We start from the raw sequence: 117,787 nt of genomic DNA on the forward strand, positions 1-117,787 counted from the left end.
ATTGGATTTGTTGACAATAAGTAAAATATAGAATATCACTGAAATTTTCTGGAGGTAGAAGATGTTTGTTGGAAAGCATCATCATATCCCAACAACATGAAATACCCACACTATGGAGGTAGGAGTTCAGTGTGAAAGTTCATGTTCAATGAAGGCTGAGGTTTTTACATAAAACTAGCTTTAGTAAAAGAACAAGTTATTTTTTACGTAAAACTGTTGAACCTTCTCTGGTGAAATGTGAGGAGTTTCTGTACTTTGTCGTTGTAAACTGAACATCTTTAGGTTTGTTGGACAAAACTTTTTTGTTTTTTATTTTAACATTTTATAAAGAAAATAAACAGCGGCTTAAACTATCATGACAATAATCACTATTTAAGATCATCTGGTTGATGCAAGGACTGGGATGATCGGTTTGATGAACTGATGTAATTGGAGAAAAAATCTTTTAACTTCAAAAAGTTTGACCAATGAGTAACAGTTTAGTTTCTCTCAGTTTAGTTATTGGAGATACATTCTTGAAAGTGCTGGCATCTGCCTTGAATAATTTACTGTGTAAGGGTTCACTAGTTTGTCAGCAGTTTTAAAAGGTAAACTGTTCTGGGAATTAGCATAAAGCTGCTTTAAAAAGCTTATCCGTGCTTTTTTGTGTGTCTTTTGAGCTTAGAAAGTGTGATGTTGCAAGAACAATTTGATCCTCTTAATATTCACAGTGCACAATAAGGAAATCAGCTTGAGGTGTCCAAGAAGATTAGTTTAAGAATGAGTGGATTTGAACTTGTCAGGAGTGTAATCACTGAAATTCATCCTCGATATAAAACTCATGTTGCCTCTAGTTCTCTCTTTAATGTCCTGCAACAACAATCGATTGTTCCCTAGGTTTATAAATTAAGTTTATCAATCAGTAATCCATCTTATCTGTACAGGTCTGTAGTTCATATGTTGATGAGTGGTGAATAAATAGTCTTATAATACAAGGTATTTTGTCAGGAAACAATATAAGTAGTGTGTAATCTGGAGTCTTTGGTTCTGTTTCCATTAGCTGATTACTGTTTTCGGGATTATCACCTCTGTGGCACTAAGGAGGATCAATGTGAGTGGGGGTCAGCGAGGAATCCTCTTAAATGAACATAAAACTGTGAGGTTTATCTGACGTAAGATGCTCAGCAGGAGAAAACACCTGCTGACAAACACTTTCTCAAAGAAGTGCCCTCATCACCGGCGGAGGAGCTAACACACAAAGACTGACAATTCTCACAGGTCAGAACGGATGCTGCACGGCGCCTATAGAGAACAGACAGGGTACAGTATGTATAAAATATTTATTATGAATAGCACAGTATGTCACAGTTCATAACAAAGTTCCCATTGTGCTTGAAATAGTTACATTTCTCATCACATGACGTGTGAACATGGAGGCATGTGCATATTACATGAAACCTTTAACACAGAGTCCAAACTCTTCTCTCTCTTAAGAATCTAAACATTGCAATATAATCTGTGCATATGTATGTATATATATATATACACATATGTTTGTGTGCAGGGATTTATAACCAGGCAGCTTTGTAGAGCTGACCACAAAAATAGTTCTGTGTTCAAATCAAAGAAGTGAGAGTAATTTGGATATTTAACACTGCTTTCCTGTAGGTGTGGGGCAAAATGATGAAGGCACAGTGCTGCATGCTTCTCAGTAGCAATCAAAGGTGATGACTGTAATATAAATGAAATGGTAGTGCAGTACTGTAAAGGTCCTTCTCACTTTTCCATGTGTCACATGTCACTTTTATGACTTCTGTTTATAAATGCAACAGCACAGAACGACACACTGCTCTCAAGGATCTTGTTTCTGAATTTTAAAGTGCACCTACGTCCCATTTTAGTGCCATATTTATGGTGCTTGTAAAACATTTAGCCTCCTGAAAGAGGCGTAAGTGAAAATACCCTCCATCTGCTCCATCTTTCTTATTGGACACAAAATCTGATTTTTAGCTGGAACAGATTTGATATTTTTGTTTTATTGATTATTATGAATATAATCTGTTCCTGTTGGATAAAGTGAAATATAAAGAAACAAAGAAAAATAGTACATTTGCAAAGTGAAATAATACAGAACCTCTTACACAAAAGACCAATTTGAAAATGAAAGTATAAAACATACTTTACAAATATTACTGGTCATTCATCTGTGTCATTGGTGAATTGAAACAGTTTATTGTGGATAAAATGAAAATATTCCCCCAAAAGTACCATCAAAGAAAACCCTTTTTGTCAATGCAACAATAATCTGTTCAACAAAATAAATATTTTCTGTTTGGGATTAGAATGATTGAATCACATAAATAATGAAAAACAAGAATGACAGTCAGCACTTCATTATGTTGTGTTGTTTGCATTGTTGTTGGTATTATTAAAGAGGCTGTTTGTAAGTTTTCTCTGCTGCCGAATGTGGTTTCTTGCTGGGAGCAGGTGGTGATTGTTACTGTTTTTGTTACTTGACAAGAGCTTCTGCCATTGATGTCTTTATGACACGAGAGGTTATGATACTCTCTGAGCAGCGCTACAGCTTCAGGGCAGACTGGAGGCTGCGGTGAGCCGCTATTGGAAAGTGACATGACGGGCCAGAGCTAGCTGGTTTGCATGCTAACTTCAGTAGAAGATAAAAATGATCATAGAAACAAGGAGAGAGCTGTTGGTGAGTAAAGGAATGAAGTTTGATGCTGAACTCAAAATGTTTCTTGACTGCTTAGTAAACAGCCGTTAATGCTAACGTTAGCAATGTAGCAATGGCAAAACTTACAAATAGCTCCTTTAAAAATTTATTTAACTTGTTTAAATAAACAGTTGTGGTTTAACTGTTGTGTAACATTCAAAGATTTACACCTTTGACCTCCACATAATGTGATGTAAAGTTTAATCCAGAGCTGTGAGCCGTAATATTACAGATTAAAGATCTGCGTGCAGACGAAATCAAAAACATTTGAGTAAGGCAAACTTATTGCCCTTGGAAGTGTAGCATAAAGACTGGAAGCAGGGCAAATGACTAGCCTGCTAGCTTACTGGCACATAACTCCCTGTAAGACCAGAACTTGTTTGTACATGTTTAATTTTGTACAATTGGACCAAAAAAAGATTATAGATAGGTAAATGAATTAACTGACGAGTTCTAGATGAGCTGGTAGGCACTGAACTTTGAAAAGAGCCAAACTACTGTAGCTGTTGCTTCTAGTCTTTATGCCAATGCTTTCATTTGAGGGATTCAATACCAATTCTTGGTTGTTACAACGTGCACAATAAGGTTAGTTTAAGTTAAAAAAACCAACATAAATAATAGTTTCTATATGAGCCGCCTTGAGCTACAACAATCTTAAACTATGCGACTGTTGTGACTCTGGCTATGTCAGCAAATCTAGAGTCTAAATATAAATAAATAAAATCTAAATTTCAATTTCTTTTGTTTGTACATCAGGCATTAATATAAACTGTGATACTTAGTTTAAAAAAAAAAAATAGTGTGGGTATTTGACAATCTTCTAATGTCAAGCACAGCTGCAAATACAACATTAAACATTTTACCTCAGTGACATTACTGGATGTGTCCTTCGGTGCTGGGAAGGAACTTGGTTCAGATCGTCCTGTCATGAGTGCAAGTGTTTTATTAGTTTAATTGTGGAAAACCAAAACCACAGTTACAGAAATTAAATCTCCACAATGTCTTTTGGATAACTTTATATTAACCGTAAAACATTATCACTTAAGGGATATTATTTTTACAGCGTTTTTATCACATCTATGACTTTGTGCCGTGTCAGTCGGTCGTAACTGGAAAAGAGCGATCATGTAATAATAATGTAATAACTTTGTACCAAATTTGTTTGCAGCTTTAAAGCCATCAAACATTTGGAGATTGATAAAGACTGCCGTTATAATTTGTAGATCCTCTCTTTCACTTGGGTGACTAAATCCCTGTGTTAATGTCAGGCCTCTTTCTTCCCTCCCTTTGATTTCTGAACGCTTCACGTGTGTGTGAGCAGCAGATTTAGGAATTCTGTGATGGAGTCAGAGCAACGTGATTTTAGCAGACCCATAAAGACTGTCAAACACTGGCTGTAACCCAAAGGAGTTCTCACTTCTGTGATGACATGCCCATTTATTTTTAGTAGGTTGAATTTTTGATGGAAATGTAAGCTAGGGAATGTGCTGGAGAAAAAAAAAAAAAAAAAAAGTATTTTTCTTCTCAGCTTGTCTTTTGTCTCGATAAGAAAGAAGACATGCTGGGGACATAAATTATCCATATGAATAATAAATAATAAAGAATAGTGGTTATTGGTTTTTGCCATGTAAAAAAAGAATACTTATACTGTATACTAAAGATAGACTGGAGCAAGAAGCAGCAAAGCTCCTGTTTCTACCAGAGGTGCTTCTGAGTTCTGTGCACAGTTAAAAATAATTTGTTTTAGAAACACTAGTATAACTACTGTTAAAATCAGACTACTGATTGCAATTAATATATTCTGCACTTCCTTATCAGCAATGAGCATAAACCCATTAATCTGTAAAACTGCAAAAACAGTTGAAAATGAGTCATATTTAATGGTTACTAGACTTTTGTTACTTTTTGTAACAGTTAAATATGTATTATTATTATTGCTTGATAACAGAACTCAATGTTCTGCTTTACATAAGAGTTTGATGCATTTTCTATGGATTAGGGTTGTGTAATGAATGAAGGAACAATTTTAGTTGCCACTTTAACAATACAATGATATCACATTCGTTTACAGAGATTTATTGTGGTTTCAATGTAATTTGGCAGGTAAAATAGTATATAATTTTGGTATTTATTAGTAATTGTTGGGCATAACATCTGAGACAATCCTCATTTAAAAGAATTTTAAACATCTATTTTCTTTATTTTGTACGTGTTTTGTGGTGAAACTGAAACTGAGTTAAAATGTCAAATTAAATTACAATGTCAATGTCATGACATACATTGAAAAACATTGTCTATTAGCTTTTGAACATTTATGAGTTATTTTGACTAGATTATTCTGCACAGGTCTGGTGTATTGTAATGCATTAAAAAAGGTAAAAAAAAATCTCATCTTAATTTTGTTTTTATACATTCTTGTGTAATTAACATTAGTTAGATGAAAATACATGAAATTGTGCACATTTTCTGTAAATTATTTCTTCACAATATTATTTTTCTTTTTTTCAGCAGCAGCAACAACAATTAGTTAATTAATTGATGGAAAGAAAATTAATCAGCAGCAACACTTGCTAGTGTGACGCTCCATACGTGAGGATTCACAGCTTTTATTCGTCATATATGATGGTAAATAAAATCTCTTTGGGTTTTTCTACTGGTGGTTTCACCAATTAAGCAATTTGAGGACGTCACCTTGGGCACTGAGAAGTTTGAACTTCTGTGAAGTTGCTGTTTTTTCACTACATTCGATAACCTAAGAAAATAATCTGCAGATTAATAGATGGTGAAAACATTGTTAGTTACAGACCAAAGCAGTAGCACCCAGATGGTGATGGTTGTCTCCAGATGAAAGAAACATTTAGGGAACGTGTGCAAGTTTGTGGAGACCAAAACAAAGTTATTGCCTCCAAATATTGGCCTCAAATAAAGAAATTGGAGTTCTGAAAGAAATTGCCTGCATTGTAAACACTTAGCGTGAACATGTGAGCCAAAATGACATTTTTGATCTTTGCCCCTTATTAATAGTCAGCTTGTATCATGTGGTCATGGGGGAATTTTTTCTCTCAAGTGAACATGAGGACGGACAGACATTAAATCATGCATGCAAACTGGTGTAAAAATGTGGCCATTAGAAGCAAAAATCATCTCCAAAACAGATTCCAGTTAATCAGTCCACATATATTTAGGTTTGTTTCCAGGAACAAGCCTCTGTCATTTTATGACAGCCTGTTTTATTTTACATAAATAAATTTTATTTCAGAAATATTATGCAAAAAAGCATTCCTTACTATGTTCATGTCAGTTTTAAAATAAGTAAGGGGGGCACAGCCATGCATCAGTTGGTGCCGAGTATGACTGTCACATACATATATGTATCAAGTATGTGGCTGTAGTGTTTATATATGAGAATAACAAATACTAGATATTAGGAAAGATGGACAACTTGTTTACTGCTGCCACACTATTTAACATTGCATTTCATTTTTCCTCAAGCACATCTATCTATGGTTTATGGAAATTATAAACTCTGCTGAAAGATGATTTAGATTTAGAGTTATCTGTTGTATAATTCATAATGATTGTGGCAGATGATATAATAAGAGAGTTCATCAATTGCTGGAGGAAATTACTGACACTGTTTCAACATTTGCAAAGACTGTCCTTTTTCACCGTCACTGTGAAATAATGAAAATGACTCAACGTGCTGCCTCAATTAATCAAATATGCACCATCTGCAATTTCAGGCACATGTCTGTTTTATGTGACATGCAAAGAAGCTCATACAAATGATTCACTAACAAACCAGTGGATCATGCTGTTTCTACTGGAGCCTTCCCGAAGGGATACAACCACGTTCCTCTGTTGAGGCTCAAAATCTGAGCAGATTTTGAACTTGAGATAAAATCAAACCTCTATAGCTATTTTCCCATTATAGTGCAATGGAAAAATAAATCAAACTTATGTACAAACATATAGCTGTCAGTTTTTATGTAACCTTCGGATTTTCAGTGTTATGACACCAAAATCTGGGCTATGACCTTAAATTTCTCAACACAACGTTCCCGGGTTAACCGACAGGTACACCCCTACGATAACGGCTGGTGCGTCTTGAAGACCACACTGTTGCCTAATCTAAATGGTGCGCCCAGTGCAGCCTCAGCAATCCAAGTAACCTGGATATTACTGGATTCCAGCTGAGTTCACAGTTAACTGTTGCCTGATGATTATTCCATCCTTCAAGAGAAGATGTCCTCTTTGTCCATTTCCGGCGAAGCAGGTCTAGAAATGTCAAAAAGATGCTGCGGAGAGCCAGCACTTGATTTTCTCGCTCTGAGGATTTTGAGTGCTTCTGTGAGTTGCGCCTCCAGGCTGGACATTCGAACGTTCAGGTTCTTGAGGTCGTCCTTCAGCTCCAGCTTGAGCTCCTGAAGCGAGGCCTGAAGCGTTTGCTCTGGGATGGGGTAGAAGGCGTGCCTGGTCTCCGGAGGCTGGACAGGACTGCGGTCCTGGGGTGTCGTGCGGAAGTCACCCACTTTGTCCAGACGTAGGTCACTTTTGGTGATACCGCTGTCACAAGAGTCTGTCTTCTTTAGAGATATCTGTGATTCGTGCACCTTGGTCCGTTCAGGTAAAGTCTCCATGGACTCGGCTTTAGACACTTTGTTCCAGTTGTCAGCTTTGGCCATGGACTCCTTGAAGCGACCCCAGCCTTTGACTTTAACTGGTTCAGCAGGCCGGCATCCTACCAGAGAAATGGAAGACGGCACCTGCAGCTTTGCCTTGTCTGACGGAGCACATTTGGCGGGTGTTGAAGACGAAGGTGTTGAAGATGAGGGTGTTGCTGGGCTTTCTGTTACTGTGACGATGCTGGTAGTTGTAATGGCTGTGTTAGCCATTGGGACGTCCACGTACACGGGGCCTTTCTCGATATCGTGTTCATCTAGTTCTGGTTTCTCAGTTGCCATACGTGCCTCCTTCTGCTGCCGAAAGCGCTGGAAGAGTTTTCGAACTGGGTGATCAGGTGGCAAGTTCAGAGGGGCTTCATTTTTACGCCTCTGTCGCTCCTCTTCCTCACGTTTCACATCACTGATCTTTCGGAAGACGATCTACAAGAGAATTTAAAGTTCTCGTGACTAAAGCACCATCATAAAAACCATTAGTAAGACTTGAATGATCAAAAATATCAGTTTGACAAGTAACAATACAAAACTTGATCAAAAATCATCTCAATTAGAGAACAGGTGTGTCTGATGTACAGTTTGTGCGAGGAAGATGATGTTTCAAAATGTGTGTGCTTTGTAAATGTCACCTTAAAGAGGCTATTCCCACGACACAGAGGGAAAGTTCACATCATGCCTCTGGCTTCAGTGGGTGAAGACACACTGTTAGCTTACCACACAGCTGCTAATAGACAACTGTGTTTTTAAGCATTTGCAGTTTTCTTTCTGTACTTTGATGTTTGTGTGCAGCAGCATGTCTAAAACTTTGTCCTCTCTCTTGAAAAACAAATCCAATGCTAACAAAATAACTGATCTGTTCACTCTTCTACTACCTCTAAAATAGTTTGACAAACACTTCCAACTCAAGGTCCACTTATTAGATTTTTGTGGAGCTTTTTGCTGCCTCACATTGTCTTCAAGACTTTGTGATACTTAACTTGCATCTCCATGCATATCTGTAACAACTGAGCAAAGTCCATCCAATAATGAAGACTATGATATGGTTGAAAGCTCTGGAAAAAGTTGAGTTGAGATCGTTATAATCACTGTTTCATTTTTGAGCCAATACTCAAAGTTAACTTGTCAGTATCATTTTGATATCCTTATAAAGTAAATGTTTGCATTTTGAGGAATCTGTATTTCGATTTCTTTCGGAGTTTGATGAGAAGATCAACACCACCTTCAGGTGCGTATTTACAATATGTAGTTGGAGCCAGAAGCTAGTTAGCTTAGCATAAAGGTGTCTATAGTAAATGGGTTTTCTCTGTACACAGGACAAAGTCTGAACATCAGGCTTTTGTCCAGAGTGCAGTGTTTGCATTACAATGGTTGTCGATTTAGATAATGTAGGTTAAAATTATCTGCTTTTGAAGTTATGATTATTCATTCTTGTAGTGCTATGAGAACAGCTGGCACTAGAACCTGTGTGTAAAATAAACATGTGGCACTGGAAGTCATCCAAGTTGTTTGTAGGCTACTTCGTTGTTAGACTTCTGAGATGCCTTGTAAGTATTGAGAATAGCAACCATCATGTTTAACATTGTTTCATTAATCCTCCAAATTATACAGTGATGGTTTTGTGAGGCTATTTCATTGATATAAATTGTTTGTCCTTGACGATGGGCTAGTATCCTGCAACTTACTACCATTTTAGGCTACATAATGTTTTTATAAATATAATGTCAAGTATGAAATAACTGTTCTTCTGATAATCACTTCCTGTCTTGATCAGTCCTGAACTGTATGGATGATTCCATCTTTCCAATTTGCTCCCTGATTTTAAAACATAACCAGGTGTCCATCTACTGGAAGGAAAATACTAACCATGCACATAACTTTACTGCATTCTTTCATTCACAGCAAACTGTAAACTACTTCAAACATTGTAGAAACAGAACAGTAACCCTAGTAACCGTGTACCAAGTAACATCTGACATGATCTAAAACACAGTTTTACTTAAACTTATGTCCAATCTTCAGGCATCGTGTTCACATTTTTAAATCATTTTCTCGTTCCTCAACTGGATGCTGAAATGCAATACACTTAAATCATTCATCATAAAAAGGTAAGATAACCTATTTTTCTTCTCAATCTCATGGCAACACTGTTCTCACATCTTAAACCACTTGAATGCCTTACATATCATGTGCTGGATTTCTCAAGACAAAAACAAAACCTCAGGAGCTCCATTCAAAGGCAGCGTTTGGCTCCTTATTCAGGCCATCTCTGGATTTCCCTGCTGTACACATTCAGGAAGTATGGGACCCTGGTGACTTGTGAGTTTCAAGCAGTAGATGAGATTGCCTTTTCATATGCAGGCAATTCAATCCCACATGCACTCTCTTGGACAGGCTGATCTTATTATGAATGGAGTAGTGATTGGTAGCTACACCTGTGTTGTTCATCACAGTCATTCATGTCTGAGTGATTGTGCGAGTGGCTTTAATATATGGTGACTGTTTAATGGAACTGTGCTTTTGTATTAAGCGTAGTACATGTTGTTTACGAGTGTAACATGCCTGAGCTCTGGCTCTAGTGTTGTCAACTACATGTCATTTTGAAAAGTCCTGATACTGTAAATCTACATTTGTGTTATTAAGTCTAGCAAATGAACATTTTGCAAAGTAATTCTTTAATGTTTCTGTTCACAGCAACCACAGCTGGGAATGAAAAAGGAGGAAAAACTGGGTAGTTAGAGGATTAGTTTGGCGTGACGGAAGTAGTACTCAGCTACAGGTGAAAGTCCTGCATTCAGATCCTACACAAAGAGTGAAACAAAACAGATAAATACACACAGGGGAAAAAAAGTTTATTAGTTCATCATAAGCTTCATTTCTTTGTCACAAAGTATAGAGGGGGTTAGGTAACTTGGTTACCAAGTACTGCAACCTAAGAGTGGGTATCAATCTAACTCTCTGCAGAAAGTGACTGAGTGTATTTTGCAATATGTCTAACATGACCAGCAACAGCTACTGTGGCTAAACAGAGAAGGAAAAATCTGTACCTGTCAAAACTGTGAAAAGCAGACTGCACTTGCCCAACATGTGATCTCTGGGAGGCACAGTGCAAAAACACCAAAGCAATTATGACGCACCAATTTAAAAGCAGGATCCAGAACTTCCTCTTAAAGTTTAAGCTCTTATTAAAAATAATGGTCTGGCCAGAGAAAGAGTATCAAGTCAAAAGGATTTGAAATCCAATTAAACATATTTTGAGAAGCGGATAAACAATGTGGAGAAGAGAAAGTTTAAATTCTTGTGCTTATTATTCTGTACATTTTCTAACAGTAGCCATTCATTGTATTAACACCGAGTAATTATCTCTGTGTGTAGTCATATTCATTGTCAGTGGCACTGTCAGAGGGAGTCAAAGGAAACAATGAATACATGCAATCCCGCATTACTGATTGTAGTTTTATCTCATCATTAACTTCATTGTTTTCCGTTCACTTTCCTAACGTTTTATTGTAAGTTACCTCTAATACAAAAATGAATATTTCCTGCTGTAGCTTCATATTCAAATTAAACAATTTAACATTAAAAATTAGACATTAAAATCATTCATCTGGAAAAACATGGCCACAGGAAACACGATGTATTTGTCACTGAGGTTAGCGACAACTGCAAACATCTGTCAGAAATGTGTCTAAAAAACAAGAATATAGTCGATTTTGGCATTTCTTGACAGCAGATCAGTTTTCAAGGTGGCAGGCTGAACACGTACAACTCCTCAACAAGGTAGCCAAACTTCACTGGGCCCTGCTGTTGAGTGGAAAACTTGTTTGTGTAGCATTAAATGAGAAACTGTGGTCCTAACTATAACTAAAGTAGTCTCAACCCACAGTTTTGCAATAAATCCCACCTTCGTGAAGATTATAATGTTTGGTTTTAGCTTTCGAGAGATGGTGATTCAGCCTCATGGTCATTTTGAAGGCTGCAGTTTGTGGTGCTGTTGAACTGTAGTGTCTTATTTGTCTACTGGGCTGGACAATGCACAAAATCGTACATATGCTGTAGGTGCAAAACAAATGTTAAAACAATATCTAAATATTTTATTCCCCCCCCCTTACACATACACACCTACATATACAGTGCCTACATTTGAAGAAGAGAGTTAACACCTTTTAACAAGCTCTACATGCAGCTGTTGTGGAAACAAGGGAAGTGAAGCGTGTGGGTGAACTTGTTCTTTCTTGGGGCTATTTGAAGAGTCACTCACCCTTTTTCGCAGGTTGTAAGTGAGCAGCAGATTTCTAGAGAAGTGGTTGGAAAATGCTGTGTAGAACTCCAGCACCTTCTGCAGAGCGTCACGTTTAATGACGTGGAGGTCACAGTAGGTCAGAGCTCGGACGTTTGCACAGGCTTGAGCCAGAGTCACCTCTTTCCAGAAAACATCCCCAAATACATCTCCCTTACCTGCAGGGAGAGGACAAGTTAGACCAGGTAATACTTCCAAAACATTTGCTCTTCAAGGTTAAGACAGAGAGAAATGATGTGTTAATTTGGTATCCATTTCTAATAAGGCATGTTTAATAAAGGCCTTGTGAATTGTAATGAATGGCTTTAATAATGGCCCTTTATGAGCACTTTGAGCCTTTTTGAGCTCAGTGTTCTTCTGCTAGACGAGACAAGGTGTTTAATCTTGCTTGCAGGTGTCCTTTATATGTTGTTTCTGTTCTACAGGGTAATTCATCTCATGAGAATTTGATTTATAGAAGTAACTCGTAACTCACTTCAATCTCCATTATAGTCTCCATCCAGGTCAATGGTATTAGCCTGACAGTATTACTGATTGTTGCAAAGAGGAACCGTTCGCAGGTTATTGAGGAAAAACAGTCAAGATGTTGTCATTGGGCCTGCTTGAGGATGCTATCCATTATTCACTAAAATCAATCATTTGGCAAATTAAAAAAGTGTGTGGTTTTAAAAAGATAAATGCTGCTGGGATTTAACCAGGTCAGCGTAAGCAAGCAAAAAGATTTGTTTTTTCTTGATAAATATTATCACCTTGAGGTGCTAGAAAGGAGTAACTGGGTTCATAAACATTGGGAAAGTCATGATATTAACAAATGGTCTGTTTTACTCCTCCACGATGTGCATCAAGTGTGGGTTTCTACAGAGTAGTAGTTCAGAGTATTTCACAGAGAGAGAGAACAATTATACTTAGTCTAGTCGGGTCGGGTTTGGTTTCTACCTACTCCTGAAGGAAATATCTGCAGCTTTAACTGCTAAATGCCACAAGAAATTTAACTGGCAACTAGTGATAATCAATTAACCCTTTAGTCATTTGTAAAGCGAAAGTGCCAAATATTTCCTGGTGCCAGCTTCTCATGTAAGGATTTGCTGCTTTCTATATGAGACGGTTAATGAAATGTCTTTGAGTGTTGAAATGCTGTTTGGACAAAACAAGCAATCTGAAGACATCACTTTGGGTTCTGGGAAGTTATAATGGACATTTGACATATTATTTGACATAATCATAAGATTAATCAGGTTTTTGTGTAATGAAGGTGATATACTTAATACTGAAGAAGGAAGCCTTAGAGACCATTGTTCAAAATATGTGAGCCATTCTGAATGGGAATGGTTTCTTTTATCAGATTGAACACAAGTTGAAAAGACCAGACTGTGTTCAAAATGTTACTGAGAGGATTGTGTATCTGTGAAGACTCTTGTGCAAATTCTCAGCTCCTGAATCAGCAGAAAACAATCCCCAGCTCAGCTTTCACTGCAGTCAGAAACAGTTTGTAAAGTGCTGCTATACAGAAAGAGAAAGGGAAGAGTTTAGGTAAGTCCTCCGACAAAAATATTTTTGTTACTGTGATGCAAAACCATTTTGTTAGAACAGTGCTGGAGGCCAGTTTGACTGACTCTCCTGTCATCCCAATAATAAATATATATAAAAAGAAGATACTATAGCAGCACATCTGCATCTTAAATCTTTTGGTCTGTCAGATTTCTTTAAAATCCATAACTTTATATTCTGAAAAACCTGAGCAGATCTGGAGAAAGGTCCTTCAACAGTTGGGAAGAATGGGACGCCTTGACTGGGTCATTCATGAAATAAACATAAGTGGTGATATTGTTCAATTATGTCAAAATGATTTGGTGAAATCCTTCACCCCTGACCTCAAAAATAAAAGCTTTTTGACCAAAAAAATTTCACACCGATTTCTTTCCTGCTACAGTTTGGCTGAAATGGAAGCAAAAAAGAAATTTCCTGTTATTTCATGCATATTTATTCATTCAGTTTGTTTATGATGAACATATTGTTGTTCTGTTAATTCTGCACAATTATTGCTATAGATGCAACGGATTTCACACAAATAAAATTAGCTGTAAGAAGAAGTAAGTCAATGGATAAATGTTTTTTTCCCCCTCACATGAAAAACTTATTTATTCCTAGGGTTGACTGTTTATGGAATAGTTTAGTGTAATTGTCAGGTTTCATAAATGTGGGTCCTGGTTTCTTGAAATTACTTCAGCACAAAGAAAAACAACTATGTAAAAAAAAAAAAAATTAAGATATTTATTAAACAAGAGCAGAAAACGTATTTGGGGGAAAAAAAGGAAATCAAAGTCCTCATTAAAGCACATACTGTACTTTCTGAGATTCAGGTTTAAACTCTTGACATGTTCAAAGAAAACAACCATACCTGGGATAAGTATAAGTTAATACGGATTTTGAATCAAAGCACTGAACTCACCTAAAATGGCCACCACCTCGTCATCCTGAATGACCTCCAGTGATCCTGACACCACGAAACAGAGGCTGTCCACACTTTCACCAGCGTGGTATATCAGGTCACCGGGAGCACAGTGGATGGTCTGAAACTCCATGGCCAGAGCTCGGAGACACCCATCACTGGCCAGCCGGAAGGCTGGGTGCTCTTTAAAAACCTTCCGGTTGAGATGAACACAAATATCTGCTCTCATGTCTTTTGGACAAATCTGCAACACCTGGAAACAAGAGTAGAGAGAGCAGCTGTGGATCAAAGAGAGGCTGAATGATTTCTACTGAATTATACTTAAGAGCCAGTGGACGGCCTTTTTTTGTCTTTTAAGATGGTCACTTTCTTACATTAGGTGATCGCTGAGTCATAAATTGTTGCCATGACTACATGTTGGACCACAGCTTGCCATCTTTCACAATGTGTGACGTACATATAGGCGATTATTAATGTGCAAGGGGCCGACTCTATTGTTCCTACAGACAGCGCCAACAATGAACGTTTACATATGTAAACATGGTTTTATGTATTAAAGTACACGTGGAGCCATTCATGGTCACTCTTCAATGATGGTGGAAGGTTTTCTGGTGGTCTGCAGAGGGTTACACACATGTGATTAATTTGGTGTAAAGCTCCTGACCGGAGGGTAACGGGCCCTGTGCTCCTGTTTGTCGATAGAATACATTCAATATGTCGTCTATCTAAAAGGCAAAACAATTCTGATATGCTTGATAGCAAACAGCTTATTTTCACATCCACGAGTTATGGAGAAACTTTTGTCATTCATATGGAGTCGTGTTTCTATCCACCTTCTGAATGTTAGTCAAACATTCACTCTCTTTTAGCTTTGTTTCTACCAACTCCTGAGGGAAATATCTGGAGCTTTAACTGCTAAATGCTCCAGCAAGTTGCTCACTTGTTCTATGGTGCTGAGAAGGTACTGTACTGTACAGGGGATATTTAGAGATTTAAAACAATCTCTTAGCCTGCAATAAAATATAGAATTCTGAAAAAACAATCTTCACTAAAGCTTTTCATTATCATTATGGTAATGTCTGTGATATTTGTCTTTTTTCCAGTACATACAAGGACCTGAAATACTTTTTAATGTGTTTTTAATTTAGTCTTTTAATTATTCATTTATTTTTATTTAATATCATCAGCGGCTGCTCAAGATGCAGTCCAGCTGAAATATATATTTATAGACATGCGTTATATTTTGTTTAATTTCAAAATCATACACATGTAAAGTCTCCAAAAAAATAATTCTTCTTTCTTTTCCAGTAGCTTTGGGAAATATTTCACTAACACATAATATTTCACAGATTTATCTATCAGACGGACTGAATATGTCCACTATGAATTATGTTTTTTTGTTGGACCTTCACATGAGGGTCACATGGCAGCTGCAACCAGGTGAGTGTCCAGCCGCCTCTCTGCTGAGTATCACTGAGTGGCAGCCTGTTGTTCAAGTACACCTAATCAACAGGATGCCAGGCCGTTGGATGGCTCTGCCTTTAAAACAAATCTCTTTGAAGATGAATGTCAAGCAGAGAGGGATTATGTGCCATTTTTAGACCCTTTAGTGTGGCCTGACGCCAGACAAATAAACGATATATAGATGCAGTGCGAGCTTAATAAAGTGGACACAGTAAATATCACCATTTGATTGCAGATAAACCATGAATGCAAAAGTTTTCCTAGTGACGAAATCCTTGCCTTATCAGAGGTTATAACTATAACTTGGATTTTGAACAGGTGGATTTAAATGAGGTGCAGTGATATGACGCTTTCTGGCTTCAAATCAACCGAAGCGGCACCAGTTCAATAAATCTGCTTCCAGCTTTAAATGCTTAAATTCCACACATTCAAATCATTTTAGCACCATGTGAATTCATTAACAGTAGAATGGCTGGTGTTAACTGTTCATTGTAATAAATGCCATACCACTGTCTGCTTTTGACAAGATGAATTATAAATTTGACTTTTATACATGGTGATGTTCAGGGAGCACAAAAAATGCTATTATATACAATATAATTCTATTTATACGACACAAATTATGTTGAATTTGACAAAGACAACATACATATAAGTTAAAGACAACGGCTGTGCTGTGATTTTGGCTAGACACAACACTGACGAATCTTTTCAGTGGAAAGTAGCTAAAGTTTATCCAAAAAGTCGCTAGATTTATTGCTACTTGCTTTTTTGAAAAGAAAAACGTTACTAAAGGCGTCTGCGATGGCAATGACCGACGGGGAAACTCCAACACTCAGCCAGTCGACCAATTGTGTAACCTCATCACTCAGTCGAGTGGTATTCAGCTGACCAATGGTGCAACTCCATCAGTCATTCAGTCAGAGACATTCGCGCCCGACTTTTGTGCTCCAGCCAAAAATTACAAGTGCTGTGTCTATTGTGGGACTATTAGGAAATTTTTGGAATTATGCTTATATGCTTTCTTGTTAGGAATAAAAGTGGTATTAATTTTCTCATCTGTCAAATACAAAAGTACAGTTGGTTAGCTTAGTATAATATCTGAAAACAGCTGGCCAAAAGGTAACAAAACCCCGCCTACCAGCACTCTAACACTTTATATCTGGATTGTTTAATCCATACAAATACCAAAGAGTAAAAACAACACATTGTGGTTTTACAGGAGGTTATGTTTTTGTAGGTGACTTATATGAACGTATTTTATCATCTAAGTGTATCTCATCTGGATTGTGGTGACACGCTACAGAGGAGCCGCTGAAGACGACAGTCTGACGTACCTTTTCAGTGTCTATACCCCGTGACATGGACCAGGTGGAGGCAATGTAGTCCATAACTCTTTCACTCAAGCCCTTGGGAACCTGGTAGAGCTTGAGGAAGTCTCGAACGCTGTTAAGCATCTCATGGTAACGATTTGTGTTGGCGTACATCTGCTGGAAGATCGTTGTAACATTACCAAAGATGGTGGCGTAAAGCAGGGCTGGGTAAATACGGAGAGAATGGAAAGAAGGAAGCTTAATTTAGTAAAGTCAAAATATCTGAAGCATCAAAAAAAAGTTTGTTTGAACACTGAGTGAGGTGGTTTGCTGCCTTTTGCGGCTGATACGAGATATATATATATATATATATACATACACACATATATATATACATACACACCAATTTATAGTTGCTTGTCATGCTGTGGTCATGGTAATTGTTGTAGGGATTCAGTGTTTGGCTCAACACCACCATGGTAGATGATTTGTGTTAAATTTATCATGGTATTCGTTTATCAAATTATCATTTGGGTTTTGAAAGATTTATTAAATACTTGTGAGTCCAGGGTCACACTGTAGTAAATGTTAAAATAAACATTAAAATCTCCAAAGCTGTCTCTGCAAGTACATGAAAAGCTCCAAATCAAGATTTTCAAGGAAATAAATATTTCTAAAAAAACTCTTCAAACATGACATAAAAACTGGATTTAAAAGAGACAGCATAATTTCCAAAATCTGAGTTCTGAAGGAAATCAATGTCCCATGCTGGTTTTACAAGGGCAAAATAAATCTCCAAATGTTGCCTTATGAGACTGGTGGTCTTTACTACATTAGACATTCGGCCAAGTGCCGTAAGACTTAATATTGTTTTATAAGGTGAATGCTTTAAATCAATCACATGGGAAATAAACAGTTACTACTCATCATTGCCTCCAAATACAATAAACAAAAATGGGCAAAAATGTAATTACAGCTTTTTATTGGGTGTGTGTGTGTGTGTGTGTGTGTGTGTGTGTGTGTGTGTGTGTGTGTGTGTGTATAAACGTTCATTCCTATGCAGTTATAACCGTACTAAATAAGGATATTTTGTCTTAACTTGTCTTGTGATATAAGAATTAAAGAAAAGGAAAAGAAAGCGCATCTCTGAGGTGGTTGGGTGTTTGAACTGGTGCAACAGCTGGCGCGTGTGTGGATCAAAGCCATCAGATGTCTGCTCTGTGTGAGTAGTGTTCTCTTGGCAATGGAGCCCTAATTAGCCCTGCTAGAAGGGATGGAGAGGAAACATGCCAGCCACACATTTCAATTATCCTCAGATGATGACAGTAACCTCTGCATGCGTTTGTGTGTGTTTGTTTATTTCATGGCGCGCAATCTTGAATCAAAGTGCTGCAAAACTGCACAGGGAATAATACTAATTAAAATGCGCTCAAAACTCCCCAAGGGTGAGGATAACCACAACTTTCATCCTTTCATCACCATCACTCACTGTACTACGATGTCATCAAGCGTTGCAGTATCGCATGATTTTCTTTATCACCTAAGCTCAAAGGATATGTTCTTGTTTGTTGCGTGCTCTCAGTGCTGCACATTTGCAGGCATCAAGATCAGCGAGTTAACAGATTGAGAATGATTTTTAAAAAAGGTCTGAGCTTATTACATCTGAGATGATTTGACAATCGCCTCCTTTTGAAGTTGCTGAAGTTTAGGGATGGTTGCTACTTCAAGCTTGAGCGCAGATGGTAACCGTCACTTCTCTGATAAGCAGAAAATGCTGCAATAAAGGAAACTCAATCGGTCCCTGTGGAACGGAGCCTCAGTCCCCAACATTGCTCTTTAGTTGCTGACGTGCACAACTTCGTTGCAGCGTTGCTTGGCATCCAACAGCTGGCTTGTTTGGAAGTAGTTAACAGACAGTTGTCAGAAACTGAAGCCCCAGGCCAATCGTTGCTATAGAAACAGGACATATGTATAATGCCCCCCTTCCCCCCATGCCACCCCCACCAATCCCTCGTCACACTGTGATCTTCTACTGCCAGCACCGATCCAGTGCTGCTGGTAAAAATAGAACAGTATCAGGGCATCCATATTTCATAGAGAACAGCCATGAACTACAGTAGATTGCATCTACAACTGAATCCTCTTGAGGCTGTCTGGTTTTTAGATATTTACGCTTTAAGCTGATTTGTATCTCACAATGAGAAATTTAAACAGACCCAAGTCTGCATATGACTTTTGCCAGTTCCCCCGAGAGCGTATTCATAAACCTGAACAGCCAAAAGGTAGAGAGAGGGGGCGACAATCATCCTCTCGTATCTGGGTTGAGATTGTGGCTGAAAAAAGTACAACAGAGGTGAGGAGTGATTGCAGGGGGAGCGCTGTGCTAAATTGATCTGGCAGTCAGTTATTGCTCCGAGGTGTTGCTCTCCACGTGCAGACACGCATAATGGCAAAGCGCTGTACACTGTATTATGAGATACAGACGCAGAAGATACCTTTTAAATGTTTAATATTGAGACGTAGAGAGAAGGGCATGCTGTGGAAATCTGCCTCCTTTTTTAGATTTGATGTTTGTTAGTGAGGGTCAGCCATTGTTATTTATGTCAACAGCAAAACTGGCTAGTTCTGTATGTTGGTTAACCACAATATGTGACAAATAGATGGACATTGTTCATACTGTTCATGTCATTTTCACCAATTGTGCTCAGATATTAGTGTATTAAATGGCTGTTTTGTTCTGATTTATGACTCATATGTTTCACTGTACCAGAAATATACACTTACAGACCTAAAAGCTGCCTATAAGCCACAAAATCTGAATAATTCAGCATACCACATATCAGACTGAGGTATAGGTATATGCACAGATTACTGTAACGTGTATGTCACTGTATTAAGATGAGTTGACAATAGTGCCAATGCCACTGAAAAAGAAACTAGTGAAAGCTATAAAATATAGAAGTTGAGACTTAGAGCTTTCCTGATTTCACATTGTATGAGTGTCAGACATTTATATGCTGCATCCATCTGGTTTGTTCTGTACGCTGCCCTAAAAAGCCAGAACGCAGTAACCACATATTTGGTCAAAACTGGCCTTCTGACCTCTGCTTTACCATATAAAAATATTTTGTCATAGAAATGTGTGATTTTTGACAATAAAACAAAAACAACAATAAACCAGCAGCATATAAAATTTGGAAAACTATAAAACCAAGGTAAATGCCAAATTGCAGTGACTGCAGTTTAAGGCTAGCTGGAGTGCAGTCACAGCTAGCTTTAGCTTAAAGCTGTTTTCTCAACATGTTTCTTTTAATTGAAAAATCTAGTTTATATCCCATAAATATTATTAAATTAAATATTGCTCAGGTAATCATCTGTATAGTTCCATTTTCTGGACTTCGATGGCTCTATCCATAATTCATTTATTCACCTCAGTGGACTGCGGTTTTAAAGAGCATAGTTAAACTTCTCATGTGTCTGTTACATTAGAGAGAAGGAAAATGCCTTCACTCACATCCAATCATCATCATGGCCACAGCAAAGATTTTCTCTCCGTCTGTCGTTGGGGCGATGTTTCCAAAGCCGATGCTCGTCAGGCTGGTCATGGTGAAGTACAAGGAGGTGATATAGACAGAGTCCTTGTTCGGCCCGCCCTCCCACTTCCCTGAGCCGCTGGCGTTGAAGCGGTACGGTGTGCCCACCGTCTCAGCGAGGATGTAGAGCCAGCTGTCCATGCGCACAATGTTGGTTTCTTCATCAATAACTTCATAATCACCAATGCTGTACCTGGAGTGTAAATAAGCAGTTGCGTATTAGGCATTGCATTTCACACTACTACACTTCTCTTCTCTTGTAAGTTTAAATAATGCTAGCAACTTTTATGCTTTACTTCGGCACAGCGGTACGTCAAGCTAAATGCTACATCGACTGATAGGGATGTCATTAGTTTTGCAAGAATTTGGTTTTAAAACAAAGTATTGGACAGAATGAAAAACTGTCCTGAGGATGGCATTAGATAATTTCACTCAAAACAACAAATGTAAACCTTATGGTGGGAAGAAAACTCGAGGATCCTCCAGGAACCATGAACAAATTCTGGTACAGTGGTAACCGTTTTCATAGGATGTGTGAAGAGTCTTTCTTGCCGGTAGCACTAGAGGAAAGCTCAGTCTGTTTTTGTTTTGTTTTATTCTTTTCTCCTAAATTGTTTGTGTAAACAATGAGTTGGTTGTTCATTAAACCTCAGAGTTAGCTAGATACTTGGAGAAAAACTTTGGAGATGAAAAAAAAAAAAAAAAAAAAATCAATCAGAATATAAATCCAGTGAATCTCATGATGCAGAAAAAAAGTTTTGCTTCTTCTATTTCTGAGTCCATGTTGATGCTGTGAACACTGAAAAGGAAATGCTTATATCTGCTGTGTAAAGCATTAGTCCAACTCCTCACAGGATTTATGTCTCAGTTGCAAGAATTTTTCTAGTTTGAATAATTTTTTGAAGCCTGCGGAGGTAAAACTACACAAGAGAAAAGCAAAAATAAGAACTTAAAAATAAACAATTCTGTATAACAGAATTTATAATTTCTCATTATTACCCTGGTGATTATCTAATACGACATCCACCTGCATTGTTTCTGATGTAAACACCCTGGCAGTGGCAAAGGAGAAAGGGAGGCTACTTCTGTCATGAGCGGAAATGGTTATTTGCTGTTATTGTCTGAACTGATGATGGTTCAACTTTTCTCATCTGGACGCCATGACTCGGCGTGTGACCATGGCAACCACAGAAACCATACTGAGGGAAGCAATGCAGGAGCTATTTTTACTGGCACACAAGTGTGGTTTTGAAGCAACACCAGCGTCGTTCATTCAACTTTGATTATACTGCCTGGGCCACTGTACAGTGTTTATGATACTGGTTAGAGCCTCTGCAGGGGTCCCGACTCTCAGTCTGAACCAACAAAAGAAAACAAGTGTGTGATTATGATGTGTATAAGTGGTTATTTGCAAAAGGAAAAATTGGTGTTCAGCATCATCTATCAAACATATTTTCTGTATTTTTCTGTATGCAGGACATTAAGTTGTCATGATGGCATCTGCAACACAATGTGTCTGCATGTGCGTGTTTTCGACATTCTCATAAACATAATAAATCAAGCACAACACATGATGGAAACTTAATGCTTCTACCACACTTGCCCCCTGTAGAGTAGCTGATCTGATTAGACTTTAGAGACCCGTGCTCCATATTTCTGCATATTAATGAGGAAAAAACTATTCTCTTGAAACCACTATAACTCTTTCTGACTTTATGGTATGAAAAACATACAGTTTGAATGCATGAAAACAAACATGTTGACAAAAAATAACTGCTAATTAATGCATTAATTAGCTTAATCAACAGCCTCATTATACTACCTGGCTCTGCTATTCATGTATCACAGTACATAGCAGTCTAGCAGAATGTGTTATGTAATTTATATTCACAAGTATTGTGACTCCAAATCAAATTGTCACGTTTGTCTGTTTTTTTATTCTCTTTATGACTGAAAATGAGAAATCCTGATAGGGATACATATTCTGAATATAATAAAATACACTCAAATTGCAGCTATGGCAAAGTGGTGGAACTAGGGGGAGAATATTCAACATTTTAACAAGGGTTCGTACGTGAAAGGTAATAATTAATTAATAAACAATAAATATCATGAACATACCAAATGCAGGCCAGCCAGTGGGCAGCCAGACCAAAAACACACACCAGCAGGACCAGTACAGCTGCCCCGTACTCTATGTAGTGATCCAGTTTACGGGCAACCCGACCCAGACGGAGAAGCCGGACCACCTTAAGTGAGCTGAACAGACTGCTGATCCCCTATAATTAAAACGAGAGGAGAAAGATGGAAAGAGAGGCAGACATCAGAAACAATATTGATTTTTTAAAAGCTAAAAATACCTGAAGTTTTGCTTTAAGTTTGTGATTTAAAGTAAAACACTTGAAAGAAGTCAGCAAAGCTCAGTATATGGTATGCTAATTAAAAATCAAAATAATCTTTTTTATCGCATAAAAGTAGCGTTTAAACCCAGTGTGAATATGAAGTATGATCAAGTGATTTACTCCTGTGTTTGCTCAGAATCTGACTTCCACATCAAATATTCAAATCAATGCCAAAGCAGAAAGAAAGCCATGAGAGAAAAGCAAATACTTGAAAGCATTTTAAAGAACCAATACGTAAGTGTAAGAATCTGTTTTGTAAAAACAGAATAAGCACACAAGGTGAGTAAAAACACAAGATTCAAAGTGTTAACATTATACTGACTTAATTTTAAAAACATTCCTGTACAATGTGATGAAACTTTACAACTTCTAGCGGTTACATAACCAGCAGCTAAATGTCTAGTCAGCTTATTTATATTGAAACACCCACTCTGATTCAAACAGACAGTTGCAATCCCATCCGTCTGCTTTGCACTTCGGTGTTGGTGGTATTCTGTGCGAGTGCGCTGGAAGAGTTATTGATTTTTCTAATGTGCTGTGGTCTGCAATGCGAGTACAACTGCAATGCTTGCTGTCACTTGATCTGATCTAGCTGCCTGCCAGACTCCTCAGCTTCTCTAAAATCACTTTACAGATTTGAGCTCCAACACAATTCAATTATCAGTGGAATCGTGCTTTTGAATTCTGCTGCAAACTCTTCAAACACGAGTTGTGCGAAAAGTTCACCAGTAAATACATATAAATAGAGATATCATTAAAAAGGATAGTTCGACATTTTAGGAAATATGGCTTCTTGCTCAGAATTAGAGACTCTCGTGCCTGTTTGCTTAATATGAAGTTAGAGCCAACAGTATTAGCCTAGCTTTAGTGCTAGGCCAGACACCCTCGTTTATTCACTTTCTTAATGAGATGAGGAGATTGATGCCTCTCACATCTGTGCATTCAGTATGCAGCAAGAGCTAGCAGGCGATTAGCTTAGCTTAGCATGACTGGGAAACGGGGGCAAACAACTATCCAGCATTTCCAACACGTCTAAAGCTCTAAATCAGTTATTGATTTCGGACACAAACAGAAATAATAGTAAGATCTTAATTGCTAAATTACGTTAATCGATCCTTGAGTCGCATTGACGAGAGTAGTTTTGATATTTTCATCTCACTCTTGACAAGACAGCAAATAAACATATTCCTCAAATTGTTGAATTTTTCATTTAATGGATTATTATTTTGTAAAAAAGTTGCCTAATTACTTGATATATTTAAATATTCATTTATGCTCAATTGGGAAAAAAAAAAAAAAAAAAAATTCCCACAAACTTGTTTTCATATCGTCAGATTAATGCCTTCTTATTTAAGACTTTGTATCTACACACTTGTCTTGGTAGGTATTACACAACATTCAGTTAGTTACAAAACATTCACAACAAGGTCCAAGCACCATTTAATTTCTCTGATTTCTGTGCACATTAAGTTAAGGAAATTACTAATTACTACAGGTACCTCTGATTTTGGAAGGAAGATATTCATGTATTTTAAGGAACTTTTAACCCTTTATATTCTTCTTCCATCTAATCTAATTAACGCAGCATTTTTACTGTTTACTCTGTTGGTTTTTATTGTTAAGCTCTTTGTAATCATTTTACTGGTCTTCAAGTCTTTCCGGAGTTGTGCTAACTATTCAAGACTCGTAAACCTACGTGTCCTAAAATGGGTTACAATATTAAAACATCATAAAGAAAAGGCATAAATTCCAACTTCTGACACCCCATTTGGAATAGTTAGCCAAATGTGAAAATCTAGACAAGATGCTGTCAAAGAAAGAAAGAAAACAGGTGGCACTGATAATATTTACCACACTGTGTACAGGAATCCCTCTATTAAAAACATATTTTCAAGGCTGGGATTCATATTTAGAAATTTTAACTGTCACACTGCTGCAATCAATTAGTCACAAATGACATGTTACTGCTGACTGAATCCGCTCTAATGCAGCTTTAATGATGCTAGTAGAACACATGTAGTAGACAATCTGATAGTTGCTGTCTCCTGGAAATGAAAAGCTTTAGCAGGAAAAAAGAAAAAACAAGCAGCACAAATCTTAACGTTCTGTGACATTTCTTTTATGCACCGATGCTTCTGTTGCCGTACTCTCATCGAGCACTACGTCTGAAACGCTGGTGCGAGAATAAATGTCACAGGAAATGTGCGACTGATGGAGGTTTTATATAACATGTGTGCCAAGGGTGCATGTGTGTCTACAAGTAAAATAAAAACACAAAACTGTTCATTATCATATTCTGATCAAACTGAGGCCTACTTGAGTGACAGCTCGGTGGTTCCAATTCTTCCCATCACGTCCCATGCATGAACACAGGCAGAAGAGGAAGGGGGGGGCCATGCAAACAGAACGGAGGGATGAAAAAGAAGAAAAAACAAAAACGAAGCACAAGTAAGAGAGAAGACACTTGATCAGTAGTAAGCGATGAATAAACACATGAGAAAATCAATATTTAATAAAAAGGTTTTAAAATAAAAAGTAACTGAACTGAAAAACAACTTTGTGTTTGTGCAGCATGTGCAGTGTGACCAGAGCATGCACTGGAAAAGCTCCACTAATTTGTCAGGTTTCACTTGGACAGCGACATGAAGTGGTTCATTTGTGTTTGTTTTGGGTTATCGGTCATTAGAAACTGAAATGACAGTGACTATAAGTTTCAGTCAGTCTCAAGGTGACAAGGTGCGCTTTTAATAGTGCCAAGAATAACTGACAGCCGCTCCTCGTTAATGATCATTCCTTCCCCATTTGGAAACCTGTTGGCGGGAAAACAGCCATCAAAGTTATTCATGTCAGTCGTTAAGGTCTGTAGCTGCAGCAGCAAGATGTTTTGCTGCCGGTTTAATAACATGGCCAATTGTTTACTAGCTCTCATTTACCCTTGCCATGGATCGCCTCAAAGCAATTTGGAGCAAATTGGAGTCAGTGAGTTGTTGCAGAGACGCGCTGGAAGATGATGCTGGAAGTGGACGGTCACAGCTTTGATGTCAGTTTACACCCAATGCGTCTGTAACCTTATCACAGGCACTTGTACACTTGAACTTCACAGTAAATATAAAAGCAAAAGTATGAAGCTGTACTATGAAGTGTACGGCTGTAGCAAAGCATTATTTTCACTATTGTTGATTCTTTTTTTTATTAATTGATCTCTGTTAAGATACAAAGCTGCAAGCATCACTTTCACTCACCATTCATTACAATGGGAACTATTTACCTTGTTTTCCTGTCTGTGGATGATACTCAGCTGTCAAGTTATTGATTGCTAATTTTAGCTACACAACATTTACACCAACTTAAAACCTTCGTCTTCTTTCTATTTAACAGACTTTAAAATCAATTTGAATCTATTTTATTGATTTTTTATCATTTTTATTTCTTGTTTGCATTAGTCTCAAATTGTTTGTTCCATCTTATTAGTTTGTCAGTGAGTTGTAAAGCATGTTGAAGTGCATTAACGCGTTTACATCATGTCGCACTGTGGGATAATTTCAAGGGCTGTAACAAACAATGACTTTCATTATTGATTAATCTGCCAATTACTTTCTTGGTTATATGTAATCTGTGGAGTTTTGATGTCTAGTTGCACTACAGAGCAGTTTTGTTTGCGTCATGCACAACGTTGCACATTAAATTAACATTGCTGCTTGTTTTAAACTATTCCACTAATCAAGGGGTGGTGGTATCACAAGACTGTAAGCTGGTCAACATAAGTGTAAAAACAATGAATGTTTCACACTTTTAAGAAAAATCTGATTTGCATGTTTAATGAGAACGGAAATGCATTCATCACCAATGCACTTTACAGCCTGAGGCTCTTTCACGTGCTTTTAACAAAACACACAAGTTATACAGGCAGTATTTGGTTGGAAAATGAATTCTTGGGTTTACTAAAAAAGATCAAATAACAGAAGGTTGTTGTTTTTCCCTTCTGCTGACCTCTGACTGTTTCTGCTCCGGCCACTTGAACTTGTCAGCATTTCGGATACTGAAACATTGAAAGACTAGAAAGGGCCAAAATGCTGGACCTGCAAATACAACTCGTTGCTCGTTCTCCACCAACAAGCCTCCTTTTTAAAGCATTATCACAGCACTTCATATTACCTCGTACTGTACGTGCTACCAGACACAGCCCGAGAGCCGACGTACACTGTGCCGCTCGCTGTGTGACAGACTGCACCGTTAAATGCTATCACAGCATTTTACGCAGCCACGTCGCCACAACAACACACACATCATGAGACGTGTCACATTTAAGCACACACAGGCACACACAGAATGACGCATTGATATAATGAAAACCGGCAAGTGCAGGACCCTGAGGCTCCATTTAATCAATGTGTGCGTGTGTGTGTGTGTGTGTGTGTACGTGTGAAGTAAAAAAACTGATCTACAGGAACATTTGGATCAGATTGAAAAGCTGTGGTTGCACTGTGAAGACACATTCAATCAGATACAGCTAGAGATATAAAGTAAGCATCAGCTGGATCTAATTCAACATGTAAGCATTCTGTAAACTTATTTGTTTCCATCAATTAAATAAATCCAGGTTAGCAATATTATGTCATAACTGAACAACAAATAACATTTTCTTCCATGTGTACAAGAAAATAGAGGACTGGCCAAAGAGAGACAGTGAACCTTCAAACACCAGCACACAGTCGTCATTTAGTCACATATATACAGTAAGTAGATGGTGAAACAGTTAAAAGTCATAATGCTTGTTAGGTAAAATAACCATCTCAGTTTGAATCACAGCACATGTTTCCCCATGATTTGAGCTTTTTGTCAGCTCTCGTAAGGTGTAAATGGTTTCAGGGCATCTGAGACACAGCAAAGCACTGAAGGGTGCCTCAGTTTAATAATGTAACGTGCATTCCCCAATTAAAATGTGCCAATTATCTCAAGATCCTGTGATAGCACTCTAGCAAACGCTCCTCGTTATGGCTGAACATGTATACATTCACAAACAAACATTATTATGCTGCGTATTCATGTTTTCACTGTCACTATACAAAGCAACAACCAGTGAACAGGATCTGATGCAGGCTACAGTGGTTAGTAAATGTGGTCAGTGCCTGCATGGAAAACTAATAACCTGTCAGTCAACTTAAAAATCACCTCTAGAGCACAAGAACAATTTTTCCAATTTATTATAAGATAAAAACTATTTCTTACTATAATGATAAAAACCAACCACTATTTGCCACAGCATTACTGGCCTTTTGAGGCCAATACTAATATTTGAGAGTTGAATAAATCTGATAATCACTTATTAACCAATAATACATTCAGTATGTATTATCTGCCTGTTCACTCACTGACAACTGGTGAGTGGTGTCTTCAGAAAATGTCAGAAATGATTCCCTAGATATGACGGGACAAATCCTTTGAATGCATCATGAATGTGTAATTAGGGCTGCGACTAATGACTGTTTTCATGTAAGATCTCCATCTATCCTCTATGAACCAGGCAATGTTGGACATTTTTCTTTATAAGATTACGTATATAATGACTTTTAATCATCAATTAATCTATATTTTTTCAATGAATTGTTGTGTCTATAAAATGTCAGAAAAATGCCTGACATGATTTCCCAGAACTAAAACTGACGTGTTCAAATAGCTTGTTTCATGCAACCAACAAATTTACAATCACCTAAGACAAAGAGAAACAACAAACACTTACATTTGAGAAGCTGTAACTGGCATGTTCAGCATGATGATTAACAATGATTAATAGATTTACCAAAATAGCCGCTGATTAATTTTCTTTCGATCAACTGATCGTTTCAGCAACGTGCTGGCAAACACACAAAACCGCCCGACTCACCTCGTCTACGTTCTCGAAGGCGTTGATGACGTCGTACGGCAGGCAGGACAGCAGGTCGATAACAAACCAGGTCTTCAGGTAGTTCATTCGGATCAGCTTTGGGTCTGAGATGACCTCGCCAGCGGGTCCAACGAATGTGGTGTGGAAGTTTAAAACAATGTCCACCAAGAAGATGACGTCCACGATGCTGTCCACTACCAGCCACGTAACGTTGTTCTGCTTTGTCTTAAAGGAGACGTTGTAGGGCACCATGATGGCCGTGTAGAAGGTGAGGATGAGGATGACCCAGTCCCATGTGGTCTTGAAGAGGCAGTAGTGCAGGATGATGTGAGGAGGGGTTTTGGGGGTCTCCTGCTTGTACTGAGGCAGGAGATCTGAGCCGAGCTGCAGTACCTGCCGAACAATTTATCACAGAAAACTCAGACAAAGAAATACATGCAGCATGAGGCCAAAAATACTGTAGCTTGGAGTTTAATTTATGTCGTCCTGACGGTGGCTAGAAATCACCTGCTCATAAAAAGTGCTGTGTTAAGTCTTAGAGGCTGACCTGACCTCTGTTCACAATTCCTCAACGTCTAAAGTTTGTTCTCTAGAGTACTTGTGTTTTACATTAGCTAAACATAACATTTATATAGTGCATTCTCTGGGGGAAACGGCCTCCCATAGCAAAGTGACAGTTTCCATAATTGACAATCATTTATCCACAATGTGACACATTCCAACTTTTACTGAATAAAATCAGTGAAACAAAATCAGTCATATCCTCTGTACCTCAGCTAAGCGCGAGTGCTTGTGGACGTTCTCTCCTTTGTGAACTGTGGGCTGCAGTTGTTGTAAGACTCCTCTACTGCTTGTTAGAGCTCGAGTCAGTCGTGCGAACTTTCCCCAACCTGAGGATTATAAAAACATACAGCATGCACAATCGTTAACATTTCAATTTTCAAGATGTTTTCTGGGTCTGTGTATTTTCGGGGGGAGTATTGTCTGGGCATGTAGGACATCAACACCTTCAAAAAGTCTCAGGCTTGTGTTTGGATAATTTGATATCTGACTCATTTTGTCTGGAAAATGTTCTCATGCTGAAAAAACACCTTGATGATCCCCGACACAATGTGGCCCACTTTATAAATTGATCCTGTTATGGGATCCAGGAGATTAACGACAGCACAGCCTGACACCCTCTGCAGGACCTAGTGACAGGTCAAACTGTCATTTAACATGGATCCTGGGGTTCTTTAGGGATGCTCATCCTACTTTTGGTGCATTTAACTGTGTATTAATCCCATCTGTAATCAGTGTAAACATTACTACATTTTGTCATCTTTTTATCTAGCTCTTAATTAATCTTCCTGCTGAATTAAATGCATATCTCTGCTGAATTGAAGACCTTTTACTTATATGATTATATTACTGATCCATAAAGATTTTCCAAAGGTTAACTAACCACTTAATTAAAAGAGCACTTGACTGATTTAGCATTGCACTACTGTACCATACCAAAAGATTAAAACCCTTGCAGGAGAACAAGCGATATCACATTTTTTTATTGCATGCTTTCTTCTCTCTTGTCAAACCCTTTCGTCTGCTTTACCCACAATGCAACTCGACACTTTGGTCAGAGATTCGGGTGCTAGCCTCAAGCAGAGATCAGATCAGACTGTTTCGTTTTCAAGCTTCTAGTCTTCAGACCCAACTGACAAGCGACTCATTTGAGGCAATCAATCAGACTTGGTGCAGCGCCGTCTGAAGACACAAAAGGCTTTACACAACTTTTTCCACATATGCATCATCAATCTGCATGACCTGAAAACAGACTTTGGTGTGTAAAATCCCCTAGAACTGTAGAGTGACGTTAGAACTTGGATTGCCTTATTAGAAAATGGTACCAAACTGTTTCAAAATGTCCTCATATACGTCGGTTTTCTGATCTGCTGCTGCTATGTTTGAGGTTTATTTAGGCAATTTAAAGCAGTTTTATTTCAGCTCTATGGAGCTTTATATTGTTTTTGTTTTCTGTCCCACCTCAGTGTTTTGATTCACTTTCACCGATTTCAGCAAAAAATCCCTAAAAAAACTGAGCACCAAATGGCAGACAAAGTTAGAGACTAGCTGGTGAACATAGAGAAAATAGTCTCAACCTGACTAATTTGGGCTACTGCATTTTTTTGTCTTCATAGGACTAATTATAGCTACTCTCTATCCAGGCAGCCCAAATCCATGCTCGTTATTGTTGCACGCAGGCCACGCCTCTTGTTAGAGAGGGTCCAAGTCTTGATGCTACCTGTTGATGCTAAAGCCCTCCTGCAATCTCAATTCCCCATGCTGTTTTTGTCACTATTGCTTGTTTGTACTCGCTCTCTTGCACTAATTCATGTTCTATTTTGGCTGTCTTCAACAGTTTTACAGTCCAATGTTTGTGTTGTGTGCCTATAACCATCATGATGGGGTGCGTATTTGACTGAGTGGGTGCTTGCCAAAGCAGATGCACAATGCACAAGGTCGAATAGTGATCGCTGGCAGATTAACTTTACCTCTGCCTCTCTCATCTGATAATCTTTGTATAAAAGTTTTAGATCGCACACATCTGCCATTAAATGTGAAAAAAATGAAAATGGATTTTATCGAGCCATTTAATGCCCAAGCTTGGATGTAAGTATATTGTTCCTATTTTTAAATCACTCTGAAGTAGAATTAACTTTCAGAAAGTCTTTTTTTGATAGAGGGTGTGAATTGAACAAATTCAATTTGTTAACTCTAACCTTTGGAAGAATCATCTTCAATGGGCTGTTTAAAGGCCGTTATGTCACTGAACGTGCAGAGAAACAGGACCACTTTCTCTTGTTCATTTCGAATGGGAGCAATCTTCACAAAAAACCAAACAGGCGTCCCTGAAATACAAAAAGAACAACACATTTAGCTGCAACATCTGCTTTTTTTTTTTTTTTTTTAGAGAGAGAATCACATTGAGTGTACATATGCCAGAAATTTTAATTGCATGGTGCAAAGTGAAACTGAAATGTTTTGGACTTCCAAAACTTTCCATGTTTTCCTGTAGCACCTGCAAGCAAGGGGAAGGCTACACCTGTGAGTGGAAACAAACATAGCATCACATTTTTCTAGAGAAGGTTTCTCTGGTCTGGCTCTCAACCAATTAACACATTTCTACAGAGGTAGAAATGTTCTGGGCTGCCTTTGAACTCGGCTCTGTATGTTTCCGAGGTGCTGAATACATTTGCATGACAAGAGAGTGGAACAGCACATTTTCCTTACTTATGGGGTTGCAACTTACTGTTTTTCTTGTACATCAGTATTTCAAATGAGTTCATCTCATAATTCTCGAATGTTAGTCGCACTTTTTCCGTTGTGTCCTTGTCTGTCAGCTCCCCGTACATGAAGCTGGAAAACACAAAGGGAAATAACAATTTGAATATTTAACACTTTTCTTCAGTCTTGCACCAAAAAGTGCTGAGGAAGGCTCAGACGTGAATATTTTAATGAATTAGTTGTATTGCCTCATTTGATTGTGGTGTTTTGTTCTGTTCTCTGACACCTTTGACAGCACCTTTTTATATACATTAAATATTCATGTATATTTTCTAAAATAAAGACAACAAAATAATGCCATCTATCAAGAGTTACACCTAAACCGTGGACTGCTACTTTGAGACCTCTAGAGAGGTACAGTGCAGAATTAGGCTCCATTAAATATAGAGCAGCAGTAGATTAAAATTCATTGAAATGTACCCTGAAAGCATAAAAAAGATAAATGCAGCCTGGTGTCTAATTGACCAAATGCAAAGTACCTCTCAAAAACAAATTAAACCTGGAGATGGGTCAAGCAACCATGAGCACATTTAACCACGCTGCAGAGACATTCATCTCACTTTGCTTGTTACTGCCACCCTCAGTAGCAGCGTGTTCCAGCATGATCTAAATATAACTTAGTTTGTTATGAAATACAGAAGGAAGGCTAAATTTAATGAGACTACATTCTGACGCTGCAGAGACTTTTTCAGACCAGTGCTTGATGTAATATCACTGATGAATGTCCTCTCCCTTCTTCTTCTCTCTCTCTGAGCCAGGAGGAATTTTATTTTCTTCAAAGAAAAATACTTGAAAACGATTCCTCAAATGACTTGCTTGTCATGCATGAAAATTCCCACAGGTTTGTCACTGTATGTTTACAGGATCCGGTGTAGACAACATATATACATAATTGAAGAGAGACAGTACAAAGTAAGAGCAACTGAGATGGAAATAACATCTTTTAACCATGAACATCTATAGCATAAGAGGTTTAGTTATTAGACTTAAACACTCGGGGGAAATGATTATATACGTTTTGAGGTGAGTCATCCTCAAAAACATGAAACATCCACACTCCATGAATGTTTTATGGCCTCATTATGAGGCTCATGAAGATGTTTTCTTTGACAGAATGAATCTGTATGTGGCTGGTTGTGCAAGACATGGTTCACAAACAAAGCAAAGAAAATGAGGAAAAAGCTTGCAAAAATAAAATGCTGAAACACCAAATGTAAAGAGATAAATGTTGCATTTAAATGCATGTTAGCAAATGAAAAGGTTTTGGGGAGGGACTGACAGTGTAATGCACTTTGTAAGTTTAAGTCTACAGCTATGCTAGTAGCTCTGTGAGGCTTTAAGCTAAATGCCAATGTATGTATCTACACTGGGACGTCATGACATTAGTTTTGCAGGTATTTGGTCATAAACCAAAGTTTTGGACAGATTTAAATTTTGACCTGATGATGGTGATGAAGTTCACTTTTCATCTTCAAGGGAACATGAATACCTGTACATACTTCCATTTCCTATTCCAGTTTCAATATTAGACATTGTGGAGAATTTCAGGTGTTTTTCTATTTTTTCCCCAGTATCACTGTCATGCAACCAGCAGTTATTTTCTGTCGCTATAGCAACCACTGCTGGTTATATGTCAGATCTGTGATAAAGAAAAAAATAAACAAAAAGTAATTTTTTTATTTTTTTTTTTATTTGCTTCCCAGGTGTCCATGTTGGAGGATTATCTATAGATTATCTTTATTCCAGCGCTTTTCTTTCTTCTTTGTTAATTTAGTATTTCCGTCATCACTTTAAAGCTAGCCACTGTGCTAGCTGTATGAGGCGAACACGCTGCTAACACAACAGTCCAAAAAGGTGTTTTCAGACAGCGTGGGGTTGCCGCTGCTACCTCTGTTGTTTTCAATGCAATGGCATATTTGCATTATAGTGGAAAAACAGCCTTTGTCTGCGCCTCTTCATTATAGTGTATGTGGTGTGTTGCAACGGTTGTGCGCACCTTTGTGCCGCTCTGAGGTGCCAAAATTTTTATTTATTTTTTTAAACATTGACCTGGGCTGCACTTACTAAATGAAAGTTGAACTAAGTGAAAAACAAACAAAATACAAACATCGACAATCTCATGTTGCGATACTGAAAGATGGAACAAACTGTATATTTTGTAAATATTACACATAACACCTATTTTAATTGTCTCCCAACACGACTATATAGGTCCAATTAGGGGTTGGCGATACATCAAATATACTCAGTGTTACGCAGCTTGTTCCATATGGGATGTAGTAAATGACTGGATTGTGAACATCGAGTACAAAATGTCACAATTGTTTTAAGCTGCCGGCATGAAATTTGCATTGATGTTTCACTTCTCTTGCTCTCTCCTATGGCTGTCTCACACATTGTGTCACAATCAGACTTTTTGTTTAGTTCATATCGAGTAAACATATGGACAGCGCTGTCATCTATTTATGAGGTGCTAACTACATCAGGCTAAACAGTTTTTCCATCAAGCAGAAATTGGCTACACCTAAAAAAGGTCAGCACACCCTCTGCTCCACTGCAACATCACATGACACCACATGCACAACAGTATTCGCAAAAGTTGTTTTTTCTCCATGATGTGAATAAGTCATAAAAGGTCAATGGCAGCAGCAAGGAGAAGGAAGGGCAGCGCAGCTCCTGTGAACGCACACGGCTCTTTGCCGCTGGAGTTCATGAAAGTTCAACTTCGAACTGCACAGAGAAAAACGATACGACTTGATTTGACTGTAACTGAGATCCCTGAATGACAGTCACTTTCAACAGCAGAGAGCAAACAGATCAATGAAGTTAAACGGTATTGGTGAAACATTGGCTTCAGAATCTGATTCTTATTTAATATTTTATTGGAAGTAATTTTCTGAGCTTCATGGTGCTATTTATACATGTAAAACAGACAGCATATAAACTTTACTTGTATACAAACATACCAAAGACAATTTGAAGATTGTAGGTGTGTTTTCCTTCCTCTGACAAACAATAATCCACTATCTAGCAACCTAAAAATAAACCTCAAACAAATCATCACACACACACACAGTTCAATATTTGTATTGGCAAATGTTCTGAAGCTTATGTTTAGGGACCTGAGGGTCTAAATCAGTATTAGCCGCAGTGCTGGCTGTGACAAACACCATCGCCCACAACAGACGAAATCTCCCACGGTTTCAAATCTGGCAGCACCAACTGTTTCTATGTGATCCTATTAATATACTGCTTTCTGACATGTTTATTACTAGCACAATTAAATCCCGAAATTGTTCACTCAAATAGGGATACTACTCATTTGAAGAACAGATTTTTGTTCCTTTATGTGAACAGTTTTGGAGAGAATGCCCTGGGGAGACTATGTCCACAGTTTTATTGCTACAGTCAGTGATATGGAAGCAGTTTCAGTTTTTACAACCTGATTACATCACAGTTTTGTCTCTTAGTTATCTGGTTTCTGGCTTTGCAAAAGAAAAAAACAAAAAAGAAAAAAAAAAAAAAAACATGTACTGGACTTTTTTTTAACTATGGGAATAGCATCAGCATAATTCTCATTCACTTCAACATAGCAGATGTGATATGAACTTCCTCTGCTCAAGGAAAGGGGGAGATGCATGGTCTCCTCTCAGTAAGGTCTAATATAAAGAAGAACCCCCTGGGAACCAGAAAACTGAGCTCTTCATACCGTTACTATTGACCGTGAGTACAGCACCCATGTGAAGGGGCCTCACCTGTATCCACACTTTCATCATTAAGGTCAATATCCAAAGCTAATGACTGTATTTGAGGTTTGAAATAAAGACCTAAAAAACAAAGGCTTGGTGGTTCCTCATACCTCAGCCTTTTAGCCATGTAGTTGGTTGGTCCACCATTTTGGTCCAGACTAGAATATCTCAACAACTATTGGCTGGATCGCCATGAATGAATCCTGATGACTTTGGTGATCCCTTGACTTTATGTTATGTTATTGGACTGGAAAAAAATTCCGTACACACATTGATATTAAGTTAATCACACTATTTGCTTTAAAAATAGTCCTCTCGTCCTGCTAGTTAATAAGGAATTGTGCAAAACAATCAAATCTGCAAAAACCACACGTTTGAAATGTTCGCAGCAAGGTCCGCTCTTTCCATTTCACTTAATATATGGCACCTGCATGGGAAACAATCAAAAACTGTATGCACCTGAACCTGATTACATTACCCTCCTTATAAGCCTCTTTACCACTTACCTCAAAATAATGATGCTCTGCTTGGTGGTAGGAGGTGTGAATACAAATAAACAAATAGATATGAAAATGGCTCCCACTCTAACACAACTAAAATTAACTCATTGTATTTTTAGATACAAACCTTTCAAAGTACTTATAAGCAATGCAAAAGTCCATGTCTATATGATACAAAGATTCAAGTGAGAGCGCCACACAAGTGTTTACTGCAGCCACTTACAGCATGAAAACAAACCATGTAAAGAAATGCATCCTCTCTGACTGTAGTGTATCAGCAGCAGAAGCAGTGTGATTATTTTTGGCTTTGCCAGCCAAACTCATCCAGATTAGCAAGACAGCTGTAGCCGTAACAACTTCTTGCAATGTCACTGGCTAATCTTGTTTGTCTAATACGACAAACTATCTGTCAAAAGAAATTCAAGATTTTCGCCAAAATCATAAATAATTGGTACATCTTCAAATTTAGCTTGTAATATGGAGAAATTAAACAAACAAAAAAATATGTTTGATAAGTCCTCTCCTTATGGATCCTGCTCAATTACGAAACTTGTGTAAATTACAAAACTTATTTCACATGTAAATATTTATTTTCGTATTTGAAGATTGTAACACATCTATACCAAGACACACCTACCTGCAGGTGCTGCTTTTCTGCATCACCTCTGCTCTGTGATACCCCGACAACTTGCAGAAACCATCGTTGCTGTAGACGATGGGCCAGTCCACTATCTGAGCGTTTCCCAGCACAAAGTTGGTATCTGTTTAAAAGTCAATGGGAAAGAAAGAAAAGGGCAAATAACTTGAGAAGTTACAGTTAAAAACATCAAAGTACTTTAGTTTGGGTTCAGAAAGGTTAAGGCCTAATATATCTAATATGAATCAGTCAAGGATTTGGTGGAACTGCAAGTGAACTTTAATTTCAAAGTAGTAAATCATTCAAAGAATGAAAGGCCACAACAACAAGGCAAATGTTAAAACAAAAGTATGCAGAACAAAAAGTATAGTAATATAGCAAGCACTGATGTTCAGAGAAAGAGAAAAATGTCACCTTCAATAACACTGTTTGTGGACAACATAAATTTATAGGGAAGTGAGAAAACATTTAGCATTAAAATGCTTCTGCAGTTGTACTGGGCCAGCACTGGGGATAAAATGATGGCTGTTATCCCCACACTATGGCTACAAAACGTTATGTTTCTTGTTTGAAAAATGTGCATTTACCTTGTAATGTTTTCCCCATCATTAAAGATTGACTAACTCTGCTTTTAAGAGCTAACACACACTTAAAAGATTTTCATTAGTGTCCATGATGGTCTACAGCCCATTACAAACTCCACACAGGGTGCGTATACACAAATGTAACCCAAACACTTTGCTTATGTAAAAAGCATCTAAATATCTTCTTCCTTGACTTTTGATGTTTTTGTATTAGTAGTTAATCGTTGTTGTTACTTTTAAAAAGAAAAGCTTATATTGGCTTTGTGTGTGCTGCTTACATAGAGTATGTAACAGGCTTTGTTAGCCGGTGTTTGGGGGAAAAACAGTGGTTGTGTTTTATTATCAAGTATTCCTTACTGGTAAATGCAGTCTACAAATATTAATACCAGCTGTTATCAATTTTTTAAATGTCATGTACATTAATTCTCATATGGCATAATTTACTTAAATTCAAATGTTAGCAAGGCCTCAAAGCAAAACTTATGTTTGGTTATAATGTTAATAAATAATCACCGAGTTGTACATACATTTTAATGGTCCATTTTGCTTCCATCTTTTTTCTAAACCTCAGCTATTTTGTATTTAACATTCACACACTGTGACTCAGTGTCATTACTTAAAGACAAAATGGTCCTAACATGAAATTGAAGGATAATGCTGGTATTTTTCATTTTAACAGCTGCCGTTTGAATCAAGAATGATGAATACAACATGCAAATGACTGAACTGTGAAGTATTGCCATAGAAAAATAAATACAATTTTGCCTGGCTTAAAAATGGCTATACACATTATGTTTGTTGGTTAAAGATAGATAGATCAAATTCACAATATTTACAAATACCATAACCATAATTTAAAAAGACAATTATGCAATACTTCATTAATTGCATGTTGTGACTTGACATTTTATATAAAAAAAATTTATAAAAAATTAATGCGCGTAACAATGTGGATGAACTTTGCCAGTTGGCAACTGGAACCACAAAAAAGGAAGCAAAAGGCAAGGTTTTGTTCCAAAGCGGGGATCAAAAACTATGATTTCACCATACTAACATTTGACATTTATTGATTATTTGATTTTTCTGGATTATTTTTGGACATAATTAAAATGCATAAAGTAAAACAATCTCAAATCTATAACTTTGGAAAAAGGCAAAAATTTAGCAGATGTAATGGTTTTAAATTGGACAGGAGAAATTATGTTAATTGGGGATAAAACAAACAAACAAAAAAATCCATATCAAATCTCAAAGCAAGCCACCCTTCTACGCAAACACATTACAGCAATGTGACAACACAGGGGTGGAAGAGCAGGAGGAGTTAAAAACACTTAGTACAAAACACACAGAAATACCAATTAATACAACATATGAACACAAACACAAAATAAAAATGACATTTTAAAGCATAAGAACATTGACAGAATATGATGCATGAGATGTTCCATGCCAACGTGTTATTTTACAATGATCACATGGATGTTAATCTTGTAATTAAAGTCCAAACCTCTATGATTGTTATTAGCCCTGGATTTGTTCATTTACTACTGTATCTTAATAAAAATCTCAACATGTCTACTGAGTTAAGTGCTTTGTAAATTAACAGCATTTGGTATAGAACATTTAGTGATACATTACAAAGAGATAGATACATAAGCAGCACGCCAAACTAAACTTTATAGTACCTGTCTGTCTATGTGACAGTGTCCAAACTGAAATTTTTGAAAAGAAAAGAAGGTTAACAGATTACAGTGAGAAACATCTGTTGAATGTGAGACACAAAAAATGGGACGTGTCAACCAAAAGAGAGACAGAGGTGGTTATAACACTGCTGCGAAATCAGCAATCCTCACTGTGTTGCTCTGACGTGAATGTCTGCTACAGGATTAAAATATTACAGAAATCTGTACAGCTACTATTGTCTGATTCATCAAGTCATCAGGCTGAAGGTTAATACTATGCACTGGTTTAGGTCCCCAGGATAAAAGTTAATTGTACAGAATCATATGACATTTACATAAGGTGCTGCTCTTACTGTACACTTAAGAAAATTATAGGTGCATCTGCAATTTTCAGCAAATAAAGGTCAAAAATACAGATGGCACGGGTTAAAAATATTCCACCACTAAGTGAAAGTTCCGCATTCAAAGATCCTGCTTAAGTGAAAGTACAAAAGCATCAATAAGAAGAAAGGTAAAATAACTAATTCTGGAAAAAAAAAAGTGACCCCTTTTAACTATTTTACATAGTTTGGTCCAGAGGTTCCCAACCTAAGGGTCAAGCCCTTCCTCAAAGGTTCACAAGATAAATCTCAGGGGTCATGAGATGATCAAAGGTGCAGGAAATTAGAAAAAGAACAAAGTGTTGCTACAGAAATTTCAATTCATTTTTGGACTTTTCTTCAATCTGTGTTGTTATATTGGATACTTTTACTTCTTTGGGTCTCAAACAATTAATCAAATGAAACCATTTCTGAGTTTTAGAAGATAAATATATCTCAAAGACATCTGGAAGTTGAGATCATCCTATTTTTTAAAGCTAAATTCTCTATGTGCAATGTAACTAATAACTACATCAGCCACATAAAAGTAGTCAGGTAAAAAGATAATATCTTCCTCTGAAAAGTGGAGTCAAAGTATAAAAAGTAGCAGAAAATGGAAAAAATAGTTTTTACTAGTTTACTACAAAAAGTACCTCAAACCTTTACTTAAGGACAATGCTTGAGCACATTTAAACATGGCCTTATTTGTTGCAGCTAACATGTTAGCATACACTTGCTTACTCACTTGCTTGCAGACTAGGAGCAGCTTAGCATACAGTCTTGTTTCCGTCCATCCAATGAATTTAAATCCAATACTCGGTTTACTTTTTTTTCAGTCTGTACCAACTTCTGGGAGAAATGTTTAGCTGTCTAAACCCTTAAAGCCCCTTTTCCACTGGTCAAAAAACCCGCTAAGACCCGTTAACATCGGGCTCTTGCCGGCAATGGAATACCCTTTTCCACCAAAATTACCGGGTTTGTCTCAGTTTGCACCGAGGGCAACACAAACGCACGGAGTGACGTCATCACGTGCACTTAGAGAACGCGCGCACGCACTGTCGCCGGGGGAAAGCGTGAGTAAAAGGGATCTGTCACGTCTGTAACGGAGCCTCTGTAATGAAACACTTCGATCAGTGATTGTGTTTTGTTTTGTTTTGTTTTGTTTGGTTTTTTTTTTAACTTTCTAGGTTGTAGCTCACTCTTTCATCCCCGTGCACTGTAGCCGCGGTGCTTCCGGTTTAACAGCAACGTGCTGGACAGGTGACAGGTGTGTTCTAACAGTGTCTGTGCCCTGAAAGACGTCAGAGCAGGATAAGAAGCGAAAAGCAGCGGGTTCACCTGGGTGTTGTGTTTACATCAATGCCGATCGGAGCCGATAAACACCCGTGTCTACTGCAGTCATTTGACCCGGGTGTGAACGCCGATTGAACCCTTTTCCATTGCCGGCAAAAGCCCGATGTTAGTAGGGTCTTAGCGGGTTTTTTGACCAGTGGAAAAGGGGCTGAAAAGGATTCAATCTGCATTCACTCCTTGCAGCTGTGTGTGTCCTCAGTGCAAACTGAAAGGCCGACTCGACTGGCAGTGGACAAGGGTTGAATCGGCTTTTAGTGTTTAAAAAAAAAACCGCGTATACTCGCTGATTTTGGTGGAAAAACGGTACAACTTTACTGTTTTGGTTCACTCTCACTGCTCTCAATCACTGAGTCTGTCATACAAACATAATTATGTAGCTATACTGTATATCAGCTGAACGTGTTAAAAGGAATTGCTAACCAGTTTCTACTGCTCCCAAGTAGCCTAAAAAAAATCTGGTATTGCAGATTTAAGAGTTTAACTAAGCTTTTAAAAATATATTTTCAAATATACTGTATGTTTTTCATGCTAGCAGTCTCTTCACTAGCAAGATTAGCTGCGCTTTAGCCTCCTGCATTTCCTCGCTGCTCAACACTTGAACGGTTGAATAAACTTTAGAGTATAGCTTCTTAGGATATACCTAGTTAAACTTTTGCGACCCTCTGAAAAAAATAAGTAAATGGCCAAGAACTCACCTGAAAACATCCATATTTTACATGCTAGCTTAATTTCTTTTAGACTTTCCACCTCTAGGTTCCTGCTATTGTGCACGCTGCCTCACTGGTAAGAGACTTAATTAGGATGTGATTAGTCTCACCTGTGCTTTACCTGCCACGACAAGTGAAAATATCTGCTGAGGTTTTAAAGCAGATGAGAAAAAGTATGTTACATAAAAGCAGACTTCTGCACGTTATTCCTTGTATTTAAAGAGTTATATTTAAGTGGTGAACTACTGGACATGAACATGAAAATCTGAAATACTCATTAAATTGTAGCACAGGGCTGTATATTTAATGAATGACTGGAAGTTACATAAAAGGAGTGTGTCATTGTTTATGAACGCCCACCCACCACTGTGTCTCTCACATGTCACTCCACTGTTTCTCAGTGGCATCCTGCAGATTATAGTCTAGGCTCTTTTGTTTCTAGATTTACTATTTGCTAATCCATGGACTGCCCAAGGTCGTAAGAAAAACATGCATGGATAAGACATGTGCCTGTCCTTCTGTTTTAAAAGGGTGGATTTTTTTTTGTGATTTTTAAAAAAAAAACATATAGCAACACCTTAAGGAGCCAAATATCACACTGCTCATCTAAAGAAAACCTTGTTCTGGAGAGATGCGTGCACCCTTTCTGAACAAGTTGTTCCTTTCTGTCATAACAAATTTTAACGTAGATATGTGCAACAGGGGTGCAACTGACAGGGAGGCCCTAGAAGTAGGCCTACATACACATACACAGGTTGGTTTGGCATACTTCTGGGGGCACTGACCATAAATTATAGAAAAAACACCCAAACCTTACTTCAACCAACCCCCATTCAAAAAAGAAGTCATTGTGCCTCAAGCCAATTAACTGGTGTCCCCAAATGTGGCTGGTGACAGGCATGCACACAACCCTGCTGGTTCTGTTTCACAGCTAGCTGTCTGGTGTCATAACTCCCCAGTCTGTCCTGTCACTTCCTATTGGATCTAATACTCCAGAAAAGCCAGAGGGTTACTGACACCCGTGTCCTAGAATACTATAAGACTTCTATCAGAGTTTGATGAGTTTCAGCTTTCAAATGTAGTTAATTGTTTTCACATCTTGACAGCATACTGTGCACTAATTGGCCAGTAACAGAAGTTATAGACCAGACTTTTTTTTTTGACAAATCTATATTTTAGAGGAGGAACTTAATCTCTCCTATTGTACTATTTCATATATTTTGATTTCCATTTTTAAGTTTTTTAGGTCTTAATGTTTCAGTGATGTTTTTATCCACAAAATTAAAAATGCAAAAAGAAATGTAGCCTATGCAGCAGTCTTAATTGGGCACAGCCTGAGGTTTCTAATAGCCTACAGCATTGATACAGATTCTGTTGGTTAATATGAGGCTCTAAAAGACTTTAGCTACCAAAGTTTAATTATTAAATTTCAAGCCCATCTGTAGCTTAGAGGGGAATCGTGGTGAACAATATGGGAGCTATTAGTGCGCTTTCACAGGAGATCATACTGGTCTCTGACACAGCTCTGCACGTTTACATGTTTATGGAAATGAGTTAATACTATACTTATACTTTAATTGCGTTAGCATAAAGAAATCAGTATCCAGGCTAGACATTTCTAGTTCATATCATTTTTGAATTAAGACTTCCAGTAGTGTTATGTAATCATTAGTACATTTAATGATTGTCATAACCTGGCAGCTGCCTTTTTCACACTCCTGCATGTAGTCCCAATTCAGAACAGCTTTGTCACAAAAGAATTAACATACTAATTCATTTAATGTGATTTACATTAATCGTGAGATTCTAAAACCAGATGTTTTAACACTGCAGCTTTTTTTTTTCTTGCTCGTAGCTCAATGGGGGAAAAAAACTTTCCATCACCAATTAGCCTCGTTCATTTTGATAATTTCGTTAATTGGTTGACAGGTTTGATTAGACAGGCTGTTATAGTAATTATGTGCCTAGTTTATAACGTGCCTAGTTTCTACAACAGGGTGGGTTTTGATATAATGTTTAAATCCTAAATCGGTGTAGCATATGGACCCTCCTCCTTACCGTTCGACCGTCTCACAATATTCTCCAAAAAAGTATTCTGAGGGGCCACAAGTCCCCTCCGACCCCCCGCCATCCTGCCTCTTCACTCAGTCTGCAGGTGAATCTTTACTCCTCAGTCTGCCGTTCGTCTTCATGGTCTCCGCGGCTCTGAGACGCTGCGTGGATCTCTTGGACAGGGGCTGTCTGTCTGGTCTGCTCATTAGCTGCCTCCTCAACCCGGTGCGGTGCGGTGCGGTGCGTTGGCGCCTCTTTACGCACCTCATCTCATCGTCCAGCAGAGGAAAACAACGCCTGGGCGCAGCGCACAGGAGGGGCCGTGGTTCTGCTCCCCTGCTCCTCCAGTCATCCCTGCCAGGACCTGGAGCTCCATCTGCTGGACAGAATAACGTGTGCTCTGACAATTCAGTGCGTTGGTTACTCAAGTACTGTATTTAGGTAAGAAGAAATTGAGGTATTTTATTTGAGTAATTTCCTTTTCTGCTATTTTATACTTTTACGCCACTACATATTTATTTGATAACTTTACCTGCTTTGCAGATTCAGATTAATTAGACAAAATATAATCAATAAATCAATAATAGGATAATATAGTGTTACAGGCTAGATTAGACATAGGTTATAGATTAGGACAAATTCACAATCTGCCCAGCTGTATATAAAGTCATTAAAACTAGTCCCAGTTTTTGCAATTTTGGAATATCACTAATTAACCTTGATATTAATCCAGTAATATAACATACATTATTCTGAAATTGGCCATTCTGCATTGCAAGTATCTCTTTTATACTTCTATTTTAATGCTAATATTTTTTGCACGTTTGCTTTAAAAGTCATATAGTAAAATTTTAAACGCTTGACTTTACTTTTCTACTAGAGGATTTCTGCAATGTGGTACTACTATTAAGATTTGACTGCTACTCCATTACATTTCCAAAGGGAACATTTATTAAATTTATAAAAATTTATAAAAATCCATTGCCAATTCAAAGATTAAATTAAAGATTCAATTTGTGGCTTGTGAAACCTTGACAAAGAAAGCAGCTGGGGCCCCTTCTCGCATTTCGGATGTCTGAGCTTGCTTGTTTGATAAATGGTTATTTTTGAAAGCATCCTCGCTTTTCTTACAATGCCTAAAACAGTGAACTGTGTTAAAGTATGTTACCAAACTGAGAGGAGAGAAAGCTTCCTGCAGCTGACCCAGGAGGCTTGTGGTTAGTTCGTTTTTCAAGGATTAATCTCTTACAGTCAGGTTCTTGAGATGGGTGTCCCAAAGGAGAAGTAATACTGCGCCATGTGGATTTTTTCCCTTTGATTCCTGCAGTAGAATCGGCCCTTTCAAAGACAGAAATTTCCCACCAGCTCATTAATCCTGTTCAATTATTTTGGACCCTGCAGTGCTCATACTAACACAGAGCTCAAATAATGCTTCTGGTGAAAACATCCCCATCAAAATGGAACAGACAGTACAAAAAACAGACTAAGTTAAAAAAAAAAATGTCATGAAAGGTTTCCTCACACCTGTGGTTTCTCTGGAGCCCAGAGGACTGCTGCTTGTCTCTCCTCTCAGTTTGGTTTCACCTGTAGTCTCAGGTGTAAATCACATTGATGGCTGCTATGGAAACCAGCAGATCTCTGTGTGCTGCAGAGAAGCACTGAATATCCTTGTTTTATGCCAAACCAGTTGTAAAGGTTGGAAATAGCCGAACCATGCTGTTGTCTTTCCACCTAGTGCACACGATGGAAAGGAGAGGAAACCACACCACATCAGTTCCTTCAATAATCTCTGGTTAGACTTTTCTCCCCCCCCCCCCATTATAACATTTATGATTTGTCAACAGTTACAAGCTCCTTCCTTCGGACACCTGCAGGTGGAGGCTGCAGTATGAACAGTTGATGGATGACAATATATTAAACACTGCTATAGTAATATAAATTGTCTTCATAGGACCCTTAAAAGGTTATGAAAAGCAGGTGTAGCAGGCTATGATAATGATTCCCCACTGGCTCTTCCTTTTGATCTGCATTATTGTTGAAATAATAAAAGCTTATGTGATGGCAATAACCTCCGTAAAGTATCTTGCATGTCACCAGACTGCAGCTGCAAACTGAGGTTTCATAGAGGGTCAAACTCCTGCACAAAGCCCATCACTGAGTCACCAGAGAGCCCCAGATTCTCTGTAATCTAGCCAATGACTAACAGGTTTTGTAATGACAGCACAGCCTATTTTTCAATACAGAAAAACATTACTAAATTACAGCAGGGTCAAACAGAATCCACGAAGGGAGTGAGACCATTTCCCTGGAAATGTATTCCTTCTGGTTTTTCTTACTTCAAAGGCTCAAAAAGGATTAAACACTTATTTCAGCTGTACAGTGTTCAGGCTGACTGACAGTCCCAGCCTTTTAATACACGAAATGTAAAACGGCAGAAAGCATTATGGTGTTTTACAGTGAAATTAACCCTTTGTAAAATTCCATCAATATGCCCCAACCTCCCAAAACAATTGATACAATTCCTCTAACCTTTGCCTCATGGAATACACTTCGGCAGTTTATATAATTATACAGATTTTATAACCAGTGTGGAGCCTGATTTTATTAATTTAAAAGTGTTTTTGTTAATTTGTTAAAAAAATTCCCTCAGTCAGGTGTAGAGCTGATTATCTGAAGGAGCTGCACTGAATGTGGAGAAACTGTTGCAGTGCAGATTCGGTTTGTGTGATAGAAAACCACAAACAGACAGTTTACAGATTTGGTTTATGGGGAAAAACAAAGTTTAAATAGGCTATCATGGACTTGGGTGACAACTTTACATGGTAGCTTTTCAGCTAATATACAGAGTCCGCTTTAGGATAATACCAAAACAGCACACATGAGTATGTTATATTGTCCTGTTATTAGGACAGTCTTTGCATGTTCACTGCTCACATTAACTCGACCACGTCTTGCTGATTTTGAGATGACTCAGGTGATCCGTCATGTGCTTGTGTTGGGGAAAATTGGCAAATTTGGTCTCCTTGATCTTGAGCCAGTTCTGGGCCCTGCGTTCTGCAGCGTGGCAGTACTCCTGCTCTGGAGTCATGTACGGCCGGCTGATCCAGTACTCGTTCTCAGCCTCGCGCTCCAGACGCTTCAGCGTATTGCGGTTCATCTGCCATGTGATCTCTCGTGGACGCCGATACTTTCCGATCCACTGTTTCCCAGAGATGCCTTTCCGCAGCAGGGTGAGGGTGAGGAACATGGTGGCTAATTCTTTCTGAAAATGCAAAACAGAGGCAACAAGATGAGAACAGAAATAGGTTTTTAATACAGCTATTGTAAACAAATTATATCACTAGACCAACAGCATATAATAAATAATAAAAAATAATATAATAGTTATTTTTAACTGATGAACTTTTGACTTGTCATAGTAGAAAAAGCAGAGGTGTTACTAAAAACATGAATGATTCTATTAAGTGACTCAGTAAGCCACCACCTTACACTCATGCTTTTCCTACCGTGACAAACATATTGCATGAAAAAGCCCTATTAAAGAGCCACAACACCTACTCATTGTTTTATGTTTACTGACTGACTGGACCTTTGCTCAGGTTAAATGTGTACAGAGGCTCTGTGAGGCAACTACAGTCCACATATTAATAAAGGTGTAGGCAGACTAGCAATGTGGTCAGAAGTAATTTCCACACACTGTGGCAAAAAGAGGTGAGCAAAATAAATAATTTGGGCAGGTTTGTCAGCATAAACTCAGACAATATTCCACAAATTGTAATTATACCACTTTATTTTTCTTGAACATTTTAATGTCACTGACCTCTGACATTGATCTTGTGTGAGAGGTGAATCCCCCCCATCAAATGTAAAAACCTAACAATTTTGCAGGCTAAAGTTCCTATTTTATATTTTGGGACATTTTCTGCCTTTTTAAAATAGCAACTGTGGGGAAATGAAAGGAAAAAAAAAAGAGAGAGAGAGAGAATTTGTTTTTCATGGTAACACAATGGGAAAAACAGGAAAAACACCTGTTATACCGATGCTCACGGATTACTCCAAGGTGGTTACCCCAAGTGCTAACATTGTAATCACACCTGAAGAAATGACCTTAACTAGCTACTTTTCTTCTTTGTTGTGTATTTTTAGCAGTTTTTTACCAAGTGTTACCAGATACAAACACCTGTAAAATGAGCTGAATGGATTGTATTAGTTTTCATATTGAATTGTATTTGATGTAACTGCCAGCAGCAATCAGAATTACAAGTTAAAGGCTGACGTGAATGGTTTTTCCCCACTCGGCTGCACCTAATTATGGTTTAAACTATATGACGTGAACGTGGCATAAACCCCTAAGGCCACAGGGATCGGATTAGGCAGTCAAGGCTGGATAAATATGCGACCAGAAGCTAAAACATCTCACAGAAATAAACTGGGGCTGCACTATTATCGTGATAAAGGTGCAACGAACGTGTAAAACAAAAGAAACAGAAGAGGAACAACAATGTTGATGAATCACAGTCTATTATTGTTGGAGTGGAGTGGTTTTAAGAAACTTTCAGGTCATGAAAGAACAAAGTACATTAAAGAGGTAAAGCCAATCATTCAGCCTGATGTCATTCCAAACCACAATAAAATCATAAATATCACCAAGAGTTTTACCTCTGTAAAAAATTATCATTTGGCCTTGGCCATATAGTAAACACTTACATAACATTTTGTGTTATGTGTTATGTAAGTGATTTTTATTTGTGTTTGACTCATTTGTTAATCTGTGTGTCATATTGTTTTTGCAGCAAGTCAGATAAGCTGCATTAGACAAATTACAAACCTACAGAGAATGAATCCCATCTTTATTTAATATTTTATATCATACTGGTGCTCTTACTGCTGAGCTGACCTGTTTTCTCGTCCAACACATTTCATTACACCGCTGACCCTCCGTATGACTAATAAAATTTAACTGAACTGAATATCTGGTATTGAATAAGTTACTGATTGGTTACCTCTGGCACAGTGTTGAGTCATGGATCGTGACAATTTTACAGCAGTGCATGACAATGACATCACATCAACAACTTTATCTCCCCGGGGTTAGGTGGGTTACTGTACAAAAAGTCAAAGGTGTTACAGTAAAAACTGTGTATACCAGCAATGATCAATATTTTTTATTAACAAGGAATCACACGACTATAAGGAGACAGACGTTTCTGGTAATGATGAACCCACAGACATTTATCACTCGACTCTGCTGTTCCACTCAGCTCTATTTCATTTCTTTATACTTTTTAAGTTCTTAGTTTCTATTATACAATAATTGCTGGCGTCAGGATAGAGACACGGGAATTTTTTTTAAAGAATTTCATCCCACTGATAACGTAATTATTTCTGCATATGAGCCTTTGAACTGATTTGATTACTCATGAAAATAGTAAGGGGCGCAGGTTATTATTATCAAGTATTGCTAAGAGAACACAAGTCAACGGCACCGAGAACAACAGCTTCAAACTGATCAATGAATTGAACGGAACAGCTAGTCGACATTATATCGTCCACTCTCCGTTTTTCATAAACTCACGTGAAGTATAACCCAGAATTACTTAGTGATAAAAATGTGTGTATGCATGGTGCTGTGTGAAGCTAACTTAGCTTTAGCCTAACGTTACAGATCAAGGGCAGCTCAAAGAGGACATCGTTTTATTCTGTTTATACTCATATAAAATGATACTAAATACTTGTTCCTTACCTCGCCGTCTTACTATGACAAATGTAACTTCACTTTCGAACGACAGGAGGAAAAAACGTGTAGAACTGGACAGTTTAAAAACACTAAACTGTGGAAATGTGAGCTGCACCGGTGAGGTCGGCAGTTATACATCCGGGTTATCTACGGTGCAGGATAAGGCTCAGACGCGTTCAAATCCGTTCGCTCTTTTTTTTCTCCTTTTTTGCGCAGTCAAACTAATTAAGAAAAAGATAAGTATTCTGAAATTATATGATTATTAAAAAGGAGGGGTGTCCTTTGAATGCAACAGACGGGATCTGGCGAATGAAGTAGTTTCTATTTTCTAATGCACGTAAATCGGTGTGAAACAGTGGAGTTCATGAGTTATTGGCTGAGTAATCAATCAAGACCGAGTGTTTGGTTTTCTGATTCACCATACTAAACAACAATATTGCTCTTAAGCAGAAGCCCTCGACACCTGCAGGCCCATCCAGCCCCAAAAAGTCGCTTTTGTGTTTGTCATATTGATTTCATTGGAGCTCCAGATTCTGGACTCCTCCCACTTCTGTGTAGTTAAAGTTCACTTGTTGTTATCCCAACCAACTTCCTTATTTCTCACGCAGTTTGTCTCCAGTTCTCCCTCGGAAGAGTCGAAATGTCTGTCTTTACGTTGTTGTCACCAACCACCTGGACTTTGCTGGCTCTCTTTGTCACGCTGTTATTCCTGTGAGTAGTCTGTGGATTTGTCAGAGTTGTGCTAGCTGGTCAGTTTTGTCTTAATTGACTGTGACAATTCTTCCTTAAACTGTTGAAATATTGATCCCTATTCTTGTAACAGATATGACTCTTTCTTTTTATATAATTTAGGTACGGCATTTGGCCCTTTGGATTTTTCAAAAAGCTGGGAATACCTGGACCAAAGCCTTTGCCTTTTGTTGGAACACTTCTTTACTTTCGAAAGGTAAACACAAATCTTGAAGACTGCTATGTGAGGAGTTGATTGATTTGATAACTGAAAAGTAGAGATGAGGATGTTTATCATGTGAGCATGATGACAATAAAAAGCACTTTATATACAGAAACATAATTCAGAAGCTTCAGTAACCTACCTGGCGCTCATTGCCTGACCTATCGCTGCACATTATGAGTGTAACTGTTGGAAGCTCTGTGGCCCTTTGACCTTCTAACACCTTTTAACACATTTATCTGAAATGTCTTGTAGGGGATTGATATTTTTGACCGTCACTGCCAAGCCAAGTACGGAGATATCTGGGGGTGAGTTGTTGCTTCGTCTTTCAAGGCCTACTCCTACAGATAGCTTCTGCAGTGGAAAAAGTTCCAGTGCATCCTCTGCCAAGGGCCAACAGATAAATCTGAGGGGTCATGAAAATGGGACAGGAAAGAAGATAAAGCAAAGTTATGCAATAGGAATTTGTTATGCAAAGTTTTACTTTTTAAATAGTCATATCAATGAAACCATTTGATACATTTAGAAGGGAAATCTCTCTTCTGGTGGAAACAAGTAGACTGTTTTTTTTATGAGGCCAAAAAAGTTAGAAATGCATAACTTTAATGTGAAATAGTAAATGTATATATCAAATAAATGTCATACACTAAAAAGTAGATTATTTGCCTCTGAAATGGAGAGCAAGTATAATGCAGCAGAAAATTGAAGCATGGAAGTAAAGTACAAGTACCTCTAAAGTTAACATAAGCACAGTACTTGCATAAATGTAGACATACATGACATACTGTATACTTGAAGTATTTAGACATAAAACAGGCTCAAAGTTACTAGTTGTATCTGTATGTTTGGAGTTATGGCCACACTCCAGGTAACATTCCTGGCACGCTTGTAATGCATTGGACTATATCTTTATTCTCAGTAAATGGCCATTTCATAACGCACCTTTTGAAATTATGACTGAATATTATCATTATCAGGGTATTGTACATGATTGAGAAAAATAAAAAAAAGATAACCCGCTGTTATTATCCTGCCACAGAACCATAGAGATTTTCATTTGTTAAAATTTAGATCAATATACATTTAATTCTCTCTTTGAGCTGACATGGATGCTTTGTAAAATGTTCATGTTTACACAACAGCTCATACATATATGTTGTTGTGTTTTTGTGCAGGTTATATGATGGACGACAACCAGTTTTAATGGTGACAGACCCTGAGATCATCAAAAATGTGATGGTGAAGGAGTGCTACTCTGTGTTTACCAACCGCAGGGTAAGAGACTCATCTTGTTGCATGTTGTAGAGGATTTTAAAATTCAGGATATTATGTCAAGTGACACAACATTTGCGGTCATGTTTCAATAAAGTAAAAAATGCGTTTGGTGTTTCTCCAATTATGCAACTCTGCAACGCAGAGGTTGAGGCATGTTAAAACATCTGAAATGACGTAATAATGTGGTTAGATCAGTTGTGTTACTCACCCTATCAGGCTAAGGAGTATTTCAGAATTTTGAAGGTCATATCTCAAATACGTTTTTCTGAAGCTTAAGTAAAGAAAAGGGAGCTAAGCATGTTTCAATCCAGTCAGGCAGTCTGGATTTGAAATAATATCCTTCAGAAGATCACGCCAGGCACCACACACAGCTGCTGAGGCCAGTGGAAAATAATAGGAAACACTCTTGACACACTTCTTAGAGCTGTGTGTGGTGCAACTTGTTTTGATTTAGTCATGAGACACGACATGTTAAATAAATAAGATGTGACGCCTTAATTACGGAAGTTTTGTTTCGCTGGAGAAAGCCAAACTGTTTCTGCTCTTGTGCGAACTGGTAGCTGGCTGTAGTTGTATATTTAATAAACAGAGATGAGAATATCAATCAATCACATTTAACTTATTAGCTAATTCGCTATCAATAAGGGGCTTTGTTCAGGGCAGCCTGAACAGGCCGGGAGTACGGTGACAGGTTTTGAATTAAATTTTACTTCTCTCTGTTTTTGTTGTATTTTAGGTGTACTGATGTGGATATTTTAGTTTAGTTTATGTTGAGAGTGATCATTGAATGTGTGGTCACATTTTCAAGACGTGAAAGTTGGAAGTTGGATTATTAGAGCAGAAAACTTGGTCTATATAAATCTTCTGTACAAGAATCTAAACACTCAGTGTAGTTTCCTCTTTATTGTCCTCATGTTCACAGGATAATCCAACGGCAGGACCTTTGGAAGATGCAATCACATCAGTTAAAGATGAAAAGTGGAAAAGAATTCGAAGCACTTTATCTCCGTGCTTCACCAGTGGACGGCTGAAACAGGTTGGTACCACATCTAAGCTCACTGACCCCCTTTCTGTTTTCAAACAAATACATTCACCTCCATCTGCAGTAAATGTCTACATACATATATTTACATGTGTCTACAGTGTATCTACATGTATTTCCATGTCTGTTTAGACACACTGAGAGAAGTTGGCTGTGATAGAAATAAATATGCAGAACACAGTATCAACATTGCCAGCAGTGGAAAGTAACTAGCTACTTTAATTCAAATACTGTATTTAAGTTCAATTTTGAGGAACTTATTTCCATTTCCTGCTACTTTATACTCTACACTACATTTATGACAGCTGAAGTAACTAGTTACAGTGCAGATGGACATTTTACCTAAAACAGAATATGATAAGCTTATACACTAAAATACACTGTGCATGATTAAACTGGGACGTCCCAGCCTTTTTGAAACATTTACTTTTAAACCTCTAAAACTGTTTCATTTAAATAATAATTTGACACTCAAAGAGGCAGAAGTATCCAATGTTTCACAAATAACAGCAAAGATTTGAGAAGAGTCAAAAAAATTAATAGAAAATTGTGTAATAGAACTTTGTTTTTCCTTCTTTCCTGCACCATTTGACTTTCACTCGTAGTGGAGTATTTGTACATTGTGCTTTTGACAATTTCACTCAAGAAAAAAGAAAAGTACTTCTTTCTCCACTGAACATTACACAACTCTTCTTTTTTTTTTCAAGATTTATCCCATCGTTGCTCGCTACGCAGACCGACTCGTTGAGAAACTTGGACAGCAGAATTTGGATGAGCCCGTTGACGTCAAACAGTATGTTGTTAATCTGTTATACTGCAGCATATCCTCATATTGTTTGTCACGAAATGAATACGCATGGTAATACTTAATCCATGTTAGATCTTAAAAGACAACCACCTCTCCTTTTTTCTGCTGTAGATTTTTGGCGCCTTACAGTTTAGACGTCGTGACCAGTGCTTCTTTCGGTGTTGAGGCCAACTCCATCAGCAATCCAGAAGACCCCATTGTTGTGCATATCAAGAAGATTCTTAACTTTAGATTATGGCCGTTCTTTTTCTCAAGTATGTCCTCCTTTCAGAGATCGTTTCATCATGATGAGCAACTTGGTATCATTTTTATGTAAATTCTAGTTAACAGGCCTTTGGTCTCTTTTCAGTGTTGTTTCCCTTTGGTGCCCGTCTGCTAAAACTCCTGAATATTGAAATGATGTCCAGAGTCAGCGTGGAATTTTTCTACAACATCATCAAAAGATTTAAAGACCAGCATCGTGCAGAGGACTCTGTAAGCATTTAATCTGAAACAAGTGGGAAAAAAAAGACATTGCAGAGAATTAGCTTGACACTTTTGGGAAATATGCCGTATTGTGATACTACTCTAATGTCTGTCTGTTAATTATGAAGCTACAGCCAGGAGCTAGTTAGCTTAGCTTAGTATAAAGATTGGAAACATGGGGAAACTGCTAGCCTGGCTCTGCCCATAATCTGCCCATTATGCCAGCACCTCTGAAGCTATGAACCCAGACTTTCCTTATTATTTTTTAATCCTACCAGTTGATGAAGTCAAAAATTAGTCTAGAATGAGTTTGAAACTGCTGTGTATTGAGCTAAAGAATTAGGATTAGGAGAAGAAAGGAGTAATATAACACAATATAACAAATTAAAATAATTGTTCTTCAAATTACCTTTTAAAAAGTGGGTTTAAAAAGCGTTTATGCTAGGCTAAGCTAACCTCCTGTGGCAGACATGAGAATGGTATCAATCATCTCATCTTAAGTCTCAGCATGAAAGTGAATAAGCAAATGTTGAACTATTCCTTTAAACCCTCACAACTTTCTCCTTATGTTCTCTCTCGTTCAAATGAACCTAATACCACCCACATTGATATGTTTGGTAGAAATGTTGTTTCTGTCGATGCTGACTGTTCTCTGTGCTGATGTAGAGTCGGGCAGACTTCCTGCAGGTGATGATTCAGAGCGAGATACCAGAGACAGACATAAAGAGTGAACATGAACAGCCGAGTAAAGGTACGTTTTCACCAAGGCGATAAGTCGAGGTAACACTTCATCAGCACTCTGTTCTCAGTTTACATTCAAATTGTTCTTCACCTTCATAAAGTGATTCCTCTTCACTAGACCACAAGATAACTGAAGATAGATGGTATTCCACACAAAGTTGTTCCATGTTTATAACGCATGTGTTTTTTCCTTGTATTGTATAATGCCACCCTGATCATATGAGTTCTAGATGAGCGTCAGTGTTTTTTTTCCCCCCAAATATCCCTGTAGCTGAAATCAAATGGTTAAAAATAATTACACCACGATCTGCCAGTAATTAGAGCTGAAGTCATGTTCTTATACTCCTGTCTCCTCAAATGTGCTGCTTAAATTCAACTCCAAGGTCCTTTTATTGGCATGACAGTTTGAGAAAAACAATATTGCCAAAGCATCAAAACACAATTTCCAAAAAATTCTAAATAAAAAATGCAACAAACAGCACAAATATCGCTTTTCTCTATTTTATGTCGTTGTTAACTGAAGATCTTACTGTTTTCGACAAACTTCAAATCTGATTTGAAGACGTCGCCTTCAGCTTTATTAGATTATGACGGGTATTTTTCACCGTTCTTACATTTTGTCGACCAAACGACTAATCAATTAATAGAGAAAATAATTGTCAGATTAAGTGATAATGAAAATAATTACAGCTCCATTTATCATTTTGATGATAATCTGTCAGATGAAATTTTCATGTCTAAACTATCTTCTAAACTACTCTTCAGTTGAGTGAATAATAATCTACAAAAAAAGCCACTAATAACACCTGTAGTACAGGAGCTTTGAATAAGATTTAAAACATTGGTTTTCTATATTTTCATTTGTTCACCTTATTTTGTTGTAGGTTTGACTGATCATGAGATCCTCTCCCAGGCCTTCATCTTCATCTTCGGAGGCTATGAGACCACGAGTGTCACTCTCACTTACATCTTTTACAATCTGGCCACCAACCCAGAGGCGTTGGAGACCTTGCAGAAGGAAATTGACACCAGCCTCCCGAAAGATGTACAGTAATACATTCATCGTATATTATATCGCTTTATTTTAAACGTCCCTAATTTTTCATCTAATTTCCTAGAAAGTTTCCTGATTGTTTCTCAGTAGCTCAGTAGGTATTTAGCCGCTAATTACGAGGATATTTTATACACAGTTTGGTACTAATTATAATAATTATGAGGCAAATGGATATTAAGTTATTAAATACCCCCTCATTAGCTGTATTGGAGGTTTTAAGAAAAGACTTGGAATTTGTGCAGTAGCTAAGTGAAGAATAGTTCATCAACTGATGCCAAAATATCTGAGTTTCCCAAAAAGACAAACGAAAAGAATCTTCATTTTGACGCGTCATGACTTTGAGCTGCCATACATCATAGATCTGCTTTTGAATCTGTAAATATATTTTAATGACGTTGATGTTTCATAGTGGTTGAATGTTCACCAGTAGTTTTCAGCTGCATTAGAAATTCCTTAGTTTTGTGTTTTATGTTCATCAAATGAATAAAAGAGACGTATTTCTACCTAATTTCCACAAACTGGACATTTTAAAATAAAATGACTCGGTGTGGAACATTTTCTGTTTAACCAAGAATTAAGATTTTCCTGTTGAGCTTTCTAGGAAACTCTGATGGATGTTTATTAACTCTCTTCACTCACCTACTACATAAGTTCCTAATTTCTTTTCCCAAAAACTTGAATATAATGAGCAGGTACTTTGCCCATTTATAATTAGAAAACATACAAAATATCCTTGTGATTAATAAACTGCTCTCAAGAAAGTTTCTAGGAAGTTAGCTGGAAAATATGGGACCCGCAAATTAAGGCGTTACCTTTTGTTCCAAACTTTATCTGTTTATTTTTGTGTTTGATGTCTCCTTCACCTTCTTCACCTTTTCTAGGCTCCAGTTTCATACAAGGATCTGCTCGACCTGCAGTACCTGGACCAGGTTATTAATGAGTCACTGCGTTTGACCCCCACTGCACCTCGGCTTGAGAGGCTGTGCAAAAAAACTGTCCAGGTCCAGAACGTCACCATTCCTGAAAGAACCCTGGTTGTGGTTCCTGTGAGCACATTACACAAGGACCCACGCTTTTGGAGCTCACCTGAGCTTTTCAGACCAGAGAGGTAAATGTGCTAAGCTTTTATTTTTCACATTAATGAATCCAGGAGAGAGAACCTTTTCTCCCGCCACCAGAAAATACAATTACTCAAATCTGGCACGTTGCTCTTGAATAGATTTTCAACAGCTGGAGTTGAACAGTTGTGACTTTAACTGGCCACTCAAAAGTTCATAAGTTCATTCTTGACCTTGGGAACAGGAGAGACGGCCCTTCAGCCAAATGTGCAAACTGATCAGGCAAAACATAACAGAACAGTGTTTATTAGACTTCTGCAGCTACACCAAGCCTCACAGTGAAGATCCACTAAACTGGTGGCTAGATATTGCAATACATAAAAAAAAAAAAATTGTAATTTTAGTTAAAATTGCAGTATTTTGCAGCCCTGTTGCTAGCACCTTTTTAAAACACAAAATTAAATAATTCTGCAGAGTATCATGAACATGCATTCTCTCTCAGTGGTGACTTAGACTTTGAGTTAATCTGGTGTGTGTGTGTGTGTGTGTGTGTGTGTGTGTGTGTGTGTGTGTGTGTGTGTGTGTGTGTGTGTGTGTGTGCTCGTGTGCTCGTGTGCTCGTGCAGGTTCAGTAAAAGCAGCGGGGAGGAGGTGAACCCGTACGTGTACATGCCGTTTGGGCTCGGTCCTCGTAACTGCATTGGGATGCGCTACGCTCTCCTCACCATGAAAATGGTCATTGTCCGTCTCCTGCAGCATTACACTCTGGAAACATGCAAAGACACCGAGGTAAGAATTAGAGCAACGCACGTATTCACATACAGTCATACTCCTCTGCTGTCATGTCCCTGATTTTACCTTCCTTTCTTCCTCTAGATTCCTCTAGAGTTTGACTGGAAGTTCCAGCCGATCAAACCGGTAAAACTCAAGTTTGTTCCCAGACAGCACTAGTCGTCTGAGAGGGAAGATCTCTGCGTACGTCTCGGCCTCTGAATTCCCATCAAACCCATTATTTTGTAGTTGTTGTTTGAATGTGTGGCGGCTGCTGACAGGATGCCATGTATACTTTTGTACTTCAGTGCTAGTACTGCTTAAACTCATGTATCACTAATGCACAATCAGCACTTAATTTGATGAATTCAATGTATTTTATTCACTTTTCCACTTTTCCATGAATTGATATGTTTCATTGAATGTTCAATTTAACTGTGTCTTGATGTTTAAAAAGCACAAAAACCGTAACTTTTATCTTCTTATAGTACAGTACATGAATTTATATGCTTATTGCTCACCTCCAGTGTGTTTTCATATATGTAATGGACAATTCATTGTCCTGCACAGTACCTGCATAATATCCTACAGTCCTCCATCACAAGTGAAACATATTCCCAGGAAGCCTGTTTTTGTAAAGAGCACACTAGAGAATGTACAATAAATTTATCCAGATATCCATGTTGTTTTATCTCATTTTGCATCAGCTTTGACTTTCTTCCTTTTTTAAGGTTCTCACATCATGACAGGCACCACAGAAGTCATGTGTCAATGTAGAGGATTTTGACGCAAACATCTATCTATTCACATTTCACTGTATGAGCTTCATGATCTGACAAAAATTACAGCCAGATGAGATAATAATCAGTTTCAGAATGATCACTACACAAAATGTCCCCTTTGAGACCTTCAGGTGGATTTAAAAAGCTGCCGGTCACTGACAATGACACAGATTTCCCTCACGTCTGTAGCTGTGTCGTTGATGGGTGTTTGTCTCCACCCAGTGGCTGATGCAGATTCACCAGAGACAGACATGATGAACTGTATTTTACTGGCTTGAGTAAGCTCTAACCAAATTTTCCTTAGTTTCCATATTAAAGTAGACTTTAACTAGAATAACCGATAAACTAAAACAGTAATGACACAGAATCAAAGTCACAGATTGTATACGCCTCTTTAATAACTTTCCGACAGGGTACAAATCTGTTTGGCTCCGTTGAAGTCTCTGTGAAAATTCACTCAAACAGTTGAAGTCAGTTTTTTTTTTTTTTCTGGGGTTTGAATGACTGAGGTTTCCCAATTTACATTCATAGCTCACACATGTGGTGCAAATATCCATTTTCTCAAAGAACGATCGTTTCATTCCAAAACGAGACATTCATTAAAGAAGTTGTGATGATTAAATGGCTGTTAAGAAAAAAAAAGAGCAAGGATTGGTGTCGCTGCAGCGATCTTTGGCCTCAGTGATGGTGATTTGTGACGTTTAAAGTTGCGATTGGAACTTTTTCATCCTCAGCCTTTAGAAACGAAAGGCTACATATGTTGGTAAATCCAGGATCAGCTGGTGTGTTTTGGTGAGATATTCTGTACTTGTCAACAGACGATGGATAAACTATCTGAAGCTATGAAGGTTAAGGGGAAACCTCAGCGTCTGTTTGTTGAAGCACAGACAAGTAACAGTACAAATACCAGCCGGCAGAAGGCTGACAGCAGTAGAAGTGTGTGTGTCAGTCTGTGTCAGTGCATTAAAAATAAAGTTTTATGTTTTCTTACTCAGATTTACAAAAAAAGTAACATTTAAATTAAGTTCATAACACAGTTGTTGAGTTGAATCCTTTCACTCCATAGTCAGATAAGTATGCTGGTTTTGTGAGAAATGTCATTGTTTTACAGTGGGTCCTGCTTTAACACTGCTTCTGTCACGGCACCAAAATAATGTCACTGAAAATATCCGAAATTTAGGATCGAGAACAAAAAGGTTACACGTGTGGAGAAATCCCATCTCTTAAAGATGCAGCAGTGTTTTTGAAAAAATACCTTGGAAACACCCGCTGCATTTGTGAAGATGGATCCCTTTTGCAGATTGTGTGTGCGTGTGTGTGTGTGCGTGTGTGCGTGTGTGTGTGTGTGTGTGTGTGAGAGAGATATGGAAATGTATGTGGCCCAGTTGGCAGCTTGTTGTTGATACTAACTATTTATAATACGAGTGTGCACACACACTCACACATTCATGCACAGACAGGAAAACAAAGAGCAGCACAGGCTCACATATAAACATCCAGGTTGTAAACAAAAGCTCATTTTTTTCCTTTATCAAAGAGACGAGTATAAAACTGCACCGCCACAGTGCGTTCTTCAAAAGCTCTATGGAGTGACTACTGCATTAGAAAAAGCAACAACAATGCAAACATAAAATGTGGAATAAAAAAGTTTAAAGGATTATGTTACAAAGCCTTTTGGAGTCCTGAGTTTATCAAACATAAACAAAACAGACAAAAAGGCCAGAGTCCATATATCATAGAAATACAATAAAGGATTTTAAAAAACAAACAAACAAACAAACAAACAAACAAACATGTTTTCCTGCTTGTAGTCCAGTCCTCAGACTTCCAGCAAAACAAGTGAAATCAACTGAGAAATATGTTTTCAACACATCCATGGCTGTTGTTTGGGACAATACACATTATGCAGCATACGTGGTGTTGCTAACAGCATATATAGAGTTTTAAATGAGGTGCTCATCATCTGGAGAAGCAGCATCTTCCTGTAAAATTACGCTCAACAGTTGTTCAAAATGATTAAAATGATAGTACATTATAAGTTTAATCACTTTTTCCCCCCAAAATAAAATAAAAGTATAAATCTTTTGACATGAAACTTAAAATGTGCTTGTGATGCTCCAGATTAACACCGATGTGCTTCATCCCTAAGTAGACACAGATGTGAGGAGTCTGACTGTCGGGGGTCCACGGCTGATCACAGGTCAGTCAGAGCGGGTTAACATTTAAGACACACTCTTCCTCAGTTTCCCTTCCGTCACAGATGTTTGTGTTGATTACAAACCGACATGGAGTCCATCAACGTTTACTTGACTTGCTCAGGTGAAGACGAAACGTTTTGCTTTACGGTTACAAAGATGAACACACTGAGAACTGGGAGCAGTCCAGTACAACCACAGTCTTACTGGTGGCCACTGGGACACTTGTAGGTTAAGTACCTTGCTCAAAGGCACCTTGGCAGTTGCTACTAAGAAAGAATTCACTCTATTGTACGCTGGGATTTAAACCCAGAGCCTTCTTGGTAACAAAAAGTTTACACTGACCTCTAAGTCATTGCCTGCCCTGCAACCCAATTCTTAAATTTAAAAAATAACAAGATTATAATATCGGTGAAGAAATAGCTGCTGCCATTTTGTAATTATTACTTTACAGGCTGATACATTTTTAAAAATCTGCTTCATCCAGTTCAATTATATCATATCAGGTGTGGTTATTCCATGATGGACAGGTAGGATTTTAAGAGCTGCTACAGATACCTGACAAAAAGGGACAAAGAAGAAGCGAGGGACTTGGGAAGCAAAGATTACCTGGAACTGAACCCATCCGAGGTGCATTAGGGATCAGTTTATTTGTGTCTGTGTGGCGTTTGAGGAAAATCAGGCTGATTATAGTAACAAGATTGTAAAAGAAGAACAAAAGGCTGAGGTCCTGATGCACACACAGCATTTCGAGGCAAAGTGTTTCGAGTCCAAAATCCGCGTGCTGCTTTCAAAAGTTTACCAGCCAAATATTGAAAACATCTTAGCTCCAGCTGACTGCAGTGGAAACGTTTACCAGCCGCAGTCAAATTATACCGGCGATTAAAAACATGATAATGATCCGAAGTTTATTCGGACCGCAGATAACTTAAGACTGTAATTAAACGAACATCACATATATTCGTGAAGATATTTAAAAAAAAAAAAAAAAAAAAAAAACATCAATGAAAAAAAAAAGTAACGTCTGCGCACCGACTCCACATTTTGATCTCAGTCTGAATTACAATGCATATGTGTGCTGATTTAGGTTATATAACTATTTTAAGGTAACAAGCATCTCCCCCTATAGTCATCTGGTGACCCCTGAAGGTGCCAGTATATTCATGATTGAACTTCTCCCTCTAGAGCTGTTGTTTAATTCCTGACAACCACTTCTGTCACTTTTCATGTTAAGAACCGAGCTTGTCTGAAAATGTGCTGCGCTATTCCCATATTTAAACAGTTATTAAACAGCTATAAACGGCCTTCAATTTCTCTAGAAATATGAAGACATAAAGCTCTCAAAAGGAGTACTTCTCATCATGTGAGTCTTGATACTGTTTTTGAGAATTATTGTTCCATACAGACAATATTAAACATGTTTATGGCATGTTTGATTTGATTGACAGGTCTCTCTGCCGTTAAAATCAGCCGAGGTGGTGGCTTCTCGATCCATCCTAAATTAGCTCCACTTGGCTGATAAGAGTAAAGATTATTCACCTTCAAACAACTGAAAGACTAGTGATGAGTGGTAATGGACAAACCCACCCAACTCAGCAACACAGCCACAACCTTAGGAAAGTTAAGAAACCAGAGACATCAGTTGTCCACGTTTACCCGGATCTTTTAAAAATGATCTCACTGAACATCGACTCTAAATCAAATCTAAATCAGGTCGTTACTGGTCTTGACTGGTCGCTCCTTTGGCGCAGGCTTGTGGTTTTAAACTGAGCCGAACCTGCACTTCTTTCGCAGCATCCCCTCACTCTGGTTTCCACTACAACAAGGTGGAGATTAGCACAATCCACAATTATAACTGCAGCTAAAGTCTGAACGCGGCTGGTAAACGTTCCTAAATTATGAAACACTGTGGCACGAAAACAAACGGCTCTGCTTCCATTCTGCGTTGTGATTTGGCTGGTAAAATAATAAAAGAGACTAGAAGGGAGATAGTTTGGATTTTGGATGGGATGTTGTGATCCGTCAGCAATGTTCGCTGACGGAACATGCCTTTGTCAGCGGCGAGATCTCCTTCCCCCTGCGAGGAGAAACCGTTCCACTGCTCTGGATCACTGCAGGGATTTGGCTGACATTCTTAACCAGAGCAGGTCGCAGTTCAGTCCCTTGCTCGAGGACAGTCTGACAGGACATTTGGCGGTAGCTGGACTCATCAGCTGCTGCAGCTATTCTGTTTCCTGACCGCAAGTCCAGCCATAAGTTTCCCAGCAGACTTTGCACCCTCTACCGCCGGGGCTGGTGGCGGGAATGACGAGGCAAGGAGGAGGGGCTGGAAGAGGATGAGGGCGAGCAGGGCGACATGGAGGCCAGGGAGGCTGTGGCGGCGGCGTCCTCGGCCTCCTCCAGCTCCCCTCCTCCGTGGAGCTCCTGGCTGACGCTGGACTGTAAGGCAGCCGGGGTCAGCCACTCTTTGGGCAGGCAGCTCTGGAGGAATGGCACGCAGGAGCTGAAGTAGGCCAGGCGGTTGACCCAGCGAGGGATCTCCCTGCCGCACAGGATCTGAGGAGGGAGAAAGAGGGAAAGCATTTTGAAGAGGTCACTTTGGATGCTGGAAATTTGTATTGGCCTTTTTTTTTCCCCATCAGATTAACTGAAAACACAAAATAAAACACCAACAATTCCCCAAGCTTGAAGGCAGTATTTTTTCCTCCTAACAGTTCATTCTTATAATTAATGTTGATTTCAATGTGAATTCCATGAAAATCTTCTGTTTCCTTTGCTCACTAAAACCAAAATGCTTCCAGGATCTACAAATACTTCGTACTTCTCCCTGGTTTGTTAATGTCAGAAGAAATCTGAGAGGGAAATCAGAGTCTTTTCCAAGTTTAGCTGAGGTTGCTGTGGAAGAAAAAAAATCTGAAACAATGGACGCGTAACTTGAAAATACATCCTGCTATTCTCTTGTGAAGTGAAAAACTTCTGACATTTCAAGGAAATTCTGTTATATTTCCTGACTTTCTGCGTCCTTAAAAAAACAAACAAAAAAAGAAAAATCCCAAGACACCGTGGCAACCGAGCGAAATGCCATAACATGCCTCTATTATAGCAATTCATCCATGTACTGTAACTAACCAACTGCTCGTACATGGGCTGGAGGCTTGGATTGGATTTCTCTCTCACCTCCTTCCCATAACAGACTAACACTGTTAATGTGAGGGCTTATTATCATCACTTAGCTCTGTCAGCGCCATTACGACTTTCTGAGACAAGAAACTCAGTGTTTCCCAGTCAAAGGGCTTAAGTGTACTTATATCACACACTACCAAAGCTGCTGTTATTTTAAGATGGGTGTGAGAAAGAGACAGTGGAATTGCTTTTAACCACAAAAATGTCTTGCAAAGCAGTTGATTTTGCATGTTGTGTCACGTCATATGCAGCCAACAGATGATACTAAATTGTATCCAATGTTTATATCAGAGATGCGTTTGCTGTGACAAGAAGAAATCGGTGCGAATGCTCTGTATCGTGACTACACAGATGACCTCACAGATGAGCACAGCCTCCACTACAAGGAGGAAGTCTAAATCCACCACATAGAGCTCTAGTTAATCCATAAATAAATAAAAAAAATCACCTGGTGTGGTGTTTGGTGAAATAAAAATAAGCTTCAGTTGCAGAATTCACACGGTGGTGAGGCTATTTTGAAAATACCCCTTTACACTCACAAAACAAGCTTTCACATCACCAACATGAGCTGTTCATGGCAGATCAGCCGGCTTTTTATAGGAGACACCCGAATATGACTCTGGATAAAAATAACCAGTACTAGGAGGCAAGAGAAGATAAAGAGAGGAGGCGAGAAAAAGATAACACAAGAGAAAAAACGAGGCATAAAGATCTTTTTAAACCCTTCCTCCATGCAGACCTCCTTAAACCCGCATTCATTCTTTTTTTTTTGGCCACTTGGGGGCAGTGCAATGAGATGCAACACATATGACACTAAAGCATTACTGGCAATGTTATTATGTTATGGGGATAAATGTTGTTCTATTTTGTGTTACTATTTGTATTCAAAAGTTTGGTCACCCCTGCTCAAATGACATATTTTGAAGAAGAAGTGAAAACAACCCCTGCAGCAAACAGCTAAAAATATGCTCCTTCGAATGTTAATGCAACTGTTACTTTCTATTTGATGAACTTAAAAAAAATAGAGACTGTCAACTGTTAAGCATGTGGGTGGAAATATTCTGCTTTGAGGTTGCATGTCAGCCAGCGGCTCAGCAAAAACATTAACCAGAAAAAAAATGGATTCTTCTAAATATCAGAGAGATCCTGAACAAGCTGTGTGAATGTAAGGCAGCCTGAAAGTGATCAGCAGCAAGACAGGGTGAAAAAGTCAAGAACAGGAAAGCTTGAATAAAAACTAACAATCCATTAACATGTGACGAAAGGTTCATTTCTGAACATATGTTTCTGCAGGGGTTGTATTTACTTCTTTTCACCTCGAAAATAAAAAGAAGATAAAAAAGAAAAGAAAATCATCAAAATTAAATGTGTTTTGCCCAAATAACTGAAATGTTTCTCTTGTATTTTTCTTTTACATCTTGTCTTAATGCCTTTGATATTTTATGTAAAGTACTTTGAATTGCCAGGTTGTTGAAACGTGCAAATAAAACTCGCCTTGCAGATACAGTGAACATGTTGGAACGCGGTGGCTTTTCTTCCCCTTCACATCCAGCAGATACAGAGCAACTTTAGCTGTAACTTGAATTAGCTTTCGTTTTCTATTCATGTTTCTTTCCATCTGATAAATGATGAGTCCAATATTCATTCTCCTCTTAACTCTGTTCTCCTGAGAGAAATATTTATCTCTGTAGCTGCTCCACTATGTTCACCAGTGGGTCGCTAACCTCGTCCATTTGCAGTTTATTGCTGATCATGTAGTGAACAATGGGGTTCTGAGAGCAGTGAGAGTGAATCAAAAGGTTATGGGCTATAAAACCAAAAAAAGCTATGAGCTCAAGCGTGTTAAAACGCTCTGTAGAGCTGAGGGGAAATGTAGAGTCGGGTGATAATTCTCTTCTTTCACATTTTTTCCTAGTTTTTTGATCCATTTTAATGTAAAAATATTGATTGCAGCACTTAAAAAACTTAATAGCTAATGACATCACAGCAAAATATCAGCATCAAACAAAACTTGATGCTATTTAAATATGACAAAACAAAAACCGTAACAGTAGTGGATCGATTTTCTTTTGCTGATTTTCTCAAATTTGATTAAATTTTATAATATATCTGGAAGCCCACTTCATGTCCGATTACTGCAACTTACTTTTACAAACCACAAAGATGTTCTTTCTTTCTTACAATCGTTTGTTTAAACTGAGAATAATTTTTTGGACTTTTGGGACCTTTTAAGACTGTGCAGTGACATCGCTCTTGATGCTTGATCTTTCAAAGCTGCAATGACCATCTACGTGTCCAATCGTTTTCGCCTCTTTCTCTCTTTAAGTCAACCTCCCATATTAATGAGGTTACAGTAAACATGAGAATCAAATCCTGAGGGCAGAGCTGCCTCCCTCTGGTGTGCTGTGTGTGTCTCTATATTCCTCTGTGTATTGCATTGATGTGATGCATGTTTTTGTCCATGTATGTGTGAATATCACAATTTTAAACTGCGCATTTCCCCTTCGAGAGTATCCTCACATGTGGTATATACTGTACATCTGTGTGTGTGTGTGTGTGTATTAGAAGTGTGTATGTTTTCCAGCTGGCTCTGCATGTCTGGGCTTGTATCAGTGTGTCCTAATCCCCATCTCAGTGCTAGATGCTAACTGTAAGACTCCCTGCTCATTAGTCACACCAGGATAAGCCGATTGAAAGTACTCTCTCTCTCTCTCTCACTCACACACACACACACACACACACACACACACACAGAGAGCTAGTTCATGCAGTCACACTCAGAACAGGGGAGACTAAACCAAGATGTAGTGAGGGTTCCACTTTAATAGAATTTAACTGAGCATGACGGGGGGGGGGGGTTTCTGGACCTACACCTACCTCTGAGAGTGCTGAGGAGAAGTGGTTGCAGTTCTTGTGCATGAGGTGGTAGGCGTTGCCTTTGTACTCCTTCCCCATTTCCTCCACGATCCGTTCCACATCCTCCTCTGTGAAGTCCGTGCTGCCCAGGACTATGGCTTCTCTACAGAGACGAGCGGGAAAAGGGTGTGGAGGCAGGTGTTACTTCATTTTATTACTTACTGATGACACATCAAGAATGACTTCAGGACATTTTGTTTCAACCTCTTTTTGCACAACCAACGAGTTTCATGGAAGAACGACTCTTACAAACGGATTGGTTCTCAAGTGGGATGTTTGAGAATTATTCACTAATTTTCTCGTACTTAACAAAACTGATGAGTAATCCAGACATTGTCATACAGGTCATTTAAACAGGGGGATGGTAGTGAAAGGGTGTATGGAAGTGCTGGAATAAATAATGTGAATGTTGAAAGTTTTGTTGAAAATGTAGCTGTTTATAAATTTCTACTCCTTTCCCAGCTGCACTGTGAGTCTCCGGTTCATCTATCTGTGACTGTGAGTCCGACAAGTGTCTGAATTGAGGTTAAAATATCATTACTTGTCATGTAATAACATCCTGAATAAATATTATCATATATATTATTATATAATAAGTTAAAATGTAATTACCAGATCTTTTTAATAAGCAGCTTTTCACCTGGATTTACCTGCTTAGTGTCTTTCAGGTTTAAAGGAAATAATATCTTGATCCAATGTTTTACACTGGTATCAGAACAACATGATGGATTTCAGCCTGGGTGAGAGAACTGGATTCGTTTGGCAGCGAGTGTCAGGCAGAGTGTGTCTAAAGCCACAGGGCAGATCAACTAGAGCAGAAGTAATACAGCAGCACAGTTGCTCTGGGTAGCGAGACACACAGACAGACAGACACACACACACACACACACACACACACACACACACACACACACCACACACACACACACACACAACCTCGGATGATTCTGGGAATCCAAAAACGTATTGAGCTGACTGGGAACCTCCTGTCTCTCCACCGCAACAGACTTGAATTCATCTGCAGTAAAAATCTGACAAAATGGCCCTGAACTAGACTCTTGTGAGAGGAGTGTCACATTTAAAAGCACCTTCATTTCTGTAGTTGACCTCGATTAACTTATTTCCTGCTCAACGCCCTTTTTTTTTGTTCTTTTCACAAAATGAATTGGCAACTTTTTTGATAATCGGAGAATTGTTTTAGTCATTTTCTAAGACATATTTATTGTTTCCAGCTTCTCAGATGTGATTATCTGATGCTTTTCATTGTTGTACATGATATTAAACTCAATATCTTTGGCTTCTTGACTGTTGACAAACAAAACACGACATCTGAAGATGTTCCCTTGGTCTCTGGGAAATTACATACACAATTTTCTTATGTTTTAAACACAAAACAAATGACCAATTATATCATGAAAATAATCATCAGATTCATAGATAATGAAAATAACCGTTAATATAAGCCACAAGCCGTTAAAATCACCACAGAGCTGCATCATGTTTCCCTCTTTTCCTGCTCCCAGTTACAAGATAAAATTCCACCTTTGTTCTGCTCAGTCTCTTCTGTTTTCTCTCACTGTTTCTGTTCAGCTGCCACAAACCATGAGCAAATCGAGTGTGAAATCCAAAAAATGTTTGTCACATGCTGTTCTCTCTGTGTTCCCCACTCATGCATTTTTGTTTTATCTCTCCTTCCTGTAGCAGCAATAACCAGCAGTAGCCCTCATTACAAGAAGATACCAGCTCACTGACTGACTGGTTGACTGGACACACAGAAAAGGCCGGGACTGTCTGGCTGACTGTTGGACAATGATCATTTGACGGATCGGTCCTGTTTAATTCAGTGGGGAACTCCTGACTCAAACACTAATAAAAACTGATGGTGACTGCGTCAAAGTCTTCATCAAATGTTGATGTTGAATTAATCTACAGACGGGATGATTTACCTGTCAGAGTGAATCTATCAGTTCATTACTGACTAGATTACTCAGTACGTTTACCTGCATTAAGTTACTATGACAAACCAGGTCGTACAGGTAATCAGAGAACACTATTAAAAGCACTGTAGTAACCTTTTTACTGTAAGTCCATGATACCTGCAGCAGGTCAGTAATGTTATTTCTTTCTTATATTAAATGTATTAGTGACACAACACATGCTGCTTCCTGCATTTTATTTTTATTTTATATGTCATGTTTTCGGTTGTGTGTGTGTGTGTGTGTGTGTGTGTTGGAGAAGAGAGGACAAATAGATGTTCACTCTCTCATGCACATGTGAAAAAAAAAAAACCCATAAGAAACTGGTTCATGCAAACACAAACTAAGACATCTGTGTTCTACAGTAGAAATGATCTGATCTTCTGCGCTCATTAAGGAAAACAGGGTTTCGTGTTTTGATGATGGTAACAAAACAACCTCAGCGGAGAAGGCAGTACGGCAGTTACTTAAGTGCATGTCAGGACACGGACTGACGAGTTCAGTGGTGGACTGAATGACAGACTCTCTTGCACACTCACTGACTGCTGAGCCAGGTACCTGACAAACTCACTTGTAAACTGTGACTTAGACTGTGTCAGCATTAACCTGTCTAAACCTTAAAACACCTCTGACGACAGCGAAACGCCTGGACAACACAGAAGCGGTTAAATCTCTTCTTCTCCGCCCCCAACAACAACAACCCTCCACATCAGAGAACACATGTATAATAACACTTAATATCCCATACTTACTTAAACTTAAAGGTCTCGCCGAGTTCGGTTGCATCACCTGGTGTAATCTCAAAGATCCCTGAGAATGGGTACGGGTGTCCGCCATAGGCAAACTCTAAACACACACAACATGAAAACGCACATCTGAGTACATGTTATTTTTATACAAAAAGTCTTGTCTTTGACAAATATCTAAGTTTCAACCAGACATGCTTGGAAGAGAACACAGTGATGTATGTTTTATATCCGGGATCCATTCTGAACCCCCATCCTCAGGCAGCTGACCTGATATGTGCGGTGTCATGTGTCTGGGTAATCTTACCTCTTCCATAGATCTCAATCCCTGAGTGAAACACCCCGATGCCCAGAGAGCTGGTGAACTCATTGATCCAGTACTGAAGACAGAAAGAGACAGAAACGGACACAGAATGAGAAGAAGACAAAGAACGAAAAGTAAAACATGTCTTTGTATAAATTCAGATCTGCATCTGCAGCTTTGCCTGTTTCAACCAACACAGACGAGACATTTTGAATGTCAACATATAAGATGATATATAACTTATTCCTGGTTAACTGTGTCTGTACTGTGAACAAAATGTAGAGTGTTATATGTATAAACTACATATACTTACAGATTTAACATTGTGAAACAAACTAGTCAGTTCTCTCTGTTGACAAACTGCCATTTCTTATTATTAACTTTGGGCTGCAAGTATCCATTATAGTCTTTATTGATGAATCTACCGATTATTTCTTGGATCAACGAAGCTTCAAAAAAATTGTCAAAAAAACCCAATAAGAACTTTGCAGAGCTGAACATGACGTCTTCAAATGTCTTGTTCTGACCAAAAGTCCAAATACGCAAAAACATTTAGCTAACAAAGATATACAGCAAAGAAAAGCAGGAAATCCTTTCACTTGAAAAGCTGGAATCAGAGAATATTTGGCACTGATTCACTATTTTTGCTTGAAACAATTCATTATTAAAAGAGTTGCAGGTTATTTTTATATCTATTGTTTAATCAACAAATCATTTCAGCTCTCATTTGTTGCTGGATTCAAATATTTCACAGAGCGATTCTCTATACACTGAACAGTGGAAGATTACAGAATTTTAAACACAGCTCAAGCATTTTTATACACAATCAAGAAGGATAGAAACCGACTCTTAAGCAGTTCACATCACAAATAAAATTTAAATTATTTTGTATGTAACTCTTGCAAACAAGTAGCTCACTGCGATTGGTGTAATCACAGATGGTCGCTCAAGAGGCAACATCCCTGTTCGGATCACACTTTAAATCCCATGATGGCTTGCAGTGCCAAAACTGGCTGCGAGTGTTCCAAGCAAACTTTATTACTGAATGAGTCGCTGTTGTATCGCACTTTGATGTTTTCATTGTCATTTACTAAAAAACTTCATAATTCAGCAGAGCGGAGCCACAAAAATGGAAAAATTCACACATGATGCATCGGAAGGAGAAGAAGCCAGCAAAAGCGAATTAACCTTAACTGCCTATTGTTCAGTGACAGCCACGGTCTTCTTGACACTCGACCATGATTGCAGCTGGCTGAAAATGTTTACACAAGATCTCTTACACACACACACACACACACACACACACACACACACACACACACACACACACACACAATAAGATAAGCCCACATACAAACACAAGAAAGGGCACACAGAATCAATAACTGCAGCAGCACTGATCTCTGACATGTCCGTCCATCTTTTCAGCAGAGTGTCTGCTGAACATCCTGTGACTACAAGGTGATTGGGCAGACTGTTGCTAGGCAGAGTTCGTTTGTGTGAAAAAGATCTTTTATAACAGAGGGTGGAGGAGAAGAACATGGTACAGAGCTTGATTTGACATTTTAAGATGCTGAATAATGACTCTAAATAATAAAAGTATATCTATAATATATTTGCTTACATCTTCAGTACAGTTACCAAAATCACTCATTCAAACAGTATATAATGTGGATTCATACACAAGCTGCACACAGCTTCGGATAATTCAATTTAGGAATCTTAATGCTCCATGTTGGGAATGAGTACGATGTTTACCTTGTCTTCATTTTGAATGTTAGCCTGCTAACATTTGATAATTAGCACTAAACAAAGTATCTCTGAGGCTGCGGATAATCTAATATTGCACGTATTTAGTCATAACCCAAAGTATTGGTAAAATTAAACCAAAATTTTGACCTTTTGACCTGAAGCTAGATAAAAAATGATTCATCCTGTGGGAACCATAAAAAAAATCTGTTAAAATTTCATGGGAATCCATCTAGTAAATGTTGAGATATTTAAGTCAGGATCAAAGCAGTGGACCTAGTGTCCACCGTTGCCACCAGTTACCAAAGATGAACTATTTACAATGATATAAAACAGAGGAAAGTAGCAAATTATCACATTTGAGAAGCTGGAACCAGCAAGTAGACCTTAAATGATTAATTGGTCCATCAATTCCAAATAATTGGAAAAGCATGCTGAATTAGCTCTTTGCAGTTCCTGTTTGTAAAGTACTCATGGATGTAGAGACATACTGTACATCACTGGATCATTTTGATACTGAAGAAAACAAAGTGGTGATTCTCAGACAAGGAGTTTTAAGGATCGTTTTTTTGGTAAGGATTCTGAGTGGATTTATGGATGTTTTATGCAATGAAATCAGACATAACAACATCCCCGGAAAGTGTATGTCACTGAAGTGTGTGCATCATGTTCCTATGTTCAGATTTGACTCCAAGACAATAAGACATTTGACAACATCTAGTTGGGCATTAGGAAACTGTGATGGCATTTTTCACTAATTTATAACATTCTAGTGACCAAAGCAATAAATAAATAAAATTATCAGCAGATTAATGAATAATAAAAAATAATTAGATATTTTTGGTTTGAAAATGACTTTAATGATTATCAAATTTATTGGCATTTAATCTTCAACTGATCGATTCATCAGTTAATTGACTAATCTTTTCAGCAACAGTGAAGTATTAGTAGTGACGGGTCAATCAGATTTTCATGCCACTCAGCCTCTGCACGCCAGAATATGATTTTGATCAGGTCATTTAAATACAAAGCTGATCAGGTGGCGTGGTTATCATGCACCGTGCACATTCAGACTGTTCTTGATATTCAAACACCATTTACATTTACAATGCAAAACATATTTAGCAGCCTGATAACAACAGAAAGCTATTTTAAAAACTATTCTCATAGTTCCTTTCTACTGTTAGTTCCTTTCTCCTGTTATGCAAAAACAGTATGTAACACAACTAGTGGCGGCAGAGCCGGCAGTGTTCACCACGTATCTGCATTGCACTGCAGTGTTCCCTCTGCACAGCATAACAGTTAAAACACAAGCTGCGGTGATAAAAGTAATGTGGACACTGTTCTGGCCTCTGGCTGTTTGGATTACATTTGACACAGAGCAGGAATGATGAGTGAGTTAAGGAAGGAAATGTTTTTTTCCTCAGCATTTTTTTCATTTCAGTAACATTGTTCAGGGTGCTGTGACTTTACAGCTCTTGTCTGCTTGTTGTAGATAATACTAAACTGGTAGGTATCCAACTTAATGTTGTAGTGACTGTAAGTAATGCTGGACAGAAGTGTCACCTCTCTGACCTCTGCGGAAACATGAGATGCAATCCAGGAGGAGCAGTAAAGGGAGCTGACTGTATGAATACATTTCTACCAACAATCACAACAAAAGGGAGGTCGCTGTGATGGATTATTGATTTCAATTAAATTTTGAGTCCCTCAAAGTTGTATATGAACAAATAAAAGCTAAGGGAAGACAATCATAAATCTAAAAAAAATGATTTTCACATGCTGCTATTTCCCCCCTCTGTCCACACCTGACAACAGAACTTCTTTTGTATAAATAAAGCAAACGTCTCATAAAATGCCTTGAACAACCTGGAAATTTCTTCTTCAGTGGTGACCTCAGGCTGCACTTGTGGGTATGACTGAAACATCCAACCAATAAAGTTATCAAACATTTTTTCCCAATCCCCAGTGATCTGTTTCAACAGAAAATACATTAAGGAAGTAACAATGCTGTTTCATGAGAACTTCAAAGGAAGGGTGAGCTTGTGTGACTATGTTGCATCATAAAACACACTTTACAAACTCGCCTCACTTCATGTGGCCATTTTTGTGTCAATACACTGTACAGTTGTTATTTACGTTGGTGTATACTGTACATTATGCATTTTACTTTAGGTTTTTATTCGTATTATATGTTTATACTGTATGTAGTACCCTTGGTTTACACCAGGAACATAACCCTACACTGAACACTTCTGATCATTGTCAGCCAAACAATTAAATATAGTTTGAAATTAAAGTAGGTAAATGTTAAAGTAATAAATTCTGATCCTCTTCAGTGGGATAAGGGATAAAAAAGATGAACACAGATTTTATTTCCTAGATAATTGCATTTCTGTTCCTGGTACTGTAAAATACTCAGACACAGGGTTAAAAAAGAGTGATGACTAATTCAGATTCAGATGTAATTTCCAAGTAATTTAGAATAAATTTTAATAAATGTAGAGGATTCTCTACCATCAGAGACAAAATAAGACTGCTGAGCCAACATGGTTTTCTTGCACAACATTTCAGCCCAATGTCTCACACTGCAGAGTGTGTCTGTTTCCTGACCTACATTAGGTTGATATGTTGCTTAAAAAATGCTCCTGCAAGAGTCAGTGAGTGGCCTTTTTTTTAAGACAAGGAAAAACACCTTTCACATCCACTTATTTGGACTTCAAAAATCTTTTCCATAGTTTTACAATGTCCAACATCAACCCCAAAGCAACTACCATAATTTCTTGCATTAACCGATCTCATTTTAAGCACTTAAGCACCAGGAATAACAGCCAGCTGTGTTTTATATCAGCTTTTTTTAAGTTTATGTTAAGTGAGTAACTGTAGGAAAAATCTGATTGCTTCCCTGTCTGTTCACAGGAATAACACAGGAAAGCCAGTTCATTACAGTACTGCCCCCACCCCCCACCCCCAGTGGTGAAATAAGACTCTTATCTTGGCCGTCATTACTTCAAAGCTCGTCAAAACCTGCCTCCTCCACAGCACGGAGGTTGTGTGTGTTTATGAATGAATTAAAGACAGACAAGTGGAGGGAGGGAAAGACAAAGAGATAAACTAGGTGCTGCAGTTAAATGTCTTTATATTTAATCATCTCACTCCAAGCTGCGTTTCTCTGCTTTAATTTTTCTCCGGAAAGGATTATCATCTCCGACAGTTTTAAGCAGAACGATTAGCAGGGAGATGTAGAGAAATGTCTTTAGCATGTGCATCGCTACTGTAACGGAAACACGTTGACTGAAACCAAACTGAAAAAACTCAAATTGAGGGAAGGAAACTGCTGACAGCCACAAGCCAAAAGCTGGTAAATCCTGTGCCTGCAATGAATAGTCTCTTCTAAAGTCTGTTCAAAGCTTGTAAAGCAAAGAGTTCATTTCAGACACTGCACTACAGAAGTTTGATTCATGTTTTAATGAAGTTAAAATGTCCTGACCGCTGATTTACAGTCATGGACTAAAAGAGTGGAAATAATATAGAAGTTGGTGAAGTGAGTTATTGGTTATATTGAGGAGCCGTTGTTCCAGAAACAAAATTCCTGTTTATTTTTGGCAAAGACAGTGTAAGATGCACTGGTAAGCATCATCCCTGTAACATTCTCACAGTCCGGGTGAGGTGAAGAGGATGAGCTTTGCACAACTTTTCAAGTCTGGTTATGTTTTGGATCAAATTCACAACTATAGAGAAATATTTTTGGAAGCAAGGAGTGCATGTGACTATCCTGGTTATGATCAGGTTTTTGAAAATATCACATTAACCGTTGTGCACGTGAATATCATATCCTTATTTTCAGAGAGGATACTGTTGCATGTAGGGCTGCATCTAACCATTATTTTTATCATCAATTAATCAGCTGATTATTTCTTTGATTAATCAATTAATTGTTTTGTCTTTTAAATGTCAGAAAATAGTGAAAGCTTCCCGTTGCATTCGCTTAATGTAACATCTGAACAGGCTGAAGTAAAAAAATATTCAATAAGCTACAAAGAAAAGCATAAAATCCATCAATTAATCAACTAACTGCTGCAGCTCTAGTGGCATGTAAACACAAGATTCACGTGTTGATACAGAACATAGTGGCTGAGATGGGAGAAATCAAGCGCACAGATATTTAGAACCCTGAATAGTATCATGTATATGGGACATAAATAACCAGGGTTCTCATGTTCCATGTAAACATCACACCCAGAATAAGATCCAAACTAGGTTAAAGGTCAAAACTAGTGCTCAATAACATTCACTGAATTGTAAATCGACAGAAATATAATCATCAACTATTCCGATGACAGAAAACCAGGAGACTTAAAATTATTTATTAAGGACAACAAGTCATTGAAATTTAGATCCAATTTTTCCCAGTCTCTTTCGGCAATATAACACTAACTCAGAGCAATATAAATAATCAGTTAATGTCACCTGGACCTAAAAAATCTGGCAGAGTTGACATCTAATTTAAAAAATAATTGCTCATTGTGAGCATGTTAATTTCTACAGCAATGAAGAAATAATATTAAGAACTTTGTCTATGAACTTTAATACATTCTGGGTCTTTTTAGGGAACAGAAAACAGCTTTTTCAGACTTTTTAAGACAGACACCCTGCATATACTGTGTTGTTGCCAAACCCAAACCTATGGTACTGTTTGAGTTTCTAGATGACTTCTGTGTTTCTGTATTGTGCAAGATTTTTGACATTAGACACGCAATGGCTCCGACGATTTCGCTACAATACACTACACAGCTAGCACTGCTTCATTGGTCATTCTTAACTAACTTTCGTCTTGGCACACGTTACCTTGGTACAAAAGAAAGAACTGGGCTCATTGATGCTGCATGTCCCTAACGGACCCAGGGCATCCGCCACAACAAAACTCCCCACCAACACAGAGTAACACAAGCTGCTCTGCTGACTATCGGGCTACACGCTGTTGAACCTAAAGTCTTAGCACATACTCTCACAGATACAGTGGTGCACCACGGTGCTGGCTGGCCGGCTGACAGGTGGTGTGCAGATAATGCTGTCTCATTAGAGCAGCGTACTAAAGCACTCAGAGCTGGTCAGGAAATCCACTTAGCAGAGATGGGAGCGGGACAGCGGGGAGGACCTGACAGAATAGGCATTGTAAGGGGGGGGGGGGGGTGTCTGTACTCATGTCTGCATAGATATTCCTGAAAGTCACGTGATGTTATTGATTCTCAAATGGAAAGAAGAAAAAGTCGTTTCATCAGTATTTTTGAGTAAATGTTCAGGGTCTTGCTCAGAAGTAGAATCACACCCTCACAAAACTGCCCCTCGGCCCACAGCCAGGCTGCCCTTCAGTTAGCCCTCGCTGCCACTGTTCATTAGATGGTGTGAACATCTGAGATGGGAGTGGGGATCCTGCAGTGTGCCGCCACCGTCCTGACCTCAGCAATTATCTGATCTTTACAGTTTCCTGACTTCCTTGTAGGTACAGACAGCCAGTCACCTAAACAGTCACCCAGCTGGTCAGTATACCATTAAATCAGGCTCTGTTCAGACCATTAAACAGCGCTGCATCATAAAACAGACGTTCAGATTTTGGGCTGTTAAAAAGACTTTTGAAGATGTATGCCTGAGCTTAAACCTGTATCTACCTACATACCTGTTTTTTTGACCACTTGTGAGAAACAACAATGACACAATTTGTCAATATTGACAAAAGGTGATATGGATAAACTTGTTAGCAAACTGTCACTTATTTACACACCCAGCAGTCACAGAGAAACTCAAACTTTCATTTGGTGTCATGCTTTTGGCCACCTAAATAATATAAGTCCAGTAACTACTCTCTTTTAGCTTTGTTTTTGGTCTCTACCAACTCCAGAGAAAAACATCTGGCTCTTTAGCTGCTAAATGCTCCACTGTGTTCACAGCTGGCCGCGAACTGTGTCTGTCTGCTGTTTGCTGCTGGGCAGGTATTGTACAGTCGCTTTACAGAGCTTTTCTTTTTTAACAGGGAAAACAGCTTCAGCTAAAAACGATGTTAGGAAAACTGCTAACAGTTAAGCAGCAGGGCAGACACTAAACACTAAGCTGAAGGTCACTAATGCTGTGTTAACCTGATTGTGAAAGTTTTCAAATTAATTATATAATAGCTACTTTAAGATATTAACAAGAAGAACTTCTGCTATCCCCTGATACATTATGGACTAAATTAATTGACTCAGCCCTAATTTTTAGTTATAAAACAGCATAGCAGTCTCTTTATGTCTGAAAAGGCTTTTAAGTTGCAGGTGTATTATTGAACACAATAATCTCATGACATGTCTTGTTTTGTTTGACCAATGGTCAAAGGTCTTTTGTTTAAAAAATGAAAAATCAATATAAAAGTCTTTGCCAATTAATTTTCTTTCAGTTAAGTAATTGACTTGTTGTTGCAGCTCTAACGGAATAGTTTAACATTTTGGGAAATATGGTTGTTCGCTTTTTAGCTTAGAGTTACATGAGAAGATTGACACCACTGTTAATGCACCAAGTATGAAGCTATAGCCAGGAGATGATTAGCTTAGCTTAGCATAATGACTGGAGGTAGGTGGAAACAGCTAGCATGGTTCTCACCAACATTCAAAAATATGAAACTTAGTTGTTAAAACGTTGTATCTCATTATTTTAATCTGTACAAAAACAGAAATTGCTAAATATTTTGATACATACTTATTAATGTACAGACATGACACGAGGGTGGCGTCAAGTTTCTCACCTAAATCTCTGCAAGAAAATTGTCGCACTGCTCCTTTCTTGACCCTTGATTGACTCTTGTCAATCGAGAGTTAGATAGCATCAATCAGCCTACCAGCCTGCAAACGTTGAGTCAGTCAACAGACTGTTAGTCAGCCACAAAGTGACTCAACTACTCACTAAGAAAATTAGTCATGCACCACTCACTGGAACTGATCTGTATGTCGTTAAACGTTAAAATGAAAAAGATTTGGTTCCATCACCCAGTTTTCTTTTCTTTTCTCTAAGTCAGGAAATCCACAACCTGACGGAAAGTCGGTGAGCGTGAAGCCAGTCCACCAGCCGTACAGTTGAGTTAAGCAGCCAATCAGCCAGTCAAGACCCAATAAGTCGTTCGGTAACTTTTCCTACAGTACTCATGACTGAACGGCCTAATCAATACACGGCAGAAGCGTTTAAAGTAGGGGAATGAATGAATGGACGGCAGCCATCATCTCTTTGTTTTCAATGAGCGCCACTGCAAACAAGCCAAAATCTTGTTCCCACAGTAGCACACACAAAAATACAAACACCAGAAATATGCATGGGTGTGATCTGCATGCACAAGAACAAACCACTAAATTCCTTCAATAAGTAAAATGTGCACATTCATTCTCTCCTTCACATATGCAAACTAAACACCTTAACCTCAGTAAAGATAAATGCAGCATCAGTTAAGAAAAAAAAAACAATGAACTGAAAGCAGTTACGTATGTGTCTGTGTGTTAGATATGTGTGAGTAACTTCTGTAAGCCTATGCGTGTGAAAGAGTGCAGAGGAACCCTGCAGCAATTCACATGAATGGAAGTGAGACAGAAAGATAAAAGCTCTTCTGTAGTCTTTACCGAAAAGAAACTAATGTGGACAGCAAGTCAAGTGAAAAACAAAAGGAAGTGAAAGACAGAATGGGGGAGGAGAGAAGAAAGAGAGAGGGGGAGGAAATGGAAGAGGGAATGACAAGAGATAAAAGAAAAGAAGGTAGGGAAGAAAGATAGGATGGGACAAACACAGTAATTAGGGAGTAAATATGAGTAACAGTACTTATCACAGCCAAATCCTGATTTCACATGGTGTTTGTTATTCTACTATAGATACAGTCCTCCTTCTTTCTACAAGAAAACACATTTGTACAGATTCTCAAAGGACTGTTTAATGACCCTGTAGCCCTCAGTGTTAATACAGGCAACATCGTGCCATGATATATTGACCATCAGCTAAAAGGGAGCAGAGCAGCGATAAATCAGATTAAAAATAGAAATAAAAGAGGAGCAGGAAGATGAATTGTGTCTAGAACATTGGGATCTTCGTATTGATCCAGGATTAAAAATATCTCTCTGTTATCTCTTCTGAGCTTTTACAAGAACCAGGGGATGAAAAAATGGACAAAAAAATAAAAAAAATCAGATGTACAATGAGGAACAAAAGCCCAGTGAACATTTATAGCAACTTTTAGTTTTCCAACATGCTGTTTTATAACCCCAAACAAGACAATTCCCAATTTAGGTGTAATCTGTCCACCTCAGGGAATCCATATCAATCAATGATTCATCAACAGATCAGTCAATTTCCAGCCCCCCATCTACACTGACTCACCCCTGCATGGTGACAACATAGTGACTGAAATTCAACCTCTGCTGCAACAAAGATATGTACATTGATGTATTTCCTCTCCAACAGAAGTGTTTACTGGGTGAAATTGTCTCTTTACTTTCAAATCCACCTGTGGTTTACCAGCACTTTGGTTTCAAGTCCCATTTTTTTTCCTGTTTTGGAGCCAAGTGAACTGAAATCCAAAAAAGCAAGGCAGACTGACATGCATGAATTAATATAAAAGGAAATAGGTAAAGAAATGGTAACTCTTTGGTCACTATTAGGGGCCAATGAGGACCATTTTCCTCCACCCCTTATATGGAAACTCAATATTTACAGAACAAAAACAATATTATATGTGTGTTTTTGAGTCAGTTATCAGTTATTTCAAGTTATGTTGTTATCATTGCACCACTTTTCCAGATTTGAAAACACAGTCTTTCTATAGATATGCTGTTATGGAGTGAGTTGCACTGAACACACTAACAAAGTTCTGGTTTTTAACATCATCTGAATAGTGAAAAAACCTTTCCACAAGCAATTAAAATTAGTCGAGTTTGATGTTATGAATTTATACCGAATTGAAAAGTGGTCCATGAACATTTGAAAATGAGCTTCAGTCTTTGCAACACTGCTGATAAGTAACCAGGCATTAAATCACCTTTTTTTAATAATGGAGTTTGGCGTCGCGTCCGGGAATTGTTGATATGGCTAAGTCAAACACGACTGGACCGTAGTCCTTGGATAAAGCAGCATATATATATATATATATATATTTCTACTTACCATATCATAGACGTTTAGGATGATCGGCTCGTTTGCCATCACTGGCATCAAGATCTTTTTCGGCCTAGGTCCCTTCTTCTCTGCGGGTCTTGTTCCTCCGCACACCCCCTACTCCTTCCCTCGGTGCGAGATCCAAACTCTCGCCCTCTTAAAAATAGACCCTACTCCTCCCCTTATTGCTAGCACTTTCACGACAGATGATCAGCTTGACAATGCAGCTTCACAACCCGGTGTGAAAAGGTTCGAGTGCCGAGGATATTTTTCACCGTCCAACATCTGACTGGCTTTGTCCAAACCAGCCCCCCTTCGCCTAAGAAAGCACCAACGGCGGCGGCGGACAGCTGAGCCTCTCGCTTGTCAAGACGAACCGACTCGCTAAAGCCGTTCAGCTACCGAGGTCGAAGTGAAAAAGCTGACTTTACACAGTGAATTTTCTCTTCTAGGAGGAGTGTCGTCACGGTAAAACTGTAATTTCATTTTCCCAGAAGAACTAGTCAGCAAAATAGCATAATGTCGAGATATTAACACGTAATTTCCTCAGTAAAAATGACTCGCTACTCCCTTATTTGCTCGCTAACGGTAGCGCTGGAGCTGGCGGGCAGGATGCGACTGCTGGGAAAAAATTTGGTCAGTGAGAGTGGGCGAGTGCAGCGGTGCGATGAGCCCGCACTCGATTAATCAACCTGGTGCTCTGAGCATTGTGGGTGATGTAGTTCTGCAAATAAACGTATGTAATTAAATCTGAGAGAAACTGGTGCTGATTAAATGTAACCCACATGGATGAAAGAAGAACTCAGATATCTTACTTCAGTTAAAGTATCTATACTACAATGTAAGAGTAGAAAGAGGAATGTATACAAGATCTTACTTAATTAACGATGTATTCACAGTAAAGGAAAAGTGGTACTCATTATGCGGCAGACTGGCTCCTATTAGTTTTACCATATTATATATTATTGGATTATTATTACTCATGCATTAGCACATATGCAGAATTTTTATGTTGTGGCTAATGTGTAGCTAATTTGATTCTATAATCTTTTGGGTAATTTTAATAGCAATGCCTCATATTTGAAGGTCACCACTACAGCTACACCAATAAATTGGCAGGGCTTATATACTGCTATTAACTTATCGCAGATATACACTGACAGTAATGAAATGTCAAATCAGAAAGCCCACAGTGATGTTAAAGGTCATTTAGTCTCCATTACATAGTATAACCAACAAAGAGCTCTGTCATGTTTATTTTTACACAGTTAAATGACCCTCAAGTAAATTATACATACCTAAAATTGTATTTAAGTACAATACTCAGGTAAATGTGCTTGGTTACATTCAACCAATGGTGGCTAGAAACTTTTATTACTCTCAGTCATTATTTTTACTGCTCATGTTCAAATACAACATTGTACAGTCACTCACATAATTCATTTTATTGGGCACTTATATGTTTCTGCTGACATTACTCTTCAATCCTGGATGTGCGAATGGTTCACAAAAATGGCGTCCTGTATCTCCATCCGTGTAGACATCGGTAATGAAAATCATATTTGAATGAGCAGAAGCATTAAGACTTAGGCGCCATCATGGTCCTTTTCCTTACAGTCTTCACTGTAGAATTTGAGGCAGAATAGCAGTGACTCCAGTGTCCAGCACTCTACTGAAATAATGTAAGCTTCCCGCAAAATGCATCTTCCTCATGAACCCTCCGGGTCATCTTCTCCCAGCAGTTCCATGAGCGTCTCCTGGTTGGAGAACTCCTGCAGTGAGGTGTTCATGTCGTCCAGCAGATCCTCTCCCAGCAGGAAGCTCTTGACGTCATGGACTGTCATGCCGATCCGGTGGTCTGTTATACGGTCCTGGGCAAAGTTGTACGTCCGGATCTTCTCTGATCTGCCTCTGGTGCCAATCTGGAGGCGGAGAAAGAAGAAGGAGATAAAGCAGGTAAAACATAAAAACGACGTTCCTTCGCTCACTCGGTTTTTGACATTGTTTATGTTCTACCTTTTTCTGGCATGCACCCTTTTTATTTTGCTGTCCTTTATTTTGCATTATTACCTCTTTTTAGCAAAGAAGACAGAAAATTACTTTTTTTAGTGCGTTACTTGTTTGGCTGATTAATTAAATTTTATCTAATTTTATTGTAACAGTAACTAATGAAATTCAACATCCTTGATCTTTCAAAGATGTTATTATAATATTTCAGAGAGACAGCATCACTTATCATCTGTAGATACATTATATGAGTCTCAGTGTGTCTCACCTGTACTTTACGTTGGTTGTAGCGTTTGCTGGTCTCCTCCTCCAGCTTCATGCTGTACAGTTTTGCTCTCAGAGCCGTCATGGCTTTCTCCTTGTTCTTCAGCTGGGACCGTTCCTGCTGGCACTCTGCAACCACACCTAACAAACACACAAGGTACCATTCTTATGTGGACATCCCATTGACATGCACTCTCGCTGTGCTTCATAAGCAAAACTGTGAAGTATGTTCCAGTCTATTACAACACAAGGTGTATGCAGTTTTTACCTGAAGGCAGATGGACTATTCTGACTGCACTGTCTGTGGTGTTGACACTTTGACCTCCAGCTCCACTTGCCCTCTTTGTTTCTATCTTCAGGTCCTTTGGGTTTATTGTGAAAGAGATCTGAAAGGGAGACACAAATACTAAAAATGTACTTATGTCTATATTAACAGCAGATGAGCAGAAGAAGGGAACTACTCTTATCATCCTACATGCATTGGTAAAACAGTGTTAAACAACAAATGGGAAATGAAGAATCAGCTATAACAGGCACTAAATTAGAGCATATGAAGAAAACATTTATTAAGTCATGCCAAAATAAATAAAAATAAATTTTCTGTGCTTTTAATAATACACACAGATTAAGCTGTAAATGCCAAAACTATGATACTTGCATTTTTGTATGGCTGAAAAGTGCTTTGACTTCACTCCTCCCATCACAACAAACTAACTTTTCCCACCTATGTGATATCAGATTAGTCTACAATTCCATCCCACATCCAATTTCAACAGGAAATGCTTGATATCAAGAAATCAAGATGCTCTCCAAAATAATTATTTTATTTGATTTGCAATGATTCCTGTAGGAAAGTGGGTTGTTCACTATGTTTGTGTCATCCATCCATCCATCCCTCATGTAAACTGCACCTCAGTGGGTTGGGGCAGTATAGCCACAGTCATGGTGCTGGTGTGCATGCGGCTCTGTTTTTCAGTCTTGGGAACCCTCTGCACTCGATGAACTCCACCCTCAAACTTCATTCTCTTGTAGCTCTGAGGGCCGCTGATACTGGCCGAGGCGTGACGTAGTCCACCTGGTGGAAGGTGAGCAATAAGTACCAATATTATAGTGCTAGTCAATATTTTATAGCAGGTGATTCTGGACAGTCCGACTGCAAGCTGGTGGCAATGAGATGTAGTTAATTCAAATGCTCTTGTGAAAAAGGGGAAATGTTTTCACAATAATTCATTTCTAGAATTTAGTTTTTTGTTTTAAAACATATTTTTAATGAAAACATTTAAACTTTCCTCCAAGAAATCTTCCACTTCAATGATCGCTTCACATCTGTAGGCGTAGCACAGACGCCCCCTTGTGTTTGGAGTCAGTTACTGCAATATTGGCTGTACAGTAAAAATGTATAACAGCAGGGTTTTCCTTTTTTTGTTGACATACTATGATCCTCCTCTCTCATCCCTACTTTCAGTCTAGAGCTGCTACAATTATTATTTGATAGAAAAATAACCAGCAACTAACATCATAATCTTAATTGTTAAAGTCATATTTCAACAAAATATTTGATGGTCTCAGCTTCTCAAATTAGATGATTTGCTGCTTTTTTGTCTTAACATTATTTTAAATTGAAAATGGTTATGGGTTATGGACTATTGTTGGATAAATTAAGACCTTTGATGACTCTGGAAACTGTAATTTTTTTCTGATGTTTTATACTAGACACGAAAATACTTAGCAGATTAATCAGTCGTACTTCAGTAACTAGTTGAAAGACAAAAGCTGTTTGGCTGACGCTTCCAAAAAAAAAAACCTCACTAGAGTTTGTGTGCACTGACCTATCTCACTGGTCATGTGCTCCAGGATGTCAAAGGACCAGCCGTGATGCTGAGCGAAGCCCTGGTACATGTCAAACACCTTCAGAGGAGAAGAGACAGAACGAGTCATCAGGTAAATACACAGAAAATGTTGTGGATTTTTTTATATCATCATTATGAGCCCTGCCTCTATGTCCCTGTCTTTATCCAATCTAAATGACAGGGACAAAAATTCTACAAAAAATACCCCTTTCCGGCTTGTTGCAATTACATGGGTACCAAATTTATATTTGTACTCATCTTATAATAAAATGTATTTATTGTTCTTTCTCTAAATAAATGTGCTGCTGCTTTCTTGGTCTAGTATTATTTTTTAAAAAGTGCATTGTCTTAACAAGAACATAAGTAATTCCAGACCTCAGCAGTGAACAGCATGGCCTCCTGACCCCCAACACCGGCAGTGACCTCCAGGATGAGGTCACTCAGATCAGCCTCCTCCTCAGGGATCAACAGATCCATGATCTGATTGGTGAAGCAGTTTGATTTGACAGAAAGGAACAAAAACAAAACAGCAAATAGAAACATCTTCAGTTAGCTGATGGTTAAACATTAGTTCTGGTGTTTATTTAAACGGCACAAGTTTGTCGCAAAACTGAAATGTCACATTTCTACCTTTTGTCTAAGAGCTTGAATATCTTGCAAACAGCCTTCTCTCTCCAACTCCGCCAGTTCTCGCAGCGCTGGGTCTTCATCTTTGAGGAGAAAAGAAAATATACAGTAAACTAGGGTTGTGTGATATGTGGACCTGAAACGATGAGTTGTTTAATCGATTGATTGATGTGTGGAAAAATAATTGGCAACTATTTTAATAATCTATTAATCATTTCAGTCATTTTTCAAGCAGAAATTCTGTAAAAATATTTATGTATAATAACTGTTAATTATTTTACAGATCGATGAAAACTGTCTCAAAAGAAATTGAACTGTGGCTTAGTAATTAGATATTCCACCAAAGACCATTATTCAATCTATTTATTGCCCCTATGTAATCATCAGCAGAGCAGTCTCACCTTTCAGGAGCATCTCGGTCTCAGCGATCTCTTTGTGTTTGGTGTCCAGCTCTCTGATGCTCTGGATGAGAGGAGCCAGCAGGGACACCTGGCTCCTCTTGGTCCTCAGCTCGTCCTCACTGTGCTGCTCCTCCATCGCACCGCTGTTTACTACTCTCAAACATTCGCTGTAGTCTGTCTCAATCTTCTTCAGATACTCCTGCATAGAGCGCCTGGCAAAAAGCTCATCCACTGACAGTAACTTGGTCACCAGCAACTGTGCACTGGTGTGGAGAGTCCTTGCAGTTCCTTCACAGTGATTATGAAATCTAACAGTTTGGCTGATGGCATTTGGTGATTTTTGAAAAAGAGGTATCAACTTAGTAAAGATACCATCCTTTCCTGTTGGAAGGAGGGTTACAGCTCTCCTGTAAGCCATGTTATAGGTAGATTTGGTAGGAATATTGACTGTAAAGCGGCACAAACATCCTCATATGACTCGCTGACACTTTCTAGCCACTTAATATGTCTATCTTTCAGTCAAATAACAAACGGTTGAATCGCTCCCTTAGGTTTTTACTCTCATCGGAAACATCGATACGGGTGTTACGAACCTGTTTCCAGTCATTAAATGTCTAAAGACAATCTAGCAGGTGACTGTCAAGGTTTGTTTATAAAAATATTGCTCCTTTACCACCTTGTTGAAGGGTGCAGACATGTTGAATGTTACACGCATGCGCAGTTGGTAAGACTTCTTCTTCTGCAGACCAATTTACAGCAGGTTTAAGACGACTCCACCATGATTACGCCACTTTGCAACGAAAATAAAAGTACACTAAGACTTAGATAGTGACTGATAACAATAACAATAATAATAATAATGACTGTGTGGACGTGTAAATTGCACATTGAATTAAAAATAGGGTTGACACTGGGATCATCATTTAGTTAGCATTATGTAATTCAGTATGCAAAGATGTTGAGTGTCAGGGCTCAGGATGTGCCACCCACCGACCAGCTTCACTCTCTCCCCTTGCCTAAATACTTTTCTCATCTACCCTATAAATTCTACTTGTTTGTCTCCCTATTTCACTGTGTTTCACATACAACATCAACATACAACAGCACCCCAGTAAAGTTTGGTTCTGCCTTGTGTGAGCATTTCTGCACCCTGTGTCTTTGTCTATAAAAACATACGATTAAAGTGAAAAGTTAACAGTGAAACACACTAATGTAAACTAAACTTAACTAGACAACCACATCCCCCAACTGCCCCCTGCCTGGTTTCAATGAAAGAGCCACTTCACACATTCCAAGCAGGGGTGTGAACTAAACTGCCCTTTGAATGACCAGTCTTTTTAGCTTTTTCTTTGTTGTTTAACAGTGGGATTCCTGACAGTATTACGATGGAGATTTAAGCTCACTTCCAGTCTCATGTTTTGCCTTGCAAAATTACCCCTTACTGGTAGACTAATAGGTCTGATTCGGCCTTATTTGGATTGTAGTTTCTGCTTAACAGTGTGATGTGACTATAATATTTGCAACGATATAAAGGAACATAAATCTAATAAACAGTGAAAAGTGAGCATTATTTGAAACTGTATCATACATATACAATGGCTATTGAAAGGTTGTGAAAGGGTATTTAACATATGAAAATGATTATGTACATTTACCATGAACTCCCTTACCATTATGAATCTATATAAAGATTATTTTCATTTTTGATTGATTCCTGTGCATTACCTCTACATAATTCCTGTTTTTACAATAATGTAGCCTAATATTCAATTCGGCTGAGGTTTGGTAGCTTCCGATACTTCAGCACTGTAGATATAACCTAGTTTACATAGGCTATAACTACTCAGACAGATCGGCGCGGCTATTCTCATTCTCTTGGGTGGGAAAAAACGAGAAGCGGAAAAATCAGTAGTGTACGTCGACTGCGCGCTGACGTCATTATTACTTCTTAAAATCACAGCTCCCATTGGTTAATATTTTAAATGGACGGACACCCGCTTCGCTGTGATTGGTTTGCGCGCTTTGCGCACGGATTTCAAATAAGGAACAACTACTGGCGGACTTTCAGTTGAGAAGCATTTAACCTAGGTGGAGCGGCTCTCACTCGTCGGTCAGCTCAGCGGGCAAAAGGAGGGAAGCAAGAATCTTCTTTGGATAACAATAAATACAAGCGTGAGGTAGGAGGCTTCACTTCATATCTCCCACCGTCCGAAGTGTTGATATTAAGATGCTACATGTGTAATGATTGTCTGTCAGCAACATTAGCTTTCCGGAGTAACGTTACATGCTAGGTTAAGGTTAGTTAGGTCCATCGAAAAGCTTGGGGAATTACATGTCTGCTAACTATACGAACAGAAACGGTGCTTAATTGCAGAGTATAATTAGTAATGATAGTTTGAGTAATGCGAGTGCACACGAGCTGATAAAGTAACTTACGAACTACTTGACATACACCCACTGTACGCGCGCAAATGGAGGTTACTAAGTGATGTTATCTGGCACAGAACATTTACCCGTTAGTAAGCATTAAGTTAAATCATAAGATGAATTTTGTTTAGAAAACACCAACATGCATTGAATAACGTTTGTCTCCTGTCTGATTATAGTCACGTCACTCTTGCTACCTTTCCGCCAAATCTACATCGCGCCAAAATCAACCATTTGTTTTGTAAAATGTTTGGCGGTAGAGTTTCTAACTATATCCACTTGTTATCTTAATAGTTTAATAGCGATATGGACATATGTTATTCCTTTTATTCGTGTCTGGCAACTTAATAGATAACTTTGATGTTGGATGTTGCTAAGTTAGCTTGCATGAGAGAAGCCATCTTGACAATCACATTCAGCATGTAAAAAATTTAACATAATCTCCCTGATGTGTCTCCTTTATCCAGGAATCTACATACTGCACAGTGTATATGTTTCACTAAAAGAAAGCCACAATGAAATGTCCTAGCTACGAGGCTGCCAGGGCCAACAACATGGAGAAAAGCTCTGCTAATATGGCTGCTGCGCAGTCCAAGGTGCTTCACATCAAAGCTTCACCAGTGAAAGAGCCCATTCCCATTAAACCCCAGTGTCCACCTGCCAGTGTGACCACAGTGTTGTTCTCTCTCAACAACGACACCAGACAAGTCCACAACAAGGAAAACAGCACCAACAGAGAACTTGACAGGACTGCGGATGAAGTGTTTGAGGACAGTGGCTATCTGTCTCTGCACAACAGTCAGATTTTTGATCACGGGAATGAAGAGGATGACCACATCCAGGGAAAACTCAAAGCAACCCTACTGCCTTCTGCTGCACATCAAGAAAAGACAATATCGCCAAATAATTCTCCCTCCAAATGTCAGGGGAGGACAAACTCTAGCTGTCCAATGTCTCTGGTGGCAGCTTCCACTCCTCGTCCCACGAGGAGAATAGCAGCATCCACCCCCTCCGACCATCACAATGACCCCAACCTGCCTATACTGAAGTTCCAGCGGGCTGTGTGCGAAGAGCTTGCCAAGAGCTATCAGAAGAATAAAAGGTAGGATTACATTATCATATGACCATATCTTTCTGTTTATGGGATATCTTGACAATATCAAAACTATAAATGGGAGTGTTTGTTTTTTTTGTAGTTTTTAGTTTTGCTTTCCATTATTGTCCTCTATTCAGTGAAGCCATATTATGGGTTAAGACAGAAAACTACTGGTGATTATTCTCTGAGTAAGTCTCAGGGCAGTGTCACTCCACCAGAAAAAAGCTCAAGTTTGATTCTTTTTTTTCAGTTGAACAAAAAGACTTAATTGTCTACTGAACATTTTACAGTTAACTTACAGCTGTTTTCCTATGTCTTAGGTATGACTGGAGCATAGTCTCAAAGGTGGCAGAGGATTATATTTTGGATCGGGTTATCGGAGGCCATATGGGTCAGGAGTACGTCGACGTGTTAACATCTCTGCTGTCCAGGAACATGAGAAGCATCCTGACCAACATCCTGGCTCTGCTGGGAGACATGGACCTCATTAGGTAAACTACCACATGCTTCACTTTGTGGAAAGAGGGTTCATATTCATAAGTGACGGCCAACATGCAATTTTGATTGTTTCAAGGGTGTTAAAAGGGGAAAGTTGTTTTGATCAGTCTCCTTAAAACCAAACACAATTAGTGGCTGATGTAAACAGTAAAACTAATAAGTATCTTTTAAGGGAACAAGTCGTTTTTTGTGTGTCTATGTGCGCTCAGATGAAAGCATGGCCTGTGAGCTATTCAAAGGAAATTGAGTACTTTAGAGAAACTGACAAGAATTATTTCCTCTTCATAGTTACCATGTTTTTCTTGTCCACATTCATCACATGTTCACCTTTTCTCAACTCACAGCTGTAAGAAAGTGAGCAAGACGTGGAGGAAGATCATCTGTGAGGATACCACAGCTCTGAACAGGTGTCGGCAAGCTGAGGATGCTCTCAGGGTGAGGAAACGCACACAAACCCACAAAAGTACTCGCATTTAAGAAATAAGATAATTTGAAGAAGAATTTGGGCATTTTGGTGCCTCTGGTCATCGATGGGGTTACACACACAGAGGAAGTGTACAGCCTCTGTTCTCTACATGCCTTGGCTCATAGCTGAAACCACACACCATGTTCTGAAACAATACTGGGAACTACACCACTGAATAAACACAATATGTTGCCTTTAGCTTCAAAAACCCTTAAACCCAATTCAACCACACCTTTGTATGTCTGTTTAACTTGAGGTTTGACTTTTGGTTTTATCTCCACTTGTGTTCCCCATGTGGAAAATCCCAAGATGAGGAATTCTTGAATTCCTTAATATCTACATATCCCAGATTTGGCTAATATGGGAAATTTTTTTTTTTTTTTTTTTTTTTTTTTAGAAAGAATGAAAGTTTGCCACTTAACTACTTCAAATGAATGCGATGAATAGGAGAAAAAACAATGTGTTAAGTGACGGTGTATGTGTTGGCATACTTTTATTAAAATTTTGAAATACTAAATGTGTAGCTGAAACTTATTCAGTGCTTTTCATGCTCTCATTTGTTTTTGTTTGTTTTTTAGGAATCAAGTAGCTCTTTGAGACAAAGGGATTGTGGTCTGACAAGAGATATGGCTATGTCCAGGGTGGTGCTGTCCTGCATGCAGACCCTGGCCTCATCAAGCTCTCCGTCATCCCCTTCCTCCTCATCCTCCCGGAGCTGCAGGGTCAATAGACAGACTGCTCCCTCTCAAAAGAGCAGTACAACCAATTCCCAATGTACACGCTTCAAAGAATTTATGCAGGTGAGTGTTTGGGTATGAAGGCCTGCATCTACTGATTGTTTTCATTATCGATTTTAATCTACCGGTTATTTTCTCAATTAATTATTTGGTCCTAAAAACGTTGGGAAATGGTGAAACATGTCCATCCACAAACTCTAAAACCCAAACCACATCCAAAACCCAAATATATTAAATTTACTATAATGTAACAAGTAATGGCAGCAGATTCTTACATTGAGAAACCGAAACCATCGAACTTAAAGGAGTTTTGCTCGAAAATGACAACTTGAAAATTGTTGCTAATTAGTTTTTCTATTGATCCATTAATTGACATAATTGCAAAGTGTATTAGGGTTTTCACACAGTGAAAATTGTGCTTGAGCATACAATTTTAAGCTTTGAAAAATGTACTATTGTACATTATGTTCTTTAGATTTCACCTTTAACAAACATGTGTTTTTGTTCTTCTGTCCAGGCCGCCAACGGACTGAAGCAGCACCAGTCTCTGCGTTCCTGCAAGCGTTGCGGCTCACCCGCAACTCATTCAACTGAGACTCAGAGGGCTACATGCACACGCTCCGACTGTCAATTTGACTTCTGCACCCACTGCCAAGAGGCCTTCCACGGCTCCATCCCCTGCCGAACAGTGCTGCCAAGAGCCCACTCCACCTCCAAGACGACCCCAATCCTACCAGGTAGCACTCGCAGCAAGAGGAACATCAGGCGCCTGTGATGGAGGTTTTAATCACTGACTGTTTTAACTGGGTGGGTCATCTTTCTCTGTACTGGCAGCGTTTCCAGTAGCTCGGACATTGTGGGAAAGTTTTACCGGAGCAGTCTGGAAGTGGCTTCTATGTGCACACTGTGGCAATAAGACTTGTGTTACATGTAGAACTCAACTGACTGAAGCACTTGTTAAAAACACAACTTGGACAATCAACCAGAAAGTGTCATCTGGCTAAATCTGTTGTCGTCTCTCAGCGACAACATATTTGATGCCAAAGAAGTCAGACTCATAAGCTTTAAATTGTACAATTTTTATTATGTTTTAAAATGAAATGAATGTAACTATATATTGTCATTTTTAAGCGGTTTTGTATACATTTTTTTTTTTTTTTTTTTTTTTTTGTATAAACGTTGATCTTCAAAGGGTCTTTAAATGTTCAGATTCACTGTATGTGTGTTAACTGTAAATAGATGTTTCATAAAACTTAACCTGTGTTTTTGTGGTTCTTCATTTATCGCAGAACTGCGTGCAGACTCGGCCTCGGTTTGACGTGTGACATGGTGAAAATTGAGTTTGATATGGGTTTTATTTGACCATAAGAAATGATGAGTATCTTCACTAATTTTCTTAGGTGATTAGTTTGTTGAATAATCTATTGAGAATCAGTCAATTCTAAAGCTGACCTAGTTACAACTTCTTTTTGTTTTCTCATTATAGGTTAAGGTTTGGGAACCTGCCATCTTTGGCTTTTGGACTGTTGGTTGGTCAAAACAACTTTAAAGTTGCCTTGTTGATATAGAACGAGTTTATAAAATGCCAATCACTCAAGTAATTTAATTTCATGATACTTGCCCTCCATTTCAGAGAGAAATATTGTATAACTGCACTACATTTATCTGCCAGCCACAGTTACTAGTTACCTTACAATTTAGGATTATTGCACACTGAACATAGAGAGCCTATAAAATATGTTGGGTGCTAACCATTTCAACTTAAAAGGAAACTTAAGTTATAGTTATTTGTAGTAGTAAATGTTATTTACTACTACAAATATCGATATGTGTTATAGTGTTTCTTACATTTCAGCTGTGGTGACTTCCTGAATTATTTCACTAGAGGGCAGCATTGTTCCCTCCCTGTGGAGCTCCTCATCTCTGCATCATTGGGACTGTGGCTCTCTTGTTTTGTATCTCACAACCTGTTTTTATTTTTATGACATCTTATTTATTCACTTATTTGTATGTCATTTTTGTTTTGGCGAGTAGCATAAAAATACACAACGTTATAGTAAATATCCAGTCAGAGATGACATAAATAAAGATAAATATAAACATGGATAATAACATTGTCAATGTTGAGAAGTTAGACTCTTTGTCCTACTTTTAAAAAGTTGATATATAAATGTTTCTTCAAAAATAATAATTTTCATGCAAACATACACTATATGAAAAAAAACATCACTGTAAATGTGCATTTAATTACTTTTTTTTATTCTTTATTTGGCAGTCTTCTATTGAAGACTCGTTTTAATCATTCATCAATGTACCATGCCAGCAAGCTAGCTGCAAGCTAATGCTCGGGGGAGGCGGCTAGCTTGTCCCCAGTGGACCACGCGCTCAGCCAGCAAGCTGTTAGGGAAGTGGGCCGGACACTGCTCCAGACCACAGGGACAGGCGGCTGCCTTAGAACCAAAGTAGTAGCCGCATTGTTGATGACCGTTATGCATTTTGCCTCCACCTGTCTTTAGTCTTTTTATGTTGATTAGTTGTTGGTGTGCCACCTAGTGGTAGCAATTTTTTATTCATTTCCTGCTATTCTCCCCATGCCAACCCTCCCCTTAGATGCAGAATAGAAATGGATTACTTGGCTGCTCTTTTATTAAAGGACACGTTTACACAACAGTATTACAGTATTCACGTTCTCATGGAGACACAGAGTAGCTGGGTAGTGTACAAACCCAATGGGTCTCATCCAGATTATGAACTGGATATAAATCCTAAAATTTGAAACATTAATTTTAGTGTGAAAAATTACACAAATATTTTATGGCCTCACAGCACCAGAGCCCTGTTCATTGTTACAGAGTAAACTGGGATGACATTGCACATTTGGTTTGCTCCCTTTGGTTACTAACTTTAGAGGAGAGTGCTGCATGTTCACAAATATTCACCAATCTGTTCTGGGGATCAGGATTAAGAAATGTGAATTCTTAAAAAAAGGTTCCTGCGTTTCACCTGTACTTCCCAATTAAGTCCAGACACTGAGGAGGAAAGGTTACAGAGGCTGGAAAATGCAGGTTTCATACTGAACATTTGATATGTTTAGTGTCAGTTCAGAGGATTAATCTAAAACTTCTTCAGCAGGAAGGAGAGGGGTGAAGCCTAACCCTTCCAACACAGGAAAGACGTGCAGCACAGAATGAATTGAAGACAGATTTGCTCCTGCTACTGTTATGAAAAGGTATGTGTCAGTCTGGTTAATTTTTTTGACGTAGGTATAATTGTAATTGTCCCTTGTGAACTCCCCAACTTCAGGGAGGTGGAAGAAACAGCTGCAACAGCGTTCATGTTTCGCAGGAAGATTATTAGAGACGAAGAGAAACTTTTCTTGCAGTAAATTGTGGCACAAAAGTCTGAAAATGACATTAAATTTAGCATGCTGTCAGTCGCTGATGAGGTATTAAAACTTAAAAGTTTTTCATATTTCTTCATACAGTAGCTGTCATGCACTCAGTGTTCTTTTCCATTACTTCTAATGCTTCATAATGCCTTGTGAGCTGTTGTGACAGGTCTGACAAAAACCGAGCTGTGGTCAGTTTAATATCAGTTTGATTTGAGAGAAAAAAATACCTTTTGTATTTTTTCATTGCTGAGAGTCAGACTTTCAAAACAAACACTCACCAGCTTTTGGAAAATTCCTTCAAGGATATAAATGCCAGTCTGCCAGTTTTCCCTTAAAAAAAAAAGTTTGCCTGAATCAATCATCATCACTTATGAAGCTGAGAATAGCATCACTGACATTAGATGGTTACCTCTGACATTTGCAGGATGACCCATTTGTCTCTCTCTCTCTTATAGCTGAGTTGCTCAGAGTTTTGTTGTGATGACACATGTAAACATCAGTCAGCTTTCATTCATGTGTCAGCTCTTGCACGCAGAGTTATTTCAGTGGGATGTCCTGTGACGTGATAAAACCCTACTAGTTTTTCAGAAAGCACTCAAATTGCTATTTGTAGTTGTACCACGACATATCATGTTGCTTGTCAGAGCTCTCAATAAAATACTGTATTACCTAATATTTGTCTTTAAGGGACCTTTAGCAGCAGCAATATAGTTATCATATTTTTTAGCCTCTCAAATGTTGATGTAGGTGTCAGCCTCAGAAATCGAGCATCTACCAGGCCTTTCTTTCAACACAGAGAGAAGCAGCTGTACACTTGTAAGAAAATGTCATGATGATGGAACTAAATGGATTATTTTGTAAAACGTCAGGGGTGCTGATGTCGCTGTGGTGGCCGCTGCCTATTAATCTGTGCTGTGGCCTTTCGCTCCCTCAGCGACTCAGGATCATTTATCTGGCAGATTTATTGATCGGCTGCTGCACCGAGACACAAGCCCAACACAGTCAGACCTGCTGCTAATTGTAAAAGTCATTAGAGCTGGCTTCCACATCTGTGTGTGTGTGTGTGTGTGTGTGTGTGTGTGTGTGTGTGTGTGTGTGTGTGTGTGTGTGTGTGTGTGTGTGTGTGTGTGTGTGTGTGCGTGCGCGCGCGCGCGTGTGTGTGTGTGTGTGTGTGTTAATAAACTGGTGCATCATGGGGACTGAAACACAACATTGCATCTGTAGCCTCCTTAGGGCATTTAGAGCAACTTGCTGCAGGTCAACATTTTGTATAATATATTATGTCCGAAAAAACACAGAATATCCACTTACTTATAATGTTAATGGAAGGCAAAGGAGGAAAAGGAGTTTTAGTCTAATTGTTTAGTATTTTCTCTTGAAAGCGAGGCAAATCCATGTCTGTGTTTTTCTCATCATCCTGTCCCCTGGACTCTTTTCTGTCACTATTCTTAGCATTTTATCTGCTCATCCTTTGAAGTTCACTCTTTTTCTGCTTTTTCGCATAAATAGCACATTTCAGCCCAAGGATAGAGGAGGGGTGGGGGTGGGGGTGGGGGTGCGGGGTTATGTATGACAGGGCAAGATCCGGACCATGTGAGCTGCATCTGTGTGTGTGTTTTTCAGGTTGATGATCTTGATGCACAGTGACTTCCACATGTCAATCGGCCGTATGTCAAACTGTAAAAGCCCTGAAATGAAGCTGTCACTGGATCGCCTCCAGGGAAATGAGAAGCAAGCAGGAAGTGAATCGAGTCTTCAGACTGAGAATGAGGAGGGGAAAAATTAACTCTGGCTGGTAACTTCATGCTTTTAATTAAAAAAAAACAAAAAATGTACAAAACATATGTCAAGGCTTTATTTAAGCTTTATTGCAGAGGTGTTGTTAGGATCTTGAAACACTGAGCGTTTAGCTCAACCCAGCCCCAATTTGTGGCTGTTGCACAGACAGAATAGTCAGAATCTGCACTTGTAACAGCTTTGTTTACTAATTTTTGTATTATTGATTAGTGATGCATAGAAATATAAGGCAATCACCTGAAGAGGTTCAGTGAGTGCTTTCTGAGTCATAGCTGTACATGTATATGTGTCTTCAGCTGAGCTCAGCCTTCACACACACACACACACGCACGCACACACACACACACACACACACACACACATACACACACACACAGTGCTTGGTGTTAAAAGGTTGCAGCCCTCTCTCTCTGTCCATTTTTACTCCGTTTGATCCATTAAGATCAGCAGTGATGAGAGTTAATGAATGAAGCCACAAAACAGGCAGTAATCACACATGTCCTGGAGACACACAGACACACACAGAATTGTATGTACCACAATGCTTACACAGAAACACACTGACCAGAGTTTTTTTTTTTTTTAATGATGACAAATCCGCCTCACTCAATTCAATGTGCTTACACGAAAACACACACATATGAATGCGCATAAAATCACAAGCACAACATGAGAAAACACTGTTAATGTGCAGGCTATTGGATGTGTTTAAACAAAGGTGAACATACAAAATTTACTGTAGACATTGGAGCATAAGTTACAAAATATACACACAGGATGACTGACAGGGTTTGAGGTTTGGACAAAACAAGCAATGTGAAGGTTTCACTTGGAGGTCTGGGTACAGTAAAATCCTGGTGTTATATTAATGTACCATTAATGATAAGCTAATGATTTTGTACATAGGCCTAATAGTGCAACATTAATAGGATTGTTTAGTATTGTTGAGTAATTTAATACTTTAAATAATTTTTTCTGATTATACGTACATACTTTTACTTAAGCAAAGTTTTTAGTGCTTGACCTTTGGTGTGTTCTTACATTGCGGTATTAGCACATTTACTTAAATGAAGGGTCCTAATACTTTTTCAAACACTTGCATCACTGTCCCCAAATACAGCCTCACTAAGCCTCTAGCGTGGCTGTAGAATGTCTTTCGCCACACATGAAATCAAGCCATCTGGTTGAAATTGATAGGAGCAGGGCGCCCCGGTTGCTCACCAGGAGGAGCGCATCCCACATAGGCTTAGTCCTAACCACAGTGGCCGTGGGTTTGAATCCAACCCGCAGCCCTTTGCTTTATGAGTCAAATATTTGCTGCAACTTTGATGCTTATAAACAAGCTGAGTCACAACAGAGAGAGGTAGATGTTTTGAAGGAGACAGTATAGAAATGCTATTTTCCTTTTGTTTGTTTAATTTTGTGACTTTGTTGCAAAAATGCCTGAAGATAGTAAAGCTAGGAAATAAGCATTACCCAACCAGGAAGTATTATAAGGAGTTAAAATCACATCTATAATTAATTTCAGAAATATGAAAAAGAGGGCAAAAAAAAAAAGAAAATAATTGGCTGACCAGGGTCTTTGATACTGCACATTTGAACTACAACTACACTAAAGTGTTTATGAAACATGCATATCTGCTGTTGACCTCTGATTTCTCCAGAAGATTTACAATTAGGCCTTGTTGTCTGATGGACAATAACAAAGCTTCATATTTAGCTTTAAGCTTTGTTTAAAGATGTTTAACAAGGTAAATAAATAAACAAAATCATCAAATTAGCAGCTATAAAAAAAAGAAAAAGCTGCAGCAGTAACACTTGTTGCCTGCAGGTGGTGTTAATGTTGAAATGACAACATCTATTCTTATGTTTCCCAGCAGGTGGCAACATCAACACGTCTACATCTTGGACAGCTGTGGCTCAAGAGGTCGAGTGGGTCGTCCAATAATTGGAAGGTCAGTGTTCTTGGGCAAGATACTGAACCCCAAGTTGCCTCCGATGTCACATTGATGTGTGGGTGTGTGTGAGAAAATGCGATGTATGAATGTGTGAGTGAATGGGTGAATGTGGCTTGTCATGTGTTGAGTGGTTGATAAGACTAGAAAAGCACTATATACAGTATGAGCAGTCTATTTACATCTGTCGGATGAATCACTACTGGTCAGGGAGCAGCAAAAAAGACATTTACAGAAATGTCAGTGATTATGACCCAAAGTCTGCATTGGAGCACGTAGGGTTCAGTGAGGTTAAATCATCCTGAGATGACGCTCATGATGCTCTCTGGGTTTGCTGGACAGCTACAGAGCTATAACAGAGAGAAAATGAGAAATGCTTTTTAATGGCATTAAACTGTGATGAACAGAGCAGAAACAAACCGTTCATTTGCGCTTGAACTTCTTTCATCACTTGTCACCTCTTAGGGTGGGAGCCATTACGGAGCAGTGCTGTGGAAATACAGGTGGTTGAGAAGTCTGCTAATGGTGTGCAGCATGACAACATGGGTGAAAACCGTGGGCGTCGCCTGGCCTCGGGGCAGTAGGGGCTGTAGCCTGGAAGATTTTTCTTTGAGCGGTTAGTCACTACGTAACTGAACGTCAGAGAGTTGTATTTTGTCTTCAAGAAATAGAGGCAAGACCAATCAGAGAAGGTTTACAGGAAAAAACAAGTTGTCTCACTCAAGAGAGATATCAGATTAAACAAGGAAATAAACATTGACTCTAAATCTAAATTCTAATTAATTTTTAAATTCTTTTAAGCTAAACATGAATAAAACATGCATAAAAACATCTGTTTAGGAGTATGTTTTTTTTTTTTTTGGGGTTCCCCGGTGGCTCAACTGGTAGAGCGCCTGCCACTTAGGCTCAGTCCTTACCGCAGCAGCCATGGGTTTGAATCTGACCCATGGCCTGTTACTGCATGTCATCCTGGCTCTCTCCCCAACTTTCCTGTCCCTCTGTCACTGTCCCCATCTGAATAAAGGCAAAAAATAACTTTAAAAAAAAGTGCATTTTTTGATGGAGCAGAATCTGGGCTCAGCCCCTGATAGTTAACAGTCCAGCCAATGCCCCTGCTGAGAGTATGTCTACTTTCGGGACAGGAGTCCAACGAATTTGGTGGGAAAAGGTCAAAGTCACTGTGACCTCACAAGACATGTTTTTGGCCAGTAATCAACACTGTAACTCTGGAAGGGGAGACTGTGACCATATTTCCTGCAACTTTGCTGGTTGGCAGAGGCACACAACCCCCAGGCAGTAATTCTGGTTCATTTTTAGTTTCCCTCAACTCTAAGTCAGTTTCCTTCAACTCTCTCTCCAGCATCTGGAGAGAGAAGAATATAAGTTCTTTCCCAACTTCATCAGTGGAAATGACAACTTGAAGAAATATAAGACACTTCATATTAAGCTTCAAGCTTTGTTGTTTGTTTGTTTGCATCTGAGGTGCAAATGGAAAAATGTTGATGCACTGCAGATGGGATGAATCACTACTTTGTCACTGCAGTGACACTCTCAGGTCAGGGAGCAGCAAAAATACATTTACAGAAATGTCACTGATTATGACCTAAACTTTGCATTGAGGCTTGTAGGGTTCAGTAAGATTAAATCATCCTGAGGTGAGACCCATGGCTTCGGGTTTGCAGGACTGCCACAAAGCTAAAGAGAGAAAATGAGAAACCCCTTTCCATAGATAGATAGATAGATAGACAGACAGATGGATACTTTATTTATCCCTTAGAGGAAATTCATGTGTACATTAGCTCATTGTTGATAATAATAATAATAATAATAATAATAATAATAATAATAATAATAATAATAATAAAAACAGTTAATAATAAATAAACAATGATAATTAGATTAGTCCACTTACTTTGGCTGAATTGTTGTATAGCCAAAACTGTGATGAACAGAGCAGACACAAACTTGCATTTGAGCTTCTATCATCACCTGTCACCGCTTAGGGTGGGAGCCATCACAGAGCAAAGCTGTGGAAATATAGCTGGTTGACTGAGAAGTCCGCTAATGGTGTGAAGCATGAAAACACGAGTAAAAGTATTCCTACTTTTAGGCCTTTAACAACCTCACAACCATCTAAAACTGTGAAAGCTGGATGAATAGGAATTAAAGGCGTCATAGTACATTGATTCTGGAGGCTATAATGTAGTTATATATAAACTAGAGACGATCGCCCCCTCAATGTGGTTTATAATAGTCTCTGTAGATTTGTTTTGAGGTGTCCTTTTAGAACCCGTCATTGTTATATGTATGATTAACTAAATTGGTCAAAACAAATAAATCTTGAAGACAGTTACACTGGCTGCAATTGTTTTTTAAACAATTTTTAAAAATGATCTTTCTTAAAACATTTTAATTCCATATAAAGTGGGGTCCAAAAGTACTGTGGTTGTCATATAGTCTAAGGCATATAACGCATTATGTCTTCAGGTAGTCTGTCCATTCACCCCTCTGTTCATCCGTTCTCATGAAGCCTATTGATTTAAATCATTTTAAAACATTTTTGAACTACTAATGTAGCTCATCTCTGTAAGACCCTTTGGATCACCAAGTGAACTACTGTGCACCAAGCTGCTTACTGGGATTTGTTGATAATTAACAACAATAGGAGATACCAAACTTACCCTTCATCTGAGACAATAACCTTTTACATTTCTAGTTTCTTTCAAACTTAAATCAGGGCTTACCATAACTTGAAACAATTTTAATAAGTTGCCTTATCCTAACCATTATCAAACCATATTTCTGTCATAGTACATGCATTTTTCTATACTTAAACATCTGGAGGGAGAAAAATGAAAGCTCCCTCCAGACTTTATCCGTGGAAATGACAACCTGAAGAAGTATGCCGCAAACTAACCTGTTAATTTTTGTTTTTTTGGTAGCAAACACTTGGAGTATCGTAGTCTTGGTGCAAACACCTCCCTCTCCACCTACCAGTTGATTTTAGCTTCCCTTAAGGCCAGCATGTTTGACAGTAGCTGTGGTATCTCCACACCTGCCTGAGCTGAGTGAGGAGGAATTGAGATCGAAACATTATCACCACTGGTCTGTGCTCTGGAAGTGTTTCAGAAATTCTTTATTATAAAAAGACTTTTAAGCAGGTAACTAAGGCAGACATTTAAAACAAGGAAATATCTTAAAACAGAAAAGAAAGTACAAAACTTTGTACAAACTAAGCCAATACCCAAGTACTGACAGTGTCGCTGTCCATGGTGCTGAAGTTTTTGTGTTGCCCCCTCAATGTCAGACAGTCCTTCTTTTTGTGTCCTGCTGCTCAATGAACAAAGACAGACAAGGATCACTTCACTAAATAGATCTATCAAAACTAAACACACCTATAAAATTAAGTTGAAGACCTGAAGTTCAATGTGGAACCCAGAATAATTTTGCAATTATTTAAAACTTTAGGACTTCAAAAATGATCTTTTGGATATTGTTCCACCATCTTTTAAGTGCTGAACACATCAAAAGTATATGTAGAAAGAAGGTACCTTTCTGTTCACATCTCCAGCAGGAGTCTACTGGTATTAATTTCCATTTACATAATTGCTATGGTGTCTGATCCCGTCTGTGTATTACTTTCACTTGGCTAAACTTATTATCCATATCTTCTACTGATGTTACCCAAAAATTATTTCCAATCCCCAGGACGTACAGAATGTCCAACCAGGTTTCCCTATGATTAAGTGTCTACTGTCACATAGACTATTTGGGAGGAAGTGAGGAAAAGTGAATGAAAGTGAATAAAAAAATGCGGTAGAAGAGAATTCTGAACTTTTTTTGCTGAGACCATAAATTTCCTTCCAGCTAATCACAAAAAAAAAAAAAAGTTTAGTCATCATGTTTCTGAATTGGAAAACAGCATTAAATAGCATCCAACAGTTCAACAAATGAGGAAACTGTCATAACAGAGATCTGAACCATAAATGGCCATTGGTAACATTTTTCCTTTACAACATTTTTCAATAGAATGTTTACTTTTTGTCATCATAAGATTAAATGGGACATTTTGCAAAAGATATTGACATTTTGTCAACTGTGACGTTTGTGTTATGTATTGTGTGGTATTATAGTCCCTTCCACATAAAATATTCAGGCAAAAATCTCAAACACGCGTCTCCCAGTACTGAGACAGTTGGCAAGAGGTGGCACTTAAATCTGTTTCTGGGTCAACAAGGAAAGAAAGAGGCTTTTTAAGGTAAAAGAAATTTGCTCAGTGTGTACCCAGTGTTTTTATGTCAGTGTCACTGAACTTCATGTCAGTCAGCCAGCACCCATGGGGAAGAAGAGAAGGTCGCTTGTTGCTTTGCACTCAAATATGTCAACATGTTGTCACATCCATCTATACGATCACATCCAAGGCTTTTTTATTTTACAGGCGGTCTGATCAGCTGCCCTGGGACAGCAGTTTTTGTTTTAAAACAGTTAAATACAGGTGAATTTAAAAAAATGACATACATTGCAATTGGTGGTTAAAAGAGTTACTGAACACTCACAAAATTTCAAATCATTAGGCTTCCAGTCACATAATGGTCTATGTGCTGCTTTTCACCGAAATAAGAATGACATTTTAGGGAAAATATCAAATACTGTAAATGTTTTGTCAAATTTTAGCAGTAGAAACCATCAGAAGCACAAAATGTCAGCCATTAGCAGCTTAAGCTCTGCATGTATTATCTATCAAAAACCCAAACTGATCAAACTTATGTCCTAAAACTTAAATTGTCAAACAATCAGCCAGACAAAACAACTCAGCTTTGAAAAATAAACCAACATCTTTTATTTGGTGAGTGGTATACATCACTATATGCGCTAAAGGCAGGTCTATGCACAGTTATAACTTCTTTGCTCTACATATTGAATAGTATAAAGTGATTATATGCATCTGTGTCCATTCAAAATGTGTTCCCCTTCCTTTTTCTCTTGTATCATGGTTTTATCATCAAATGACCACATTTGGATTCTCTAATACAACTCAGTCAGCACTTAGATCATGATTGCACCATTGAAAATTAATGGGACAACGGTTAAATTGAATTTAATATAACAAATGTTCTGTTGAAACTTGACCCAAATTATTTCCCCATGTGTAATCAATAGTTCCATTGTAATTAAATGCAGCTATTGTTCTACTAAAGGTAGATGGGATAATACAATTTTTTTATAAAGCACTGATTCTACTGAAAGCCAATAGTGCTGGAGTTTTGTAATGGAAGTTGATGGAACTATTGGTCGGTGAAAATTCATCAGAATGCAATCACAGATGTTCCATTTGAATTAACTGGACAAATGCTTCACTAGATACACTGAAAATAAAATTAATGTATAAAAACAAATGTTGTTCCATTGACGTTCAACGGGTCAAATATTAAACTGAAAGTTAATGGGATAAATTTCAGGGAAAATATTTCCATTAAAAATTAAAAGAACTACAGTTTCCTTGAAAATAATTTGAAAAATATTGCACTGAAATTCCTACAAAGCAGTTATTAGACTGAACGCTAATGAAAATTAATTTTAAGTGCTCCATTGAAAGTTAATGGAACAATTTTCATTAATTGGGCAAAGCCTAGGTGATTGCAAAATGGTTCTATTGTAAGTTTGATCTTGAAACAATATCTGACAAACTTTCCAATTTTCTACAAGTGTTGTCTTATTAAAAGTAAATGGGGCCATGGTTCAGGTTAAGTAGTACAACTGGTCCCAAAGCAGTGATTCCACTCAAAGCTAATGGTGCTAGCATTCATGTAAGATTAACTGGAAAAGTGGAAGTAAATGCTGTTCTGTTTATATTCAACAGGTCAAATTTGTAACTAAAGGTTGATGGGACAGATTCCTTATAAAACTTTTTCATTTGTTTTCATTGAAAGTTAATGGAACAACATTGATTTTTAGAAAGAAAGTAAATGTGCTACTTCTGCTTATATTTACTTTTACCAGTTGCCATCTTCAAATACTGATTGACCAAACCTCATGTGGACACGCATGTTACTCAGTGCGGGCCACAGAGTCTTTGGGCCAGAATCTTTAGTGATTAGTATTGTGTATATATACTGTATATATACAGTGTAAACATGTACTGTGTGGATGGATAGATAGATATCCACATTGGAGAACACATCATTGTTGGTTCATTTGACTTTGATTGTCCTTTGGATTAATACTGTCGTATAGTTGTGGCGTTTTTGGAATGGGCGGTTTCATGAGGATGAGTTGAGGTATTCACTCGAGCACAGGCCCCTCCTCAAAGTGGCTGCAGAAAAAAACAGGAGAGAAAGTGGACAGAGAAGAAGAGGTGTTATTGATCTAGTACAACTGACAATCCTGCTGGTTCTGAGATAGTAAAATACAGTATTCCCATTCTCAAATTAACTCATTTAGAATTGAGTTTCTACTTTTGTGAGGAAAAATTTATTTGAGTTTTAGATCTTGAAATTAGGACATTTCTTAAAAGTGAAGGTATTTCTGCTGGTCCTCAATTCTCTGAAGAAGACTTAAGACTTAATGTTACTATTAGGTTAAGGTTATAGTGTATGTCAATATGTCAATGAGGACCACACTTCTAACAGTACAAACATTTGTGCATAAGTGTGCGTGTCAGCACCTACCAGCTGAAAGTTGTTTAGGAGGTGATCTACGTTGATATCATCATAGCTCTCCTGGAAAGTGTTGGGTTCGTCCCTGGACTCCTCTGGGCCGCTGGTTCCAGGATCTTCTAGGCTGTGTGCATATGAATACATATGAATACTTTTTTGTTCCATAACATTATATTTATACAAATTTTTGAAAGGCACAATCAGGGAAAAGATCACAGAAATTATAAAGCAAGCCAATTTGTGCTTTAGTATCTGCCTTGAAAAAGTTAATCTTAATAAATACAATTTGTGGTTAAGGAGACCGTTTTAAGATCAGCTGAACTGGTTGAGCTTTATAAAGCCAGGGGTGAGATTCCAGCATACCAGTCAGCTGATTTAGCTTTGTCATTTGTCGTTTGTCATTTATCCATTAAAACTGTTCGTCCAGTTCATCCATTTGAGCGTAGAGGTAGGCCAAAAGTAGATCTACTCTGCCATTTTTAAAAAGCTGTGCACAATGTTCTTGTTATCGTTTAAACTCGTAATTTGTTTGGTAATCTAGTTTCCAACCGTGGGGATCATTAGATTCTCAGGAAACAGCCACCATCAAATTTGAGTGGTAAAGTCAAAGTAAAGGCTGCTACTGTACATACTGGTTCATCGGAGATCAGTAGCTTTACAGAATTACATTGAAAGACTTAACCTCTTTTAAATGAGAACATTGAGCTCAAGACATTCAGGTTAGAGGCAAAAGATATGGAATAATCAGTTATGTCAAATGATGCCTGAGCTGTTTTCTTACATTTTTACATTTATCTAAGGTGGAGCTGAAGTTATTCACCTCCACAGTCAGATTATGGTAGAGAATGAAACTGAGGTGGAGACGGTGCAGGACTGATTCCTACCTTCTCTTTCCTGTTAAGACTGAGTTCAGGTATTTCTTGACGGCCATCTGTTTGCGGAACCGGCTGTAATTGTCTGTAAAGATGGCGTCTGAGTGACGCTTCACTGGCTCGTCCATCAGCTCATCACTGGACACAAGAGAGATCATGAAAGAAACAAAGAGACAAATGAATGAATCAGAGCATCACCACAGTTCAGAGGCCAGTGGGCGTCAATACAAAGTCAGTGCAGCTCAGGATCTGTGATTCATGGTGTCTTTTCTTTGTGTGTTTGTGTGAGTCCCTCCTGGCTGTATAACAAACATGTAATGACACAGTAATGGCATGAATTAACCTTTAAAAATGTTTAGTCGATTACAAAATGCATCATCAAGCAGCACGGGTCCTTTCATTGTAAATGTCAGTAGGTCTTCTCTGTCCAACATGCAAACATTAAAGAAAAAAGTTCACTCCTCTACATTATACACTCAAACATGATGAAGTCTCATCTTTAAACTTAAACTTACAAAATGTGGTTTTAACAAGGAATATGAAAAACTTTCATACAATTTGTGTTTCACTTGATTCACACGACTAAAGGAAGACACAAATACTACTGATGAAATGTGGGAAATAAAACTTTCTGATATTTGCTTTTGTTGAGAACGTCATTCATCTTTTGGGCTGTTTTTCAAGCTCATTTCCGAATTATGTATTTTGATAGAAAACATGCTGACTTCAACTTAACAGCCAAAAACCCTTGAAAGAGTAATGGATGCACAAGTGTTTTCTTTCATAACTAAAGCTCTGTGTTTTAGCTAGGTGACAGGGTGACATACTTCTGGAACTTAAGACTTAAGACTTCTACATCTATTTACATTTACACTTATTTTCTAGCTTTTCCTAACTGTCCATTACAAAAAAAAGGCTCCACGTTCACTGTGGCTGTGACACAGACAATCCACAGACATTTTGTTCTCAGATTTACTTTTTTTCTTTAATAAAGAATCTACTATAGCGAATTCCTTGTGGATTCAACATTCAGAAAAGTGAATTTAAAGTTTTATACACCTGAAACCAGCTTTTAGAAATCCTTTGGTCTAAGATTTCACGATTTTAAATTGGGATTATGACAAATCAGCCAATAAATAAACCCAACTCTAGGTTTTCCTTTCACTCGCTATTCAAAAGCGAAATTCAGCCTCCCAGTGCCTGCCTGCCTGCCTGCCAGCCTGCCTGCCTGCCTGCCTGCCTGCCTGCCTGCCTGCCTGCCTGCCTGCCTGCCTGCCTGCCTGCCTGCCTGCCTGCCTGCTTGCCTGCAGCTCTCGGCTCTCCGGTGCGCTCCGGGCGGGAAGGTCACCTACCTGACCCGCTTTCCGATCAGAGACTCCAGGTACCTCCGCGCTGATAGCTGTCCCAGGAGTTTGCTGTATCCGCTGGTGAACAGACCGTCTGCGTGTCTTGTCGGTCTGCACAGCATTAAAGGACAGTTTCATTAAAGTCGAAACACATTAAAATACCAACATATGCAAAATGGACGAGCACCAGCTCCAGTTCTAAGACTGTACTGGTTATAATGGTCTAAACTAAGCGACCACTGCGAAGGTTTTCCTTTTGATTTCTCTCTAAAACTACAGCAGCCATTATACTGATACAAAAGAGAAATGTACAGTCAGCATATGTGTCATCAAAATGATTTCTGGTTTCACTCCTCACATGTACCAACATGTGTGAAGCATAACCCTTCAAGAGTTACATCCCAGCATGTATAAGCCCTGTGAGAAGACAGATGATGTCATATGAGGCCGATATCAGCCAAGATCAGAATATATCCCTTTATTTACAGACTCATTATGAATTATTTTAAATATTACAGACATATTAAAGCAAGTATAAGTGATTCACCTTGTTTTTCTCTGTTCACCTGGAAACAATAGTCTTTCTGAGTCATGCATTTAATCTACTTTGGCATCAACAACATAGTGCCAATATCTGAAATGATCTCTGACATTAGTGAAGACAACGTGCCTAAAAATTAATTCTAATTCATCCACAAGGTGTTTTAGTTGGAAAGAACACAGGTTTCCTCTCACCTCATGGATGTGTATGGCAGACTCAGAGTCCGGGAGTACAACACACTGCACAGGGCTATTAAGAGAAGCAGCTGGGGGCCGGTTCGTTGTAACATCGCTTTACACCTGAGGATGGAAACGAGAAAATGAGCGCGCCAGGTCGTTTCCAACCAGTCCACCGACGAAAACATCGTGCACTATCCTCTCTTCATTACCCCGTAAGTTTAGTTTATCTTGAACAGTCAGGTCTAACAAGTAGTTATTCGCTTACAGCAAAATAAGCAAAAGAAGAATAGTTTATCCACGAGGAGCCGTTTGAACTGATCTTAGTGAAAACATCTGATATTGATTTTTGACCAAAGAAAATAACTGGAATCCAATGTGTAATTACGCACACCCCGGGCACTATCCACGACTAAATATTTTATCACACCCCCTGGACACTGCAGCTCTGTCAACACAAACAAATTTAACGTATATAAATGCTATAAATGCTTTTCACAAAAAGGTGGACGAAACGAAATCTAAAAATCTCCTCTGATCATTTTAGTTTTTAACCAATTCAGTTCTCCGACTCCTCACTTACTATTTGTCATGTGTCAAGGAACAAAACATAAAGTTTTAGCCATGAAGGACTGCGATTAATCGTGATTTTGACAGAGGCAAAAAAATAAACTAGCGGACTCCCATGCGTAATTACGCAGAGAGTAGCGATCATTAAACATCAGATCACATCGCGGAGACGCTGTAATTCTGTTGCCGCCACAAACCACAAACCAAATTCACTGCGTGGAGCCGCTGCTTAAATTACAAAGAACAATTTATACGATGTAAAACTCAACAACACGCACTTGGAAAGATTTATCCAAACCCTGGCTGGAGCGCGCAAAAAGACCAAAAACACAAGTTTAAAATGACCAAAAAACGGAGACCACCGAGGACGCACTGTCTCACAGTAACTCTAAAATAATGTCTATGTAAATATGAAATCTTACATGTACTCTAGAGAAAGTTGTCTGCGTTTGGTTCTTTCGCTCTCCAAGGTCCTGGTCTTAAGCCGGCGCTGTATGTCCACTCGGTTGATGCGGTGCTTCCTTGCTCTGTCTTTCTGCTAGCCTTCAGCTCTGCTCCCGTTTTATACACCTGGATGTTTCTCATGGAGCAGGAGGGGACATTCAATCAGGGGCCTGAGACGTCAGTAGGTTTCTGCTTCCGTCATCGGTCGGAACCAAACAGACCTATGGTGAAATTAGTGTGGAGTTTTTTTTTTCATTTTCTTCCAATTAATCGTAGGAATAACTAACTTATATGCCAGGGCTGATGCCGTTGACTCATCTGATGATTTTCCCTCCTCTCCCATCGCAATGCAGGTCAGCTGCTTCAGGGAGGCAGGAAGGGAGAAATAAGAAATTGGACAGGAAATCTAAAGTGAGAAGATGTGAGTAAAACAGTCCAGCCTGTGATATTAAAATCACAAAGTAAAGAGCCAAGACTGTTGCCACTGTCTTAAGTTACGTTTTTGTTAAGGTTTGATTTTGATTGACCTTGAGTTATCAAACTCAGTGGACACAGAATACAATGCTTTTTCACGGGAGATTTTCTGGAAAGTCATTGAGTATTATAGGACCGCAGTTTGAATCATCCTGATTCTTGTCATAAAGAATATATACTGTGTTTTATGCAAGGTATCGGACTGAAAAAGATATTTCCAAGCATAATTTGATGCCTTAAACATTTCCTTTTTTTTTATCTCATACATTGTCCTGCCATGACACAAATACTTAATTCCATGACAATGTTATCAGAATCCTGCTGCTGCCATTTGTTTACCTCCACAGCAGTGAAGGCTGAGCACCACAGATGGTGCTGAAGACTGAATAAAAACACAAGGATCTTGCAGATTACCACTTTAAATAAATACAATAACATTTTAGAGGGTGTTTGCAAGATACTGCCACTGTTTTCTATTTCAGGTTGTTCTGGGCTTTTAACACCACGCAGGGCTGAAGTGTTTCTGAATCCACCCACAGTGTCCCTGATGAGGCTGATCTGCTTTGCCGGAATGGCACATGAATTAGCCGTGACCATCCATCCATCCATCCATCCATCCATCCATATACCATCCATCCATCCATCCATATACCATCCATCCATCCATCCATCCATCCATCTAAACGAGTGTGAACAATTTAGCCGGTATCACTGGTGACAAAAACATGATTGGCTTAGACATGACTTACAGAGAGACAGAGAGCAGAGGAGAGACTGCAGAGGTGACAGAGCAAAGAGATGAAGAGAAAAACAGTGAGAAAACTAAAATGAAAGAGGTTATAGCAATGTTTAATTAAAGGGATAAACAGTTACTGTCTTTAAATTATTCATTTGAATTTAAATCACGTTGAAGTAGCCATGGACATGTAAGCATAAATACAAGCAATAGCTGTAATAGATTAAACAGTTAATTGTATGAGGTTTCAAGTGATATGACTTTTGTTGATATATTTATAAACTGATGAAGAATATTTTATTGATATGTAATATTGGAACTGTGATATTTCTTTAACACCTGAGATGCAACAAACTCAGGATTTCAGTTTTCCCTAACATCTTTTGTCTTCTTCCTCAGTGTGTGTGTCTGTGTGTGGGTTTGTTTTTGTTTTCCTGGTAGGTATTTTAACCTGAATGCACGCTAACCCACAAAGACACGTGCAACCTTGGCGATAAAAATTATAATTGCAGATAATTGCACCGCAAAAGATGTGTATGTGTGTGTGTGTGTGTGTGGGTGTGTGTGTGTGTGCGTGTGCGTGTGTGTGTACACGTGCATGTGTGTGTGTGTGTGTGTGTACACGTGCATGTGTGTGTGTGTGTGCACGTGCATGTGTGTGTGCCAGGTGATCATGGTGCAGAGGATTGTTTGTGGTACCAGCTTTCTGTGGCACCTGGAAGTTTCATGACATCTTGATTGATTTACATTCGTCACTCCATAAACTTTAATAATAATTACTTCATATTATATGTTATACTCTGATTAATGTGGCCACTTAATTCTCCATGTTGTAATCCTGCTGATGGTATAGTATCATGTCGTGTACCTCTCCCCTGTTGCTCTCTTGAGGTTTTTTGTCCCCTTACACGGACAGTATGTAATCCTCTGCAGCTGCTTTCAATCAAAACTTGAAAAAAGAGGGAGTTTGGTGACATCTGGAAGTTTGACGTCAGCTATTCCCAACGGGCACAAGACATGTGAGAGGGGCTGTGAGCTGAGCTGCTGCTAACGTTTGCTCAGCTTGTTTCTCTGTTAACATATTTTTTTTACACATTTTTATGCAGAAATGTTACATATTACACCTTTAATGGCATTTTTGTGAACTTATTCCATAGATGAATCAAGGGTCTGTGGATAGAGGCTGTCACACATCGTAAAGCCCTCTGAGATAAATTTGTGACTTTGGGCAAAAGAAAAAACCTGTTCACTCTGAAACACAGTAGGACTTTAAATTAAGTATTTATAAAGTCAAATTTATAAATGTCATCATCAACTTCATATCTGCAAAGAAAGATGACACTTCTGGATTATATCTGACATTTAAAGCAAACGGTTTCACATTTGCTTTTGCTGGGCAAAATAAATCTGTCCTCTCAAGAAGTTTTGGTTCTGTTTATTCTGCTCATGTTATTGATTCTATGTATTAAAGCTGCTCTAATCAATATTTCTATATTTAAAATAAATCAAATTACTATGTGTAATGTAAAATTTGTTGGCAATAATGAACCAGCAGAAAATTATCATCAAATCTGCAGCTTCCTTATGTCCAGAGGAGACTAAAACAGAGCCAAAAGGAATAACATTCATCAGGTGGACAGTACATGACTAAACATGAACGATAATGTGGCTCTGTATTAATGGTAAGAGTTTAATGTTTTGTTTATTTCAGATTCATTCATTATTCATTTTTAAACCTGGTTTGACCTTTACCTGAGAGACTTAAAATGCAACACACAGAATATTCAGTATTGTATTACAGAAATATTAATGTACTGGCACAATATGATTTCACACTCTGTGCTTATCACTGGAGATCAACTTTAAAGGGTCAGGTCACTCAAATCAAAAAAAAAAGGAGATAAATTAAATTTTGTGCTCGCAGCAATGAAAACCATTCTGTAGAATTTTTTAAAGTAATGTGAGATTTATGATGAGATACATGAAAACAAAGTGTGAGCCAGCATCTTCTGGAAGATATGATTCATTTTTGCTTGTGGATGATCACAAATTTCATTTACCTCTACATCATGACAACAGAGTGTCTGGCCTTCGTGGGTCGTTGATATCTCCTCCCAGTCAGCAGATGACCACCCCCCCCCACCCCCCACCCTCCTCCTCCTCCTCCTCCTCCTCATCCTCCTCCTCCTCATCCTCCTCCCTCTTCTCAACCATGATGGCACCATTGGAACCTTAATGTGATCAGTCCAGAGAGAAAGTAGATTACAGAAGTCCATGGGAGAAGGAGCAGGTCTAATTGACAGCAGTGATTGGAGACAGATCCCTGCAGGAAGAGGAAGCTGATGGAGGAAACATCAGCATTATTATGTTGATGTTGATGGAATGTACAGGAAAGAAAAAACGTTCCTATAGACGAATAACAGGCCGCCTCACCTCTGTACGACACAGACGATTGAAGACAACGAATATATAATCTTTATTCTTATTACTTTCTTATTATTTTGACGACCCCTGATCCCGCCACTAATTCTACTGAGTCTACTTAATTTCTACTGCAACAACTGCTGCTTCTCCCACTGTTACTTCTAATATCACATCCACGTCTACTACTACACATACTGTCACCAGTGATACTTCTGCTGTAAGACATCATTACAAGAATTTAATGGAATCAGCTAATCTGTCCTCATGAACGTTTTTATTTTCAGATTACTTCAGAACTTCTAAGAGTTCTTCTAACTCTGAATGAAATGAGTGAATGTACTTTATTGCAGGGAGTTCAGTCAGCTAATTAAATTATGTTAAACGATTTCAAACATGATCAACATATTATCAGACTTGTATCAGAGTTAAAACTCTCCAGAGACCCAGAGACTCTTCTTCTTTAATTTGAAGATGATGGAAACTCGCTGTGTGTCTTTAATACATGTTAAAACACAGAAGGTCATGGTTGGTTATTTGTATGATAATGAAAACATTATGAACCATGAACAGAAAGCAAATCTGTTTGTGATGTTCGTCAGTGTGATTAAACAACAGCTGATTCAATAGATTACTGAACTCACTTTCACGGTTCAGTTCCCTTAACTCGGTTGGGTTTTCATTTTTTCATTTTCCAACCTTTGAAGTAAATTATTCAACCTGTTACGTTAACTTACATTTTAAGGCCGCAGGGGAACGTTCCCTTTTAAGTTCAACCAGTAAATGATTTACAGTGCACTGTTACTGAACAAGGTTATACTTCTATAACCAGCTAATCATGACTGGATCAGGGGGCAAACACTGAGCCCTAGCGCACCACTAATGCCCCATTCCCTCTGCTTTCTCTGCATTGTGTCGCACTAAGTCACCTGTGAGGGCCCATCACATAGAGTGCACACAGCACATGGTAGATGGCAGAGTAACTACACTTTGCCTAAGGCCCGAGATATGAAACACTAGCCTATATACTCCTATGGTGGAATAATACCTGGCTTTACATTGCGTCAAATTCATTTGTGGTAATATGATTCAAGAAAAATACATTTCGGAATATGGGGCAGGGATTTAATCACACGCCAACTGTAATACTACTGCTTCTGTGTATTACAATAATACTGTTATCAGCTACTGCTACTACAGGTACTAATAATACTACAAGAACATAATTCTGTCGCTGTCACAAACACTCCTAACATTGGTTGATACGGTAACACAACTATTACCCAATAGCTATAACTATTACTACAATCATGATGCTGCTAGTTTTACGAGTCAGCAATGCTGCCTCTACTACAGGTGTCAGTATTATTACTAATGTTACTACCATTGATAATGCTGCTACTGCTACTTATACGACCAATAACATTCGTTTTTCTATTACTACTACCAATACTCTTTTAGTAGTTCGACTCGATACTTCTTGTAAGATGTTTTCTACAAAGCTCTTCACTGCTTCTACCAGAAGACCCACCACCTGTACTACTTCTGCAGTAATTCAAACTTCCTCCACTACCACAACACCAATTAGTACTACTGTTGTACCTACTTCTATTTCTGATTTATCATTTTTGTTTAAGGTAACAAGAGAAATCACCAGTGGAATCTACTTTTAGGTCCAAATGGTGAGTTGTGGTCTTCATAATGAGACACTTTGCATCACGACTCTCCCAGCAGCCTGCGTGATGAGGGAATCCCCTGGCTTGCTGAGTGCCTCCTCTGCACCACATTATCCAATTAACAAAGCACAGAGTGACGACTGTGATGGCAGATTACTGCTGGCAGCCTGACGAGACTCACTGGGCACTCTCTCTCCCTCGCTCTCTGTCGCTCTTGTCCCTCTTATGTGAGTGTGTGTGTGGCAGGTGGAGAGATGGAATACAGATACTGAGATAAAACAGAAGAAGATGACAATAGAAAGGGTGTGAAAGAGAGACTATGAAAGGCAGAAACCAGGGACGAGATAAGACAACAGAGTGACCGAAAGACAGACAGAGAGAGGTGAAAGACAAGCGATGATGATCGTACGAATCTACATATGATTGAAAAGAAAATGTAAACCAATCTGGCATTTCTTTCAAGTCGAGCTAACATACAGTCGTGCAAACTTACAAAGAGAGCACAAATGAAGAACATACAACTCTAAATGTTTCATTCATTTGTTTTCTAAAAGGACGGTTTAACTACGAAATATGAAAATCGGCCACGAGAGCAGCAAATTGGCAGCTGTTACCATCAGAGAGGAAATATTCACATTTTGTTAGATTTTTATTTCTTCTTTTATTCCTAGCAGAGTTAGATAAAATCTTTGAAACATTGACTTTGCTGGCAGTTTAATGTTATGTTGAATAATAAAATTACTGCTCAGCTTAACTGCTGCAAGAAGCAGCTTGTCTCCTACAGAAGGAAATACTGGCCTCAGATTTTCCTTTTGCGAAAGTGGTAAAAAATTGTAACAATTACAGATTTAGAAATTACAATAAACATAGTTAATGACATTCACTTTGAGTCTCTTTGAAAGAGCTGCTATCAATCTCCTATAAATAGAAATTAAGATGTGATAGACTGAGATAACATGTCACATGCCAGAATGCACACAAGACCACAAAAATAGTATTACAGAGAAAGCTGCAGCTCAAACTATGCTTTCAACTAAATGGCACCCAGAGAGCACATACCACTCCTAAAGCTGCCTCCACTAACTTTAGTATTTTATTCACAGAAAAATGTTGGGACATCACAATACACAGTGATAGACAAGCATTTAAAATGTAAATACATCATTTAAAAAAATGACAAAACTATTATCACTGTCCATTAGAGATAGAGACATTCATTGGCACAAAACAGCAATAAATTACGTTTTTCATCTTAAGTGTGACATTTCCCTGCCTCACCTGTCCCACGCTGACATAAAATGTGTGAATGCTTACTACTGTATATGCATGTTAAACATATTGTATGTTGAATTTGCATGCTGATGCGTGTACTGTGAACCATGTTTCAAGTAATGCTGACCACTAACACTTTGGAAATGTTAAGGGACTGGGAGCGAGTGATGGAGGTAATCACGCTCAGAGAGTCTGTAAAAAAAAAAAAAAGAGTTAAGAGACAAATATAGAATATGCATCACTGTGCGTTGCAGCGTGAGTAACTCTCGACCATCATACTAATGGTGTTTGTGCAGAGGTGACAGTATTAAGACATCCCTCTACAGACAAATGACAGGCCTTCACACTCATCTGAAATGTCGTCATAGGTGCCGGTGTCAAACAGGTTTCCGTCTCCCATGAGGGAAGACTCTTCTTTTCCTGGCTCGGTGCGGACCCAGCTGGTTTTGGTGATGGATTGCCTTCTACAGCCAGAGGAGATTAGTCTGATAAATTACAGCTAAACTCCCCTGATGGCTAAACCTGGTTTACTGCAGCAGGAGACAGGCTGCATTCAGAGCTGAAAATGGAGACAATAGGTCAGCACTGACGGATGAAATTTAGGAAATGAGCAGTATTAATGTTGTAATGCAAATGACAGGTTTTCCACACAAATCATGTGCACATCATTCCTGGCTGATGAACTGGTTAATAGCATTTCCTGTGACATACATGCCATTTTCACAATTTTAGTTTGGGCAAGTAATAACTGTTGGGTTTAACGGTAAGTAACTAAAACTGACAGTCGGAAACAGCCAACCAGGCTCCGTTTGAAGCTAAGAGACTAACATCATGCTGCGTTCAAAAAATACTACCAGAATGGGGAGAAGATGAAAACCTCCTGTTATACTGACTTATTCCAGGGTGGTGAAGCTTGTAGCCACACCTTATACATAGCCTGGATTAGTTTCTTTGGTTGTGTAACGTTTTTTGTAGCAGATTGTTAACAAGTGAAATCAAACTCAAACTGTTTACAGCTCCTTTTGACTTAACCAACAAGTTACACGTTTTTACGAGAGCAGCTAATGGATTCTGAGGTGAGATTGTTTTGTCATCTGCTGTTTCCAAGCTCAAGAATGAATTTTGTACCAGTTTGTATCTGGTTGATGTTTTACAGAAGAGACAAGAAAAGCCTCAGTTGGGGATTTTACAGGGAGGTAAGGCCTAGACACAGTGGGATTTAAGACCAGTGTGTAGGATTTAGTGGGAGCTATCAGTAGAAAGGGAGTATAATATTCATAATTATGTTTTCATTAGTGTATAAACTATGAATCGTTCTTACTTTCATTAGCTTATAATGAGCACTTATCTAAATAGGGAGCAGTTCATCTTCCAAGTAGCCCCCCATGTTGCACAGCCATGTTTCTTCCATAGCCCAGAACGGACGAACCAAACACGTTTTTACGTATCCTGAAGGCCACCATAGATGCTCCTACACACTTGGAGAGGGAGGGGTTGGGGAGGCGCGTTGAGCTGGTTGCAATCTGCAACCTCACTGCCAGACGTCACTAAATCCTACATCCTACATCGTGGTCCTCTAAATCGGTTAAGTGAATCAGCACCAGTGCAGATGTTTTGCATAGAGTTCAACTTTGGTTGTCTTTCGCAAGCAGCCATCATAGCTTGTTAGCTGTTCACTTCTGTTTAACCCGTTGTGTTGAGTAAAAACTGCTACTCAAAAGAAAATAATTATTTGCAGACAGTTATGAGAATCAATCAATGGTAGAAAAAAAATGGTTTTAATGAACTGTGTGAAGTTATTGTCCCATTAACAACCGAGCTGCGCTAAAGTGCTTAGTTGATGACGTTAGCAAGCTTGTTAGCTTTACTTCCCCTTGTCAATAAGTTTTTATTGAATGAAATGGTGGAATTGGGAAAAGAAAGATTGCAGGGGAAGTAAGAGAGAAGCTTTGGGAGCAGGAAACAGTTAGTTCACCAGCTACAGCAGTTCACAAACTAGCCCTTGTTAGGTAGTCACTGCATGCGTCACCAGTCTTCCAGCTCCTATGTCATGCGGGCAAGTGAATGTCACTTTGTGGTCTTCATGATAACTAATCTTTGCACATAACCCTGGACCAGATTCAGTTTTCTACGGGTCAGGAGACTTGCTCTTTCAATGTTTGGTATTTAATTTCAAACAAACACAGTAACAACACAAACAGAGACTCATCTTTTATACTACTTCCAGTTTTTTCTCTTTATCTCACACACACACACACACACACACACACACACACACACACACACACACACTCACACATAGACACACACTCCACAGAAATCATCAGAGCCGGAGCCTGGCTCCCTGGAGGTTCCTTTAATGGAGGCCTTGTTTTTGGTGTATGGCCTCCTGTACAGATCAATTAGACCACCAGAGATCTTCATTGCATCCTAAATT

At 38.5% G+C, this 117,787-nt stretch overlaps 7 protein-coding genes across 11 annotated transcripts; 2 read left to right on the forward strand and 5 right to left on the reverse strand.

Moving 5' to 3' along the window:
- Positions 1-1,302: 1,302 nt before the first annotated feature.
- Positions 1,303-44,173, reverse strand: kcnh1a (potassium voltage-gated channel, subfamily H (eag-related), member 1a). 5 transcript variants are annotated; one of them, XM_056394685.1, is made up of 14 exons: positions 43,745-44,173; positions 39,271-39,297; positions 37,002-37,125; positions 32,081-32,187; positions 31,551-31,679; positions 29,563-29,681; positions 28,792-29,184; positions 25,224-25,250; positions 22,627-22,784; positions 20,427-20,698; positions 16,937-17,136; positions 14,136-14,388; positions 11,648-11,844; positions 1,303-7,815 (listed from the first exon to the last, which is right to left on the reverse strand). In XM_056394685.1, the coding sequence occupies exons 1-14, from the start codon at positions 43,815-43,817 to the stop codon at positions 6,946-6,948; spliced, it is 2,949 nt and encodes a 982-aa protein (XP_056250660.1). In that variant the 5' UTR covers positions 43,818-44,173; the 3' UTR covers positions 1,303-6,945. The 5 variants fall into 5 exon arrangements, with proteins under 5 accessions (XP_056250660.1, XP_056250662.1, XP_056250661.1 ...); XM_056394687.1 differs by lacking the exon at positions 39,271-39,297; XM_056394686.1 differs by lacking the exon at positions 25,224-25,250.
- A 2,309-nt stretch (positions 44,174-46,482) lies between these two features.
- mrpl57 (mitochondrial ribosomal protein L57) lies at positions 46,483-49,637 on the reverse strand. Its single transcript, XM_056394693.1, has 2 exons — positions 49,482-49,637; positions 46,483-47,000 (listed from the first exon to the last, which is right to left on the reverse strand). The coding sequence occupies exon 2, from the start codon at positions 46,983-46,985 to the stop codon at positions 46,674-46,676; it is 312 nt and encodes a 103-aa protein (XP_056250668.1). The 5' UTR covers positions 46,986-47,000; positions 49,482-49,637; the 3' UTR covers positions 46,483-46,673.
- Positions 49,638-50,031: 394 nt separating this feature from the next.
- Positions 50,032-58,319, forward strand: LOC130180983 (cytochrome P450 3A30-like). The gene is made up of 13 exons (XM_056394690.1): positions 50,032-50,186; positions 50,328-50,421; positions 50,683-50,735; positions 51,603-51,702; positions 52,625-52,738; positions 53,452-53,537; positions 53,664-53,806; positions 53,902-54,026; positions 54,684-54,768; positions 55,643-55,803; positions 56,694-56,920; positions 57,496-57,658; positions 57,746-58,319. The coding sequence occupies exons 1-13, from the start codon at positions 50,116-50,118 to the stop codon at positions 57,818-57,820; spliced, it is 1,497 nt and encodes a 498-aa protein (XP_056250665.1). The 5' UTR covers positions 50,032-50,115; the 3' UTR covers positions 57,821-58,319.
- A 479-nt stretch (positions 58,320-58,798) lies between these two features.
- On the reverse strand, positions 58,799-81,263 carry desi2 (desumoylating isopeptidase 2). Its single transcript, XM_056394691.1, has 5 exons — positions 80,660-81,263; positions 69,746-69,818; positions 69,445-69,538; positions 66,678-66,819; positions 58,799-63,173 (listed from the first exon to the last, which is right to left on the reverse strand). The coding sequence occupies exons 1-5, from the start codon at positions 80,705-80,707 to the stop codon at positions 62,898-62,900; spliced, it is 633 nt and encodes a 210-aa protein (XP_056250666.1). The 5' UTR covers positions 80,708-81,263; the 3' UTR covers positions 58,799-62,897.
- Positions 81,264-81,888: 625 nt separating this feature from the next.
- Positions 81,889-86,509, reverse strand: mtrf1l (mitochondrial translational release factor 1-like). Its single transcript, XM_056394646.1, has 8 exons — positions 85,800-86,509; positions 85,402-85,481; positions 85,147-85,251; positions 84,751-84,829; positions 83,833-83,996; positions 83,190-83,307; positions 82,926-83,062; positions 81,889-82,572 (listed from the first exon to the last, which is right to left on the reverse strand). The coding sequence occupies exons 1-8, from the start codon at positions 86,215-86,217 to the stop codon at positions 82,360-82,362; spliced, it is 1,314 nt and encodes a 437-aa protein (XP_056250621.1). The 5' UTR covers positions 86,218-86,509; the 3' UTR covers positions 81,889-82,359.
- Positions 86,510-87,849: 1,340 nt separating this feature from the next.
- On the forward strand, positions 87,850-92,220 carry fbxo5 (F-box protein 5). Its single transcript, XM_056395791.1, has 6 exons — positions 87,850-87,976; positions 88,694-89,328; positions 89,643-89,813; positions 90,165-90,255; positions 90,865-91,086; positions 91,541-92,220. Exons 2-6 carry the CDS (start codon positions 88,742-88,744, stop codon positions 91,796-91,798), a joined length of 1,329 nt encoding a protein of 442 aa, XP_056251766.1. The 5' UTR covers positions 87,850-87,976; positions 88,694-88,741; the 3' UTR covers positions 91,799-92,220.
- A 10,757-nt stretch (positions 92,221-102,977) lies between these two features.
- On the reverse strand, positions 102,978-108,950 carry vip (vasoactive intestinal peptide). Its single transcript, XM_056395666.1, has 6 exons — positions 108,750-108,950; positions 107,776-107,880; positions 107,047-107,151; positions 105,707-105,832; positions 104,835-104,946; positions 102,978-104,479 (listed from the first exon to the last, which is right to left on the reverse strand). Coding segments are annotated over exons 1-6 (459 nt in total). The 5' UTR covers positions 108,752-108,950; the 3' UTR covers positions 102,978-104,470.
- Positions 108,951-117,787: the final 8,837 nt, after the last annotated feature.

The sequence above is a fragment of the Seriola aureovittata genome, chromosome 14 (genome assembly GCF_021018895.1).
Source record: "Seriola aureovittata isolate HTS-2021-v1 ecotype China chromosome 14, ASM2101889v1, whole genome shotgun sequence".
NCBI classification, from domain to species: domain Eukaryota; kingdom Metazoa; phylum Chordata; class Actinopteri; order Carangiformes; family Carangidae; genus Seriola; species Seriola aureovittata.

Excerpts from the sequence above, each read along its gene's own strand:
- kcnh1a (XM_056394685.1), bottom strand. The coding sequence starts at position 43,817 with ATGGCGGGGGGTCGGAGGGGACTTGTGGCCCCTCAGAATACTTTTTTG. Across the intron at positions 39,298-43,744 it reads TATTGTGAGACGGTCGAACG|TTTGGACACTGTCACATAGA; the intron begins GTAAGGAGGAGG and ends CAAAAATTTCAG. Across the intron at positions 32,188-37,001 it reads CAGAAAAGCAGCACCTGCAG|CTTCATGTACGGGGAGCTGA; the intron begins GTAGGTGTGTCT and ends TGTGTTTTCCAG.
- fbxo5 (XM_056395791.1), top strand. The coding sequence starts at position 88,742 with ATGAAATGTCCTAGCTACGAGGCTGCCAGGGCCAACAACATGGAGAAA. Across the intron at positions 89,814-90,164 it reads GGAGACATGGACCTCATTAG|CTGTAAGAAAGTGAGCAAGA; the intron begins GTAAACTACCAC and ends CTCAACTCACAG. Across the intron at positions 91,087-91,540 it reads GCTTCAAAGAATTTATGCAG|GCCGCCAACGGACTGAAGCA; the intron begins GTGAGTGTTTGG and ends TCTTCTGTCCAG.
- LOC130180983 (XM_056394690.1), top strand. The coding sequence starts at position 50,116 with ATGTCTGTCTTTACGTTGTTGTCACCAACCACCTGGACTTTGCTGGCT. Across the intron at positions 52,739-53,451 it reads CCAGTGGACGGCTGAAACAG|ATTTATCCCATCGTTGCTCG; the intron begins GTTGGTACCACA and ends TTTTTTTTCAAG. Across the intron at positions 56,921-57,495 it reads GAGCTTTTCAGACCAGAGAG|GTTCAGTAAAAGCAGCGGGG; the intron begins GTAAATGTGCTA and ends GTGCTCGTGCAG.
- mrpl57 (XM_056394693.1), bottom strand. The coding sequence starts at position 46,985 with ATGTTCCTCACCCTCACCCTGCTGCGGAAAGGCATCTCTGGGAAACAG.
- desi2 (XM_056394691.1), bottom strand. The coding sequence starts at position 80,707 with ATGCCAGTGATGGCAAACGAGCCGATCATCCTAAACGTCTATGATATG. Across the intron at positions 69,819-80,659 it reads TCCTAAACGTCTATGATATG|TACTGGATCAATGAGTTCAC; the intron begins GTAAGTAGAAAT and ends TTCTGTCTTCAG. Across the intron at positions 63,174-66,677 it reads TCTCCTCAGCACTCTCAGAG|ATCCTGTGCGGCAGGGAGAT; the intron begins GTAGGTGTAGGT and ends CTCCCTCCTCAG.
- mtrf1l (XM_056394646.1), bottom strand. The coding sequence starts at position 86,217 with ATGGCTTACAGGAGAGCTGTAACCCTCCTTCCAACAGGAAAGGATGGT. Across the intron at positions 83,308-83,832 it reads TACTGCCCCAACCCACTGAG|ATCTCTTTCACAATAAACCC; the intron begins GTGCAGTTTACA and ends TCTCCCTTTCAG. Across the intron at positions 82,573-82,925 it reads ACAACCAACGTAAAGTACAG|ATTGGCACCAGAGGCAGATC; the intron begins GTGAGACACACT and ends CTCCGCCTCCAG.
- vip (XM_056395666.1), bottom strand. Across the intron at positions 107,152-107,775 it reads CTGCCATACACATCCATGAG|ACCGACAAGACACGCAGACG; the intron begins GTGAGAGGAAAC and ends AATGCTGTGCAG. Across the intron at positions 105,833-107,046 it reads CTGATCGGAAAGCGGGTCAG|TGATGAGCTGATGGACGAGC; the intron begins GTAGGTGACCTT and ends TCTTGTGTCCAG.